Below are 144179 nucleotides of genomic sequence, written 5' to 3'. Positions count from 1 at the left end.
CATGTAAATTAGGAAACTTGACACCCTAATGGGAGCGAGTCTTAGAATGAAGCGGATGCTAGAAATGGTAGAATGGGGAGATGGACAGACAGGAACAGGGTCTCTAGAGCCATTATTAAGCCCTGAAGCAACCCCATGTGACCGCTGCCTTACCTCAGGGCTCCTGCTGCCTGCAATCAAAAGCTTACCTTTCCAAGTCCAACATAGTCCTTGTCTCTGCTCAGATTTCATTGATATTTTGGCTGTGTACAGGAATCTAAGTTCAAAATAATTTCCCCTAAGAAGGAAAGCACTGCTTCCTTATCTTCCGGTGTTAAAAAAAGCATTAGATAGAGACCTCAGTCTAATTCTTGTTGTTCATGAAATAAACTGTTTATCTTCTTTGAAAGTTTTAGGATTTCCTCCTTATCCTTGATGTTAGGAGTTCCTCCAAATTGTACCTAGGTGTGTGTCTTGTAAATTTTTCTGTTTGGTACTTGGTGGATTCTTTAAATTTCAAAACTTGTTCATCTCTAAGAAATATTCTTACATTAATTATTTCTTTTATTGTCCCTTATCTGCCTATTGACTTTATTCTCTTCTTCAAAGAATCTAACCAATTTGTTTGACTTACATATACATATTTTGATGTCTCAAGTTTTCTCTCACCTCTAATTTCCTTGATTTTACCTGATAGCCCACAAATAATTCCATCTTTATCTACTTTGTATCAATAATTTGAAATTTCAGATGAAATCCCAAGTTATAATAATCATACATTTACACAATTTTATATATATAATATATAAAATTTTAAAGTTCTAACAACTTTTGCCCTAGTTGTTCCTTTTTCCTAGCAGCTCATTCTTGTTTTGTGCTTTTTTAAAATAAATTTATTTATTTTATTTTATTTATTTTTGTCTGCACTGGGTCTTCATTGCTGCATGTGGGCTTTCTCTAGTTGCGGTGAGCGGGGGCTACTCTTCATTGTGGTGGGCGGGCTTCTCATTGCGGTGGCTTCTCTTGTTGCAGAGCACGGGCTCTAGGTGCACGGACTTCAGTAGTTGCGGCATGTGGGCTCAGTAGTTGTCGCTCATGGGCTCTGGAGCACAGGTTCAGCAGTTGTGGCGCACAGGCTTAGTTGCTCTGCGGCATGTGGGATTCTCCCAGACCAGGGATCAAGCCTATGTCCCCTGCATTGGTGGGAGGATTCTTAACCACTGCGTCACCAAGGAAGTCCCCCATTCTTGTTTTATTGATGCAGTATATGCACTTGAATCTAAGGATCATGATTGCAATTCACATTGGGCAGGGTTTTCTCAGGTATTAAAAAAAAAATGTCATGTATGTTGTCCAGGTATTAAGGCTTTTAATACAAAGATTTAGGGGTTCACATAACTATTTAAAGGTGGGGGGATAAAGCTAAGTGAAGCAGCCATTAAAAATTTTAGCTTGGCTCCTCAGAAGCTGGTGATTCTCAGGAGATTCCCAGGATGCTGCTGCAATTCTCATAAATCTTCGGAAGCTCCCACCAAATTTCACTCCACAAAAGTGAGATGGGTAGTTCTGTAGGGCAATCCAGGGAGATGCTCTGAGTTCAACATCTGTTCACATGTTCTATTATAACTGCCACCTCTAAATAATGGTCTCTCGTCTTCTGTCCTCCTAATCTCTTGCACGTGTCTTTCATGGGCAGACACTGTCTCAGAACCAACCAAGGAAAGAGATTCTGGGAATGTGGTTCCTGGCTCTATTGCAATGTGGAGACCATAGATGGAAGTGTTGTTGATGCCTTGTTTACTTACAATAGACTGTCAAGCACATACTGCTCTCTTTATTGTCTCTGTTTTCTTCCAAGTCTGTTGTGTTTGCTCATCTTGGTCCTTCTCTCATGGATGTTCCACGTATTTTAATGACAGAAGGCATCCAAGTGAGCCTTCTTGTGTGTTTCCTTAAGGACTTCCCATCAGTCCCCTTTCCTGAAGGTGTGCTGGGGAGAAGGTAGGCATGGCAGGGAGCTGCATAACTGTCAATGGATGCTCTTATTCAGGGGGTGGTGTAAGTTCATATATTTCTTACCCTTGGGGTGAGATATCTTTATTTTTCCTTCCAATTTCCTGTTAGTCCAAAATTACCTCATTCTCTCCCATGCTTCTCTAAGAGAAAAATACCCATGCTGTCAGATCTCTGCATTGTTTAGACCCTTGAGAAATGAACTAGGAGCTTTAGTTTTGGGACAAACATCTCTGTTACCACCTAATTTTTTACGATTAGGCAAAATGTTTGATTCCCTGATAAGCCCTTTTGCTGTTTTTCAACAAGCTGATGGATTTGTCATTTAAAATAAGTTTTCTCCCATTTCATGGGCTTTCTAAGGGAAGAAATACTATGCTTAGGACCCCATCTTGAACTGGGGACCCTGAAGTACCTTTACCAACACATGGTTTCTTTAAGTCCTTCCTGTGCTTGGCACACCGAGCTAAGGGGAAAATGTGAGTGTGGGGAAGGGTCAACTGGTTTAACAATGAACCTATTATTAGAGTTTCCTCAGGAAAAAAATAAGAAAAGGCTCTTGTTTATATTTTTATTGTCATATCTAGAGAACATCTGGAAAACATCGTTGTCACTAACTCACTCCATTTGTATTGTTTCCCCAAGAAGTAAAAACTAAGAGGAAATCCCAAATAACAATGTTTTCTTTACCAGGGCCAAACATCTCTCTTTATTATAGACAAGTTTGATTATAGCTACTGATACAGCTCTCAACATTTGGTAAGCCAGGATTATAGTGAGTATACACTGTAACAGATTGTTGAATATAATAATTGCTACTGTTGTTAATAAGAAGTGTTCAGCGAGTACCTCTTATGTATACAGCATGATGCTTCAGAATGCAGCATTTAAATGTGGCTCCTGCCTGCAAAGAACATATGGCTCGGTTGGAGGGATAGTATTAATGGTCCTGGTGTAGTTTGAGTCATGAATTGTGTGGTTCTGACAATGAAGGATCAATAGGGACTCAGAACATTAGGGTACTAAGGATACTAAAGTATTTAGGCTGGTCCTTGAAGACTAATTGGCTTGAAATATGGAATTGTGGTATGTGGGTTGTAGTCATTATCTATTGCTATTTAATATATTATTCCAAAACGTATCAGTTTAAAACAATATACATTTATTATCTCATAGTTTCTGTGGGTAGGGAATCCCTGTGCAGCTTAGCTAAGTGATCTGGCTCAGGGTATCCCCTGAGGCTACCCTCAAAGTGTTAGCCAGGGCTGGGGTCTCATCTGAAACTCAAATGGGGAAGGAATCAATTCCGGGCTCTCATTGTTCTTGACAGGCTTCAGGTCCTTGAGGGCTATTTAACTGAGGGGCTCATTCCTAGCTGGGGGTTGGTGGAGGCTGTGCTCAGTTCTTTGCCACATCAACTTCTCCAACATGACAGTTTGCTTCATCAAAGTCAGCAAGAGAGAGAATCTGCTGGCCAGATGGAAGTTTCTCTTGTATGCAACCTAATTAGGGGAGTGACCTTCCTTCACGAGTGCTGTATTTTACTGATCAGAAGCAAGTGCCAGATCCTTTCCACACACAAGGGCCATGTTCACTGTGCTTATGACTATGGACTACAGGAGAAAAATGATCTTTGTATAGAGCCCAGCACACACAGAGGAATGGAGGTGACCGCAAGATGCATCAGACCAAGCACCGTGACAGTGTGCAGCTCTGGACAAGGAGCGGAGTCACAAGACCGATGGCTGAGAAGCTTGCCTGGGAGTAGAAGGTGGCACACGGATCTGTGTGACGAGAAGAAACTGTGAGAAATATCCACATGTCTCTCCTATTGTGTTCTGGCTAAAAACATTTTAACTCAAATCTCACCAAACTTTTAGACATAACTCCAGTTATAGGAAATACAGGGACAGAGCAACAATAAAATGACACCAACAGGGACTTCCCTGGTGGTGCAGTGGTTGAGAATCTGCCTGTCAATGCAGGGAACACAGGTTCGAGCCCTGGTCTGGGAAGATCCCACATGCTGCAGGGCAAATAAGCCCATGCGCCACAACTACTGAGCCTGTGCTCTAGAGCCCATGAGCCACAACTACTGAGCCCACGTGCTGCAACTACTGAAGCCCGTGCACCTAGAGCCCGTGCTCTGCAACAAGAGAAGCCACCGCAATGAGAAGCCCGTGCACCACAACGAAGAGTAGTCTCTGCTCGCCACAACTAGAGAAAGCCTGCGCGCAGCAGTGAAGACCCAATGCAGCTAAAAAAAAAAAAAAGTAAAAAAATAAAATAAAATAACACCAACAGGAGACAATCTGAAAAAATCCTTAAAGTGAGCCGCTTTTCATGACAACTGGCCTGGTCTCTCCAACAAGCCAATATCATGCAGATATAAGGGGTTGGGAGGGCTAGTTTAGATAAAAACAGAATGCAATGCTTGGATTGTGGTTCTAAAAACCAACTAGAGCAGAGGTCCCCAACCCCCGGGCCGCAGACGGGTAGTGGTCCACAGCAGGAACCAGTTAGGAACCAGGCTGCACAGCAGGAGGTGAGCGGTTGGCAAGTGAGAGAAGCTTCATCTGCTTCTCCCCATCACTCGCGTTACCGCCTGAACCCCACCCACTGTCCGTGGAAAAATTGTCTTCCACGGAACCCGTCCCTGGGGCCTAAAAGGTTGGGGACGGCTGAACTATAGGACATGTTTGGGGTGGACAACTGGGGAAATTTGAATATGGACTGAGCATTCGATTACATCTGGAAATGATTCCTTATGAAGTATTCAGGGGTAAAGTGTCATGAAAGCTACAACCTATTTTATAATTGTTCAGAAAAAATACATACATAGCTTTATATTGGGGAGTCATAGCAGAAAAAACAAAATATTATAAGACTTGGGAACATGACAACACTCTCAAATAGGCTTTGCTATAAATTCCAAAAAGCCTCTTCCTTGATGCTTTGTCTTAGTCAAACTATGTCTTTCCCCTCAAACTAGCACAGTGCTCTGCTCGGAGCAATTGCTCCACTATTTTTTGTTGAATTAAAAATGTTCAAAGACATTAGGCCACCTTTGGGCTAAATATGGCTTCAAAAAAAGAAAGGCTTCTTTTTCTTATAGAACAGGAAGTCTGGGGATAACAGTTGCCGATATAGGTTCAGCTGCTCTGTGATGTACCCTGAGATCCCGGATCTTTCTGTCTCCCTGCTTCTCCATCCTTGGTGTGATGGATTTCAGATTCACATTTGCTGCCCCCTGTTTGGAGGTGGCTGCGGTGACCTTCAGTGCAAGAAGAAGTGGAAGCCTCCCATGGCACCTTCACTGACATATCTTTGGCCATAACTGCTCCCATGGCACACTGAGCTGCAAGGGAGACTGGGAAACAAGTATTAAGCCATTCTTTTTAAATTTTTTATTGAAGTATAGTTGAATTACAGTGTTGTGTTAACTACTGCTGTACAGCAAAGTGACTCAGTTTTATAGATATATATATTCTTTTTCATATTCTTTTCTGTTATGGTTTATCACAGGATATTGAATATAGTTCCCTATGTTATATAGTAGGACCTTGTTGTTTATCCAAGTATTAAGCCATTCTAAACTCTCTTAGGGGCAAGCAAAGGAGTTGACTTTATGAATTGGGTTCTGGAGGAGCTAACAAACAAGTTTGCCCTCCAACTCTTTCCTACCCTATCGAAATGTATCTTCTAGGTAGATTTCTTTAGTAGGTATCCATACAGAAATTAAAGGAAAACAAAAAAACCTAACTTGGAAAAATTACTGCATTTAGTATGGATGGAGCATTAATCCACTCCATAAACATTTCACAAGACCCTGACTACGTACCAAGCACTGGGCTGAAATCCCTGGAGACAAGGATGACTGAGGGATGTCCCATATCCTCAGGAAGTTTACAGTACAACTGTGGAAACAGGCCTATAAATAGATAGTTACAATATAATGTGGGAAAGGTCCTGTAAAAGAAACACTAAACAGACAGTGACAAACTAGCACGGGGACTCAGAAACGTTTCAGAGAAAATACGGCACAAATGAAGGCCTGGTGGTGAGGATAGCTTGGCACCCCGAGGAGCTGTGAGCGGCTTTATGGACCAGTCTTGTGAGGGCTTGTGTGTGTTCTTCTAAGAACTTTCATTTCTTAGCTTTGCAGAAGATGTGCAAGACGTGGAGTCAAGAGTCTCCTTCTGGTTCTGCTGCTGACTAGCTGTGGGAGATCAAGTTTGAAATTTAACTCAGGGAGCCCCTTTATTTAGCACTGCAATCTTAGAACGGTTCCCATCCTGTAAGAACACTCGTGCTTTGTGTGCTGGTTCTTAACTGCGGAGCTGCCAGTGGTGGTTGCAATTGCAGCCATCTGCTAGCACTTGGTAAATTTTTTTTGCAGAACAAGCCAGACATAACTCACTATGGCAAATTTGTACCTGGAAATCACGGAGATGTGATGGCAGACAAGCGCTGTGGTCTTGGAGGAGTCTCGCCAAACTGTGAAGTGAAACCTGCAGAATTTCCTGTGACAGCACTGACTTCCCAATGCCTAGCAGCACCAAAACCAACATCACCAGGAGGAAAACACTTTAAATCAGGAGATACTGAAATGACTTTGTATCTGCCAAATTCGGAGAGAGAGATTGCACGCTGCCACGGGTACTCTAATTTCATTCAATTTTTTTTTTTTTAATAGAAAGCCTTCACCTCTCCTTTTTTGGTCACTTAAGCTTTTCTTGCTGGTGGTTTAAAAATGTCTTTTATTCCATGACATTATAGGAAAGGCTCTTTTGGAGCCATAGTTTAGTTATAAATGACTCTTGCACAACTGTTTTTTATTTCCATTTTGTTTCACTGACTGAGAATGTAAATTGAACTTTAGTGCTATTGTGCTTTGTTCTGCCTCTCTTTGTGGAAATGTGTTCTGAATTAAAGCCCACGAATAAACCAGAGCCGTCCCAAATATTGCCCTTCAGCTTTTGACTAGCCTGAGAGCCAAGAAAAGATAGAGAATGTGGTTTTATGAGCCCCAGATGGCGTAGTGGGTGTCATGATGTCTTTATGCGGAGAGGTCATGGGTTCAGTCTCCATCTGGAGCCGTCTCAGAGCCACTTTGTATCCAGAGGAGTCAAGATGGGATCTTGGGAAGGGGACGCAGTGCCCCCTCTACCTCCCCATGCGACCTTGATCAGGGTCCATCATCTGTGCCTTTGATGTAGAACAAAACGCTATCCTGAATGACTTCCCCACAATCACTGTCTCCACTGACTTTATCTTTGCTAAGACCCCATGTCAACTTCTTCCCTGTTCATCACTGGGAAACTCACGGCATCCTCTCACTCACTCACTCCTGAAGCAAGTACAAAGGCTTAGAGAAATATTTTTCTGGTCATCCCTATGCTGTGGTCCTTGGAGAAAGAATAATTAAAAGAAAGTTTCTGAGACCATTTTCTGCTTCTCTCCAGAGCAGGCATAAATCCAGACATAGTGATGGCATTTCATTTTGCTTTTGAATAGTACTGGTACAGTAAAGTCATAATTGATTTGTGGCCATGTTATTAATTCATGTACCTTTTTTTTCATTTTCAATTTAAAATTTTTAAAATTGTGGTAAAGTACACATAACATAAAATTTACTATCTTAACCATTTTTTAAGTATATGGTTCTGTGGCATTAAGTACATTCACATTGTTATGTTACTACCATCCCTCCACAGAACTCTTTTTATCTTGCAAAACTGCAACTCTGTCCCCATCAAACACTAACTCTGCATTCATCCCTCTCCCCCAGCCCGTGGCAACCTTAATTCATGTAGTTTTGCTAGACTTTTAGATATAAGCTGTAGGGAAATCATCCTCCCTTTTTCTCCCCCCAGCGTTCTGAGCTTAGCCCAGGAGCAAGGAATCTCTTCTCCTTCACTCCAGTCAGCACAAGGGAAGAGGGGAATTTCTCTGATGGGTGTTTGGGGGAAGCCGAGGGTTTCTGGATCATCATGACTTTTGGAGGTAACAGGCTCTCCAGATCTGGTCATTGGGCTCTTCTGCCTTCTCAGGGGCTGTGGTGGCTCAGATCTGCCTGTGACTGGATGGGGCTGGGGGAGTATATTAAGAAAAAAGCCCTTAGAAAGTAAAGGAAAAACTCTTTTCTCCAATCCACTTTAACTGGTATCCTGGTCACTGACTGTCTTATTTGTCAATTAGTTCAGAATTCAGGAGAAGAAAAGAGGGGTATTATTTGCTGCCCCCCAGCAATCTCAACACAAGCTTGAGAACATCATGCATGCCTTCCATTTTAAATTATGAACACATTTTAGTCAATGTGTTGGCATATCTTTGAAGATTCCTTAATTCGACTTTCTGTTCAAGTCATACGCCAGTCTTGGTGATCAAGAGCCAGTTCTCTTATTACTAATAACTGGCACCTTTCCATTTTTCATGAGACTAAATAAATCTTGCCCTTGATTCTCCTGGGACTGTTCCAGTTGCCCATGAGAGATTCAGCCAGATCACTGATCACAAATCCATGCCAGCCACGGAAAGCAGCCACCCGTGGGACTCGTGATTTGGTGCTCATAGTGGGAGGAAACCATTCTCTCTGTTGCCATGGTTTCTTTTCTTTATATTTTTTATTTTGACATAAATTTAGTCTTGCAGAGAAGTTGTATAATAGGGCTGAGAGTTCCTGCATACCATCACCCAGGTTCCTGTAACATCTTCCAAACCATGGTGATCAAATCCAGGAAATTAGCGTTGAAAGGTTGCTACTACACAAATTACAGACCTTATTCAAGTCTCACCAGTTTTCCCACTACGCCCCTTCTTTGTTCCAGGATCCCACCTTGCATCTAGTTATCATGGCTCCTTAGTCTCCACGGTTCTGGGACAGTTCCTCAGTCATCTTTGTCCTTCATGGCCTTAACATAGTCTTGAAGAGCACTGGTCAGTTATCTCTATAGAATGCCTCTTGATTTGGGTTTGTCTGATGCTTTTTCATGATTAGGTTGAGGTTACACATTTTCAGCAGGAAAACCACCCAAGCGGTGTTGCACCTTTCTTAGTGCAAGGTGCCCTCTCCGGGTTCCTCATGTGGGTCTGTCCGATCCTTGGTGAGGTCACCCTCAGTCCCCTGGGGAAGGTTGTCTGTTGGGGTCCCCACTATGCAGTGTCATTATTGGAGGGGGGGGGGATATTTTGAGACAATGCAACTATCCTATTGCTTCTCAAACGTTTCCTCACTAATTTTCACACCCATCGGCGGATCTTGCCTACAACGATTATTATGTCTGTATCCACCTAATGTTGATTTTCTATTTCCCTCGTTCCTTATACCATTGTTAACTGGAATTCACCTGTAAGAAAGAGCTGTTGCTACTTCCCCATTTATTTACTTATTCAAGTTTTTATTTGCACCAGTATGGACTTGCAGATATTTATTTATTCAAAGGGTTAGACTCCATTATGTACGTGGCTGCTCCATTCGTCATCCCTTGGGTCCAAAATCCGGTGCCTCCCTCCTGGTGTGTGTAACTGATGCAAAACAGTTCTAAAGTCAGAGGTAGCCTTTGTTTTACGCTAGTTACCATTTCAACAGGTGCTCCATGCCAAAGGCACTGGATTTTTTCTAATATCTTAATATAATATCCTGCTAATTAATCTGGACCTAACGATTAAATTTTTAGTCATAACAAGTTTGTTATTCGTGAGAGGTTTTGCCTGGCTTTTGAGGCAACATCAAAATAAGTGCTTGACAAAAAAAATCAAAAAATCAAATAAGTGCTTGACAAAGTGTAGGGCTCATTAAATGCTAATCATTAATTATGGTTATTGCTCCAATCACTCAGGAACAGTATCATTATAAATAGGACAGTTCATAAAGATGCCAGCAGAAATTCATTCAGAAAAACATTTCTCATTTATACGATGGGGTGAATACCTACTCCACGGAATTAATATATATTTTATATATATATATATAACTATTATTATTATTATTTTGATTTTAAGTGTTATGTGGACCATCTTCAAGCATTTCTTCTTTAAATGTTACTCCCCTACCCCCTAAACTAACTCTATCACTAATCAAGTTACTCGTTGCAAGTATTAATAATAATTGGTTTGTTACCTTTGTGGGGAAGGGTCAAGGGTGATTTTTGCCCTTGATGCTTTCCTGAACAATTTAAAGTTTTTATACAATGAACATATATTTTTTTCTATCATAATAAAATGCTATTTAAAAGATTTTATAGTCTAACCCTTAAATGCTGCTCAAAATGAAGTAGAAATCTCCCTTTGTTGAAGAGACAGGATGTCGTTCCCGTTTTGCTCCTCATATTGAAATGCACAGTTGTTTCCCCCTTGGGCACCCACACTTGTTTGTTTATACATCAGAACGGTGTTAGGGAGATTATTATGTTAGCTTGTAAAATACACACAATTGGATTCATCGTTCTCCTTTTGAAAATAGTACCACCAGGAAAATGTGATCTGTTCAAATTTCCCCAATACAGTAAAGAATTTTAATTTACTTATGTTTCGGCTTTGAGAAATAGGATTGCTTAAACAAACTCCCTCCAGACCTTGGAGTGCTGTGGGCCAAGTATTGGATTAAATTCAACAAGCCCGAGTTTCCTTACCTAAGTGTAACCGTATAGGCGAATTAGCATTTGTTCACCAAGCTCTGCTAAAACCTTGAATGGATTTTAACCTAGATGGGTTTAATTCAGAAAACTCTTTCTATAGCAATAAACCTTGAAAGCATTGAAGAAAGCATTTGGAATATAGCTGCCCAGCCTGAATTCCAGTTGAGATGGAATGAACTAAGTGGCTGTAAACAGTGCCCCTGATGGTTCAGGGAAAGGGGGGGGCAGCAGAGGCCTTGACACTGGGAAGGTCCCCCCAGGGGCCCAAATCCCAGGGCCTCACAACTTCTGGTCATTGAGCAGAGCTCATCCAAGTCCCCAGAGCATTTGTTTGCATAGAATATCCATTCTGGTTAAAAATCTCCAGGCTGTTTACCTGCTTAATGAAAGTGAATGACCCTGTCCTGGGAGAAGGCTGGTGGGATGGGGCAGGTGGGGAGGGGAGTGATGGAGACACCCCTCACTGAAAAATCAGAATATGCCACCGCAAAAATGCCACTTTAGCATATTGATTATTTTGAGCTGCAAACACTTGAGAAACAGCAGGTGCAGAAAGGGCTCTGGCCTCCTCCTTCTCACCTAAAAGCAGGTCATCAATTTCCAGTGATAAAGTGCTCTCTCCATACTAAGCAGAGAACATTCTTATCACAGAGTCAATACCAAGATGGATCCCCACCAACAAACCTTACTAAAACAACCCTTATCTTCCGTTAGTTTCCCCCATATATTTATCTTCCCTCAATTTACTGCCCCTAGAAACATAAACCCCCTTTCCTTTGTCCTGTTTCCACAATCTTTCACTCATTTTTTCATTTCATTTCTGTGAGGCTCCCTCATTTGTATATGACATAAACTTTTTCTCACCTTAATCTGTTTTTTTTTTTTTTTTGTCAGCTTAATTTGCAGGATCCCAGGAACTGAACATAAGAGTGTGAAAAATTGGATTTTTTTCCCCTCTCATTACACCACCACTTGACTCTCCTTTATCCACATGAGTAAATCTTGCTCAAGGAGCCCCTGCAGCTCAGGGAAACTGGAGCTCTTTTCATTGTAAAAGTAAAAAGAAGAAAGTTCTGTCTCTTAGGTTTTTGGGGGGAGCTTAAGATTTAGACTGGTAGCTTGTTTAGTAAATTAACCTTGTTTGGGATGATAAGCCCCTCTGAGAATCTGATGGAAGCTACAGACTCTCTTCCCAGAAGAGCACAGTTGTGTATAATGAGGGTGGGTGGTCCCTCCTTACAGCATCCAAAGGCATTTCTTGCAAACTTATGGGAAATGATCAGGGAACACTGCCTGGGGCGCTGTGGGCTTGGGAGGAGGACTGTAGCTGACACTTCAGGTCTGGGTCCATGGCTCCTCGCACCCTGGTGTAGGTCCCAACCAGTAGTTCTTTAGAAACTTGAGATGTCTTTGCAATAGCTAAGGAGTGGTTATCAGTCCTTTTCAAATGATCTCCTGTTTAAACAACATTCTTTTTTTTTTTCTTAACTGAATTGTTGCGAGCACTCCTCCCAGTTGATGAAAGAGCAGAAATTGTATCAATAGCTTTATCTTGCTTACCCACTCCAAGATGTCTTGGGCAAGTGTCCTAGTCTCTTTGTTTCTCAGTTTTCTCATACTAAAATTGGGGTAATAATAGTATCTATCGAATAGCGTGGTTGTGAGGATTAGACAGGCTAATATGTGTAAAACTCTCAAAACTGCCCCTGGTACCTGGTAAGTGTTGTCTAAATAGCATTGATTTAATGATCAATGGACTCAATGATTTCTAAGGTTCTTTCTTGCTCTAAAAATCACAAAAGCTACTTCCATATATTAATCTACTACCCTGTTGACATACTTTATTTCACTTAATGCCCCAAACAATCCTGTGAGTTGGGTTATATCACCTGGTTAGAAAAGAGGAGGCTGAAGTTGAGTAATTTGCCTAAGATCACAAAGGAGTTGGTTCAGTCTCAAAGATGACACAACCAATCTATAAGGGAAGAGAATCTGAAAGGGAATATATATATATATATACATATATATATGTGTGTATGTATATATGACATATATATATAACTGAATCATTGTGCTATATACCTGAAACTAACACAATATTGTAAATCAACTATACTTCAATTAAAAAAAGGAAGAAATAACTCAATCTAGAAATGCCTACATACTGGATGATTCTGACTATACCACATTCTGTAAAAGGCAAAACAATGGAGACATTAAAAACATTAGTGGTTGTCATTGAAGGGGGAGAGAGCAAGGGATGAAGAGGCAGAGTTTAGAAGATTTTTAGGGCAGTGAAACTATTCTGTATAATACTATCATGATGAACATATATCATAATACATTTATCCAAACCCATAAAATGTACAATTATCAAGAGTGTACTCTCTCTCTCTCTCTCTCTCTCTATATATATAATGGAATACTACTCAGCCATAAAAAAGGACGAAAAATGCCATTTGCAGCAACATGTATGCAACTAGAGATTATTATATTAAGTGAAGTAAGTCAGAAACAGAAAGACAAATACTATATGATATTACTTATATGTGGAATCTAAAATGTGGCACAAATGAACCTATCTATGAAACAGAAACAGACTCACAGACATAGAGAACAGACTTGTGGTTGCTAAGAGGGAGGGGGCGTGGGGGAGGGATGGATTGGGAGTTTGGGGTTAGTAGATGCAAACTATTATATATAGAATGGATAAACAACAAGGTCCTACTGTATAGCACAGGGAACTATATTTAATAGCCTGGGAAGAGAATATAAAAAAGAATGTATATATGGGTATAACTGAGTCACTTTCCTGTACAGCAGAAATTAACACAGTGTTGTAAATCAACTATACTTCGATAAAAAAGATAAATGAAATAAATGAAAAAAAGATGTACCTTAAGGTAAACTATGGATTTGGGGGTGATTATAATGTGTCAATGTCGGTTCATCCTCAGTAACAAATGTACCATTATGGTGAGTGATGTTGATAAGGGGAAAGGCTATGCATGTGAGGAGGTAGAGGATATATGGGAAATCTCTACCTTCTCAATTATGTTATGAACCTAAAACTGCTTTAAAAAATAAAGTCTTTAAAAAAAAAAGATGACACAGCCAGAATGCAAGCCCTAATCTCCCAAAATTACAGACTGAGAAGTTATTTTCAACATAGAGAATAAGGGATTAGTACCAGAAGACAAAAGGAAATTTACACATCAGTAAGGAAAGAGCAAGGAATTCAAAGTGTATAAAATGAGTGGACAGTTCCTAGAAGAAGAAATCTACATGGCCAATAAATCTGGGATAAATGCTCAGTCTCACTGGCTACCAGCAAATGTAAATTAAAATGACAATGAGAAACCATGGGGTACCCACTGGAAGTGCTGGTGAGGACAGAGGGAAATGCGCACTCTCTACTAATCTCTTACTCTTTTAACTTCTCATACTGCTGCTGAAAAGTTCCATGCTACTATTATTTCTGATTCTTTGTATGTGTATTAATTAAGCTGCCTTGGGTAGCAAGGAGCTGTAGGGGAGGCAAAACTTTTCCTCTACCCTCTTAGTTTCTGTAGCTGCATTTGCAAATGAAACGCAAAAGACAGATTAACAGGAGAAAACGCACACAAATTTTATTTGATGTTCATTTTAATTTTTATGTGTACATGGAGACCTCTACAGAAAAAAAGTAAAGGCCCCAAGGAGTGGTTAGACCTGGGGACTTCTATGTCATTTTAACAAAGTGATAAATTGTGGAGATGCAATTAGATAAAGGAGAGGGGTTTAGGCTTCTAGAGGCAGTAAATTCTGGGGAGGTAAATATACGGGAGAAAGTAGTGAAAGATAAGGATTATTTAGTAAGGTTTTTTAATGCAGACTTATCACCTCCATCTCCAGCGATAAAGGTGGTTCTTCCCTTCCTGGTAGGGGAGAGGGGTACAGCTTCACGAAGGGAAACTTATGCCCTGTTTTTAGGCAGATAGGGGGAGGCTAGAGAGCCTTTCCTGTATCTGCTGCTTCTCAACTGCTTTCAGCTCAAAATAATCCTTATGCCAAAGTGGCATATTTTGGGGTGCATGGTTCTGATTCTTCCCAGAACATAACATCTGTCTAAAAGTAGCATGAGTACACTGATTGCTCCCTTAAGGAGAGGTCTAGAAGGAAGCAATCCCAAGGTTGGATTGGCACCTTCCCATGCTCTTCAAGGCTCCAGGTTCATTCCAGCTCTGCTCCTCCCTCCTCAGTGTGTCAGCAATGGTGCTCCTCATTGGGATAAGACGGCTGCACCAGCTCCACACATCACAGCCCGAGTAACAAGGAGAGTAGCAGTAAGAGTAAACAGTCCCAGTAGATGTCTCCCTGCATTTCCTTGGTTAGGGCTGTGCCACAACACACCCTGTCCAGTAACTGGCCAAGGGGCCCTGGCTGACCATGCCTGGCCTGGATATGATTATTCCCCCAGGAGGGTCCATACTGCAGGCTTCTGATCTGGGGACATCCACAGTGTCTGTCACAATAGAAGATCTGTATTTTTTTCTCTATGGAAGTTTAGGATTATCGATTCTCCCTGGTGTTTTGGGCGGAAGTAGATAACTCTAAGCCCCATATTCTTTAATTCAGCTTTGGCTAGAATATTTGGCTGAAGCGGAAGCATTTAATTTAAAAAACCCAAGTGAATGCAAATCCGCTAACATTTAACATTTTATTTTCCTGTTCGTTCTTTCTATACCTTTGGTAATTCGATATTGTTCCTCCTAGAATGATTCTCTAATTTTCTTATATTTTCCATTTTTTCCATCCTTCTTACCCTGATATTCCCTTAACTTTATCTTCCATGCCACCTACTGAACTTAAAAAAAAATTAATTTAGGCTGTTTTTTTTGGGTCTCTGATAATTCTTCTCAATTCACAAATGCAGAATTTTCTCTTCTATTTCTGATGATATCCAACCACGGGAATGTGTGTGTAAATAATTCTTCACCTGATTATGTTTGATTTGTCCATTTGTTTTGGTCCCGCCCACGACGGTGACCCTCATCCATCTGCCCGTATTGAAGAGTCAGGTGCTGAGAAGCCGGCTGAGGGAGTTTGGGGCTAGTGGCCTCCTAGGAGTGAGCCAGTTCTTTCACTCCACATGTCAGTGCTTGGAGGTTTTTTCTCCAAAGAAGGACCCTCAGAGGGGGTGGCCCTGGGCAGCTGAGAGCCTGCCTGCCAGAATTCTAGAACGTACTGGACAGACACGCCATCCAGTTACTCCTTGAAGGAAGGGCTTGTTGCCCCTAGCTGTCAGCTCCTTCAGGGTCTGTCTCAGTTGTAGCGAGCTCCTTTCCTTGGGAGCGCAACTCGCCCAATGACTGATTGGGGTGAAGGCCTGCTGTCGGTGCCTGGAGTTGAACTTGAGCATCAGGCCAGGCCTGCTCACCGTGCAGAGAACAGGGAGAGGCGGCACACCAGGCAGGGCGCTTCCAGGTCCTCCGAAGTCCTAGGTTTAACCCTCTGCTGAAAGTGACCACTATCCCCTTGGAGACTCGCTAAATGCTGAGTCCTCTTTTGCAAAACCTGTAATAGCAGTCGTAGCAGACGCTGTGGATGCCACATCCCCTCAGAGCTCATGTCTGCCCATCTGTGACACCTACAGCCAGCGCCTGTGGCTGCAGGAGCTGGTGCAGAGTGGGCAAGAATGTGCTGAGCAGCCCTCAGCCAGAGGGGCAGGAGTAGGGCCACTAACCAGCCTTCTGACTCTCCAAGCAGGCAACTGAGAGGTTCCCAGCAGGACTGAGCCCCTAATGTCCACAGCGTGACACTCTCACTGATATCCATCCCTGGAGAGATGTCAGTGCCTCCCGCTCCCCTGCAGGTGCTTCCCGGGATCACCTCCCAGATACACTGCTGTCACTTTAATCTTCACTTCAGGGTCTGCTTCTGAGTGAGCCCAAGCTCAGCCACAGTCAGTCAGTAGACATTCAATCAGCACCAGGCTGGATGCCCTGCATGACCCGCTTAGTCAGAGCTGAGTTTGAGGCTGGCTGTGGGCGCCCATTCTGATTGGCCGTCAGTTGTGTGCTTCCATTCTGATTGGCCATCGCTGGAATCAGGGCTCTGCCCTAAGTGGGTCGGGTATCTGATTACCTCTGCCTTGTGGAATTGCCCCACACCTCTGGGAAGCAGCTTGTCCCACCTCATTTCATAGAAGGGGAAACTGAGGCTCAAAACGTTGCCTGAGGTCATAGAGCTAAGAAACTGGGAGACCCTTATTGAAATTCTATCTTCCTGAAAAACTCCAGAGTCCTCTGTTCTTAACGTGGAAGAGTTTGCCCTGCCTGTCCAGAAACAGATGAAAAGGGATTCGGAAACAATAGCCCAGGAATATCAATAATGTTCCCAAGACTCTAAACAGCTATTCTCTAACAAATAAATGCGTTTCTCTCACTTTGTGATTTATAAGTTATTTTTTGATACACACACACACACAAAAAAACCCACAAAAAAACCCCAAACACCATCATTTGAAGGGAAAAAAAATCCCAAATTTAAAAGTAAGTGAGTGGGACACAAAGAATGTTACAGTTCAGTGGATCAAAGGAAAGTCACGTTGGTTAGAAATTAAGGGAGATTCGAGGGCCCTTTTGGAAATTATTGTTTTCCCAGGATTTTATCTTCCAGGGCTATTTTTAGCCCATTTTGGATTGCTGTGTGATAGAGAGAAAAGTAAAGCAAATGGAGTGAATAGGAGTCAAGAACAGGTCTTGGTGACATCCTGGCTGTAGGACGAGAGGCAAGTTAGTTTCCCTGTCTCTTTTCTCATCTGTAAGTGGGTTTTGGGTGGGCTTAAATGAGTTCAGTTTCTTGGAGAGCTTTGAGATATAATATGACAGATGCTAATAGTCTACACCCTTGGGTGCTTTTAAGCTAAGTCTTGGGGAGAAGAATAAGTGGGATCCAATTGTGTCACCCTGACGTGTGGGTACAAATGAAGATCCGCATTCCATATCTTCTTGGTGCACAATCTCTTCCCAAAATATTTGTTATAAAGCCCTTTCAAATTTGAAAGCTCATCAAAATAACCCATTCATCTTTGAAACATAAACACACTTGGAATTTGGTTTCTATGAAATTATTTAAGAAATGTCTGTGTGACTATTTCTGAAACAACATAAAAGAGGAAATACAGTTGGTAAACTCTTTAGATGTTAAAGTGTATTTTTTTCTTTCTTTTTTAACCAGACTCTGATTCTGAAAAATCAACTTTCAAATATAAACATTCCTGAAATCAGAAAACTGTACATATTAGCTGCCGAAAACTGGGTTTAAACCCAATTTTACACCCTCTTGTTTGACTGCAGTCAGGGTGGAGTGAAGGAGACAGTTGGGTTTTGAATTCCTGAACACTGGAGATGGAAAGGGAGTGAAGCCCGTGGGACAAAGTGTGCAGGTAGCCACAAAGCTGCCCACGGACCTCCCGGAGCACAGCTGCGTGTTCTTAATGGTAGATTACCTTGGGGTAATTTTCCATTCGTTTAATAAATATTTGCTGAAGAACCTATTTAGTGTCACTTATGCTTCTGAAGGAAGAAGTTAAATATTAATAAAATGCTCCAGGTTTAATTTATCTTTGGCATGAAAGCCATCATTACTAATGAAAGATAATAGGTGACATTCTAAAAGCTTATAAAAACGGGGTACTGAAACAACAAAGTTGAGAATTAATATAAAAGTTTATTTCTAAGTATTCAGAACTCACCTAATCTGTCATATCATCTCGGGGAACAAGGGCTGTCTGCAGTAGCAGTTTTGCAGAGGGGTGGATGCCAGCACCCCACAACCTAATTTAAAATAATCGAGTCCAGATGCCGTTGCCAAAAAAGAGGTTTGCACCATTCACCACTGTGACCTAGATCATATTTCAAAAGTGTCAAATCAAAGCTGCCCCACCAAAGCCTGATTTCTTAATGAATTCCTTATGTATTTCATCTCTTGAATACAAAAAGTGGGGTATCCATTGGGGAGTAAAATTCAGATTTACAAAAACAAAACCTGTGAGTGTGATCCTTTGTGAAGCACACCCCTCACAGCTGATCCCCTCACTGTAGAATTATTTACTGCTTCATTAAGATGTTTTTATTTAAAAAGCCACATCTGAGAGGCAGCATAATATTCACAGAGAAAAGGAAATATGAGCTGAAGGCAATCTCATTGAAATCTCAACATTAACATCTTTAAAAAATGCTGACATTCTGTCATGTTAACCTGGTGTTACTAAGAGTAAAATTTCAAAAATTTTATCATTTCTGTATCTTAAATACTGGTCTTTTTCTTGAAGAAAGTTTCTAGCTAAGGGGGTGTTTTCGAGTCCTGACTTATTATGCTAAGTATATCTGAATACTTAAGAGCAAGTTTTCTTCTTTTTGGAAAAGAGAAAAGAACAATGATCCTCGAGGTGATTATATATATACAGAGAGATGGATGGATGGATGGACAGACGGATGGATGGATAGACAGACATAAGGACATAGTAGTGTCATCCGCTTTTGAACAATAGCAATCTCCTACCTTCAGGCCACCAGTTCATTGTGGTCTTTTCTCAGAAAGATGAAGCCTAAAAGCCCTGAGAAGTACTTGTCCAAGAATTCAGGAAAACGGGGCTCTGTCTTACACATGCCTCCAGGACACTGAAATTAAAGTATGAAAACTCCATTTTTTTCATTCATTCAACCAATAATGATTACAGAGTGCCCACTCTGTACCAAAGCCCAGAAATGGCTCTTGCAGCCATGCAATTTAAATGGTTCATTCCTCTTTCCATATGCAAAATCTTTAATAGCATTTCCAGTTCCAGAACAAGAAAGTGTAGGCTCATTTATCCCTCCTCCACCCACCCCCCCCCAAAAAAAGCAACTAAATAGCCTGGAAATAATCCAACAGACAAGAATAAAGGATTCTGAAAGCTGGAAAGAAGAGGTGGACTAGTTAGAGACCTCAGGACTTCAGGACTGATGATGTGGTGAGTTCTTTTATCTCCTATATGCCTCATATGGGTGCCAGAGAGGCCTGAAACCTGGACTCACCAATGTGCATAGACAAGCAAACAAACAAACAAACAAACAGACAGACAAGAAAGGCATTGGCCAAAGAACCCAGAAAGGAGAAACCCAACAGAGCCAAAATGGTGGGGGGTGGGGTGGAATGCTAACTCCCACTTCACAAGGGGGCACATCAGAGGGTTCCGCTTGCCTTCAAAGTCACACTGGGCTGACCCAACCCCTTCTCGACCCCTTCTTCTGGGCACTGGTGGGTAGACTGATCCACCGCGGGGCAGCATCAGCACAGCCTGGCATGGCTCCACTCTCCACCCAATGGCATGAGAAGATCCAGGCCCTGTGGCTTCAGTCCCTCCACCTCCCTTGGCTGAACGTGGCCTTGCACTCTAGGTGACCCAGGAAAGCAACTTCCACCCCTTCAGGCAACACCTGCAGGGACTGAGCAAGAGCCCCAGAAATGCCAAAGAATGAAGCAGACCAGAATAGAATGTCAAGGGCTCTGAAAACTAAACTGTCACTGGAACTACAGCTCACAAAAATAGGCCAGAACCTAGACATTAAACTTAAAAAAGGTGAGTGTCTAAAAAAATAGATTTAAATAGCATTTAAAAGTCTCCTAATAACCAAAATGTGTAGGATACAATAAAAGTTCACTCATCTCCTAATATAATAACCAAAATGTGTAGGATACAATAAAATTTCACTCATTATACCAATAACCAGGAAAACCACACTTTTAATGAGGAAAAAAAAAATCCAATACTAAAATTTAAAAAATGCCAGTACTGAAATGACTATGATGCTGAATTTATTTGATAAGGATTTTAAAATCCTTGTATTTAATAAGAATGCTTCAACAAGCAATTATAAATTCTCTTGAAACAAATGAAAAAATAGAAAATCTCAGCAAAAAATAGAAATTATCAATACAAAAGACAGCCATATGGAAATTATAGAACTGAAAAATATAACGAATATTAAAAAAAAAAACCTCACGTGGTAGACTGAATAGTAGAGTAAAGATGACAGTGGATAGAATCCATGAACCTGAATATAGATCAACTGAGTCTATACAATATGAAAAAAACAAAAATATAGACTGAAAAAAAATGAATGGAGCCTCAGGGATCTATGAAACAGATATGTAACTAAATATTTAAAATATATAACATTCTATCATCAGGGTCCCAGAAGGGAATGAGAAAGAGAGTGTGGCTGAAAAAATACTCAAATAGTTCTTTCATTATATCAAAGAAATAATGTTTAATTACTTCATAAATTTGGCAAGAGACATAAAACTTCAGAGTCAAGAAGCTAAGTGAAATCCAAATAGGATAAACCCAAACAAGTCCAAACTAAGACACATCATCATTAAACTCCTGAAAAACTAAAGACAAAAAACAAAAATCTTAAAAACAATCAGAGAGGAATGATGCATTAACTATACAGGAAGACCAAATTAATGACACCGTATTTCTCATCTGAAACCATCAAGCCAGAACTTAGCAGCACAATGCCTTTCAAGTGATGAAAGAACTGTCAACCTTGAATTCTATATCTCACAAAATTATCCTTCAGAAATGAATGGAAAATAAGACTTCTCAGATGAAAGAAAATTAGGAGAATCTGTTGCTATCTGATCTACATCTAAAGATTGGTTAAAGGAAGCTCTCCAAACATAAAAAAAAATGTTATGGATTGAATTGTGTCCCCCAAAATTCATGTGTTGAAACCCCAATCCTCAATGAGACTGTATTTGGAGATAAGATATTTAAAGATATAATTAAGGTTAAGTGAGGTCATAAGGGTGGGGCCCTAATTCGATAGGGCTAATGTCTTTACCGGAAGAAGAGACACAGGAGCACATGAACATAGAAAAGTCTATGTGAGGACACAGCATAAAGATAGCCATCTATGAGTCAAGGAGAGAGGCTTCAGGAGAAACTAAACCTGACAACACCTTGATCTTGAACTTCCAGGCTCTAGAACTGTGAGAAATAAATTTCTGTTGTTTAAGCCGCCCCACTCTGTGGTACTTGTTACGGCAGCCTGAGCAGACTAATACAGAAAATGACAGCAGACAAATGATGGGACCTTCAGAGAGGGAAAGAACCCTGGAATGAAGAAATATAGAGGTGAACCCAACAGACTATTCTACACCTCTGAGTTTCTTTCATTATACTTTAAGTTTGAAGCTAAAATCATAGTACCATTTGATATGGTGCTCAATGTATATAGTGGAAAACACTTAAGATAATTATATTTAACAAGTGGGTACGGTAAAGGGATCTAAATGGAAATAGGGTTTTTATACTTCACTCAAAAGGGTAAAAACCCTGACACCATAGGTGGTGATAAATTACATAGGTAATTTACCTAAAGCAACCACCAATAAAGTTATACAAAGTGGTATATGAAAAAATATTACAAATAAAGAAGAATATAATGTTAAAAAACGTTCAAGTAACTCACAAGAAAGCAAGAAAAAAATAGAGGAGTGAGAAACAAAGGGACAAATAGAAAACAAATACCAAATGGCAGAATTTAAGCTCTAACACATCAATGATTAATTTAAATAAACCAATTAAAAGAGATCAATTATTCTTCAGAAGTTGAAAAAAAATTAAAAATAGATAGATAGAGTGAATAATACACATTTATCAATTATATACAGACTAAGAAAATGACTTCACAGATAGCATAGATAAGTAGGAAGTAAAAGGGTAGAAAAAGATGTATCATGTAAATAGGAATTAGAAAACAGTAAGAGTGACCATAATAATATCAAATAAAGTAAACTTCAGAGCAAGGAAAATTATTTGGAACAAAAGTGGGCATTGCATAATGATAAAGAATTAATCAACCCACCAGGATGTAGCAATCCTGAGTATGTGTGCAGCACCTAGCAGCATTTCAAAATACATGAAGCAAAAACTGATAGAGATGAAAAGAGAAATAGACAAATTCACAATTGTAGTTGGGTATTTCAGTACCCAACTTGCAGTATTTGGTAGCACTACCAGAGATAAAATCATGAAGAATACAGATGAGTGAACAATACCATCAGCCTAGTAGATCTAACTGACATTTATAGAACACTCCACCCAACAATAGCAGAATACTCATTCTATTTAAGTGTTCATGGAACATTCACCATGATGACTATGTCCTAGGTCATAAAACAAACCTTAATGAATTTAAAAGAATTGAAATCATAGAGAGTATGTTTTCTGTCCATAACAAAATCAAATCAAGAAGTCAGTAGCTGAACAGGGGAGATCGGCTCAATGCTTTGTGACGACCTAGAGGGGTGGGATAGGGAGGGTGGGAGGGAGGCTCAAGAGGGAGGGGATATGGGGATATATGTATACATATAGCCAATTCACTTTGTTGTACAGCAGAAACTAACACAACACTGTAAAGCAATTATACTCCACTAAAGATATTAAAAAAAAAAAAAAAGTCAGTAGATGAAAGACAACAGAAAACTTTCCAAATTCTTGGAAATTAAACAATACACTTCTAAATAATCCATGGGTCAAAGAGGAAGTCTCAAAAGAAATTTAAAAATAAAAATAAAAAAATTGCATAAATGAAATAAAAAAATACAACATATCAAAGTTGGTGGAATTCATCTAAAGCTGGGCTGAGAGGGGAGATTTATAGCACTAAATCCTTACATTAGAAAAGAGAAAATATATCAGTAGTCTAAATTCCTAACTCAAAAGACTGGAAATAGAAAAGAAAGGAGAAAACAACAACAAAAAGCAAACAGAAGGAACAAAACAAACAGCAACAACAAAAAAGCAGAAGTCAATAAAAATAAAAACAAGAGAGAAAATTAATGAAACCAAAAACTCATTTGTCAAAAAAAAATCAATAAAATCGGCAAACCTCTTGACAAAAAGAGAGATGACACAAATCACCAATGTCACAAAGGATCCTGCAGCCATTAAAATAATAAGAAACAAATACTACAAGAAACTCAATGCTCATAAATTTGATAACGTAGAAGAAATGGACCAATTCCTTAAAAACCACAAACTACCAAAATTCAGCAATATAAAATAGATACATGAATAGTTCTATAATCATTAAAGAAATAGAATTTGTAATAAAAGCTCCTGAAAAAGAAACCCCCAGGTTTCACATGTTTTCAAATAGACAATTTCTCCAAACATTTAAAGAATTAATACCAATTTTTACAAATTGCTCCTCTTCCAGTAAAGAGAAGAGGAGAGAACACTTCCCAACTTATTTTATGGTTAATTACAAGATAAACGTGCCCACTACCACTGCCACCATTTAATCTTGTTCTGGAGATCCTGGACAATGCTACAACGAAAGAAAAAGAAATAAGAGGTATAATGAACATCTAACTAGAAAAAAACAAAAGAATCAGCAAATGATTCAGTAAGTTTTCAAAATCAACTTATAAAAATCAGTGCTGGAGTCATGCTGGTCATCGTGTGGTTCAGAGTGTGCTTGGAATTTTGAATTATAATGCCAAGACAGTTTCTGAATATGTTTCTGCTCTCAACTGCTCATAACTTCTTAATTATCTACTGAACGCATAAAGGAATAAGCCAGAGATAAATTAAAGGGAAGCCCAGAGCCTCAAGCTTCTCCAACATCCATCAAGGAAGCTCAAGAATGTCAACTGAAAAAAAAATGTCATCTTTCTTCCCTTCAAATGTCCAGCTGCAGTCTTAACCAGTGGTGTCTAATACAAATATGATGTGTATATCATATATATAATGAATTGTTTTCAGTACCTACAAGAAATGAAAATGGAAAAAAGTGTCCTTTCTAAGGACCCTTTCTGCCTTCCTGAGGAAAAGACAGAGGCAGAAAGGATGATGACTGAGTGTCTGAGAAATTGCTCTTGGGACTCAGTGACCTTCGCTGATGTGGCTGTGGACTTCACCCAGGAAGAGTGGACTTTACTGGACTCTTTTCAGAGATGTAATGCTGGAGAACTACAAGAACCTGACCACAGCAGGGTATCAATCATTGAAACCCACTCTGATCTCTTGGTTAGAACAAGAAGAAGATTTGAGGACAGTGGAGAGAAGAGGAGTCCCCCAAGACCCAGCAATTCAGCAGGATAATCCTGGGGGAAAAACATCTGTTGGAATTGAAGCAGTAACATCGAATTGAAAAATGCGGCGAGGAACTTGGAAAGACGAGCTCATCTCTCCCATTGAGACAACAAGCAGGCTTGGTTCCTACTTCAAAGAAACTGAAATAAATCCCACAACCTCAGCATTCCTCTCCTGTGAGACAACCAAGTGTATGTGCAGACTTCACGTGGGCCCTCTGTGTCACCCCGGAGAGACTCAGAGACAAAGGGAACCAAGACAAACAGGCTAACTTTCCTTGGAAGAAGGGAATAATCAAGTCACAAGTCCAACAGTTTTGGTGATGGAGACGTGGCTTCCTGGAAGAGGCAGAACTGTAGTGGCCAGTCTGGGTGGAAAGACAGAAAAGCATCTGGAATCCAGTTATGAAAACTCTTCCCCTAGACATCTGCCCGTGTTTGGGGCAAGAAGAGGGAACAAGGATCCCTGCTGTCCTACTTCTTAATGATGCTCATCAGTAAGTATATCAGTAGTTGTATCAGTTTGCTTTTCCTTAATTGCTCAATCTTATACTACCTTACTTTTTTTTTTTTTAATTATTAGCACCTTTAATTATTATTTATTTATTTTTGGCTGTGTTGGGTCTTCGTTTCTGTGCAAGGGCTTCCTCCAGCTGCGGCAAGCGGGGGCCAGTCCTCATCGCGGTGCGCGGGCCTCTCACCGTCGTGACCTCCCTTACTGCGGAGCACAGGCTCCAGATGTGCAGGCTCAGCAGTTGTGGCTCACGGGCCCAGTTGCCCCACGGCATGTGGGATCCCCCCAGACCAGGGCTCGAACCCACGTCCCCTGCATCAGCAGGCAGATTCTCAACCACTGCGCCACCAGGGAAGCCCTACCTTACTTTTTAAATGTCACTTTACACACAGTGGACATTATGTGGAGTTTTAATATACCTAAGTTTTTGCTATCCAATCTTAAAATTCTTTTCTTTTACTTGGAGCATTTACTCTATAATAAATTACTAATAAATTTGAAAAAAAAGTCAATGCTTTCCTACACCAGCAAAACTGGCCAGTAAATACTATAAAAGTAAAATACAAATTACAATAACTAAAAGTATAAAATATCTAGAAATTATCCAAGAATCCAAAAATCCCTCTATGGGAAAACTTAACTCTAATAAAGGAGATTGAAGATCTGAATAAATATTTACAAAGATATCCCATTTTCTTAGATTGGACAATTTAATATTATAAGATGTTGACTCTTCCTAAATTAATCTATGAATGAAATGCAATATCAGACAATTACACTTGGATATTTTTTGAGGAACTCAACTAAATTTATTTTAAAACATATATGAAGGAATAAAAATCTATGAATAGTGAAGTCAATTTTAGAGAAAACAAAGGGTGAGTGTGCCCTGCCAAATATTAAGAAATGTTGAAAGATGATAATTTAATAAAGACAGTGAAATTGGCACAAGAACAGATGAACAGACCAAGGGAACATAATAACTTAAAGACTGATCCTTGTTTGTATGAGACTTAATGTAAGATAAACTATAAGAATAAATTAATGGAGAAACAGCAGTTTGCTTAGTGAATGATTTGGGAAAACAATCTCACCATGTGAAGAAGAATAAAAATGAAATTTGACCCTTACCTAATCCTGATACAGGGATAGACTTTAGCTGGATTAAAGACCTAAATGTGAAAATAAAGATCTGAAATCAGTGGAGAGCTAAGAGTGTTGAAAAGTCCTTAAACTAAACTTCAAAAGCAAAAACTGCAAGGAAAAAAAGTTGATAGCTTTCGTTACATCAAAATGCACGCTTCTGCTCAATGAGACAGCTAAGATATAGAGGACAGATAGTAATGCAATTGCATGAAACTATAAGGGGTTATTACCTGGCATAAACCAGGAACTCCTAGAAGAATGAACAGATGAAAGGTAGTAATTCAAATAGAGAAATGGGGAAAAGATATGTACAAAATATTTTCGAAATAGGAGATCCTAATTAAGGCTGATAAATGAGGAAATAGAGACATAACATTATTTAGATAAATGTTTGGTTCTCCAGAAGAAATAAAGAGAAAAAGGTTTAAGTGGTTGCCTCGTGAGAGTGTGGCTGAAGATGGGAACATTTGGGGTAGAAATCCTTCAATATAATTTGATTTTTAAATTTAAAAGAAAAAGAACTAATATCAAATAGCCTCATCCATATCTTTCAAAAAATTAAAGGAAATATCTCACTTAGAGTCATCTAGTCAGTAGTAATTACACTGAAAATGTTGCATAAGAATAAAAATTTTAAGATATAATTTCAAAAATGACGGCAACATACTATTCACAAAATAGAAGGATTCAAATAGGTACGCATAAGTGACAAATAAAAAACAGATCTAATAAATCTTATACAGGAATTAAATATATCATATTTTATAAGACTTTTTAGCAGATTACAAGAACACAAAAATACATTGAACAGAAAAAATTATATTGAAAATGAAATAGATATGAAATACAAATGCGAGAGTACATAAAAATATAAACCAAGAAATCATTTTTTGGGGGGGGGGATAGGTAATAAAACAACAGTAATTTATTCTCTCACAGTTCTGAAGGCCAGAGTCCAAAATCAAGATGTTGGCAGGTCTGCACTCCCTCCAGAGGCTCTGGGGTAAGATGACCAGCTTGTGACGGCTGTTGGTAATCCTTGGCTTTCCTTGGCTTGTAGCTGCATCTCTCTGATCTCTACCTCTGTCTTCACGTCTTCTCATCTCCCCTGTGTCTCTCTTCTGAAGATACTTATCATTGGACTTAGGTACCCCCCCGCCAATTCTCAATACTCCAGAATGATCTCTTCATTTCAAGAACCTTAAATTAGTTACATCTGCAAAGACCCTTTTTCTAAATAAGGTAGCATTCACAGATTCCTGGAATTAGGATGCAGAAGTCTTTTTTTTTTTTTAACTAATGAATTTTTAAAATTGAAATTTAGTTGATTTACAATACTGTATTTGTTTCAGGTATACAGCACAGTGATTTGTAAACCAAATAAATCTTTTATGTTTAAAGTACGCTATAGTTTCCAAAGCATTTTCATTTTGAATATGAATTAACATTAACATTAGCTGAACATCACTCCAAACACCTTACTTTGGAGGTAAGTATCAATATATACCTCTTAGATGGATATCTAAGATTCTTAGGATCCTCAGATACATGTAACCAACAGAGAGAGAAGGCACATTGAAAATGTGATTTTGCATAAGAAGCAGTGTGATTCGGTGGATGGGCACATAGTCGCTGGAGCCCAACTACCTGGGTTCTATGTAGATTCTACCTCTTATTGGTTGTGTGATGATGGGCAAGTCACTCCACCTCTCTGTGCCTCAATTTCCTCAACCATAAAATGTGGATGTCAATAATCCCCACCTCACAGGGTTTCCTTGAGGATGAAAAAGTGCTTAGAACACCATCTGGTACATTGTAAGCTTTCAGTTAAGGACCATCGTTTTCCTCGGTCTGATTTCCAACAGACAGAAGGCCAAGGAGGAGCAGAGACAGGTAAGGATAAGGAGAGAAGGAGTCATTGCTGGGTCTGGGCTCTGTACAGTCTTCTGCAATTCTGTCAGATGTTTTAAGCAGAAGTTCATCCATCATTTTTGGAGGTGTTTTACTCCCTCAGGTCCCAGGCAGCTCCCTAAGACTTCCAGGGATCCTGAGAACAGGATGTCTTTTGTCTCTTCTAGAGCCTTCTGTGGGTGGTTGGGGGATGGGTAGCAAACAGTCCAAGGAGAACATTTGCTTTCTTGTCTAGCTTTTACCTGTCTTTCCACCTCATCCCCTTTTCATTTCATTAGACAGGGAGTTTCACCTTAGCTCATTCTCTACGTGCTCTGACACCACATGGCACACATTTGGTTCGAGAATCACCGAGAGGTAGGCAGGACTTGTAAGACTGTGACCATATTACTGATGAGAAAGCCAACTGTCATAAAGTAAAGCTATTTGCTCAGGGTTGTACAAGGCTGTAAGGAAGAGCCAACGCCGTGAGTCTATAACAAGAGCTCATTGCTCTTGTCCTAGAATCTATTCACTCAATGTTTACCGGGTCAATGAGGGTCAGGTTGCACTGATGCAGGGGGCAGAGGGGACAAAGATTAATAAATATAGATCTTCTTTTTTAAAAAAATTTTGTTCTTTGGCTGCACTGTGGAGCATGTGGGATCTTAGTTCCCCGACCAGGGACTGAACCTGTGCCCCCTGCATTGGGGGCGTGGAGTCTTAACCACTGGACCGCCAGGGAAGTCCCTCCCTGTGGATCTTCTAGCATGTTCAGAAGAGGTTTCCATCAGCACAGATGGTTGGAGCATTTGATCTCATCAGGTAGTTTGTGCCTGAGAGAATTAAGGTCTCCATCAACATGTTTGAAGGCTGTATGGTGCAGATACAACTGTGCCAATTTTAAAATATGGTAAGTTGATTCTAACATTCTTCCAGAAGAGAAAAAGTGTGAGAATGTCAAAGAATATTTCGAACAAGAGAAAGATAGGAGACTTGTCCTACCAGATACAAAAACATATTAGAAATCAACAATAGTTGGAAAGTTCTGACATTAGCCAAGGCAAGACAAACGGCTCACCAAGCGGCTATGGATCCGTACGAAGAAGTATTTGAGGGAGAAAGGATGGCCTTTTTATAATTGTGGAGTGGGGACACCTTTTTAGCAAGGCAAAATTTCCAGGCCATAATGGAAGAGACTGGCAGACTTGATAGCATAACAATTTGAAATAGTTGTAGAGAGAAAGATAACAAAGTCAAGAAAAGAAATTAAAAAAAACTTGTCATATAGATACCTGATAAAACTATTTGTTGGTACCTATCCAAAGAAAGACTTTGCAAACTCTTGGACTCAAGATTCCAATTCTAAAATCCACATCGTAGAAATTCCCACAGAGGCACATATAGTTACATGTTCCAGGATGTTCATTTCAGCATTGTTTGTCGTAGGAAAAAAATAAGAAACTTAAATGTCTACGAAAAGAAAATTCGTCAAATAAATTGTAACCCATCCAAACTACAGAATACTCTTCATAAAGTAAAAGGAATGAAGGCCTGGTATAGAAACATTCCTAGGTTAAGTCAGAACGAGGAACAAGAACAAGGCTGTTGTTCTGCATTTAAAAAAATCTATTTGAATATAGGTATATATGTAAATAGAAACCGGTCCTGGAGGATCTCCAATGAACTGTGAATAAGAGTTACCCCAGGGAAGGGGAGTGGAATGGGTGGAAATAGGATTTTCAAGTTTTATTCTTCATGCCTCCTTATTGTTCGGATGTTTAATTTGAACATGTAATCACTGTGTAATTTTAAAAATGTAAACAACGAGGAAGCAACGCTCCTCATCCCCAGGGACGAAGAATAAGGACTTTGCACATCCATCTAAGCTGGGGAGTCAGACGAGCCGGGAGGCCACCCAGCCACTAAGGGACAGAAAACAGATGTGGAGGAACCGTGGGCCACGTGCACTCACCAATCCCCTGGTGCTCAGCTCCAAGCAGAGACTGTGGGTCGATTGCACAGGGCAAATGAGGGTTTTCTCTTCACTTGAACAAAAGAAATCAAGAATGTGGAAGAGGCAGATGTGACAGCCATAAAATGATGTATCACCCACAGATCTGAAGCCGTGGAAATGGCAACTCAGCCCTGTTCTAACTCAACTCAGCTCAGCAGCAGCAGTGTTAGGATGCGCAGATAGAGAGACATCTCTGCTATCCCGGTAGGGGACCCAGGCCTGCCTGCATGGAGGCAGCCTGTTGGGAGGCCTGGCCTCCAGACCTCTACTAGTTCTGAGCTTGTGAGCTGAGAAAGGGCCAAGCTACAAATACAAGTCTTTCTTACCTGCAAGGAGCTGGGAAACCTGACAACACACCACACTTTCCCTGCCTCTTTCACTTTCACTGGCATCAGAGCCTAAACACGCTGGGAATTTGAACAGAGGTCTCTCTCTTCAGCTCCAGCCCCCAGGGTGGGTGGGACACTCCGTTTCTCAGCTATCAGCCCCCCTGTGGGAGATGGAGGGGTGGGCTTGGAATTAACTGCCAGGAGATCTGGATTGTCAACAGAACATGCAGGAAGCTGGTTCTAAGCTGTGCATGTGAATTAAGGGGACAGAAATACTCCTTCAGTCTTCAGTATTTGGGGTGGCTTCCATAAAGCAGTTGCAGGAAAAATCACGGACCTGGATGTCATGTAAGTCCTAAGCCCTCCTGGAGTGATTTCCTACTAGATCATGTAAGAGGTAAGAGATCTGCACTCCTGTATCGAGTTCTTTTTGCCAATTTGTCTCATTCACATTATTATCATTAATAATAACACATATTTTGTACTTACTACACATCAGGTGCAATTTAAAGTATTTGCATGTATCGTCTCACCTAATTCTCACAACGGCTCTGTGGGCTGGGGCACGATTACTCTCATTTCACAGATGGAGAAACTGAGGCACAGTCAGTTTAAGCCACTCTCCAGGTTCACACGGATGGCAGGTGGTGATGCTGGTTCTCCTCTAGATGACCTGACTCCAGGGCTTCCTCTGCACTGTGCACGGAACCCTCGGCAGCCTCCTCAGATGTCACGGGGTCTGTGGACTAAATGAGGGTGAGAGGACAAAGGGGCCCATGGTGACGAGCAGCATGGAGGGTGCCTCCAAGGACGTTCTTGGAAGCCATTAAGCAGGGGAGGGATGGCGTGGGGCTCAGGGGACAGTCACTCTGAGGGTAAGTACCAACAATCGGGGGAATGGAACCCAAGATTTGAAGTTTTCTGGCTTGTGCATTGTCATCAAAATAGGACATTGGTTGGTGTGAGGCCGAACAAAGGGGCCTCCACATCCCCTGTGGGAAAGGTGTGTATGGGTAGTTCTTTCTCAGTGACAGAGGTCTGTCTGGAGACAAGGAGAATTTTCCAACTTGGCCTGGGAAACACTAAGACAGCAGGAGGATTTAAGATAATTCAAATATAGTCCTTCAGCCCAACTCTATTTCACAGAAAGAACTTGTTCAGTGAGGAGTAGGGTCTTGTCCAAGGACTCATGGCTATTGAGTAAATGAGCTACGACCAGACCCTGTTCTGTTTTCGAATTTGCCTTGGGCTGCCTCCTGTTCTGTTCTGGCATACTGTCCTCTGTGCTGACGCCTGCCACCCCCTCCAAGTCATAGACTTCCAAATGTTCATCATGGACAACACAGATAAGAAAGTATTTGATGTAATGACTGGAAGAAAGTCAGTTCATTAGTAGTTATGTTCATTATCAGAGATTCGTACTTGATTCAACGGTTTCTAGTATATTCAGAGAGTTGTGCACTCATCACCACAATCCGGTTTTAGAACACCTCCTGGAAAGGTCCCCGGTGCTGACAGTCTTCATCAGTCAATCTCATTCTCACCCCCAGCCGCAGGCAACCACTAACTTATCTTCTTTTTAGATTGGCTTTCTCTGGACATTGGATATACATGGAATCACATAATTTCGTGGTTGTTTTCATCTGGTTTCTTCACTTACCAAAATGTGTTTTTTTTTTGAGATTTATTTATCCATTTCTTTTTATTGCTGAATTGTATTCCATTGTATGAATATACCACTTTTTGTTTACTCATTCATCAGTTGGCAGACATTTGACTATCATGAATAATCCTGCTATGAATAGGGCTTCCCTGGTTGCACAGTGGTTAAGAATCTGCCTGCCAGTGCAGGGGACACAGGTTCGAGCCCTGGTCGGGGAAGATCCCACATGCCGCGGAGCAACTAAGACCATGCGCCACAACTGCTGAACCTGTGCTCTAGAGCCCGCGAGCCACAACTACTGAGCCCACGTGTTACAACTACTGAAGCCCGTGTGCCTAGAGCCCGTGCTCCACAAGAGAAGCCACTGCAATGAGAAGCCTGTGCACTGCAACGAAGAGTAGCCCCCGCTCGCCGCAACTGGAGAAAGCCCGCGCGCAGCAACAAAGACCCAATGCAGCCAAAAATAAATAAATAAAATAAATTAAAAAAAAAATCCTGCTATGAATACTTGTGTACTATTTTTTGCACAAACGTTTGTTATTATTTCTCTTGGAAGTGGATTTGCTGGCCCACATGACAAATTTGTATTAACTTAAGAAACTGCCAAACTTTTCCAAAGTAGTTGTACCATTTTACCTTTCCACCAACAATGCAGTTTCCAACTTTTTCCATATCTTGCCAATATTTGGTGTTATCTTTTTGATTATAGTCATTCTAGTGTGTAATAGTATCTCTTTGTAGTTTTAACTTGCATTTCTCTGATGACTAATGAGGTTGAATACGTTTTCATGAGTTTAGATATTTGAATGTCTCTCCTGATGCAATGTCAAGTCTTTCACCATTTTAAAATTATGCTTTTGGATTTCTTATTTTGGGGTTGTGTTCTTTATACTTATGGATACACATCTTTTATTATATATGATTGGCAAATATTTTCTCACAGTCTGTGACTTGTCTTCATTTCTTTCAAGCTGTCTTTTGAAGAACAAATTAAACAATGAGTTAATGAAGCTTAATTTACCAATTTTTCCTTTTATGGCTTACGCTTTTGGTATTGTATCTATGTTTGCCTAACCAAAGATTTAAAATATCTCCTCCTGTGCTTTCTCTAAGAAGTTTTGTAGTTTTAAGCTTTATATTTAGGCCTGTGGTCCACGTGTCCTAACCTGACTCAAAGCCCCACTTTTCCTGAGCTAGCGCCTCCTGTGGACAACAGAAAGGGAGCCATTGTGGGTGGCTTCTTTCTCCCCTGGGGGCAACTGTTGAGTGGAAACCAGCTCAAGAGGTTTCCATGCTGCTCACCCAGCCACTGCCTTTCTAAACAGAGGTCCGTTGATAGAGCACTTCAGAACCCTCTCTCTCTGTTTCTAAAACAGCAATTTGTAACCTGCTTGAGGTTTGAGATGACTGTTGTTTCTCAACATTTTGCTTGCTTCATACAAATTTACTGCTTCCAGTAGATATTTACTGTGGTGTATATTACCAGATTGTGGTCACTCTACAGCTTTAATATAAAGACTCTATTTTTGGTTCGTGTTGATGTGTTTCAAGGATTGAAGTTAAATAATGTGTGAGCATTAAATAATGTTAATAAAGTTAAATAATGTCCACCATCTTTTCCAGGAACGTCCAATCATTTTTTAAACGTAGCAATAAACAACTAGATTATTGCAATTTTGACTTATAGAGTATTATAAAAGTAGCTGAAAAGTTACAATCCTAATCTGTTTATAAAAATAATAGGTCTGGTTATTTTTGTAGTCATAAGTGGCCAAGGGTTAAATCAGTAGGAACCAAGGAAATTTCAGATACTGTACATTGAAGAAAGGCACTAAGAAATTAAATTAATATTTTCCAAAAACCCCCAAGACACAAACACACACACACACACACACACACACACAGAATACTACCCTAGGTCTGCAGAATTTAAAATCAAGAGACTATTCTGTTGCATATATTACATATGCAAAAGACTGATTATCAGGAATGTAGGTTTATTTCATTAAAAAACAAAACAAAACAAAACAGATTCATCCCCCAAAGAGTACTGTATCCTTTAAAGCAGCAGCAATCACAAGGCACATATGTAAAAATAGCTCAAGCAAAATAGAAACTAAACATTAAAAAAATATGTTATTTAAAAAGATGTTGAAGACCATTTGTTAATATGAACATATATTATAAAATGACATTTTTAATATAATTTTATTCCTTTCCCTTTAATAAGAGATGGAGTAATAGTGTAATATTTATGTACTACCTTGTGGCACATACCACAAACATTTATACCACCCAACTTGGTTTGCTAAAGAAAAAACAGATAGCTAAAGCACAGCTTAAAAATTTTAATTTTAGTGCTTTCACATCTTTTTTAGATATTTGGAATTCATAAGCTGAAAAGAAATAAAGGTCTCATTTTCTTTAGCTTAGAAAAAAAGCTTGTAGTTATACGCCCCTATACAAAAAAGAATACATTCTAGATATTCTAAAATATCAAGGACATGATTTCTATTTTGGGATCATCACAATAATCCTCTTCTGAAAAGATTAGAAGTCAACACATAACGAATGTAAAGGTCAATTATACTAAAATAAAATAGTATTTGATTTAAATTATTGCTCACTTAGGAAGTATAATGACCATTCTCTGGTTAGGGATGCTAAGATTCACTGTTAGAAATGGTGCAACATCAGTATTCAGCGTATATAAAAATTCTAGGATTCAAATATATTATAATGAAAAATTTATAATAATCACACATAAAGTATTCCTTTATATATTAGCCAATATATACATTGAGCTTCACATGATGAAGACTGAAAAAGATGTGTTTGAATTAGATCTTCAATACATTTTGTATCATATATGCTGAAGTGCCTCTAAGCTTTAACGTTGCAGACAATTTTCTATGAGATATTAAGGAGTGCTCACAATCTTTATCATTAGAAGGGAAAGAAGATACACTGAAGCTCCATTTTTAAACAATGACAACAAAAAAAAGAATATAAAATACTAGTATTAATAAAACGTTTAAATAGTACTAAATAGCACAATTTAAATATCAGTTATATGCTATCATTAGTTTTTCTCTTAAGAAAATCAGTTCTTGGGCTTTTGGATTTGTTTTCTTTCAAGTACCCAGCATCCTTCTCGTGGTCATACACTGAGTCGACATCCACACCATCTAGTGACACCCTATCTGGTACCCGCAGGCCCCCTGTGGCTCACTGTGCAGTGACTCAGGTCTGTCCACGTGTTGCGTGGTGAGAGGCCACCAGGCCCCAGACTAAAGCAGCACGGTCTGGGCCACCTTGCTGATCATGGTCGCAGCTTTCTCCAGTTCCTCTTCTGTTTGTTCCACTGTGACCACAACCCTAATGCTGAGAAATAATAAGGGACACAAAAGATAGTCAAATGAGAGTCTATACCAAGGGTCAGCCTGCCACCTGTTTTCGTGAATGAAACTCTTCTACTGGAACATGGCCTACTGTCCCTAGCCACTTTCTCACTGCCCCGGCAGGGCTGCGTAGTTGTGGCAGGGACCTGTGTCCTGCAAGCTGAAAGCATTTTACTACCTGCTATTGACAGAAGTTTGCCGTTCCCTGCCTGCACTAGTAGCGATCTAGTCCAGGTAACCTTGCAGTAGGGCTCTGCCCGGGGCCGGCAGGGAACTCTGTCCTTTAACTCTACCGCTGCAAGCAGTATCAGGCCCAAAGCAGGAAGTCAACGTTTCCCATATTAATGAGTGTGTGGTTGTTCACAAGTGTAATTCAGTAAGTCATACAGAAGTCCTACAATACTTTGATGCGGGGCAGAAATTTTCAAGTTTTCAGGAAACTGAAGACAAGAAATATCAGCCTGACAGGGCACTTCTACCCGGGTCCCTCTCACTCCCCTCTGCAAACATCTGCATCAGCCACTGGACACATACACACTGAGTTGGGCTGGGCCCAGAGTCCTGAGGGCACGAGGGTGGCCCCCGTCCTCATGAAACACAGGATCACAACTTTGGATGGTGTAATTGGAACGGAGAGAGCAGGATCTTTAGGGTGCTTTCGAGCTGCTGCCAGAACAGCCTTCCAGAACCCAGCCCAGGGCTCCACGCCTGCACAGCGCTGACTCTGAGTGCTCTCGTGGGTCTCTCCCAGACTCCTCCAGGCTCCCTCTCCATGGTGCCTCTCCATCAAACCCGTGCTCTGGGCTCCCCAGATGCACCTGTAGGTCTCCACGCCACTGCAGACCCTGCTGGAAGGCCCGATGCCCACCCCAGCTTGTTTGATACGCTTGATTCTGCAGGCTCGGCTTAAGCGTCTCCTGCTCTAGGAAGCCTCAGTCCCTCCCAGGCCAGAACTAACCATGCCCTCCTCCTCTGTGACCTCCCTGACCTGTTTCATGACCCTGAAACCCTCAAGCTCTGGGTGTCTACCTTCTTGGACTACACTGTTTAAGTGCTTAGGGGACAGAATCAGGTGTTGAATGAACGCCAATTTTAAATCATGAGTCGAGGTGCCTTCCCACTGAGGGCCGCTTGAACCTCTGTAGAGGTTTTCCCCACTGTCACTTTGCTTTTCCTTGGGTGTTTAATACGTGTTTGTCAGATGAAGTAACACACAGCACTTGGGCCAGAGGTGGGATGAGCAGCGCCCCCCAGACTGTGCCCCCCCGCCCCCCCCCGTAAGGACTATCCTGGTGGTGGAAACAGCTGGCCCAGCACATGCTACCGCAGCACAGTGGCAGGTCGTCGCCAATGCGAACCTGGGCTGTCCCAGTTCGTTCTTGGGATCGCAGATGTTTCATTAAGTTAATTACAGAGTCCTGAGGGGATTTTCAATTAATATGGGAAAACATCTAGTTTAAGAACAGAAACAGGTGATGTTCTATCTTTTAACTATACACATTCTTCCTTATCCTGTGACAGGCTTTCAAAAAATTTCAAAACATAATACATTTCATACAAAGTTTAAAGTAGAAAACAATGACTCAGGTCATAATTTTAAGTATACCAACCTCGGAGGAGGGAGATACTTCTCTTCTTTCTCCAGGTAGCGCGCCAGAGTTAACGCGATGCCTCTGTCCATGCACTGTATGAGGAAAAGGAATACATTTGCAGCCTGGACTGCAGACACTGGTCATTAAAACAGGAAGGTGCACTGAAATGCTCCTCTCAAGAGTAGTTTTAATTCACCTTTCCAACTATAACTGCTAGAAGACAAAACAAAACACCACAGAATCATCTTATCATCTTGAGAGCACTGCTCTACAGAACTTCCTGCAATGATGGAGGTGTCCGTCCTGTGCTGTCCACGACGGCAGCCAGGGGCCCACGTGGCTCTCGGGCACTTGGAGATATGGCTAGTGCAACTGTAACACTGAACTTTGAATCTGACTTAATTTAAACAGCCATAGGTAACTAGTGGTTACCACTTTAGGCAAAGCAGAGTTATTAGGACAAGGGGAAACAGGACCAACAAAGCCCCGGAGGCTAACCAAGAGCTGGACTTAATAACGCCAGCAGAATCATTTCAGAGAGGAATTGCTCACACGGCAAATATCAACAACACCTCTGATTCCCATGTGCTACACTTGGACACAGTGCTACCAAGCACAGAAGAGTCTGGTGTCACATTCTGCACAGCTTTCCAATACATCAGCTACCTGCCAACATTTTTTTAAAAATTAAATAATCACTATCAAAATAAAGCATAAAGTCAGACGAGGGTAATGGTTTATAAGGGTTTCTTCCTTGGGGTGATGAAATGTTTTGAAATCAGATAGTGATGGCTGCACAACCCTGTGAGGATACTAAAAACCACTCAACTGTATACTTTAAAGAGTGAATTTTATGGAACGTGAATCGTATTTTTAAACAAACAAACAAACGAACAACCAGCTAGAGCAAGGGGTGCTGTAAAGGAAAGAACAATCACTGCCAGCGTGTGGCAGTGCAGGTATTTGCCTGAAGAGGGGCCATTCTGTAAGCTGTGAGGCAAGGTTTTCCTCTGCTAGGAAAAGATGGAAAACAACGGCAGGCAATGTCTTTTGCTGATTCTACATTCTGGAAGTGTACTTGGAAAAGTTAACTCCTTCTGCAAACATCTGGACTGGCTCCGTTTCTAGTCCTGTCTAGTTAAACAGTATAAACCATAGCTCAGTTTGTAAAAACTGTTTTATCAAGCAAGTCAACAAAAATTTGGCAGAACTGCTCAGTTCTGCAAAGCTTAAACAAGAACTACGGTGTCATGATCCTTTTTCCTCTTTCAAATATTGAAAAGAAAAAGCAAAGAGGAACAGGACAAAAGACTTATTAAGATGGAAGCTGCGATGATGCAAAGAAACTCTAAGAGTTTTCCTCCTCCTTCCTACAAATGCAGTTTCCAGATAGTATTCTGTTCCCTTCCCCAGAGCCTGTTCTCTCCTCATTCAACTCTCAAGGTGATTTCCTGAAGACAGCCAATATCCAGTGGGAGCCCACAGATGTAATTTTGGGATCTGTGAATTGTCCAGACTCACTTTTTCTTTTTGTTATGAGGATAACCTATGTAAGAGAAGTATCGAGTCACTTGATTCACATGCCCTTTCTGAGTCTCTCTCTGGAACAGAGTAGCAGTAAGACCTTAGCTGTTGCTACCCAGTGAGAAAAGAACTGAGGTGGATCTGACTGGAACTGACACCCTGGCACCTAGAGAAGGCCCACGTCCCGTGACACAAAGTGTGTAGAGAAGCACCCTGAGGGGGTTCGAGGGGAGGCTCTGGGATAATAACGGTGTCACCACAGACTCCAACACAGGACATGCAGCTTCACAAGGCTGCTCTGGCGGCGGTCAGCATCAGTCACACCACCCGGCAACTCAGTTAGAAAACAAACTCAGCTGTCACATGAAGGTAATGTCATAATTTGACTCTTACTAGGCTTGTCTGTTTTGCTTATATTTAATTTATATATTTGTTTTGGTATTACATTTGTACAGGAGCTCTAATTAAAAGGATGCTGTACTTCCTTTTATAGCTTATACATTTAAGTAATATGACAATAAAAACACCGAGGCAGTAAAAAAAGGTCTGTGGGATGCTTTTCCCCTTTAAAGAGTTTTTTTTCAAGTCTGCAGAGCTGCACCTGAGGAGACATCTGTGACATTTCCTCACTCAGCAAGGCGAGAGCCACTCCAGCCTGTTCATTCACAATCTGACACGTTTCTTTAATTAGGAATCTCATATTCTGGGTTTGGTTTTATTTTGTTTTTTTAGGACAACTGATTCTGGAAGGCCACAAGTTGCAAGAAGCTCTCCACAAATCAATGATCCACAAGTTGCAAGAAGCTCTCCATGAATCAATGACTGCAGGTACTGTGGTTCACACATCGTCGGGTACAGGTCAGCTGAAGCCAGCGGTGAAGCCAGAGGCTGGCTTAGCACCACAGTCTCCATACTGAGCAGCCACGTGACTGCCTGCTGTGCCACAGCCGGGCAGGGGCACACGGCAGACTTGACCAGCACTACTACCCTGACGCCTGGAAGCACGGACTCGGGGAAGGAGCCTCTGAAAGGAACCGTCAGGACAAGCAGGACAGGGAAGCAGGGTGAAGCCTGTCTTCATTCTCAAATACATACGCCATGTATTTCAGATTCAAGTACAAGGCAGCACCACCCTTGGTGCTCAGTGCTGCAGGGCCACTTGACCGTTCTTCAGAAGGAGGAAAGTGAGGAGAGAGGACTTGGGTGAACGCAGCTCTACTGAACAGTAAAGGCCAAGGGATCCTCCCTAGCGATGCGTTTCTTAGTTAATAACTAAGGTACACTTAGTAGTAAGACTTTCAGAAGTCAGACATTTAAATCAAGCTCCCAAGTTAGGCATGGTAAAGAAGTGGCTCTTCTTCCTTCCTTTTTGGTTACAAGATTCTTTCGACCTGTTTCTGAGCTATGCTGGGTGTTCAGCCCCAGACAGTCAGCTGTCCGGTGTTGTGCGCCACCACCATACAGAATGCCATCCCCACCTATATGTTCGAAAGCCTGGCTTTGTAAATAGTAAGCAACTGGGTTTTCTGGAAGACTAATTATTCAGAGTGGAAGCAAAGTGTATCTTAATACAATGTGGCAAAGAACACAATTTCAATGTGAGCTGAAAATTGACCCAATGGAGTAACCTGCAGCCTGTCAATAGAGACGTGCTACAGACTCCACTGGGCAGGGACAGACGTCGGGAAGGCTGGGCATCAGAACAATTCCACGTCACCAGAGGGGTAACCACAACTTCTGCTGTACCCAATCTCTTAGGGCAAAGAGAGCATTCTTAAAAATGACCTTAAAAATTGCTTGGGTTCAGGGTAGAAGGGCACGAAGAGATTCGCCCGAATAACTGGATACTCACTTGAGTTACTATTTCCTGAAGTAGTTTAACGTCTCTTTCTCGACACCCAGTGCTCTCTTCCAGCTGGAGGTGAAATGCTGGAGAAATGGACTCACCCACCACTTTTAATCCAGAAATGCTGAGGAAGGGAAACACACACACAAGCATAAATCCTCTTCCGAGCTCAGATTTCTCACATATAAATAATTTTACAAAGTCTGCATTAACGAATGTGACAGAAACTTGGGACTTCCATGGGAAACATCATGTGGTGGGATTCCAGATCTGACAAAGGGAGGTAAAAACGCACACTCTGGGCAGTGCTTCCTAGTCTAGGACACCCTACAGCACGGCTGGGAAGAGGATTCCCGGTCCCGCAGGACCCTCCAGCTCACATTTCACAGAGAACACGTGCGTCATCCCCAGCCTCCCACCAGACGGTCTACATGTCTCACCCACCTTGGCTGGGGCTACCCCCTCCTCAAGGGGCCCCTTGCAGGCCCACTCAGCCCTGGGCCTCTGCCCTGTCGCTTCCTCTCCTCACCTGCTCTCTCCTGTTCTTGCACGGCTAGCGCCAGACACGCCCGGTCCCAGGTCCAGGGTCACTCCTCTGAGGGCCTCCCTCATCACCCACTTTAGGGAAGTGTCTGCACCATCATTTTCTATTACTTCTGTTTCCTCCATGGGTAACATAATTGATAATGCTGCTTCCTTATTTGCTAAATCTTTAGTTTGTATCTTGTCTTTTATAAACTACAGGGATGATTTCTGACACTAAAATTTTATATTTTGGTCACCAACAATATATTTAGGTTGTAAAGCTGTCTTCTTGTGTACATGTTTAATTTTAAATTTTTCTTGAATTACGATTATTTTCTTCTCTCTTAGGATTAACAGCACAGAAATCTGCTGTTTCTCAGGAAGGAAGAGAGATTTCTTTAGGGGTGAAAGCCTGTATTTTCAAATGATTATTGCAGTGTTATGAGAACTGTAGGCCATATAATTTAGCCAGGTATGGTTTGATTTCTGACCTATCTCCTAGGACAAAATAGTGATACATGTCTATTTGAAATTGGGCTAAACATTTTAAATGGCTTTCATTTAGTCTGCTTTACCTGGAAAGACCTGCTTTTCCCTTAGAATGAAATGAGCACAAAAAGCACTTGTTAGCATATTCGATTCTTCAAATATGTTTAGGACTCAACAAGCTTTTACTGAATGACTACCTGTGCTGACTATCACATGAAGTGAGGAAGCTAAGCTCACCTGCCTTTCAAACCACCCTTGAACATCATTAATTTATGTCTACTTTCTTTAAATGTAATGCATCACACTAGGATCTCTCAATAAATCAGGCGGCAGATTTGAATCATGGAATCTCAGACTCTAGGGCTTCTGGAATATGGGGAAACCTTATAGATCAGTTGTTTTACTACTGTAGAAACTAAGAAATATGCTTTCAAAACCCATTTCCTAGGTGAATTCTGAATGTGTTAAACTTGTACACAAAGAAGTATTAATTGTTTTAGGTCATGTACTCTCAGGGAGAACTTAAAAAATTACTTTTCAAATTGCATTTCATATGAATTAAATGGCCTGGATTTTCCTTGATACAAACAAGGCACCTACAAGCCCAATTGAGCTTATTATTCGATCAAATGGGCTCATCTCACATGTTAGGTGGAGTAAGTTGGTGAGGGAAGGAATGAAACAAAATGCTCTCTTTCTGGCTGCCTGGATGCTGAATGTCGCATTAAAGTTTAACTAAAACCAAACGGACATAGAATTATAACTTGAGTTCAGAAAGTTAGAAGCTGTGTTTCAGAGCCTGTTATACTTAAAAAAACATTTCTGGAGAGCACATTATTTACCATATTACTTTACCCATTTTACCAAATGGAAATACTAAACACTGGTCTAGGTCCTAGGGATAGAAGAATCAACAATTCAGACGTGGTCTCCATCATGTGCTTAGTGTGGGGAAAGCGCTGGACATGAATAATTATCTGTTAGAATTTAGGGGCTTTTCAAGATTCCAGCAAGGACCCAAAGTAGCATAGGCCGCTGACTTCCTCTCCCAAATGCAACGTCAGAGATGAGAGAAGCAAATCACTGATTAGAGGAGACTAAAAAAAGTTACTTAGAACGGAACACTGAAAATACTTACTGCCTTTGAAATGTTTATCTTTAAGCTATTTATTGGAAAATAATAACACCAATGACCTAAATGTAAAAAGCTAAAAAAGAGTAAAAAAACACAATTCAATGAAACAAGAAAGTAGAAAAATAAGGGAAAAAAATCAATCAAAGAAAACAAAATATGAGTAAAAAACAAAATCAAACTTAAAAAAACGTGCTGGGCAAAATCCTGCAAAGATTATCATAAGAATGAAAACGACAGAAACAGAAAATAAAAAGGGGAAATAATACAGACACAAGAGAGAGAATCACAGACTACACCCAGCCCAAAGGCCCCAAGTCTAGAGAGTCTTACAGAGGAGTCCTGCTCAACTTTGAAGAAACAAATAATCAAGCCTGGTCTTATACAATGGCTTCATAATGCAGGGAAGTGGAAAAATTGCTCAATACTTTATTGAGGCTACCACAACATTGATTCCTAGGTTATGTTAGGTTGTTGTAACAAAAGATTATAGGCCCATTTAAATTATAAATATGGATATAAAAATTCAAAATCCTAACTAACAGTGCAGAAAAATATACTGTAATCAAGGAGGGGTTTACTCAGGAATGCAAGGATGTTTTAACATCAGAAAATACAGTCATCCCTCGGTAGTCACAGGAACACTCTGAGTAAAGTGCAGGAGTAGAGGTGGGTTTCAGTAGTTTCAAGTGTACATGAGAGGTGAGGATGTGGAGAGGGCATAAACAACTCTGGAAAAAGACTGGCTACAAAGAGAAGCAGAGCAATGGGCTAGTTGCTAGAGGGGAGTATGGGGTCACGGGAAAGAAGAATTTAAGACAAGATAGGGCAGAGTGTACTTGAATGCTAATCAAATGACTCAGGAAAGGGGAGAGACTGAAGAGAAAGGAGAGGAGACAACCAAAGGCACTCAGTCCTTAAGAAAGGAGAGCTGTGATGGATGGAGGAACGTTTCTTTGGCTATAACACGAGGGAAGACCCGCAGGTGTACAGGTTTGTGAGGGAAAATGAGGGAGTTCCCAAGTGACAGCATGAGGCAAGGCTGTCAGCTAAAAGTGGGTGGAGTGAGACAGAGGGTTAGGGATTTTGGAGAAGAAAAAGTGTGAGACAGCTGGGAAAAGTAGAGGATTGGACTTAAAAAATAAACACATTAACTCTCATAGAATAAAGGGCATCTGAGGTAGGTGTTCATGAATTGACAGTGACTCCAATGTGCTAGGCTGAGCTGGTTTATTAATATTTCATAAGCTAATGTAACTGGAAACAATAATATCTCTCTACCACAAATCATGCAAGAACTTTTGTTAGGATCATAAGTCAGACCCAGACTTCAATTATTTCTCCCCCTACTTTATCTGGAACATCTGTGACCCGCTTATTTATTAACTGTCCTTTTTAGAAAAGTTTCTAGTTTCCATATCTGGCACTAGGGATAGGACTTCCACGACTGAGAAGGCAGGTTTCAACTTGGAAAGGCAAAGAGAAACCACAGGCAAGGTGAGATCATTTTCTGTAAGATAAGAAATCTGCCTGAAGATGTCACTAGCCTCAATGTTTTTCTCAATTCTAGAGGAATCTTAAAGAACTACTCTTGTGTAGTTAAAACAAAAGTAAACAGAACACTCATAAGGTTCACTTTGATTTCACTTGTTTCTTTTTCTTGAAGTAACTTAAAAAAATGAGTAATTTTCTAAAAAGCAGCATGGACAGTATGAACCCACTGTCATCTAATTACATCCTTTTACCCGTACAGATGTGTGGGAATTCTCCAGTGTTTATGCTGGTTATTTCTGGTGGCAGCATGTTGTTATTTCTTTTCATCTTTGTTATCTTCTGTACTACTGTAATATCTTACCAATGAGCTTGTATCATTTTTAGAAAAACAAAGTTATGCTTTTTTAAAACAATGACAAAATGGATGCTCTGGTTTCACACACAGAGAAAAATGTGAATGAACTGTGTTTTTGGTTTCTTAGTTGCAATTTAGACAAACTGACTCAAGCCTATTAAATGCACTGAAAACCAAAGAGGTGACACTCAAAATTTTTCACAAGTTGTTTAAATGTTGTGCAGATAAACTTTTGAGTTGGTTGAAAATATATAAAACTCACCCTTGTAAAGCTTTATGAATTCGTTTGCACTTTTCCTTCAACACTGCAAAAATACCTGAAGGAAACAAATACATTTGATAGTACACTTGGAAGACTGGATATACTAATCTAAAAATGTTTTTCAAGATCCAGTTCATCAATTTAAAATGCAGCAAATCCTTCTGCCCACTAATAACACATAAATAGACAGCCAGTAACTCCTCTGAAGGCCCCCAACTTTCATCTGTGGCATATACTAGCTGGCACCTGCTCACCCAACTTTCAGCAAAATCTGGGATGAAGTTTTCCACAACAAAACAATGGCTCTGTTCTTATTAAGATACTATAAATTATCTGGCCAAGAACAAAAGGGTACAAATATATTAAATATTTCTGGACCCTAAACAATTTGGGAAAAAAATAGACACTGCAGTAATGTTTATGATCTCTTCTTGATATTTTCACTTTCTTTTAAGGAATATCCACAAACTGAAATATCTGAGGAGACAGGAGTGGCAGGGTATCTGACAAGTATATGAATGTGCACACAGAAACTCTCACTTTTACTGATTCTCTGAATTAAAACCAATGCTGAATCTTTAGAAATTTATAAAATTTAAAATTACAAATACCAGGCCTGCTTTTCCATTTTCCTTTTAGTCTTTGGTGAGGAGGCGCTATCACAGCCCAGAACCACATTTTAAATTGAGTCAACTGCCCATTAAGCAAGATTTAATAGTTGGTAAACCTGTATGGCCTCAGCACCAACTCATGAATCAAAGGCTGATGGGGAAAACTAGACAACAGTTATAAAATTATAAGTACCAAAAATTAGCATACTTCAGCTAATTTCTCAAAAAAAACCGATAAACTAAATGATGACTGGCCCAGACCTAGTCCTTCCTTTTTCTGGCATCTCTGCCCACCAAGGGAGCAAGCTTTGCTTTGGCTCTGGCTTCATCTCCAGAAACATGAGAGAAGCTCTAACCCAGAAACCCTGAGGCAGGGACAACTTCTTCACCATTATTTTTCCCATGAATTGCCAGATAATGTAATTCAGAGCCAGAGCTTTGCCTGGGAAATCATTTCCTCCAGCTAATTTCTCCAAAAAGGCAAACCAGCAGCATGGCTAACATGACTTGAAATATCTTTGATTTCCTGGGTTTAAAGGTTATACCTGGATTTTCTTCCATGATGTTGAGGGCCTCAATTGCAGCAGCAGCTAAGAGGGGAGGTAATGAAGCTGAAAAGCAGTATCCCTGGCCGGAAAGTCGCTGAGAAGAAACAAACAAGTTATAAAACATAAACACTTTTTTTGTCTCTGTTTTTCTTTGGCTAAAAAATCTAAAGGCACCAGATCTCTGCACTCCCTACCAAATAGCACGTACAAATGGTGAGGTGGTAAGACCCAGGCATGTACAGAAGTTATGTAACAAAACCAAAACTTTTTTAGAAAGGGAGATAATTTCTAAATGTAAATATTTTGAATGACTCTTTAACAAATCTACTTCTAAATAAAAATTGTGTGATAAACGAAGTTAGAATGAAATTTTGTAATAGCGGTTACATTTTTAGTTGACCAATGGAGCAACGGGTTTCAGTTTTTGCTTTTGTTTTTAAAAAGAACCCACCTGATGGTCAATTACGAAAGACCTGCCACAGCAGAAACCCCCAATAGAAGCAAGTGAATTCTCCATGTTGGCACTGATAAGATCAATATCATCAATCTGTCAGAAAAGAGGGACAGTGGGAGTTATTTCTCAATTTAAAGAAAAGGAGGGGGAAAAAAAAAGGCCAATGTCAATCCTAAAGACAAAATTTCAGCACTAATGTCAACATCTGGATTCAAACTACCTCCTTGAAAATAAAGGGTAAGTCATACAAAATCAATTGTTAAAAGGACCAATGTTTCATAGCCCACCTCTGAAGATGTCTCACTTTATACTTTTTTGCCATTCCATCATTCATCGACAATTTATTCACAGTGGAAGAGCTAGATAAAAGATGAAATCTAAAGTTGTTTGATACTAAACATATTCAGAGGTACAAGATAAGATCACTTCCTTGCTAAAACAGTGGTCTCAGCTGTCCTTCTCCATAGAAGGTACTTGAGAGAAATAAAAAGAAATCTATCAGGGTTTTGAGCACTTTGGAACAAGTACTACATTCCATTTACCTTTTCCACCTTTTCAAAAATGAAATCAATTTATCCAAACATGATGGCAATGGGCCATCATGGGCTCTGACCAAAGTGGACCAACTGGGCAGTGGATGAACCTAATGTGCCCACTGGGCTCCTGAGTACCCACGACCTTCTCAACGGCTCAGCACTCCTTTGGTCCTCACCGTCTGCTCCAGCCCCCAGCACCAAGTTCCATCCTGCATACAGTAGCCATTCTGTAATTACTCACTGATGGCCATAATAATGACTGGTCAGATCACATCTGGTGTTTTTCCAAGTGTTCCACAGATCCAACAAGGAAACCTGCGCACTCTTCTTTTTTTTTAACCTTTCATTATGAAAAATTTCAAACATATACAAAAGTATAAAGAATCCCCATCACCAGATTCAATAATTATCAACTTACGGACAATCCTGTTCCACGTATAAGCCCCCTACTGCCCTCTTCATTTCTTTGGAGCACATCTCAGACTTTACATGTTTTTATCTATAAATATTTCAGTGTGCATTTCTAAAAGATATGCACTCTTTCAAAAACATTACCACACTTAAAAAATGAAAAAATTCTTAATATCAAATACTGAGTGTTCAAGTATCTCTGTCTCACAAAGCTTGTTTTTCACAGTATTTGTTTGAATTAGGGTCCAAATAAGGTCCATACATTCTGCACTCTTACTCAAGCCATTATAAATACTACCTCTGAGACAACTGCTGGAAGCAGTGAGAAAACTAGAACAGTGAAATTAGATAGTGCTTTTTCCTTCTTTAAAATTTTCATGCCTTAAAAATTGCTCTGGTGTAAATTTTACTTGAATTAATTTCCATTTATCTTAAATTCTTCAGTGCATTTCATTGCCAAATGTCAGTTTGTCTTTGAAGAGTATGCTTCAGTCAACTTGGTGTGATAGTCATTCTGCTCTACATTTTTCTCTAGGTCTGTATGGGTAGAGGGATGCAAATAATCTAAGGTGAGTTTATATTTTATAGTTCAACATTTTAACACAAGCTGCAAAACTTTTATGCACAAGATTTGGAGAAAAGCTTCCTTCACATCAACCACACAGCGGTGGGTAAGGGCAGGTTACACAGTGGTCGGTGAGGACAGGTTCTGCAGATGGGCCCACACTGTTCCTCTCCGAGGCTCTAGGAGCAAAACCCACTAAGAGTAGGGCTAGTTGAGGCTCATTTCCTTTCAGCAAGAGAAAACATAAAAAACTCACTCCAGTTGTCTGCGACCTTGAGCGGCTTTGTGAATCCATGCTGGTGTATTTCTAATATATATATATAAATCACCCCCATACACACAAATAACAATACAGAATTTTAAATATTAGAAAGAACATCTTTTCACTGCTATGATACTTTCTAAAGGACAACTTAGAGAATTCTTACTGATTTTAAAGAAAAAATGGAAGGCAAATTTAACTGTTTCTAGAGAAGAAACACGGAAAGCTGGGATCAAATGTTACCGTGTAAACAGAACACAAATTCTATGATTAGCCACTGAGTTCCAAGGGAAGATGGGGACCCTGGTCTGGCTGACCCAATCCTCTGTGGGCTCAGTGAAGTGACAGACACCAAAGCTGCACCCTGCACATCGATGAGGAACACTGTCTTGTGCCCATGAAACCTGCCCAGCAGGATGGAACTGCATGGTTACTATATGAAGGAATGTTCCAAAAAAGGAGAGCTTACATCGATTCCAAAATGTTCAGTGACTCCTCGGCCATGCTCCCCCAGGACTCCAAACGAAAGGCTTTCCTCCAGAAAGATCCTTGCTTTATATCTGTATTTTAACTTAACCTAAGTGGTAAATAAACACAACTTTAAAATACTGAAAATTCATAAAATTCATATTTGTGAATCTGCCTACTTGATAAAATTTATTTGTAACCTCCAAATCAATACTTAGGGCATATTTGCAGGGTGGTGAAAAACTTTGAGTCACCTGAAATGCACCTTCCCAGCTGAGTTAACAGGCTACTGCTTCAGCTTATACTGCAAACAAGTGTCCTTTTCACATTCTGTTTACTGCCACATTTTTCGCATTTTGTGCTTTTCGTTGTGATTCTGTTGTTTAAAATGGCCCCCAAGCACAGTGCTGAAGTTCGGCCTAGAGTGCCTAAGTGCAAGAAGGCTGTGATGTGCCTTATGGAAAAAATGTGTGTGTTACATAAACTTCATTCAGGCCTGAGTTATAGTACTGTTGGCTGTGAGTTCAATATGAATAAATCAACGATATATATTAAATAAGGTGTCTTTAAACAGAAACACATATAAAACAAGGTTATGTATTGAGTAACTGATGAAAATGTTGTGACTAGAGGGTTGCAGAAAACTAACTCTGTATTTGCCCTAGGAGCAAAAGTTCAGTATTTGGTAATTCAGTATTTGCAGCAGGTTTATAGAACATAAATATATATATATATATACATACACACACATACACATATATACACACATATACACACACAATTTATAGAACATAACTACCATGAATAATGAAAATTAACTGTACTTTAGATGCTCTAAAATGATTCAATTTAACTCAGTAATATAGACAGCACAATGCCAATTTTTAAAGAAGGAACTGTTAAGACACTATGAGTATAGACATGTAATTTATCTGTTAAATACTGGTCTGATTATACATAAAAACTCCTAAGGAAATGTTGTAAATATTCTTCCCTCAGAGGCACTATTCCAATTTAGATTCATTTTTTTAATCCAGAAAAAGTTTTCATTAATATGTTTTTTAATCTTTTTTTTTCCCCCTTTGTTTTCCGGCTTATAAGAAAGTCCTTTCCCATCTAAGGTTTAGGTGCATATTTATCTATATGTTCTTCTAATTATTTCATAAATTTTTTGGTTTATACATTGGGAGGCTGAACATATGTACAGATTTTTTCCCCCTAGTGTTTAACTGATTTACCCCTTTATGATATGTATGTGATAAGTTTCACAGCTGAATTAAAATACAGTGATTATCAACCACTAAATTTTTATATATATAACATGAGAAGTTGGGCTCTTAAATCTTTCCATGACTCATGTAATCTTCTCTTGTGCCAGAATCATAATTTTAATTATTAAATGTTTAATTACTATGATTTTTTCCACTGAAACTATAGAAATAATGCACAGAAATATGTAAGATGGGTTGATGTCTCATATCATGCACCTGATAATTTATTTTTTAACCATCAAGATTTTACAGGCTAGGGCTTCCCTGGTGGCGCAGTGGTTGAGAATCTGCCTGCCAATGCAGGGGACACGGGTTCGAGCCCTGGTCTGGGAAGATCCCAAATGCCGCGGAGCAACTGGGCCCGTGAGCCACAACTACTGAGCCTGCGCGTCTGGAGCCTGTGCTCCGCAGCAAGAGAGGCCGCAACAGTGAGAGGCCCGCGCACCGCGATGAAGAGTGGTCCCCGCTCGCCGCAACTAGAGAAAGCCCTCGCACAGAAATGAAGACCCAACACAGCCAAAAATAAATAAATAAATAAATAAAGAAGCTTTCATAAAAAAAAAAAAGATTTTACAGGCTAATCTTGTGAATCAACATCAACTTGGGAGAGGGGTCCTCACTGGGCTTTTACCTGAATTTTCATTAACAATGAACAAACTAATTTGGGGAGAATTACATCTTTTCAATACTAATTCTTTCCCATCCATTAATAAGAGGTATTATATGAGTGAGATAGTTTCTAAAAACCATGTTTTAGAAAATATTTAATAATCTTATCACAGTACTGGAACACAAACAGACAAGTAAAACAAAACAGGAATCCTTTTGTCAAACCCTTATTTGTATACTGTAATTTTACATACTCAGTACTTTAGGTACTTGATCTGTTCCTACACTTTACATTTTGTTTCACTGGCTGTATATTTGCCCATCAGTACTGATTTATTATTGTACCCCTGTAACATACAGTTCTAACATCTTGTGGCCGACTATCTCTCCTACATTATTCTATCAGTCTTTGACACTCACAAAAGGAAGAAGAGGAAAACAAATCTCTTTTATTGACATTTAGGATGTATCTACATTTCCTCAAGAAATAGTGAAAAACTTAAAAAATGAGATATGAAACCTTTATTTTGAATCCCTATTCAATTGATGGACTCATAGATTCAGATTTTAATGGTCAAATGCAATGGTGGTTTATTACAGGAAAATCAGTGTAATACACCATACTTATAGAATGAAGGATAACCACATGATTAACTCAACTGATGCAGAAAAAGCATCTGACAAACCCCAAACCTCTCATGAGAGAAGCATTCAACAAATAAGAAATAGGAGGGAACTTCCTCAACTTGATAAAGGGCATTTACGGAAAACCCACAGCTAAAATCATACTCAATGGTGATGGCCTGAAAGCTTTCCCTTTAAAGAGCAGGAAGGACACTCACTCTTGTCACTTCTGGTCAACACTGTACTGGAAGTTCTAGCCAGAGCAATCAGGCAAGAAAAAAAAAGAAAAGCATCCATCCTTGGAAAGGAAGAAGCAAAACTAGCTCTATTCACAGATGACATGATCTTATATACAGAATAAGATCCACAAAAATACTGTTTCAACTAATAAACAAGTTCAGCAAAAGTTGAATGATGCAAGATCAATACACAAAAGTCATCTGTATTTCTATAATTAGTAGTGAACAATCCAAAAAGGAAATTAAGAAAACAATTCCATCTATAATAGCATCAAAAAGAATAAAATACTTAGCATCAAAAAGAATACAATACTTAGGAATAAATTTAACCAAAGAGGTACCAGACTTTACAGTAAAAGCCACAAACAATACTGAAAGAAATTGAAGAAAACTGAAATAAATGGAAATACATTCCATGTTCATCAATGAGAAGACTCAGTATCATTAAGATGGCAATACTTCCCAGAGCAATCTAAATATTCACTACAATCCCTATAAAAAATCTCAATGCCATTTTTTACAGAAATGGAAAAGCTGATCCTAACATTCAAATGGAATTTCAAGGGACGCCAAATAACCAAAACAATCTTGAAAAAGAACACAAATGGAGAACTCACGTCTTGATTTCAAAGTTTACCACAAAGATACATGAATTAAGTAATTAAGCATGGTACTGGCATAAGGCTAGACATATAGACAAATGGAATAGAACTGAGAGTCCAGAAATAAACCCATATACCTACAGTCAACTGATTTCAACAAGGGTGCCAAGACCATTCAATGGGAAAACAATAGTTTCTTCAACAAATGGTACAGGGACAAATGGATAACCACATGCAAAAGAATGAAGTTGAATCCCTCTCTCACAGAATATACAAAAATTAAGTCAAAATGGATCAAGGACCTAAAATAAGAGCTAAAACTATAAAAATCTCAGAAGAAAACTTAGGGGTGTAACTTCATACCCTGGATTTGGCAATGTATTTCTTAGATATGACACTAAAAACACAAGCAACAACAAAAAACTAGATAAACTGGACTTTGCCAAAATTAAAAACTTTTGTGCATCAAAGGACACTATCAAAGAAATGAAAAGACAACCTACAGAATGAGAGAAAATATTTGCAAATCACATACCTGATAAGGGTCTAGTACCCAGAATACATAAAGAACTTTACAAAAAGACAACCCAGTTTAAAAATGGGCAAAGGACTTCTAGAGGCATTTCTCCAAAGATATACAAATGGCCAACACAAGAAAAGTGGCTCAACATCATTAGTCATTCAAGAAATGCAAATCAGAAATGCAAATATACTTCACACCTACTAGAATGGCAAAAATTAAAAAAAAAAAAAAAGTATACATTGGTAAGGATGTGGAGAAACTGAAACCCTCCTCCATTGCTGGTGGGAATGTAAAATGGTACAAGCCACTGTGGAAAACAGTATGGCAGTTCCTCAATAAGTTAAAAATAGAATTACCACATGATCCAGCAATTACACTGCTAGGCACATACATGAAAGAGTTGAAAACAGGGATTCAAACAAATACTTGTACATGAATGTTCACAGCAGCACTATTCACAAATGCCAAAAGGTGAAGCAATCCAAATATCTGTTAACAAAAAAACCAAAATGTGATATACCCACACAATGGAATATTACTTAGCTTTAAAAAGGAATGAAGCGAAGAGTAGCCCCTGCTTGCCAAAACTAGAGAAAGCCCGCGCACAGCAACGAAGACCCAACACAGCCAAAAATAAATAAATTTTAAAAAAAAGAAGAAAAAAGGAATGAAGTACTGATAAATGATGCCACAAATTGGATAAACAATGAAAACATTATAAGTGAGTGAAGCCATAGTCATATATTATATGATTCCATTTATCAGAAATATCCAGAATAGGTAAATCCATATAGACAGAAAGCAGACTGGTGGGGGCTAGGGGCAAGGAAAAATGCGGAGTGATTGCTTAATGGGTACTGGGTCTTCTTTGGGAGTGACAAAAAGGTTTTACAACTAGCTAGTTGATGAGTGCACAACACTGTGCACGTACTAAATGCCACTGAACTCTACACTCTAAAATGGCTAGTTTTGTTATGTGAATTTCACCTAAAAAAAAAAAATCTCAATAGTCATGGTTTCTAAAGACAGTGTATTGTATCCCCTTTTAAAAAGCTGAGTTTTACAAAATACATATTATATGATTTCATTTATATGAAATTCTACAAAAAGCAAAACTACAGGAACAGAAAGCAGATCAACGGTGGCTTGTGGCCAGGAATGGGGTACTGATTACAAAGGGGCATGAGGGACTTCTGGAGTGACAGAAATGTTCTATATCTTGACTGTGGTGATGGTGATAGGGGAGTATACATCTGTCAAAACTTATCAAACTGTACTCTTAAAGTGAGTATATTTTATTATGTGTCAATTATACCTCAATAAAGTTGGTTTTATAAAACTCAGTCTTGATTACTCTTTAAAGGTCAGGGTTGGCATTTAATGTTAATCTACTTCCCTAGTATGATCAGAATGTGCTTATGATACATATTAAGCAAAGCAATGCAGACATTATACATTAAAAATGGTCATAAACAAAAGGCCTAACTGCCAAATAGTCTGAATACTAAAATAATAAATAAACATGGTTGCTCACCAATTCTGGAAGAGGGCAAATAGTTCCAGTATTCATATATAACCCCTCGACTACAATGAAACGTCGAGTTACACGAGCCTTGCGAGGATTCTTTAAAAGAAAAAAAAATAGATGTTTTAAATGTCAGTAACTCCAAATACAAAATCTGTCATGTGCTCTCTAGCACTTTCACCCTACAAGATTTATTCACCAAGATAAATCAACAAATAGATAGACTAAATTAATTTCAAGCTCAAGGTTTGAGATCCTGTTATTTTGAGATGAAAAACAGTGCTTTCTTCTCTCAGACATGTTTTCAGGTCACACAGTCAACTAGGAGGCCTCACACACAAACACAAACTGTTTAGACACTGAGAATACTAAAACACAAACAAAACCCTCCAAGCCCAGAATGACTGGGAAGGGACCCAAGGGAACTTTCTGGGGGAGATGGGGACGTTTTATGTCATGATGGGGGCCATGATACCTGGGCTACACGGGTATAACCACTGGTCAAAACTGTATAACTAGGACTAATGTATTTCAATGTAAATTTTACCTAAAATAAAAATAACTCTGATGATGATGATGATAATCACCATCATCACAGAGACTGAGTGGGGAGTTAGGTGAAGGTTCAGATGATACAAGAGTGGCAGAATATTGAAAACAAAGCCGGGAGAAGGGTACAGGGGGCTTCACTATACTACTGCTTCCTTTGAATGTGCCAGAAATTTTCCTAATAAAAAGTTAAAAAACAGACAAACCTTGACCTCCCTTACTTACCAAAAAACAGATGAAACCCTTCTCCTTCCTTCCTCCTCACTACTGGTTCAAGTAAAACTGGACTATGACCTCACCCAGTCATGTTTGGAGGTGGTGCAGTGGAGGGACTCTTTCAAGTAACACACACCTTCCCACACCCCACTGACGTCAAATCACTAATAAACCACTCCCACTGCTGAATTTGTAGATGTTTCAGGTATGCTGCACTGAAAAAATTCCACAGAGTTTGCCGCCACCTTTCTACTCAAAGGTTTCTTGCCTCTAAGCTTCTAATGAACAACTAGAAACTCAAATATCAGAGCTATTCTTTAAGGGGTATTTTAGAACCCACAGCTGTATGTAATACTGAAAAAAGTGTCGGCTGAAGCATGCAAAAGTTTACATCATTCTTGGTCATCTCCACTCTGTCACTAAGTCAAACCTGAAGGCTGTGGGTCTGCTGGGAGGTCACAGCTGAGGACATGGGGGCATCCCGCCTCTCCCTGCCTTTAAAAAACAAAGTATCTTTCTTATGATCTTAAAATACTCAATGAAGGAATATTTTATTTTTGGAATATTCTTGGGAAATGGAAAAGTACAAAAAAGAATTTAACAAATGAGCTCCTTACACCACACACTGGTAACTTTTTCTTGTAAATACATATCTTTGTAAATTACCTTGTTCAAATCAGGATTTTACTGCAATCGTTCTAGGACCTGAGTTTTTAAAATATTATGTTGTGAACATTCTCACATTATTTAATATTATTTAAACCATGATTTTAATGGAGATTTAATATTCCACCTTGTAGATACACCGTAAATTATTTAACTATTCCCACAGTGCTGGATTTAGGTTGTTTCCTTCATTTTGTTTTTTTACATCACGTGAATACCCTTCGATCTCTGACACCATTTCTGATTCTCTTCTAAAGATAGCACTCCAGAGGGTATGGATATTTAAGAATCCCAGAATATACCTGCCCATTTACCCTCTAGAAAGGCTGTGCCAACTGAAGCTCTCCTCAGAGTTTCTGGAAGGCCCTTTGTACATCAGTGTGGCACTGATTATTACCATAAAAAGTTTTCCCTAATTGGACAGGCAAAAACTCTTACCCTAATTTCTGCAACTGTTAGTGAGGTCAGACTATTTTCTATTTGTTCAGTTATCTGCATTTCTTCTATGAACTGCTGTTTTTACTTATTATCTTTTTTTTTTTTTAAGAAGGATTAATATGGGATAAGAGAACTCTATAAGAAAAGGAATGAAAAAACATATGAACTCCATTAGTTGGGAAACCGACAAAAAGAGTTTGATCCAAACTCAGATTATTTAACTTACTTTCAAAGGAAATATAAGCATCTAAGTACAAAATATTTAAAAATTTAACATTTATTATTTTTGTGAAAACAAAATTAAAAAAGAATTATTTCTAAAAACCAAAATGTAAAGTAATTTAGAAAGCCTACTCTTGGCAGGAATATGTGGTATAAATTAATTAGTAAAAAGGTAAAAACTATAAAATGGAAATAAATTTTAAGATAACTTTATTTCTTGTTATTCATTAAAAAAAAAAGTTCCACAGATTATAAATCTTATACAACACACACACAGAACTTGAATATGTTGTCTTCCAAATTTGTACAATGCTAACTTGGCGAAATAACTCTACAGCAGACTGGTTCATTGGTCACACTTTCTAAGGCAGTGTTTTTCAATACGGTAGCATTCTATTACTGAATCAGAAAAGGGACATCTTTTTACAATCTGTAGAAAGAATTCATTGGTGGAACGGTCTCAATTTTAAGATTTTCCCTATAGATTCTTCTAAATTGTATACTTATAAAACACTGTCTGTAGCACACCTAGCATAAAATAGCAGAAGTCTATGCGTATTCATCACAAGAATGTGTATAATCATGAAGGGCTGCTCTTAGGCTATCACCTAAACAGAGATGACAGAATCCAAAAGGAATAATTCAAATATCTGGGAAAATGGAAATTAACACAAAATTAAGGATGTGATGAGCATTTTTATCAGTTACTCTAGTAACGGATGAGTTACACTGGGAAAGTCCACTTGAAAGTGGTGTTTGAGACAAAGGATGTGGTGACCAGGTTCCCAGTACAATTCACACACAGTGGTTCCTGCTGCAGAACCACAGACCACAGAACTACCTTCTCTGTTCATGTTGTCAGGGGAAAATAAACGCTAATTCTAACAGTGATGCTTTGAACACGTTTCCTCTGTTCCACTCTCTATCAGAACAAGGAGCAAGTTCCACCTGCCTAATTCCCTCCCTGTCCCAAGGGACTACACAGGTGCTTGAGAAGAAGTGTAAATAGGTTGCAACGTAGAAGGAAACCATGCTTGAGGCAGCTGCTTCCCACAGGGAGCAGCTGCTCAGAGATCTGGGATGAGGTTGGGGTAGGGAGAAAGAGTCTTCACTTTGTTCATAAATTCATTAATTAAGATCTGCCGCCATGGTTTCTTCTGGTGAATTGATACATGATTTATTCTGATATGAATAAGCCTATTTTGAATTCACTAGATACATCTTGTTAATGTCCTAATGAGTTCTGTTGTTACTTCTGTAGAGCTGAGTGTACATACCTCCACCCCCAAAATGCATGCTGTTTTCCTCTCTCTTTTAGAAAGCTGCCTAGATAACCTTCCCCCAAATTTGCCATATATAATTATGGCAATGATGAGGCAATTACTATCAGGCTTGACTCTCTAATCTGAGGTACATTTAATAAGCAGAAACACCCTTATTTAATGTCCACATGTGATCCACAGGCAAGTTTTCATGACAAATTACCATTTCATTTATAATTTAGCTGGTTAGAAAGTACAAAAGAACTGTGTAATTTTCTTCAAAAGAATCATACCTTTTGATCTTCAATCTCTTGTTCTTTCAATAGTCGCTGCAGGTCATCCATATCATTATGGTTAAATAGCTTAATGTCACTACGTGATGCCTGTAATCCCTTCTGAATAGCAAAGCAGGCAGCTTTATCTCTGCAAGGAAGAAAGACCCACCAAATTGGGGTTTAAAGGGTCTTGTCAACATTCTCAGAAAAGGAATGCTTGCTTTTGTAAGTTGACCAACATCCACTTGTTAAACTGAACATGGCAAATAAATAAAACATGTTTGAACATTAATATATTATTGTTTGCACTTCACTCTGCAAAACTTTCCACATAACTACCATACTGATTCTGTTCCACGAAGCAAACTCTTGCCATATTTTGACCTCTGAGAAATCAGCATGCATCTTACTATACAGATGGCATATTAGTTTATTCAAAGTACTTTTCTCTTTCTGAAAAATAAATGAAATATTGGTGCATCTCACCATCAGTGGCATCTCTGATTTGACTGGCCACCACTCTGCCATTACTTTGCCACCAAAAGGAATACTGGGTTACTGACTCTACATAACCCAGGGGAGAACTCATGCAGATTAATCTTCAGTAAGATCCCCTAAATTGAGTTAATGGGGGGCAGGATATATTTCTTAAATTAAGTGTATTATTTAAAAGTACATGCAACACTTCTACTTCTGAGAAAATAGACATATTTTCCCTATTTTTCTCACTGGGTACAACCAAAAATCCTGAACATCATGTATAAGACAAACATAAGATGATGCTGAAAAATGGAGAGAAAAGGCAGACCAGCGAGGGATCTGAGAAATGACATGAAACAAGTTCCTGGATTTTCCTAACTTGGAACTGATGCAGCTGGCAAACTGGAAATGCCAACAGGCGAGACAGAAAAGCTCTGACAAAAGTCTGCTCTCTGTAGCCAAAGGGACAGGAAAGCGGGCAGCCCAGCAAAGGTTTCTACTGCAGCCAAACCACAGAAAAACCTGGGCCTGTCCCCTCCACACTAGCAAAGGCTGAGAGGGGGACCCAGACTCTAGCCTTCACGAGGCCATAACAAGGCTCCCCAGTACCCCTGTGGGAGCTGTCAGAGAAGGGAGCCAGAACTTGTATCTCCGTTGGGTAGTAACAAGTGGCTCCCACTGTGGTGTTAGTGAAGACCATGTGGAGAGACCTAACTTCCAGTCTCCTGCAGGGAGAGACACTCTCCCCTGCCTATGCTTAGGCTGTGTTAGGGGAGGCTCAGACAAGAGTAGGACTCTCACCAACAACCAGAAGAAATGAAAATAACCCCACCTCAGTGTCAGTGGAGGCCCCGTGGGGACCCTGGACTTGTACTTCCACCTGACAGTAATGAGGCAGCAGTGCCCCCCTGCCCTTGTTGGAAGACTGTCAGAGAAAGCCAATTAAAACAGAAAGTTTAAATAAAGCATAAACTATAACAGCATAATATGAAACTGTTCATGTTTCACTTGTCATACCAATAACCAGAAAATATCAAACAATGAAAAAAAAAAGAAAAAAAACAATCAACAAACGCCAGTACTAAGATGACAGAGCTGTCAGGATGATCCGATAATGACTTTAAAACAGTCATGATAAAAATGTTTCATGAGTAATTATGAACATGCTTGAAACAAATGAAAAAACAGGAAGCTGCAGCAGAGAAAAGGAAGATACAAAGAAGAATCCTGTGGGGATATTAGAACTAAAAAGCAAAATAGTCAAAAGAAAAAGCATAGTGGATGAATTCAGCAGCCGAATGGAGAGAGGAAAGAATCAGTGAGCTGAAAGATGCAACAGTAGAAATCAAGTCAATGTAAATCGCAGAGAGAAAGCAGACTAGAAACAAAAGAACAGTCTCAGGGACCTGTGAGACTACAATAAAATATGCAACATTCAAGTCTGTAGAGTTCTAAAGAACAGAATGAGGGTGGGACTAAAAAGGTACTTAAAGAAATAATGGCTGAAAACCTATAGATTAAAGAAGAGGCTTAAAACTATAGATTAAAGAAGCTGAGCAAAATTCTTGCAGGTAAACCCAAACAAATAAATGCCAATACAATTATAGTCAAACTTCTGAAAACTAATGACAAAGAAAAAAATCTTGAAATCAGCACAAGAAAAATGACACCTTACATGTAAGAGAAAAGCAATTTGAGTGACAGTAGATTTCTCATCAGAAACCATGAACACCAGAAAAAAGTGTCCCAATGTATTTCAAATGCTGAAAAAAAAAAAGACCTGGCAACCAAGAATCCAAAACTAGCAAAAATATCCTTTAGGAATGAGGGGGAGAAGACATTCTCAGTTGAAAAAAAAACTAAGAGACTCTGTCCCAAGCTGACTTCTCCTAAAGGAATGGCTAGAGAAAGCTCTCCACATAGAAAAAATAAATAAATAAAAGAATCTTAGATTATCAGGAAGGAAGAAAGAATACTGTAAAAAGTATGAACAAACACACTAGGCTTTTCTTCCCCTCTTGAGTTTTCTAAGTCATTGTGGATGGTTAAAGTAAAAATTATAACACTATCTGATGTGGTTCTCAAAGTGTTTACAGGAAATACTTAAAACAACTGTATTATAAATAAGTAGAGTAAGGGGATGTAAAGGAAGATAAAGGATTCTATAACTGAACTGGTAAAATAACACCAGTAGAATGTGATAACTTATGTGTACATACAACATGATACTTACAGCAATGACTAAAAAACTATACAAAGGGAAACACTCGAAAACAAATAAATAAAATAAATAAGATAAATAAAAATGGAACTCCAAAACTCATTCAATTAACCCTGAGAAAGGCAGGAAAAAGAAAAAAGAAAACAAAAACAGAGAGAACAAATAAGAAACAAAAAATAAAAATTGGGAGATTAAGATCCCATATATCAATAATTACATTAAATGTAAATGGCTAAAATATACAATTTAAAGACAGAGTGGCAGAGTGGATTAAACATGCTGCCTATAAGAAATTCACTTCAAATGTAATGAGATGGGTAGTAAGGGAATGTGTGTGTGTGTGTATACATGTAGATATATATATATATATAGTTATATGCTATATATATGTATGTATGTTATATACAATAATATAGGTAGTAAGGGTATACATATATATTACATACAATAAACACATGCAAACATTCAAAAGGGAAAGCAGAGTGCCTATGTTAATATCTGATAAAGTAGACTTTGGAACAAAGAAAATTACCAGAGACAGAGAAGGATGTTATATAATGATAAAAAGACTCAATTAACCAGGAAAACTTATCCTAAATATGCACCAAATAACAGAGCTACAAAAGATAAGACACAAAAACTGATAAAAGTGAAAGAAGAAATTGACAAATTAAAACAACTGACAGAACTACCAAACAGAAAATCAGCAAGGATATAGAACTCAATAACACCATCAACTAGGAAGATCTAATTGTCGTTTATAGAACACTCCATTCAGCAGAATATTTTTTTTTCTATTTAATGATAATGACAAAAAAAAATTTCTCTCAAAAGGTAAATAAAAGTTTCATATGTAAATTGCTTTTTGACTAAAACTTTTATATAAGTATACCTTAGGAAGTTGACATGCAAAACTAGCGCTCTCTCTTACTGGATTAAAGGATAGAAGTGGCAAATGAACAATCTGTATGTTTTTTCTGGTTTTTAATTTGCATATCAGTGACTTTTAAAAAATAATGATCAGTGTAACATTTGATCATTGAATACTATTATATGAAAAACAGAAATGTATAAAGAAGGAAATTAATCACATGTGTCCTATCATGGAGTGATACCTTCTCACTGGTGTCCTCACGTGGCCTTTTCTCTGTATTTGCCAGAATATTCTTTTTTTAAGTGACTATGGAACATATTCCAAGATAGACCACATCATGAGCCATAAAACAAACTGTAACAAATTAAAAATTTCCAAACGCTTGGAAACTAAACAACACACTTCTACATAACTCATGGGTCAAAGAGAAATAAAACACAAAAATGAACTAAACGAAAATGAAAATAAACGCATCAAAATTTGTGGAACACAACTATAGCAGTGATGACAGGGAAATTCATAGCACTAATACCTTAGAAATGTGGAAAAGTCTCAAATCAGTAATTGAAGTTCTCACCTCAAGAACCTAGAAAGAGCAAACTAAACTGCAAATGAGCAGAAGGCAGGAAATAAGACCAGAAATCAGTAGAAATGAAAACAAAAATACGATGTAGAAAAATCTATGAAACAAGGAGCTGATTCTTTGAAAAGATCAATAAAATTGACAAATCTCTAGCAAAAATGACAAAAAAGAGAGCAGACAGAAATTACCAGTTAGGAAGGAAACAGGGATCTGCAGACATTAGAAGGATAGTAAGGGAATATCACAAACAATGCTACACATACAAATTTGACGATTTAGAAGAAATGGACCAACTCCTTGAAAAACACAAACTACTTCAACTCACTCAATATTTGAATAGCCTTACAAGTACTAAGGAAATTAAATTCATAGTAAAAATACTTCCAAAAAAAAAAAAATCTCGAGGTCCAGCTGTTTTTACTGGAGAACTCTACCAAACATTTAAAGAATTAACAACAGTTTTATACAGTTTCTCCAGAAAATAAAAGAGGGAACACTTTCAAATTGACTTTATGAAGTATTACCCTGATGCCAAGACCAAAGCCTAAAAACAGTAAGTATGGTAGCATCAGGGAAATATAGACTAAAACTACAATGAGATATCTGTACACACCTATGAGAATGGCTAAAAAAAAAAAAAAAATAAAAAGCGACAACACCAAATGCTCCTGAGGATGTTGGAGAAACTAGATCACTTATACACTGTTCATGGAAATGTAAAATAATACAGCCACTCTGGAAAAGTTTGGCAATTTCTTAAAAAACTTAACGCACAATACTTTATGACCAGCAACTGCTTTCCTTGGCATATACCTCAAAGAAATGAAAACTTATGTTCACAGAAAAAGCTATACATGAATATTTACAGCACCTTTATTTGTAATAGCCCCAAACTAGAAACAACTCTGATATCCTTAATAGGTGAATGGTTCAACAAACTGTGGTGTATCCATACCATGGAATATGACTCAGCAATCAAAAGGCACAAACTCTTGATTCACATAACAACCCTGGAGAATCTCCAAATAATTAATGCTGAATGAGAAAAGCCAATCCTCAAATGTTTTACCTACTGTATGACTACATTTGTACAATCTTTTTTTTTTTTTTTAATTAATTTATTTATTTTTGGCTGTGTTGGGTCTTTGTTGCTGCGCACGGGCTTTCTCTAGTTGCGGCAAGCGGGGGCTACTCTTCGTTGCGGTGCGCGGGCTTCTCATTGCGGTGGCTTCTCTTGTTGCAGAGCACGGGCTCTAGGCATGCGGGCTTCAGTAGTTGTGGCTTGCGGGCTCAGTAGTTGTGGCTCGCGGGCTCTAGGGCGCAGGCTCAGTAGTTGTGGCGCACGGGCTTAGTTGCTCCGTGGCATGTGGGATCTTCCCGGACCAGGGCTCGTACCCGTGTCCCCTGCATTGGCAGGCGGATTCACAACCACTGCGCCAACAGGGAAGTCCCTGTACAACAATCTTGAAATCATGAAATTACAGAAAGGAGAACAGATTAGTGGTTGCCAGGGGCTAAAGAGTGGGTAGGGTAGAAGGGATATGGGTGTGGCAACAAGAGGGATTATCTTGACTTTATCAATGTCAACATCCCACTTTTCAAACTGTATTACAGTTTTGCAAGAGGTGACCATTGGGGAAGACTGGGTAAAGGGCACATAAAATCTCTGTATTATTTCTTACAAGTGTATGTGAATCCACAATTATCTCAATATAAAACATTTCATTAGAAAAGGGTACACAAAGTAATATAAAGACAGAGTGACAAGGAAAGACTTACGTATATAAACAACCATTGTTCTGAGACCTACTGGCAAAGCATTATCACTGTTTACTACAAAAGAAAGAAAATAAAACATCGAACATATTGTCTATGCCTAATGAAATTATCAAAAACAATTTATCAAATAATTTACTAAACACCATTTTTACCTCTAGTGTTCCTACTTTCAAATGAATTTCAGGTGGAATATTTAAAATTATGTATAAGGGAATAATTAAGTTGTCTAGTGACTCATTAGAAACTGAAGTTCTAAGACACCAGGCATAAGATTTGAAAGTGAGTTTAGACTAGGTTTCCTAGCAGTGAAAACCAAAAGGACAATATAGTATTTATTATCTGACAAAGGAAGCATACAAGTTCAACTGTAACTGTAAACTTCTTCTGGACTTTAAACTCAAAAAGGAATTTATGGCGGGGGCTTGTATAAAGCGATATTGGCTGACACTGTATTGTAGTTGTCTGCAACTATGCTTTATTAAAAACCTAGAATCACTGTTTAAATCACTGGCTCTCAAATTTGTGATGAGTCTTTATTATTATTGATTTTTTAAACTATGTGCAAGAAATTAATAGAAACATTCATTTTCATGGTCACATTGGGAAACAATTCTACTCAGGCCCAGGCCATGTGCTGGAGTGCTCCCAGGTAACTGTCACAGGGCTGTGGGGAAGAATGGGACACAAGCGCGCTGAAAACCCCCAGGAAGAGCCAGCCCTGCAGCGTGTGCTTGAGCTTGTTGCACTACAGGTGCTCCGACAGTGAGTGAGAAGCAGCAGGATGGTACAGGGACTGAGGTGAGCCGGGCTCTGAAGTCCAGTCACTTGGACCCCTCTTTTGAGCTCCAGCCTCCATTCATTCTCTTACTGAAGGTATTTATTGAGCACCACTAAATGGCACATGCTATCCTAGGCAACGGGCTGGTATGAACTGTTGAAAGTGGTATAAAAGAGTACAGTGAGTGTGAGGCAAGCTGAGCCAAGAGCAGACGGTGCGGGCGCACATGAGCACACACGCACACACCTGCATATGTAAGTTAAGCGAGGCTTGAGAAACAGTGATTTTGACAGGCACGTAAATGCCTGCATGGTCATGGATTCACAAGGATACCAAACTCCTCTGGCTGTAAAATTTTCTCCACATGCAGCAAGGGGTCTTGACCTGGTCTGAGAGCTTGGGGAAGGCTTTCCTGCAGAGGTGGTATGTGTGCAGGATGAGCAGGAATTAAGTAGGAGATGAGAGGAGGAACAGCGTTCTAGGCGTAGGGACTTAGGGTCTTAGCACGTGCAAAGGCCTTGAGGGGAAACTAGCATATAAGGCTGGTAAGGCTACACAGCATGACCACCTAAGGGGAAATGGTAGAAAATGGGCCTAAAACAGTAATCTAGAATGTACAAGATCGTAATAAGAACTTGGATATTTATTTTAGGAACAATGGAAGCTCTTAAATGGAGTGTCTGGCTATGGTGTCAAAAAGGAAAAGAGGAAACAAAAGTCACTCTGAGACCTAAATTAAGAGAGTCATTTAATAGTCCACTCAAAAGATAACAGAGGCTCGGGCTAGTGGCAGGTGCTCCTGATGGGTATAACCAGCTGCCTGGGCTATGCCAGCCCTCACTCTACTCCTCTCTGCTCTTCCCCTCCACAGTAAAAAGCAACACCATACATCTAGTGCACATGTATGCAAGTGTGTAATTTGTTCCTGGGAAGTTAAGGAAGTCTGCAACTCATGACTTCTATATTCTTAACAAGCCATGAAGCAAGATCAGCAGAGACCAAGAGTTGCAGCGAGGGTGCTGAGAAGTGGAGTGACTTTATCAGGTAGTATGAGTGGCTATGTGGGCTACGACCATGGACTCACAAGGACACCACACTGTCACAGAGCTGCACAGGGAAAACAGAGGGCTGGTCCCCTCCTACATAAGTTTGGCCTTCTCAACATCAATAAATAAAATCATAATGGCCGATAACAAAGTACCGACACCTTAAGGCATCCTTCCAGTGGAGGTCTCACTAATTCTGCAGAACTACTTGGCTGGGTGACTATATATTTCTTTAAAAATGAAAAAAAAAAAAATCAATATTATTTTAGGCAGATGACCTCTAACAAAGGAATTCTCTAGGAGGGCCAATATTATTTCCAAAGGAATTCTGATAAGAAATGTCAGTAAAGATTACTTACACAAACACAATGTCCCCTCTCTTAGAGTAAGCAGGAATAGCACTGGCTATGGTGGCAAATCCATATGAGTATATAATGGCTTCTTCTGTCTTCATAAATTTTGCCAGGCGGTCTTCCAAATCCAAGTGCACATCTAGTTCAAGAGTAAAAAGTTAAATGGTTAAACTGTCTCATAATTCTTTTTCTTTGACTAAAAAATAAATAAAATAACATAAGCAGTTTAGTTATTAATACTGTCACCTTGTGGTCAAAATGTAATTGTTCTTAAGTTACAAGTCATACAATATCTACTAAGATAATTCTGGGCCAAAACTGTTTCTATACTCTGTGAGCTGAATCAGCTACTCATTTGTCTATAAATATGTGACTGGGACAGCTCTGACTCTAGGTTTTGCTTTTATATCACTCTAGCAATAAGAATTCAAGGTCCAGTGACCTTGCCTGCTTTAACTTCCCTCAACCAACAATGCCAAGACTTTACCAATGTACGACATTAACTTATTAACGCCGTTTTGCATTTTAGTAGAAGTGACCAAACCAGGCATTAAGACAACTGTCAACCAGCTTTTAAAAGGAAAAGAAAGAAAAAAGAAAAGTAGTTACGTTAAAAAGAACCCCACATACTCTGCATCAAGAGATAGGAACTTTTTCAGTTGTGGTGGTCACTCCTCTAACAGTTTGTGTCAGCACTTAGTTGTGGCACCTGCCATCACTCTGCAGTACTGAGTTTCTGTCTAAATTTCTTTTTAAGTGTACTGGTGAATTCAAATGTATAGTACAAAGAGAAATATGGTCCTTTTATGGAAGCAGCTTAAGAAGAATGTTGATGTAATTATAGGGATAAACTGTAATTATTAAACTGGTATTTTTTTTTCTCTCTTACATCATCGTTCCATATAGCCTTTCACCTTTCCAGGCTAAGCCATGAGGCTTCACACCCTGGGATGGAGGGACCAGCGATGTCTAAAATAAATAGTGTACCAGCTGGCTGTGAACTGGAAAACTTCCAAGTGTCTTAAAATGAGGCAGAGAAAATTTTTTAAAACTTTCTTTAGCTCTTTTAACTACAGCAGGACCCAAGTCTGGAGAACAAGATCAGAGTTTTACCACATGCTCTGCGCAAAGAGAACTCAGAAGTTGATACAGGAAGGATGCAGCCAGGCCCCTCCAGCCTTGGAGCTTCACGGGAGAAACGAGGAACTCTGAGGAGTAAAGGCAGACTTTCAGAGCCGTGGCATGTCCACTGAGGGGAACTCAGAAGTGTAGGCAGTGGCAGGGGGACCCAGACGTTCCCCAGTGAGGGGCGGTGGAGAGGGCTGATGGCCCGGCAGAGCCCTCCAGCTCAGATGTCGAGGACCTGTGGCTGGGAGCCTCGCTCCAGGAGACCCCTTCAGCATCAGCCTTCCCTCCAAGTATGCCCCTCCCTACCAGAGACATTCCTAGTGAGAAGGGGGAGAGGGAAAAGACCTGCAGGACTGAGATATACAAAAGAAACAACTTAACCCAGCTGGATACAAGGCTGGACACTGAGTGGACTAAATATTTCCAACAGAGACCTGGTTAGCCGTTAAGTGTGAGATTTCCACCAACTTCCGGGGAGGAACAAGTGAGTAAGGTCAGCTCAGCAACAGGAATAAACAACTTTTTAGAACATTTGAATAAAGTGTCTAAAATCTGTAAACCCACTCACTGATTTATCAGAGGCAAGTTAATCTTACTGTGATGCTTTTTAACTAGTAAAAGACAAAATTAAGAATTATAAAAGATACAACTTCACAAAGGACTAAATTTTAATAAGTAATTAAATGAGGGCTGTCCGACAATCTCATTCAATTGTTAATCAAACATTTAGTGAGTATCACATAAAAATACTCTGATAAGCACTGGATCAAAGAGAAATATAGGGTTTCTGCCACTTGACAAAGTGAGACAGCTAAGAGAAGCATCTGGCAGCTGTCAATGGAGAACTCGGAGCCCAGAGGGCAGATACAAGGCTAAGCTGTGCCTTCACTCCCCTGGTCTGAAGCACCTGGGTCCCTTCTACACTCAGAACTACAACACATTCAGAGTGACTTCTGACTAAAGGCACAGAGGTCCCTCGATTGTGAACCAAAGGCTGCTGGGGTGGGCGCCAGCTATTGAGTGAGAGATGAGAAGACACAGAGGGTCCGAACTAAATCTCAATTTGATGGCAAGAGAGGTATAGTGAGGAATTAGAAAATTTAGCAGCAATATCCAAATAATAAAATAAATTGAAGACCACTTCATTTGTAGACTTCTTAAAGGATGATACAGAATTGTGAAAATGAACTATTTATCCCATTCCAATTTATCCCATCAAGTAATGATAAACAACTAGGCATGCTTCTTCCCATTTATAAGTTAAAATGTATACCAACATAGCTTATTACATAAAAAACACATGAAATACCATTTGATTTCCATTACCAATCAGGTCATTTTTATAGAAGTGACACTTTCATTAGAGCAACACTAAATAAATATGAGGTTTCACAGTAACGTGTAGAAGAATGCATCCCGGTTGATCAAAATGGCACCAAAAGAGTGCTTAGCTCTTCAAGCATCAAATCTGTGACATCAACACCACCAAGTCTGAAGACTTGATCCTGCTCCTGACTGCCCGCCCTTCCACGAGATATGCTGCCAGGGAAGTGTTGCAGGCAAAGTCTGGCAAGAACGAGGAAAGCAGCAAAGCACCAGAGAACCAGCTACGCCCATGCAGCTGAGCACGGGCGTGTCTCAGGCATGTCTTCCTTTCCTCTTTGTTAGTGCTCTCTGAGCACCCTGCCCACAGATAGGTCCCCACCACTCTGCTGCCTCTCACTTCTGATGAGACAGGAGGGCAGGTCCCCCATAGGAGGCCTCCTTCAAATTACAATGCTGCCTCTGAACTGGGAATTATCTATCCCAAATCTCAACAATTTAGCTAGCAGATGGACAACCCAAGCCACAGTGAATTGCTCTCATTCAGTATCTCCATTTTAAAAAGAAAAAACATGCTATGGATACAGACAAACTGTTTTTGCCAACTACAAAAAAGGATTTTAAATCATTCTGTAGCTCTAAATGACTCTCTTCATTGATTAGCAATAAAACAGTAAAACAATCTTGGCTTTGTTTTAGGGCTTTAGAGTTAGCTACCCAGTTGATAAAAATTATGTTAGTATTCTCATTATACATACTCATAGCCATTTTTATGTCATTGCCATAAAGTGGTAAGAAGAATCCCTCTACAATAAATCAATGACTTACTGGTTCTTGCCTAGTCCCAAAAGTTTAAAAAAGATGGGCCTTTCCTCCTCCTATCTAAAGACACTGGGTTTTAGCTGATGTCAGCCTTGCAAAGCAGGTTTTGTGACAGGTAAACACGGACAGTTGCATAACTTCTTTTGAAGTCTGATAGCTACTCTGCAAGGAAGAAACTCTTAACCCAAGGGCGGGGGAGGCAGCAAACAGAAAAACTACCAGGGCATGTTCTTTAACTTTGGATGCCTATCTTCTGTGTGTATGATCCATTTCAACAATTAGTGCCACAGATTTGCATGCGTCATTCTCTCACTCACTGTTAGGAACCAATATGGTAGGCAAGAGGCCACGGAGGAAGGTGACCAGAAAGCCTGTGTCTTCTCAGCACTTGCTGCCCTTTCTGGCACCTGCTCCCTCACCAGAACGTAACAGATGGGAGGCAAGGCCAGGGCAGGATGCCCCACACCAAACACAAGGCCTGGCCATGGCAGTCATCACAGGGGGTTCAGACCTGGGCTCCCTCATTGCCAGGTGTGAACCATGGACAGGCCCAAAACTGCTCTGTGCCTCTCAGGTCCTTCCCCTGTCAAATGGTTAACACTTCTACCTGCCTCAAAGGATTGTTAGGAGAACCGCAAGAAAATGCTTATAAAACACTCACAACAATGTCTGGCATCGAAAAAGCAACATGCTGGTGTTTGTTCAATTAACTCAATATTTGTAGAATAAAAAAAAGTAATCTTTTAGATGGAAAAAAGGTACGCTATCTGCTAATTAAGTTATCCAAATCCTGGATATTTAAGGACTATCTTATATTAAAGCCACTTGTTCAAGTTCCTATTTATCAGAATAAAAGGAGGTATTATGGCCTTCTTGATTGTTTTTCAGAGGAAAGACTATGAAATACCCAACTTTAGAACAGTTTAAAAACAACCAACTATATTTTCTCTTAAAATCTCCATATTTTTGTGTTACCTACTTTTTTTAAATCCCTTGAGACTTGGACAATTTTCTTAAAAGTACAAATATCACCTATGTACTCATTAGAACATTAAAAACAGTGCCGAATGTTTTCCAGAATGTTTTCACATACGGTATCTTATGTGATTCTTACCAAAATGTTCTAAGTCGTGCAACTAAGATCATTCCCTGCCTACACTGCAAAAACTACAATTCCATGACTGGTAGGAAGAAGCGGCAGATGTAGGAATTTTATGACCAAATGCCCTTCCTACTAAAACAGGCAGTCATGGTCCTACAACACAGAGAAAATATTTTTTAAAATAAACAAATGAACAATTGTTTACTATTGGCTCTAGAACACAATTACATGCCACTATCTCTCACCATGAAACTCTGCCACTAACTGTCTTTTGATTTAGTTTAAGACCAAAGAGTCAAGTAGGCATCATGTATGCAAAGCAGATCCCAGGCACAGGGATAAACCACATGTAAATGAGATCTGAATGCATTACAAACAAAACAATCAGAGAGGTTCAGCAAGAGAAACTATCAAAGTGCATAGGGGCCCCATTAGCCTTAGAGGAAAGGAAGGCTCCACAACCTGATAAAATCACTTGACTGATTCTAAACTACACATTAAAACAATAAGATGAGAAGGTGGAAAACTTCGGATCCACACAGTCCTCACAAGACTATTTTAAGAACCTGCTGGGCCTTCAGGAGGCAGGAGAACATTTAGCCTAAGAAACTAGAAGAATTTTAATTCAACTGTCAATTTTCTTTTTCTGTGTTAATCATCTAGTATCATCTAATATGTTACTATGAAATAATAAACAGAAAATGTTGTAATAAGGAAATTTACTTTTCCAATAAGTGATTTTCATTCACTATCTGAAAAGTTGAGAAAAGAGCTAAAAGAGGGAGCATTTTCATCACTGAAAACAGATGCCTGAGTGATATTAGTACTTCCAGGAAAAGAAAAAGCCAAAATCAAAAACAACCTTTTGGTGGGCCTGGGAAAGAGACCCTAGCCTCACATGTAAGCTACTAAAATGAGAGGAAAGGGAAGTTCACTTCTGCTTTAATGCTCAGTACAAAGGGCAAATGTACCCTAAATATTCTGAATAATTTAATTATAGAGGGTATTTTATTTTTAAAATAAATTTATTTATTTATTTTTGGCTGCGTTGGGTCTTCGTTGCTGTGCGCAGGCTTTCTCTAGTTGTGGCGAGTGGGGGCTACTCTTTGTTGCAGAGCACAGGCTCTAGGCATGCGGGCTTCAGTAGCTGTGGTGCACGGGCTTCAGTAGTCATGGCACACAGGCTTAGTTGCTCCGTGGCATGTGGGATCTTCCTGGACCAGGGCTCGAACCTGTGTTCCCTGCATTGGCAGGCGGATTCTTAACCACTGCGCCACCAGGGAACTCCCAAGGGTATTTTAGAGATTTAAAATATAGCCTTAGCTGACCTCAAGTAGCTTCTTGAACTTATCTAACACTGAAATTTCAAGGTAATTTAACACAACTACAGTAATTTAAGTGATTAGTTCCAGAATAAGGAAAAACACAGAAAATACCCTGTTGGAAAACCAAGTAAAAATACATACGATATACACATAAAGAAAGGAAAAAAGATGATAAGCAAGCATGGGCAACTGCTGAAAAGGAACAAAACAAGTTTACAGGAAGGACAATGTACTCAAAAAACAATACACATTACTCCAAGCTGTAGGTTTGGTGTCTTATTACAAAACCATCACACTGCCAATTAACCTTCAACCTTTGTCCAGATACCACAGTCTGTTTGAACTTCAACTACATTAGGATAAGGATGACACAGTGACCAATAATGTAGTTCAGAGTAGCTAATACACAATTACGTGTTCATTATATTGACTCTGGTGGCCCATTCAGACACTTGAAAGATGAAATCCAATTTAAATTTAAAACGCACTTGAACAGCACACCACATGTATGTAGTATGCTACCATTTTTGTAAAACGGGGGGGAAAATGTATGGAAGTGGTTTGCACACACTGAAAAAAGCCTGGAAGAATGAACAAGAAACTACTGATAGCAGCTGGCTTTTTTGGGGGCAGAATGGCATTGGGGAGAAGACTTCACTATCTCTTTAAATCTTTGAGGTTTATATCATGGATTGAATTATTCCATCAAGAAAATTAATTTAGGATGGATCAAGAGGGTTTTATGAAAAGTGAAATAAGTTGGACAGAGAAAGACAAATAGCATATGATCTCACTAATATGTGGAATCTAAAAAACAAAACAAACAAAATAAAACAAAATGAAAACAGACTCATAGATACACAGAACAAAGGGGTGGTTGCCAGAGGGAAAGGGGATCAGGGGTGGGGAAAATTAGGTGTAGGGGATCAAGAGGTACAAAGCTCCAGTTATAAAATAAATAAGCAATGGTGATGTAACATACAGCATAAGGAATATGGCCAAAAATATTGTAATAACTTTGGGGACAGACAGTTACTAGACTTACCATGGTGATCATTTCATAATGTATGCATGTCAAATCACTATATAGTATACCTGAAACTAACATAATATTGTATGTCAACTATATTTAAATTAAAAATTTTTTGAATCATTAATTTAACGACCCCCCCCAAGTTTAGAGGCACACAGCATCCTATTACACATATTTCAGGTGATCCAAATGAAAAATTGACTGGGCAATTAAAACAACATATTTCCATAGCTCTGGGAAAACTGGTCTTGAAGATTTGAAACTTTTTTTCCACTAAATTCAGCAATAAATCTCTTGTCGGTCTTCTCAGATTTAACTCCTGAGCAAGACCCAAGGCCACACATGCAAATAAAATCTACTAGAAAGAGAGGCTTTTAAGAAAAAATTTCTTTACCCCGCAAGCAGATCATGGAAAGAAAGCCTTGTTGATCAGATTACAACAAACAACCCTGTAAAAAAAAATGCCTTTTCTAGTTTTCTAATTCTTATGAAGGAAATAATACCCTACCAATAAAAAGCAGGCAAACAAATCATGTTTGCACTAGGCTAGAGGAAAGAGGGAGCCTCTGATCTGAGCTCTTTTAAGTCTTTGATCTTGCCATTAATATTGCAAATCAGAATACTTATTTTCTAGTTTTAGGGCTGAAATTAATTAGCTATGTGACCATGAGGAAGTCACTTAACCTCTCTGAGCTTTCTATTCTTCTGAATAGCTGGGATGCTGGAATACAAGATTTTAAAGATCCTTTCCAGCTGTAGGATTCTTGGACACCAACTCCCATCATCTGTTTCCAATAAAAATAATTTAACCACTAAATTAGCTAAGGGATAAAGAAAGGTGCTCCCTTAAATAAAAACATCTTAACTGTTAAAGTGAAAAAAACAAAGACCCAGAAATGAAAATGAGTAGAGAAGACAAAAGAGACTTCCCTGGCCCCATTGTCCCTACCCTCTGACATTTTGTAAACCAGAATGTTATTTCCAGTAATACACTCATTTGGAAAATTATTTAACAACATTTTTGAAATTTTCAGAAGCAAAGAACAATATACATTTAATAAAAAACCACCTTAAAATTCCAGGGTCTTCTTTGATGACTCTGATTTAGGGAGTTCATAGTGTTTGAAATCACAACTCTCATGCTAATATGTAGTTAGCCCATCTCCAGGTCATTCACACACAAGGAAATCAATGATCCTTTGTCCTCATTCCAGAAAGAAAAGGGCTACACAGTGTATGACCTGCCCCATCCCCCAAATCCGTTCTCACTTTCCTCCCGGCACGTGGTGGCCGCCCAGCTAGAGCAACTTTCCAGTCCCTCTGCTGGGAGACGTGACCTGGGTTATGTTCTCACCAACAGAATATGGGCAGAATGATGAGCAACCCCACCCGCCCACCTGAACAGGTACCAATGCCCTGCACGCCTGCTCCCCCATACTCATCACCTGGCTTCGGCCACACAGACAAAGATGGTGCCCTCAGGCCTAAAGCAACGAGACAGGGAAAATCTGGGTTCCTGCACGACTACCAAGAGCAGAGCCACTCACAGCCGGACGCCTCCCCTTACAACTGTCATGCCCGGCAGAAACAGTTTCCTCACACCACTGTCTCCTGGGGCAAATGCAACAAGAGCTCGGGCTTTGCCCTACTGAGACAGTGTGCCTTAGGTACCTATGGCTCTTCTCCACAGGGACAGTCAGCCCCAGACCAGTGCATCTCCTACCAATGATCTCAAACACAAAATCTAGAAAGTTCGCCAGCTTATTACCACAACTCATTAAGGATACCTTTTCCAAGGAGTTCTGAAATCAAACTGAATCTTAATTCTTGAGAGCAGTAGTCTGAAAAATATGACAGAAAACATACCAAATGTGCCATAAAATCCTCTAGGTCCACAAGTTCCCACACCATACTTCTTTAGAGATGCCAAAGCTGCTGCCTTTGTGAAAGTAAAAAAAAAAAAAAAAAAAAAAAATTAGACTGTAATAATATATCTTTAACAGTTTAAAAATGACATTTCCTATTCTTTAACCCACATAGCTCCCCAGTACCCTGGCTTTCCCTTTCTTAGTACTAAGACAATTCTAACAGGATATAAAGAAAAGAGGGATGGGAAGAGTTAGGTATATGACTTAAAACATGGAAAAGTTATATTAGCTTGATCATTAACACCTGGTTAACTCAATGCATTCGCACTTTCTGGCATTTGTGGGCATAGGTCTTTCCTCAAAAAATGTTTACTGGCCCACAATCCCAACAGGAGATGAAGCAATTTCCTAGATACATCTCCAACTATTACCTGGGTCTGGTTCATATAGTTCTCTGGTTGTCACCCAACACTAAGCCACATTAGGACACCCTTGCCTCCCTTTGTTGAAAACTAGGTTACAGCTCTGTCACTAAAGAGTAAAGAGTAAGTACTTACACAGTCCTTTCTGATATTCTGCATTTGTCTCTTATTTTATGTCCAGATGCTTATGTCAGTCATGTTATCTGTCCACTTCAGCATATGTGCTACTTACCTTGAGCCTAGGGTTATCCAACAATCCAAGAAAATTGAATGAGGCAAAGTTTATACATTCTTTTCCATTCACCACAATGTTATGGCTTGGAGGGCTGGGGAAAGAGACAAGAGTGGTATACTTCAGCAGTCATTCTTGTTACAGGACACACATTATCAGCTGTTCAGAAGAGGGAAGGCGACAGGACACACAAGTGTTGCCATTCTACTCTGTTTGCATTCTAGCCTCCTATCTCTCTTTTTATTCTTAAAAAGTAAAATTAGACAATAGTATATTAAAAATCAGATACTCGGTCATTAATTCTACTCTTAATAGGTCACCCTGTACTACTTAAATAAAAAAAAGTGAGCTAGAATTCCAAGATGAATAGATTAATGGCACACCGTTGCTTTAGTTTTAAAACTCACTTAAGAAAGAAGTTGCTAAATAAAGTACCTGGAATGAGACAAACAGGGAGGAAACATAAAAAGATCAAGATCAAAGGTATGAAGAGGCAGAGCAAGCAACAATCTTACAGTTAAGTGGTTTAAAAATACATGTTACTAGGACTTCCCCGGTGGTCCAGTGGGTAAGACTCTGCGTTCGCAATGCAGGGGGCCTGGGTTTGATCCCTGGTGGGGAACTAGATCACGCATGCACACTGCAACTAAGAAGTCTGCATGCAGCAACTAAGAAGTCCGCATGCAGCAACTAAGACCCGGCGTAGCCAAAATAAATAAATAAATAAAAATAAATAAATATTAAAAAAAAAATTACATGTTACCTACAGGAAGCCACCAAAAGAATAAGTAAGCGCTGTTCCCAATTTCTAAAGTTAATGCTGGAATACCATTTAAAAGGAATCCCCCTCATCCAAAAAGGGGGGAAAATAGAGTGGCCAGTTGCATAGGAGAAGCATGGATTGAGTTCAGCTGAGACAAGAGATGGGCTCTTGAGGAGACAACCTATTATGTCCTCTGCTGACAAATACTCTAGCTTTAAGTCATGCTTCAAAAACACTGGCCAAACTATGGGACGTGAGCTATTAAAGGGTTGTGAGATCAATTTACTTAGTCACAGCCAGCCTATTTCACCTAAACTAAGCCATAAGAATAGAACGGAATGGAAATGCACCAACAGGGCCAGGGAAAGGACGGTGGCACGGAACTGTTCTACACACGCATTGCTCTGTGCACTGGGCTGCTCTGTAAAATGCACTGTGGTCAGAAAAGACGGGGAAACACCACTCTCACTGGTATGTTTTAACAGAACTGGTTTTCTATGAGAAAAATAGCGAAAGATGCTGGGAAACCAGGGAAGGAAAAGAATGACTACTTGAAGTAAATTCACAAAAGCAGATGAACTCATACAAGACTCGGTGAAAAGAACATGGTTGTGGAGTCAGGCAGATCCCGTCAGTATTATGGCTACTGACCACTTCAGAAACTCAGGGATGTTACCTGGCCTGCATAAGCCTCAATTTCTTCATCTCTCAACTTGTCATTATAAGAGGTGTTCATTACATATTTTCTTCTTTTTTCCTATTGCTTCAAGAGCTTCTTCTCTTTCAAATAATCCACTGTTATTTAGTTTCCCACTTCCCAGGACTTCTTTAGTTTCATAAGTCCTCCCTGATGTGGAGGTGTTGGCACCCACAAAAAGATGAAAAAACAAAATATCCACGTAGACAAGTCTGTACTAACGGTTGCTGCTGTGAAAGTTGAGGCCATTCTACAAAAACTGTGACACACAGAGAAATCAAACTATCAGGAATAAGTACACCCAAAGCCCCTGACCAGAGTCGATAAGCTGCCAGCATGACGTAGGGATGCAGACATCTTGTTTCTGCCTAGCACATGGGGCAGGAAAGGAAAACAGTTTCCATGAGAAGTGGAAGGCTAACACCTGTGCCCCATGCAGGCTTGCAGCAGTAAGCCAGACAGGGCACTTAACACAGGAATACTGGAGCTGAAGACACTTCAAAGTTCCTCACAGAAGCAAATAAAACCGATACAGAAAGACATCTCCACAACAAGGCTTCAGAAGAGTCAAAGGAGGGAAAATAAAACCCTTCCCAGCCAAAACCCACAACCACACTATTAGTGAGAGTCAGTAATTACATAAGTGAACTTAGAAATAGGACAATGGTGCTTTACCAGAAAGAAACAAATACTACAGACCCCCATTAACAACAGGTTTGGCACTTGAGGGAGAACAGACAACTGGACGAATGAAAGAATCCAGAACTCAAGAAAACTGTGTATACAGGAACACCTCAGAGATACTGCGGGTTCTGTTCCAGACCACTGCAATGAAGCAAGTATAGCAATCAAGAGAACCACATGAATTTTTTGGTTTCCCAGTGCATGTAAAAGTTATGTTTACTCCATACTGTAGTCTGTTACGTGTACAGCAGCATTATGTCTAAAAAACAATGTACACACCTTAATTAAAAAATAATTTATTGGGACTTCCCTGGTGGTGTAGTGGTTAAGAATGCACCTGACAATGCAGAGGACACAGGTTTGATCCCTGGTCGGGGAAGATCCCACATGCCACAGAACAACTAAGCCCGTGCTCCACAACTACTGAGCCTGCGCTCTAGAGCCTTCGAGCCACAACTACTGAGCCCACGCACCGCAACTACTGAAGCTGCACGCTCTAGGGCCCGTGTGCTGCAACTACTGAGCCCACATGCTGCAACTACTGAAGCCTGTGTGCCTAGAGCCCTCAACAAGAGAAGCCACCACAGCAAGAAGCTTGTGCACCACAACGAAGAGTAGTCCCTGCTTGCCACAACTAGAGAAAGCCCGCGTGCACCAACGAAGGCCCAACGCAGCCAAAAATAAATAAATAAATAATAATTTATTGCATTGGGAGTGGCCAAGATGGCAGACTAGGAAGACCCTGAGCTCACCTCCTCCCATGGGCACACCAAAATTACAACTATTTACAGAGCAGCTATCAATGAGAATGACCTGAAGACTAGCAGACAAGATCTTCCACAACTAAAGATATAAAGAAGGAATCACAATGAGATGGGTAGGCGAGGTGCAGACATGGTATAGTCAAGACCGATAACTGCAGGTAGGTGATCCACAAATGGGAGAATAATTACAATTGCAGAAGCCCTTCCCAAGGAGTGAGGGGTCTGAGCCCGACAAGAGGTTCCCCAGCCTGGATGTCCTGCACCAGGAAGATGAACCCCCACAACATTTGCGTTTTTTTTAAAAATTTATTATTTATTTACTTATTTTATTTATTTTTGGCTGCACCGGGTCTTAGTTGAGGCATGCGGGATCTTCATTGAGGCATGCGGGATTTTTCGTTGTGGCACGTGGGCTTCTCTCTAGTTGTGGTGTGCAGGTTTTCTCTTCTCTAGTTGTGGCGCGCAGGCTCTGGGGTGTGTGGGCTCTGTAGTTGTGGCGCAGGGGTTCCAGAGTGCATGGGCTCTGTAGTTGGCAGCACGTGGGCTCTCTAGTTGAGGCGCGAGGGCTCGGTGTAGTTGTGGTGCATGGGCTTAGTTGCAACACTGCATGTGGGATCTTAGTTCCCTGACCAGAGATTGAACCCGGGTCCCCTGCACTGTAAGGTGGATTCGTACTGGACCACCAGGGAAGTCCCAAACATTTGGTTTTGAAGGTCAGTGGAGCTTCCTCTAGGGAGAGCTAGAGTGCTGTGGGAAACAGAGACTGCACACAAAATCTCAAACACTCCAGGACCCAGGGCAGAAGAAGTAATATGAAAGGAGCTACTATGAACTACTTCATGAACTACTTCTATGAACTACTTCATGCCAATGCATTTGAAAACAAAAGAAGAAATGAACAATTACTAAATGGCAGTAACAAAAACTTACTCAAAAAGGAAATATGAACAGCTTTAAAAACTCACTGAAGACATTAAGTTCATGATTAAAAATCTATGCTCAACAGAACAAACACAAATAGTGTTGCCAGGAAAACTATAAGACTAATATACCTCTGATACCAAAGCTGGGCCAGCACAGTAAGGGAAAAGAAAAAGACTAAACTCATTTTTCAATAGTGATGCTAAAAATACCAAATATTAGCAAAAAAAAAAAAAAAAAATCCAACAATTAATAAAAATTAACCAAATAGTCACGCTTATATAGGGTTTATCACTGAGTTGTAAGAGTTCTTTTTATATATTTAATATTTTGGATACTAGCCCCTTAACAAATATATGACTGGAAAATATTTTCTTCCATTTTGTGGGGTTTTGTATCATTTCTCTAGTAGTGGACTTTGAAGCACAAATGTTTTTAATTTTAATGAAGTCCAGTTTGTCTATTTTTTCTTTTGCTGCTTGTGCTTTTGTGTCGTATCTAAAAATCTCTGGCCAATCCAAGATTATGAAGATTTACTCTTTTGTTTTCTTTCTTCTAAACTAAGAACTTATAGTTTTTGCTCTTAAATTTAAGCCCATGATTAATTTGAGCTAATTTTTACACATGGTGTGAGGTCAGGGTCCATCATCGTTCTTTTACATGTGTATATCCCCTTGTCCCATCACAATCTGTTAAAAAGAGTATTCTTTCCCTACTGAATTGTCTCAGCATTCTGTTGAAAATCAATGGACCATAATTTAAGGTTGTCCACACATTTTTAAGAGTAAGACACTGAAATGCTAATTGCAAGCACTGTGTAAATGGGCTTGGCTTCTTTGTAAATGGTGGGCTTCACTCTATGATAATGAGACACAGACTTGTTTATTCATCTGTGGAGACCCCAAACTCAAAATTTTCTGTTTTTATTCTCTTGACTTTGAGTTTCACCAGAGAGGAATCCTCCAGTGAGGTGTATATGCGGATATAAATCTGGTTTCCAACTTTCTGAAAGCTGAGTTGGAGGAAACGGGATTAGCATCCCATTATTCATTATATACCTGCTTTCTGTTTTTAGAATGGCACCCGCCTCCTCACACATTCTTAGGACTTCCAATTTATATTTAGCCTTTCCGGAGAGTAAATCTCCCATCTTTCTGCAAGTCTACAGAGCTGAAATCTGGGGTGAGGATGAGTGGCATGGTTGCTTGCAATTTTTCTCATAAAAATTTATGTATATGCTTAATTAATGTAAAAAAAAATCGATCAGTACAATTTAATATAGCAATGAATTAGAGGAGAAAAGTCACAACCATCTCAATAGATAAAAAAAAAATTTAATAAAATTTAACACTGACTTTAAAACTAACAAAAAGTTCCCTTAGCAAACTAGGAAGAGAAAGGAAGGCCTATAACACCATACAGGTTATCCCTTAAAAGCCATCCGGAACAGGATACAGAGGCCCTTGTTACCACTCCTATTCAACACTGCATGCTAGGTATCCTAGCAAATGCAATAACACAGAAACAAGAAGAAAATGATGCCTCATGACAGAAGTGAAAACTCTCTGGAACCCAGAGACGAAGCTACTAAAAGATATGCAATGTTAATTTCCTGGTTGTGATACTGTACTATAGTTAAGCAAGATGTTACCACTGGGGGAAACTGATGAAGGGTATATGAAATCTCTCTGTATTATTTCTTACAACTGCATGTGAATCTACTATTATTTCCAAATAAAAAGTAGGGAAAAAAAAGTTAAGCAAAATCTTTATGAAGAACGTTATGTAACTTCTCTCAGAGACATAAAAGACCTAAGTATACAAGTGACACACAAGGTACGTGGTGAAGAGATTCAGTATTAGCAATATACCAATTCTCTCCAAATTAATCCATAAATTCAATGCATTACTAGTCACAAACCCAAACCCATTTTCTGGTCAAATCTGAGCAGCTAAACCTAAACTCATAGTGAAGAGTCAAGGATAGCCTAGACAATTGTGAAGAACAAGGAGGTGAAGGACTCACTCTAGTCAAGGCCTATTATTAAGCTGTGGTATAAGCGAGGTTCTGGCACAGGGAGAGATAAATATACCAAAAGAATAGAAATAAAGCCAGAAACAGATCCTTTATAAGAGAACTTGACATATGAAAGAAGGGAAATTTCCAATCAGTAGGTAAAAAATGGACTATTCAACTAATAATGTTGGGACAACTAACTGTCATACGGAAAACAGGCAAATTAGACCTTTGTGGTAGGAAGGATTTTATAACCATAACATTAATGATTGGTAAGTCTGATTTCAGGACAAGTAAAACTTTCATGAGACCAAAGAAATTCACGAAAGTGAAGAATACAAGCCTCTCTCAGATCAGACCAGAAGTAGAAGGACATACTCAGGAGAATATCCTACAACATATTTTTAAATAGAATACTAAACACTTTCATGGCAACAGGCGTGCTGTGGCAAAAGTATAAATATAAGCAAAGGAAAAACATCTACCAACTTCAAGATGGTGGTTATCTTGCCTGGGAGGCAAGAGTAAGTGATAGATGGGAAGGGATTTCTTTAGTGATACACTTGACCCCTGAACAACATGGGTTTGAACTGTGCAGGTCCACTTATACACAGATTTTTTTCAACAGTAGATACTACTGTACTACATGATCCACAGTTGGTTGAATCCATGGATGTAGAACCACATATCTGGAGGAACTGGGTATCTGGAGGGCTGACTCTAATTTATATGCAGGTTTTTGACTGCCCAGAGGGTCAGGGCCCCTAACCCCCATACTGTTCAAGGGTCAACTGCATTTCTAATGTTTTATTTCTTTTAAAAAATAGATTTAAAGTAAAGAGAGCAAAATGTTAATACCTATTACTTCTGGGTGGTAGATACATATGTGCCTGATATTTTCTGTATACTTAAATTTAAGAAATAAAAATAAAAATAAATAAAACACTGGAAGCCAGGAGGTAGGTAGCATAAGTGAGCTGAAGTTTCATAATTCATATTGTGAAAGTCAACAGGCACTGCCTATCATTAATCAATCAAGAAACAGTAGTGTAAGCATACTGCTAATATCTAGTTATGAAGCTAACCTTCAACAGATCTAAAATCAGAAACAATCCAGGTGGGAAAAAGTAGGAATGCTGTTTTTCATTTTAACTGTCTTCCCATTTGAAATATTACATGTGTGTATTACTTTAAAAAAAATATATATATATATTTTTAAAAAGGGACAAACTCAGAAACCCAAATTGGAGACTATTAAAAAGCAGTTTCTGATCTCCAGAAATTTCTAAAAATCTTATTTCAGTTAAAAAAGGAATACTATATAAACCACTGTATACTTTGTTGAGTTTACCTACAGGAAACCAAATATAAGCCCTTGACTAGCAAAAACAATTTACCCTGAAACGATGTTGTAGTTGAGAGCAGGATGGTCTTTTGAGACAGGAGGAACAAGAGGTTCTGGTTGCCACTCTTCAATCAATTCTTCCTTTTCCTACAGGAGAAAAGCAGTTAAAATACAGTGCAGTGCTAATTACTGGACAGCAACTCTAGCGGTATCTAAGCTGTTCGTTGTAATGGAACCATCATAATGAACACACTGCTAGACACAGACGCCCATCTGCTGTGCCTCGAAATGACACAGAATCACTATTGAGTTTTGTGCACTTAACCCCTCACCTCTTTCCTTATCTCAGGCTAAAGGCTCTTTTTCCATGAAGCTTTGTGGCTGACTGGAAATTTCTTAAAAACTGTATTTCTATGTTCAGGATTTTTCACTGTGGGAAGTAGGAAGTATAACTGCTACTGATGATAAAACAAAAAGTCTATAACACAAAGGTGAGAGCCATGACTGCAGGTAAGGGAGCTCAGCCTCTACTGCAAGATATGACAGACAGCCATGCCTTAAGTTCTTACAGGCATGACTGTCACAGGAAGGGATCAACTAGACTACAAAGCACTGTTTCTACAAGCCATTGGCAAGGATTCAGAAGTAACTGAAATATACCAAAAGACTCTCTTATAATAATTATTGTAGTAGGATTTAGTTGTTTGGAAATTTCTCATAAAAAAACCACTTTATTCTTTTTACCTGTTATTTCATGCATTCCAAGTATTTTGACTATTTTGAGTTTCTTATCCTTTCTTGAACTAGAAAACAATGTAATTTTGAAAATGTAGTCTGGATGTACAGGATGAGATGAGGCACCTGATGAACATGACAGCCACAGCAATTCTTGCCTTACATAGGCCCACTCTCAATACTTCTATTTTCACACTCCTGTTAAATGCTTCCGTGCACTTTTCTCCTAATAGGCAATTCTAGGGCATGGCTAGGAGCATATTCACCTGATGCTCAGGCACTCAAAAATGCTGGCTGAGTAAATCAGCCAGTAAATTCCTCATCTCTTTCTGCCAATGACTGCACAGAACAGCAGCCTGAACAAGCCTGACGTATGTATCATGCATACTGTCCACTTGCTACCACAGAGACAGATCTGAGAATCAACTCAAGACTGCCTGGTATTCAAGAGTCTCTGCAGGGGACTTCCTTGGTGGTGCCGTGGTTAAGAATCCGCTTGCCAATGCAGGGGCTATGGGTTCAAGCCCTGGTCCGGGAAGATTCCACATGCTGCAGAGCAACTAAGCCCGTGCACCACAACTACTGAGGCTGTACCCTATAGCGCGCGAGCCACAGCTACTGAGCCTGCCTGCCACAACTACTGAAGCCCGCACACCTACAGCCCGTGCTCCGCAACAACGGAAGCCACCATAATGAGAAGCCTGCGCACCTCAACGAAGAGTAGCCCCGCTCGCTGCAACTAGAGCAAGCCCACGCGCAGCAACAAAGACCCAACACAGCCAAAAAATAAAATTAATTAATTAATTAATCATAAAAAAAGAGACTCTGCAGACCTATAAAACTGAGAAGGGCATTTCTTCTTTGTTGCCATAAGTTAAGCTTTAGAAACACTCATGTAGTTTTTTTTTCTTCCACAGCTTTTAGGGTAAGATGTCAGTGATTACTGAATCTTGCTCTAGGTAAATTCTGCTTTTAGAGGGTTATCCTAAAATTATGTTTCAGTATCCTTCTTTTAAAATGCATATTTGTGTGGATTGACTTGTTTAAACTTAAACTAAGAATATTAGGAATGATCAACCCCTTAAAAAGTTGGGCTAGAAATCTATTCCATGGCCTCATAATCATTCACATGGAGTTCCTAAATACTAAGCGAAAAAAGTAGAGACAGGATTTCTGGCCCAGATAGCCCAATCTTACTGCAATACTATCAAAAGTGTGTTCTATGGCACACTAATCTCACAAGGTATTCATAAAAAAAAGGCAGGGGTGGGGATCTATGGTCAAGTTTAGGGCAGTTCTCCAAACAGCAGTTCAAATATCCACTGTCATATTAAAGGTTACAAGAAATCATGCAATGAGACACCTCTTTAGTCTCTTTACCCAGGTTTCCAAAACTTATTTGCCCTAAGAACCATTTGCTGCATATCCCATATCCCCTAGGGGGGATACTGCCTGACCATCTCATGACAAATATTAATGATCAGGACAGCAGGGGCAGCCAGTGAAACCAGGGAAACAATCGCCACATTGCTGTAATTCCATTCCACTTGCACTTCCTTCTGTGAATGCTCCAGAAGAGAGCAGTGCTCCATCATTGTGCCGCACTCAATGCTGCCTTGTGAACCAAAGTTTCAGGCATTTTTGTGGGAAAACATCTCTCACCGTCTCTGTATCCCTAAGTAGTATTCTGGCACACTGCTACAGAGGCTGGATAAGGAAACAATCCAAGCTACAGAAACCACACTGCAGTCAAAACTGCTCTTCCTCTCACACCTGGGGCACAGTTATTAAGTGTTCCTACGTGCGTGAGAAGGTAGGGGATTCCACAAACCCCTTGGTCCCTCATACTAACAGACTCGAAGTGGGCAGGACTGCAAGTCCTCTCGACACTTCTGCTTCCTAAGGTTTGCCTAGCTTGGGCTGGAGCTGGGTCCCTTACCATACAGAACACATCAAAATTTGATTTGGGGTGGGAAGGTGGAGAGCAGTGGGATGGGGAGGATTCTTTCTAACTCTGAATTTCCTTTATAAAGACCACAGGGAAAACTTTCATTCAGGCTTCAGGAATAGTGGTGCTTTTCCCGAGCAACTCATGTAATCTTTCTTGTATACGGACATTTGAAATGCAGCATGCATCCATGCTTCCCGTCCAGCATCTAGTACGTTCCCAGGCTGCTGTTTACTCCTAGCAAAGTATAAAGGCCTGTAACATGGTACTGCTTTGTGTATTCACTTTATCCCTGGCTTCCCCGTATTTTGCTTACCCTGATTTCCTTACATTCCAGAAAATATTTTAACATTGATAGTTGAGCCACCACAAGTCCTTTTTCGAAAGATGTAGCAACTATAATCATACACCAAATAATAAAATAGAGATTTAACTTCTTACCTTGACTGTAAGATCAGATCGTTCTTGTAACTTGTAAGTTTTAGAGAAAAGAAGTCTGATTATCCAGAGTATTAAAATTCCTTCCAAAATAAGATGATAAGCAGGAGCCTAGGAGTCAGTCAAAAACAGAAGCAAACAAGAAGTGAAATAAACATTTCCAAAACCTGCACATAAAATTTAATTCACTTGCATATACTGCTCCCATGACCTTTAACCTATTTATTACTTCTTAAAATTTACTTTCAAAGCGCACTTCATTTCTACTCATTCCTTTTCCCATTTCTAACAGAAGGCAATTTCTCCTACATGAAAAATCTCTAAAACTGCAGCGTTAGGAATAAAAACAGCTTTAGGAATAAAATTAATTTTTAAAATTAAATCTGACACAGAATTCCAATAGTCAAACAATATCAACTATCAGATCCTTCAGGTAATTTATATTTTTACTGGTGGGAAATGACTGTAACAAACATTTCACAGCTTCACAAGCCTTCTACAACCCCCACATACCATGGATAAATTGAGAATTATTTGGACACCAGTTTCCATAATTCTCAAAAGACTTTTGCACAACTTACTATATTTCCTGTATCCCCAATAGGCCTCTTTAAATTCTCCTTGGAACGTGGCAGAGAAAAAAAGACTTTATAAGTGCTTAAAGAAATAGCAGGTCTCTTTTCTACCACAGTTCCCCAAAAGTATGTAGTGTTTTCCGTGTCAACATCCACAAAGGTACCTTAATGAAATTATCCACATCAGGTCTTCTTTTCAACTGAACATTTCCAGGATAAAAGCCAGGCTGACTTCTATGTCTTACACAACTAGATACAGTAAGTGCATATAAAAGATTCCAGATATCAACTAAACCTCCATAAGTCAGTTATCGGGTGCTACATTCCAATAGGTTGTCATTGAAAAGTCATTTAAAAGAGGTATTTATGCAAGAGGGAAGATATATGTACATGTACAGCTGATTCACTTTGTTATAAAGCAGAAACTAACACACCATTGTAAAGCAATTTTACTCCAATAAAGATGTTAAAAAAAAAAGAGGTATTTAGAAACGTAAATACAAATTATTTTCAAACATTAGACAAAAAAAAAGCAATGATGATTCACAATAGTTAAAAAAGTTCAGAAGGGGGGACCAGGGAAACTGCTGACTATTTCATAAATAAACTTTCAGGTCATTGGACAAATAACTTTAAAACTCCATACATGTTACATATGTATGGGTACACAGCAAGACTCCTCAAATTCTGCATACACCGTGCACAGAAATTAGAAGCAAAACCAGAAATCTAAGACTATTTTTAAAATTTGCTGATCCCTCCTGACTATAATTCATTTAAGAATGAGGACTCGACTAAAAAAATCCTTTTGGTTTTATCAGTAATTGGATTATAGTTGACAAACATAAGTCCAAGTCACTAAACATTCCACTCCACAAAGAAATCCTAAGAAAAGTTGAAATGTCTACTGAATTAATAAAAATCACAAATGTGGCTTCTTTTCTTCCCTAGGAAATGTTACATCAAGGAGACCTTCTCTCAAGTCTCACTCATGGTCAATACCAGGGTATGAGAAGTTACATAGTCAAAGGGCAGTCTTCAAAAAGGCAGCAACAACATATAGTAGAAATTATTCATTTCTAAAAAAGAAATCTTAGATTTTAGTGGTTCTTCTTAGTCACTATAATCTACCTAAGGCTGGACATCACCTAAGCTCTATTTGCTCTCTTAACTGTTTTTTTTTCAAAAAGTCCTGATGGGTTTTGCAATAATACATCTTGCATCATCACCCTTACCAGTAAACGCTATATTAAGTTTTAAGAAAATTATCAAAAGGAAACAGATTCACTTTAAGTGAATGTAAGCTCTGTAAGCACAGGGACTTCTACCTGTTCCCTCATTGCACTATTCCTAGCATCTAGATCTCTGCTGTCCAATACTGTAGTCACTAGCATCATTCAACTATTTAAATACACATCTAAATTAAATTAAATGAAAAATTCAGCCCCTCAGTTGCACTAGCCACGTTTCAAGCGCTTAACAGCCACATGTGGTTAGTGGGCTACTGTACTGAACAGCTCAGAGAACACGCAGAAAGTTCCATTGCACAGTGCATGGGAACTCACTAAATGTCAAATGAATGAACATTCTCCAAGACTGACATTTAAATTTCATATTATTTTACCTACTTGAAACAGCTGGCCTTTCAAAAAAGCTCCTAACTGGTCTTTCTTTAAATTTTTACTAAAATAATTTTATCTTTACAAGACAGAAGATAGGACGTAGGCGGGAAGAATGACAAACTATTTCACATACCTAAATCATTCGGCTTCCTTTCTAACCCCACGTCCCAACAAAAACAAAGTCCAACTTATTACAATTCTTTCCCCTATTCCCTGCTCCACAGTTCCGAGAACCTGTCTTCCCTGGGACCTCTCCAGACTGAGATTTTCCACTCTACTTTCATCACTCCGTTTTACCATCAGTCCCAACTCTTGTTTTTGACTAGCCTCTCTCCTGTATCCGGGCAGGATCTGGAGAGGGCTCCGCGCTCGCAGCAGCGCAATACGAGACCCCCGGCTCCGGCTCCCGCCCGTGCCTCCCTACATTCCGCCACTGGGAAATGTGTGCGCCTATGAGCCTTTCCAGCGAGGGACGCCGGGGGTCCGGGCGTAACCGGGCCAGGCCTGCCCAGGCCTCAGACCAAAAATCCACACAAAACGTCCCACCTCCCCAGGGCTGGGTGTGGTCGTGGACCCCTGGGGCCGCCAAGCTCACCTCGTAGAGCGCCTGTACCATCTCCACCAGCACCCACTGCTCCGCCACCGTCGCCATAGTTAGCCGCCAGGGTTTCCTTCCGGAAGGCGGGCCACAGGCCCGTCAGATATTGCGCGGCGCGGTCCAGTGACGTCTACACGCCCGGAAGGCGGGGCTGCCGTGAGTTGGGCCCCGCCTTCTCGCGCCTGCGTACTGGGCGGCCGGTGGCTGCGCTGGCTGAGGAAGGTTTCGGGGTGGAAGGTCAACTTGAGGTCTCGCTTGGGTGCGGGGAGGGGTGGGAAGCGGCAGGCTGGTCCCCGCAACAGGTATTCACAACGTGGCCATTATGTGCCAGACCCTGTGATAGGCTCTCAGGATGGAGAGATTTTAATAAATGGCCCTCGTGCTTGTTAGGCAGTTGGGTGCAGGGAGTTATTAATGCAATCGCAAACATATTCTTTACTTTTAAATTACATAAGTAATGCAGGAATGCATTATCGTAAAAAAAAATAGACAACTCTTATATAGCACTTACTGTGTATAAAGCCTAGTCTAAGGATTTGCAGGTATTAAGCCATATAGGAGTTTGGTGTGGAACCTTCAAGAGCCTCTGTATCCCAACGTGGTGTGCACACACACTTCGGTTGGATTTCTTAAATATAACCGGGAGCATAGGGACAATATTGTTCTACAATTGCTTTTCTTCCATTCTTTTTTTGGCTATAAATCTTGTGTTTTTAATCAACGAAGAAGCCTATTTATTGGAATAATTTGTTATGTGTATTTCTCTTTCCATTTTATTTAAACATTTTCCTATTGGTGAACACTTAGGTTTTTTCTACTTTTTCACCTATTACAAACAATGCTACAGTAAACATTGATGTGCCCTATTGTCTTTCTGTGCGTGTTGGGGTATATCTGACAAGTTTCCTCAAAGTCGAATTTTACTCAATATGCATGCTAATGTCGATAAATACTGCCATACTGCTCTCCAGAATGGCTCAACCAATTTTAAATGTTTGAAAGTGTATTCACGCTCTATCTCATGATGGATATTATCAATCTTTTAAAATTTTTGGCCAATTTAATTTAATGGAGATAAAATGTCTCCACTGAATTTTACTTTCCATGCTGCTGGTTATTCATGGTTATTCTTATATGTTTATTGGCATTTGTAGTCCGTTTGTGAATCATCAATTCATATTCTTTGCCCAGTTTTCTATTAGTTATTTTTCACTTTCTAATGGATGTATGGAAGTTTTTTATGCATTCTGAATATCTTATATTTTCCTATTTCATATGTGACAATTATTTTTGCCCAATTTCTGTCTAGTTGTTTACATTGTCTTTTGTCATACCTATATTTTAATTTTTATGTAATGTGTCAGTCTGTTCCTTTATTGCCTGTGGGTTTGTATCTTGCTTAGAAAGACCATCTTCACCACACTTAGGTTTTCCTCCCATGCTTCAGTTTGTTGTTTATAGTTAGCTCTTTAATTATTCTGGAAATTATATTTTTGTATGATGAGAGGTATGGGCCTTTATTTTTTCCTAAAGGAATAACAATTTTTCTCAGTGCCATTTATTTGAGTAATCCTGATTTTCCCAAATTCTGTGAAATGGCACCAGCACTATGCACTGCACATGAAGTTGCCACTATGTACCCGATGGTGTTGGTGCCCTGGGATCCAGTACCGTGCTTGCGCACGCTGCCTCGCCCAGGTGCATTCACTCCCAACAGCCAGCTCCTGCAATTTTCAGAGGCCTACCTTCAGGCTGCCAGAACCCATGTTTCCTACTCTCATGGAGAACTGGAAGGATCTGAGAACATGTTTTCTCAGGCAGCCCTTTACTGGGTGGGTGACTGATGGTTGCTGGGGTGTAAAATATTGGAGCTTCCTGGCGGCACAGAGCAAGACGATTCGAAGGGGTGAACCTCACCATCTCCTCTAGATTGAGTCAAGGGTACTGTGTGCAAATTCTTTGACACACCCATCAAGAGGTAGAGTCTATGTTCTCTTTGCTTGAATCTGGGTGTACCTTGTGACAACTTCTACAGTAGATTGCTGCTGCCATGTGGAGAGATCATGTGGGTACCTCATACACAGGAAAAGAGATGGCGAAGTGACCCCACCTGCTCCAGCCCCCTGCTGTTTGAGTCTTACCAGTCCAGGTGCCAGACATGTAAGGGAAGTTGCCTTCAAGATGACCCTGGCTCTAATCACCCTCTGGTTCAACCACCTGAGAGACTTTGAGTGAAAAATGTCTAGCTAAGCTCAGACAACCCCAAAATTTGTGAGCAAAACAAATGATTGTTATTGTCCTAAGCCACTGCTTTGGGATTGGTTGCTATGTAGAAGTTATCTGCTACAATAGATCACTGGAATGTGTACCCTGTGGAACCTTTCAGGCTTTTGCACTCTTGCATGGTCCCTGTATTATTTTCCTAAGGTTGCCATAACAAATTATCAGAAACTGGGTGGCTTGAAACGACAAAAATTTATTCTCTCACAGTTCTGGAGGCCAGAAGTCCAAAATCAAGCTGTCCACAGGGCTGCACTCCCTCCAAAGACTCTGGGGAATAATCCTTCCTTGTCTCTTCCAGCTTCTGGTGGCTCCTGGCATTCTTTAGCTTGTGACTGCACAACTACAATCTCTGCCTCTGTATTCACATGATCTTCTCTGTCCTATATGTGTCTCTTTACACACACTTGTCATTGGATTTAGGACCCATCCTGATAGTCCAGGCTGATGTCATCTCAAGAGCCTTAATTTAATTACATCTGCAAAGAAACTTTTTCCAAATAAGACCATATTCACAGGTTCCAGAGATTATGACATGGACATGTACTTTGGGGGCCCACAATTCAACTCAGCTACAGTCCAATCTCTGGCCCACAATTCACATCTGTCCCACATGCAAAATACATTTGCTCCGTTCCAACATTTCCAAAAGTTTCAACCCTCATCTAAATCAGTTCAAAAAGTCCAAAATCTCATCATCTAAGTCATCTAAATCAGATATGAATGAATCTCTAGGTATAACCCATCCAATGGCAAAATTCTCCATCTATTGACCTGTAAAGCCAGAAGATCACATACAAAATACAAGGGTGGGACAGGAATAGGATAGACATTTCCATTCCAAAAGGGAGAAAATGCAAGGAATAAAGGAGTCATTAGTCCCAAGAAAGTTAGCAATCCAGCAGGGCCAGTTTCATTTTGTTTCAAGACCTGAGAATAATTCTCTGTGTTATGAAGCTACATCATCTGGGCACACAGCTCCATAGGCCTCTGCACCTATGGTAGATTGGTAGGTCTCTGCTGCTACACCTCCAGCTTCTACCTCTTGAGTCCATGGCCCTGCCCTTATAGTCATTCTTCATTTTTCTTGAAGGGGAGCATATGCTTATAGCTAAGAAGCTTTAACAGCCCTGTAGAATTCTGGAAATTCAACAGAATTCTGGAAATTCAACAGCACTCTTTCACTTTGTCCTGTCTCTGTCCCTTCAGGCCAAGCTGACCGTGTTTCTGCTGATACAACATTCTCAGAAACCTTGTGGGTCTCCCATGTATGTCATGAGATTGTGCCATAAACAGAGAGTCCTCCAGAGATCTTTTCTGAATAACCCCATCTCTACTTCTGGCTCTGCTGAGATGATTGAGTGGATCCATGAGTCACATATTTAATCTCTTTACAAAAAGTTTGTCCAGCTGCATCCTTGGCCCTCTCTCCAGAGCATACTTTCCCAACAGTGACTCTACTAATTTTTTCATCCTTTGCAATATGAATAACCCAAGAACCTCCCAAGTCATCAAGTGCTGTGTTCTTTTTTGCCTGACAGTTCCTTCCTCAATTTACCTCTTTCCTCTCATATTTTTGAAGAAACAGCATGAAGGAACCAGACCACACTTTCAACACTTTGCTTAGAAATTTCCTCAGCTAATTATCCAAGTTCATTACTTAAAAGTTCTGCTTTCCACCGTAGCTACAGGACACAATTCAGTTAGGTTCTTTGCCACTGTATCACCACGATTGCCTTTCCTCTAGTTTCTAATAACATGTTCCACATTTCCTTCTGAGCCCTCAACAGAAAGGACTTTAACATCCATATTTACTAACATTCTGGTCATGATGGGATCCCCATTCTCTAAGATGACAGACATTTTCTCTACCATGCTCTTCACTTTCTTCTGAGATCTCACCAGGATTATCCTTAAAGCCCATATTTCTACTTGCAGACTCTTCAAATCTTTTTCTCTCATGCACCTCAAAATTCTTCCAACCTCTATCCATTACCTAATTCCAAAGCCACTTCCATAGTTTTAGGTATTTGTTACAGCAGCACTTCACTTCCTAGTACCAAAATCTGTATTAGTTTCCTAGGGCTGTCATAACAAATTACCACGAATGGGGTGGGAGAAAAAAAAAGAGAAATTTATTTTCTTATATTCTGAGAGGTCAAAAATCCAAAATCAAGCGTTTGCAGGGCTGTACTCACTTTGAAGGCTTTAGGGGAGAATGTGTCCTTTCTTCTTCTAGGTTCTGGTGGCTCCATTCATTCCCTGGCTTGTGGCTGCATCATTCTAATTTCTATCTCCATCTTCACATGGTCTTCTCCTCTTTCTCTGTGTATGTCTCCTCTGTGTTTCTTATAAAGATAGTGTCACTGGATTTAGGACCCATCTGGATAATCTAGGATGATCTCATCTTAGAATCCTTAATTACAACTGTTACAGCCCTTTTTCCAAATAAGGTGACATTTACAATGTAGGATTAGGATTGGGATAAGACCATGTCTTTGGGGGCCACTATTCAACTTACTACGGCCTCCTTTCTTTTCTGATTCTACCACCAATCTCTCCCACCAGTTTTTCCCGAGAATGCTTCTTAACAAATCATTTTCACACATATCCTTGCCTCGTAGTCTGCTTCTGGAAAACCATACTTGATAGAGTTTGTATCTGGAGCATCTATTTGATTCCATTAATCTATTTTATTTGTGCCCATTCTGATACAATATTACTTAAAAAAAATAAATTACTTATTTTGAAATATTTTCAGGTCCATATGGCATTGTAAGAAATAAATCAGAGAGATCTCATGTCCCCTTTACCCAGTTTTCTTCAATCATAACATCTTGCAAAACTATGGTACAATATTAAAACCAGAATACTGACATTGATACAGTCAGGATACAGAAGCATTCCCTTGCCACAAGGATCCCTCATTTTGCCTTTTTATGGCTACACCCACTTCCCCTTCTCCCTCCTCAGTCTCTGTCCCCTGACACCCCCTAATCTGTTCTCCATTTCTATAATTTTGCATTTTTAGAATTTTATATAAATGGAATCATACCATAGGGGAAATTGTAAGATCGGCATTTAAATTTCAGCGTAATTCCCTAAGATTCATCCAGGAAGTTGCATGTATTAATAGTGTTTCCCTTTTCATTACTGAGTGGTATTCTGTGATATGGATGTTACGTCATTGTTAGGCCATTGTTAGCTCTGCTCATTGTTAGGCCATTCACATGTTGAAGACACTTGAGTAGTTTCCAGTTTTACAGCTCCTATTAAGATTTGTGTACAGATTTTTGTGTGAACATCAACTTTCATTTCTCTGGGATTCATACCCAGGAGTGAAATTGGTGGGTCATATGGTAATTTTATGTTTAGTTTTACAAAACCTGCCAAACTATTTTGCAGAGTGCCTGTACCATTTTGCTTTCCCATCAGCAACGTATCAGTGATCTAGTTTCTCTACATCCTCACCAGGTGTTGTCACAATTTTTTACTTTGGCCATTCTGATAGGTATGTAATTATATCTCACTGTAGTTTTAATTTGCATTTTCCAATTTTCATATGTTTATTTGTTATTAAATAAGGATGAGAGAGGTCTGTATATCAACCTTGGTAAAATGTCTATTTATGTCTTTTGCCCCTTTTCCAACTGGATTTTATGTTAACTGTTCAGTTTTAAGAGTTCTTTGTGTAATCTAGATACTATTCCTTTGCCATTAAGTGGTTTGCACCATGTTTTTTTTAATTCACTGTAGTTTTGTGGTATTTTGTTCTGGTGAATGTAGCAATTCAGTTGGCTCATTATTTCTTATTCATAACAGTCAGTTCTTCTTTCATGAGGTTACATTTTCTTTTCATTTACTCTTTCAACTGATATTTAACCAGTACCCACTATAAGCCTAAGGAGATAGGGACAAAGAAGTGAACAAAATCTTCAAAGATCTTTTTCTTCCTGGAGCTTATATCCTACTAAGGGAACCAGAAAGAAACAAGACAGACAAGGAAAATATATAGTGTCTTAGATAGTGATAAATGCTAGAGAGAAAGTAATAAAGCAGGAAAGGGGGTTATAAATTGTTTGCGAGGTTGATATTTTAGATCGGATGACCAGGGAAGGCTTACTGAGAAGTTAACTTTTGACTTAAATACTAGTTGCAAATGAAAGAGCTAGCCATGCAGATACCTAGTCAATACTATTGTCTTTTGTGCTACACACTACAAAAATTTCTCAGCTCCTATGAACTTTGCAGGTAGAGAGACTAACAGGTGCAAGGCCCTAAGGTTGGAGCATTCTCAGAATGCTCAAGGCAGAATGAGGGGCCAATCTGGCTGGATTGGATTGAGCCAGAGGACAGAAGAGTAGGAGGTGAGGTTAGGAGTGAGGAAGAAGCCTGGTCTTATGGGGATTGTAGGTCGCTCTCAGGACTCTGCCATTTCCCAGATGACATGGGGGCTGTTGGAGGGTTCTGAACAGAAGAGAGACATGCTCTGGCTTGCATTTGCCAGGATTTCTCTGCCAGCTCTTTGAAAATTGATTGATGGGATCATTTTAGAAGCAATGTATCAGCTAGGGTCTAACAAGGAAAAATAAACCACTTGAGTGGTGAGAAAGCAAACCTGACACTTTGCTCTGAGTCAAGTTTGCCCTGCCTGAAGTTCTTTAGCACTTTTAATGGCAGCTGCCACCTAAGTAAATAGCTCTGCTCAGGGGCAACCTCACAACAACCTACGTCTAACAAATATTGCTAGAGGCAGAATAAAGAAGAATCAAAAAAGGAAGAATCATGGGATTCATCACAGAGGAATGAAAATCTTTTGATAATTATTAAGAAGTGGGATATATAAAACAAACACTGATGTGGTTACTTACTCCCCTACTCATCCCCCCAACATTAAAGGGCCCCAAACAAGTCTGCTCTATTTACCTCAGTTTGGAGAAAATGGGAATATTTGAATGGGCTTTATGTAAAATGGTTGTGTCTCTTTTGCCTGATTGTTTTGTGGGAGTGAACTTTGTGTCTCACTGTGGAATGCTTCCCCTGCCTGGTATTGTAAGACAGGCCATATAAATCCACCTTTTGGGCAACGTCATACGTGAATTGAACATACTAAAAGAAATCAATAGGGTTGCCTGATCCCACGTAGTGTAAGGTGGAAACTGGGGGTTGACAGGAGTAGTAGCGGAGGATTTTTATCCCTAGGGTGAACTGGTTTAGGGTTGACTTATGCACTCAGATAGAGGGCCTTTGTTGAATGCCTTGTGCAGATTTTTTAAAGATGTGATACATAAACCCCGAAATTCTAGAACATAGAAATATTTTGATTTCCATTTTAGTTGTTGGAAATCTCCTTGATATAAAGAAGCAAGTGAAAGAAAATGTAATTGGACCAGCAAGTCAGCCTTTTCATATCATTTAGGCGGCAACCCAGTTCTTTGGGGAAATTGAAAACATTGTCTTGTAATCTCTACCTAATCAGAAATGTAAACACAGCTCACTATTGCCTAAGACTGGGCCCTGTGACCTCAGTCAGGTAGTACCTGAAACCAAAGGGGGAAAAAAGAGGGAAAGAGAGCTTTAAAAAAGTACAACCTGCTGGAAAGACTTCCTTGCCCCAAAATCTAATTCATACTCTCTGTAAAGATTTTTCAAGGACAAATGCAAATTTTAAAAGTCTCTTCCACAAATAGTAAAAAACCTTAGTCTTCTGAGCAGATAAACAACTTATTCCAACTGTTATTTATAAACTAGTGAGTTTTATATTGTAATACCTGATTCATGACTAAAGTTTTAAAATGAAGCTATGAGATCACTGGTTGTGTCTGTATGTCTGTGGTGTATGTTGGAGATACGGTATTTTTTTCTACCTCTGATAGTATTATTGAAATTAATTTGTAAAAGAGCTCTGTTTACTTTGCTTAAAAGTGCTTACAAATTAAATATTTTTAAATGTAATAGAAACAAACGCAAATATTTTTCAAGTTCATGTGATCCAGGATTAATCTTTAACAAATAAAAGTAAATTTAAGGTTATCAGTTCAATTAAAATAGGCATGTGTTTAGAGTTGTCAGCATTAAATGTAAAACTTTTATTCAACCTAGGTTTATTAAAAGTCAAGGGGGCTTCCCTGGTGGCGCAGTGGTTGAGAATCTGCCTGCCAATGCAGGGGACACGGGTTCGAGCCCTGGTCTGGGAAGATCCCACATGCCGCGGAGCAACTAAGCCCCTGTGCCACAACTACTGAGCCTGCGCGTCTGGAGCCTGTGCTCCGCAACAAGAGAGGCCGCGATAGTGAGAGGCCCGCGCACCGCGATGAAGAGTGGCCCCCGCTTGGCGCAACTAGAGAAAGTCCTCGCACAGAAACGAAGACCCAACACAGCCATAAATAAATAAATAAATAATTCCCCCAAAAAATGTATTAAAAGTCAAATAAGTTTATGTTATCTCTGATACAAAATTTGCCAGCAAGAAAAATAGCTTGGGATGTTGATCGGCTTTGTCTAATGTCTCCTGAAGTTTTCAAGGGTGATCTAAACATGATTTTTGGGAACAAGTGATGTAGATAAATGTAAGTAAGCTAAATCTTAAAAACAGCTTCCAAAATAATTTGGTAACAAAACTGTACAGTTTTGCTAAGTTAAATTAAATGATGAAAATTCATCGAATGTCTAGATCATTTCCAAATATGATAAATTGCTGAAATATTAATTGCTAAACAAGTATAAATATACCTACTTTTTGTCTTCTTATTACAGAAAAACTAAATATGTTTAGATTTATTAGAAACATGTCATGTACCACATTGAAAAAAATTATTATGTTATGAGGAAATGTATGTTTCTAGAAATTATGAAATGTATTCACATGTTTGCCAACCAAAAAATACTGGTATAACAAACAGGTCACAATTGCTTACTCCTTAGTTTTCACTAGAAATTAAGGTTTCTATGGGTTAAGAACTCTAATTAATATAAATAATTAAAATTATCAAAATTAATAAGGAAAACATCTTTATATGTAAGGGGAAAAAAGTATAAGGAATGGAAATGCATTTTGTTAAGGGGAAAACAAGTAATTTTGTCCTAAAAAGAAGTTAAAAAAAAAAGGAGAGAGAGAGAGAAAGGGAAAGCATAGGACAAAATCTGAATATACAAAAGAAAGGTGTTATAGAGGTTTACGGAAAAGAAACCCTGAGAAAAATTTTTGTGCGTGGTTAGGACTGGCTAAGAATAAAATAGAATAAATTTAGAATAAATATAATAAATTTAATTGAGCGAATGAATTTTAATATTAAAACTAAGCTGTTGCAAAACTAGAATTTGAATTTTTCTCTCTGTTAAGTGGACAAAGTTATCTTGCAATATTGATCTGTTTTTGATAGCAGATTGTAAAATTTCTTTACCTTTTAAATAATCTGTTGTAAGTTTCTGTATTTGCCTTTGAAATATCTTATTGTCACTTCGGTTAAGTGAATAAGTATCCTTTCACAGTGACCTATGATCCTATTTGACCAAGTGTTTTAAACCTTTTGATATCTTTGAGAAATTTCCCCAAATCAAATTCTAGATGAAGTCTTTTTGACCTCTAGCTAACTTTGAGGTTTTCAGAGGGCCCCTGAAAAATCTCAAAGAGAGATATTAAACTTATTAGGCTTATTTGGTATGTTAAATTACATGGAAAGCATTGTCAAATGAGTGATAATTTGAGATAAACCTTAGGTTATATTGTATGAATGAATGTTACTAATATAAATGTTATAGAAATTATATAAAATTCTATATAAAACTCAGATATGTCCTGGTATAATATCAATTACAATTCTAGTTATTATTTTATAATGTTGTATGTCACAGAAATAACCAAATTTCCTTGTCAATTGCATTATAATAAGATCTTTAACCATACCATTTTAAGTATTTTGTCATTTATAGACAGTTACTGTTTTACTCTGATGCTTTTACAAAAATGCTTCATGTTCAAGAAGATTTACAGAAAGAATTTTTTGACATATATACCTTTCTGATAACTTTCAAATCATATACTTAACTGAGTAAGAAATTACAGAACTCTAATGAAAACCCTGATGGCTTCATAAAACTGCTAACAAAGATCAATGTCAATAAGAATTAATTATACCAAACTGAATGAACTGATGAACATGATCATAAGTTTTATGACTTTTCATCTGAACTATTACAGGCTTTTTAATCTTTGCTTTCCAGATATAAGGAAATCTTTCCTCTTAAGCTGACAATATTATAGCTACTTGGTAAATTATACATTTGTAAGTAGAATTGAAACATTTATCTTTTTTTCTCCCTACCTGATTGCTCCAGAATTTGGAGACTCTTAGTGAGTATTCTTATTTTCATGGCAATATAGTTATTTGTATAAGTTCACTAAGAATATGTTCCCCTTATAACAGGACCCAATTGGAAACTTTCGCTATGGCTTTGGCTGGAAAGTCGTATTTGAGAATGTGCATAGAATCAGATACAACCAGACAGCCTTAAGGAACTGAGGCTGACTTTAGGGAGCCATAAAATCCCTTGGAAAGTTAGCCTGGTACCCTGCTAACAGGTTCTCAGTGGCCTTACCAGGTGAGTAAGGAAGGTCACTTCCTGGCAGGCACAAGAATCTCAGAATATTTTGGGGACCTCAAGAAGAGAGGAATTCACCCAAATATATAGGTATTACAGGCAAGTCAGATGGCAAGTCCTTGGTGTGGCTTCATGGCTTCCTGGCCTCCATAGGCTAATAAAAATTTAATCTGGGATTCCTTGTGAAAAGTTCCAGGGAAGCAAATTTAAAATAGTCTTTATGGTCAATCACTATTCTTTCTGGATTTAAGTAATCAGGCTAGGTTTAATGAAACTAAATTTATTTGGCAAACAAATTAAATGTTAATTCAGCTATCTTTGTTAGAAATGAGGATGACTTTAGAGAAAAAAGTTGTTTTTCAGTAGAACTTTAATACACAGTCATGGGTATTAGATTCTAGTTCTGTTAATTGTCTTCAAGGTTTTGCTTTTCCACTCGTTAGCTGGTCTGGATCCTGAATTCTTCTAGTTTACTCAAATCTTTTACTACAACTTTTCAAACTAATGTTTCCAATTTTTCTCCCACTTTGGACTTGGAATCGTTGAGAACTAAAACTGCCCTTTTCCTGAAGCCCTGTGAACTGAAACTGAACAACTTGATATAAACTTAAGAGAGGTTACCTCAATAGCCCATGTTTAGACCATCTCTGTGCTTATTGCTGTGTAAGGCACTCAGAAAGTTTACCTGAACACCTGATGACATCCTCAGAGACATTTCAAACTGCAAAAGATGCTTCAATCCTGACATCGAGAAATCTTCTGCACTGGCAGCAATCAGAACTCACTCAGACCGTGAGTTTATAACTTGCTCCAATCATTAACCATTGTTTTTCTTTTGTCTCCGTAGAAATGCCTCTTATTAAATACCCAACTTCTCACACCCTATAGGCCTAGCTTTGGGAGCCCACCTGCATCTCTGCTTCCTGAAATGAGTAACTCAACTGACCTATTATCAGGACTAAGATACTGGTTCAGTGAGATAAAAAGCAATCTATCAACTTAACTTCTGGACTGTGAAACTTAAGTTTCAAAAGTGGGACTACAGAGGAGCAAAATTTCTCACCCCAAAATGTTTCTTTGGCATGCAGATTATTTTGAGCTGAAAAAAATCAAAGCCCAAAAGACTCAGGAAGAACCTTTGACCTTCCTCCTAACTGCCTAAAGAATGTAGATAGAGGACTGTTTCAGGAAGGGAGCTATCACCATAGATAACTATGGTATGAACTTGGTGTGTACAGAGGGAGGAACCTAGCAGTGTGTTTTTTAAAATTCCTCTCTGTCTCACTGTCTCTGCATGGCCAGCAAACATTTGTTTACCAAACAGTTGCTTTTCCATCTCCATGTAAATTGCCTTCCCCCTCTTTGAAGTCCCAAACTGCTATCCCCAACATCCTATTTTGTCTTTAGCTGAAGATGATATGTAAGGTGAGGGTTCCTGCCATTTTGGTGAGTTATCTGGTTTTCCTGGGTCTCTGCAATGTATACATGTTATTAAAATTTTGTGTGATTTTCTCCTGTTAATCTGTTTCATGTCAATTTAATTCTTAGACCAGCCAGAAGAACCTAGAAGGGTAGAGAAAAATTTCTTCCTCCTGACAGAGTGAACCTGCAAAACCCTACACACCCCAACCTTGGACCCTAACAAAGGCAGAGCCCCTGATTCTTGCTAGATTCTCTCTCTCTCTCTCTCTCTCTCTCTCTCTCTCTCTCTCTCCGCCATCCCTCCCTCCCTGCCTCCCTCCCTCTCCGTGACCTCACAGTGTGGCCCTGGAGCTTGCCATGTACCCTCCAAGACCTGTGAGTAATAAACCTTGTTCCTTAAAGTTCCCTGATGGTTTTTGCTGAAGTGCATCCTGCAATCATAATAAGTACTGCAAGGACCAGACCAGCCACAACATTGGCTCAGGTCAGGGAAATGTCTGTGGGGACTGGCTGCTTGTAATATAGGCCCTGGGCAAGTGTCTCAGGCATTCCTAACCATAAGCATCACTATCAAGAGTCTGAGACTAACACAACACACACACACACAAGTATTATATGTAGTAATGTTAAACATTTTTCATTTATTTTGCTGGGTACTAGGTGGTTTCTTTCAAGCTGAAGCATTATGTCCTTCTTCAGTTCTAGAACAATTTTTTTGACTATTTCTACCTCATTATTTATGTTACCTTTAAAACAGTTTTTTATTTATGGGAGAAAATATTTGCAAACTACATAAATGATAAGAGATTAATATCCAGAATGTATAAAGAACTCCTGCAACTGAACAAAAACAACAAAACAAACAACCAAGTTAAAAAATGGGCAAAGGATTTGAACAGATATTTCACCAAAGAAGGTATACAAATAGTCACTAAGCACATAAAAGGATGCTTAATGGTGCTGAATTATACACTTAAAAGTGGTTAAAATGGTAAATTTTGTTATGTATGTATGTTTTACCACAATAAAGAACTCCTTTTTCTTTATATGTATGTATTTAAATTTTATATAGATTAACTTTTTTTCCAAAATTTCCAATTTTTGTCCTTTTAAACTTCATTCTGGTAAAATTCCTGGTGTCAATATTCTAGTCCATCATTTTGTCTTTAGTTGTGGCTATTCAGCCCATCAGGTCATTGATTTAAAATCTAATTTCAGTGACCATTTTTAATTTCTAGAGAAGTAAATTATTTAAAATTCTAGATGTGGAATTCATCAACATTTATTTATTGAGCACTTACTTCCTAAGGCACTGGAGCATAGAAATGCACAAAAAATGTCACATCCCTGCCCTCCTGGTGCTTACGCTGTAGTGGGTAGACAGGTAATAAACAGATAAACAACAAAATATACAGCTTAATGTCATGAAATGTTATGAAGAAAGGGAAAGTATGTATAGAGATAAAGAATTACAGAAAGTGGACAGGGAAGGCTCTCTAAAGAGTTGTTGTTTGGGCAGAACTTTTAATAAAGGAATGAAATTTATGAATGTTTGGTGAAAGAGTGTTATAGGTAGGGGAAAGACCAAGCGATGAGAAAATATTTTGGGAGTTCAAGAAATACCAAAGACGAGAGTGTGGCTGGTGTAGGGTGAGGGGAGCTACTGCAAAGGTCCTGACTTAGTTAGACGCTGGTGGTAGAGTTGGATGAGGTGAGAAGTCATCATACCAGAGACAGTTTCAAGATAGAACTGATAAGATTTGCCACTGTGGGATGGGAGAGAAAAGTAGATCAAGGATTCTCCAAGGTCTTTAGCCTGAATCACTGAGTGAATGGCATTACCATTTTCTGAGATGGGGAAGACTGAAGGTGAGCAAGTTTGAAAGCAGATGTTAGACATCTGCATGGAGATGTCCCATAGGCAGGTGGATGTTTGGATCTGAAGTTCAGAAGAGAGGTAAGGAATAGAAATGGAAATGAGTGTAGATACAGGAGAAAAGAGGTATAAAGGCTCTGCCTTAAAGCACCACTTACTGGGTATATTAACTACATTTACTTTAAGATGGCCTCCTGTTTTCCCTATTAACCATATTTCCTCAGATATTACTTCTATTTGGTCATATTAGGTATTAGTTTCCAGTACATTTGAAAAAATTTCTAAAATTTAAAAAATTTTTCTAAAATTTAAATTTTTCCTACCTTGGACTGCTGCCCACTCAGACACTGAATAAAGTGAATGTTAATATAGTGACAGACTTTACCATAGTCACTGAAAAGACTTTTTTATTAAAGCCCAGTAAAATCCCATTTACTTTATATATCAGGATTTTCCTAACTCTTAAATATTAATGGTCATCCAAGAGTCACCACAGAGTTGAAAAAATAATTTAACATGAAAGAAAAACACCAAAACAAAGAATAAAAAGAGCTTGGCACAACTGGCTTTGCAGTTGTGACAAATGCACCATACTAGTATAAGCTGTTTAATTATAGGGGAACTAGTTGTGAGTTATATAGGAACTCTACTATCTTCCCAATTTTTTCTGTAAATCTAAAACTATTGTAAAATAAAAAGCTTATTTTAAAAAAAAGGAACGTGGGGAAACAGGGTTAATGTGAAATGAAGAAGGAAAAAATATAGTTTCATGGAAAGAAGAAGAATATAATGCAACCATGAGGCAAGAGCCATATGTCATAAAAAGGAACATCTAGGTAATAAGGAAGAGCTCTTGGGAATTAAAAACATGGAAGCAGAAATGAAAGAATGTGTTAAAAGTCTTGAAAGATAAAGTTAAAGAAATGTCCCAGAAAATATAACAAAAAAACAAAGAGATAGAAATTAGGGACAAAAGACACACAGATGAGAGAAACAGTTTAGGAATTGCAAGATTCATATACTTGAGTTCCAGAAAGACAGCACATAGGAAAAGATGGAGAGGAAACAATCTAAGACATAATAGAAGAAAATTCCCCAAAGGACATGAGTTTCCAGATTGAAAGGCTCCCTCAAGTGCCCAACATACTGATTATAAGAAGTCCCACAACTACTTATACCATTGTAAAGTTAAAGAAAAATGAAAATAAAGAAAGCTCCTAAATCTTCTAAAAGGGGGGATAGGAGGACGGGTCATATAAAAAGGATCAAGTGTAAATATAGGGTCAGACTTCTCATTAGCAATATTAGAAGCCAGACAGCATAGACCAATGTCGTCAAACTTTTTTTTTTAATTAATTAATTTTATTTATTTTTGGCTGTGTTGGGTCTTCACTGCTGCGAGCAGGGGCTACTCTTCCTTGCGGTGCGCAGGCTTCTTATTTCAGTGGATTCCCTTGTTGTGAAGCACCAGCTCCAGGCATGCAGGCTTCAGTAGTGGTGGCACACGGTCTCAGTAGCTGTGGCTTGTGGGCTCTAGAGCACAGGCTCAATAGTTGGGCACATGCGCTTAGTTGCTCCGCAGCATGTGGGATCCTCCCGGACCAGGGATTGGACCCCTGTCCCCTGCATTGGCAGGCGGATTCTTAACCACTGCGCCACCAGGCAAGTCCTCAATGCCTTCAAACTTCTGAAGGAAATGATTTCCAGCAAAGAAGTCTATCATTAACTATTACTCAATAATAAAAGTAGAATGAAGACATACAGTGTATATCAATTAGGATCAGTTAGGTGATGCTACAGTAACAACCATCCCCCAAATCTTTGTGGCTTATTATAACAAGTTTATTTCTTGCTTATGCTACACCCCTTTGTAAATCTGAGAGTAGGGGAGATTCTGCAACACTGCCCTTTTTCATGATCCAGGCCAACACAACAGCCACCATCCTGGACATCACCTATCATTGTGTTAGTGCCAGTTTCACACTAGCAATTAGTGCTGTGACATGAAGGTGACATGCCACTTCTACTCATGTGGCGAGGAGGTGTGATGTTACTCCATGTCTGGAAAACAGAACAGCACTGATGCCTGCACACAAGTTCTTAATAACCGATCCACCTTGGTACTCTTTCTCAAGAAACTCCTGGGTGATATGCCACTCCCAAATGAGTAGCAAAACAAGAAAGAAGATGACATGGGACACCTCACACAGAAAAGAAGGGAAGGAGATTCCAGGATGACAGCTGTGGGCAGGCCTAAGTGTGACTAGGCCAAATTGGATTAACGGGATGGAGGACAGAAGGAATGGATCTAAGTGGGTCCAACATCAAGAAAATTAACAAAAAGAGGCAATTAAACCCAGAAGAAAAATGTTACAGAGAGGAATCACTATTTGGCTTGACAGTGAACAACATTTAAAGTCATTTAATAATAGAAACACTGTGAATGAACTTAACTGAAAAATGGGTTCAACTATATTGAGAAGATGGGAGTTGGTGAAATGTTGAAATGTGTGTGAGGGATAATGTTAAGACACCTGAATCTTCATCTTCTATAACATGTTGTTAATGAATAACAGCAAAATGAAAACATCATAAATACAAGAAGAGCAAGCTGCTTAAAAATATAAAGAAATTTTTAGAAGTAACTAAAAGAAGTAGTTGCCTTTTGGAAATGGGAATCTGGGGTGGGGAAGGGTGGGCCAGGACAGATTTTTATTTTTATAAACCTCGTGCTTTTATCTGAATTCTTAACCTATAATATATGTAAGTATATGTGTATATGTGTATATAGTATACGTACTAAAAAGGAAAAAAATCAAAATTAAGCCAAGTTGTATCTTTAATTGTTCTTTATAATATTTTACCTAACGTATTTAGCATTATGTGTCAGTCACTGTTATCAGTGATTTATGTGTATTGAACAGTGGAAAAATATCTTATTGTGGGATGTAGAAAAATTTCTGTTTGGATCTAAAATCAAATAGATTTGTTGGCCTAATATTAAAATTAACTGAAAATCCCTTAAATCTCCCATTACCCTGCAGTATATCAAACAGGTAGTTTTGTATACACACCCTTGAATCCATTCCTGCAACCCTTTCTTAGATAATATTTCTTAAGGGCTTTCAATTCATTATTATTATTTTTATTATTGTAGGGGTATAAAGTTGAGTTATTCAGACTGCTAAGTTTATAAATCACTTGTAGTCTCTTTATTCATCCATCCATTCGTTTCCCCCCACTTTGTCTCCAGTCCCCACTCCCATTCTCATCCCTTGTCCTTCTGGACACCTGCTCTAATGTCTTTAATTATACCTGTAGCCTTGCAAAATTTGCAGTGATAATCAATCAATCAAATAATTTGTGAAAAATTTAAAAAGTGAGGTTCAGGTCATCCCTGGATAACTCCAGTCCTGTGGCTCAACAAAGCTATTGAAGCCTCTGGTTCTTCTGAGATCTTTGTTCCACTACCCACAGTATCAACTTCTTTGTAAGACCAATATCAAGATAATTTTAAGACCAGTACTCCTCACTGGCTATAAGACAGCAGCTGATGGTAATCAGTTCTGCATGATTCCATGTTCACGTCCAGGCAAAGAGAGAGACTGGTTTCAAGAGGTTTTTTCTTAAGAGCAAGGAACGAATTTTCTAAGAGACCCTGAGAGTTCTGCTCAAGTCTCCTTGGTCTACATGACTTGGATCTGTCCACACCTGAATCAGTCAGTGTAAAGGAGAGAAGGGATGATTTGCTGATACACAATGGGAGGAACAGAATGGATATTGGAGTCAATCACAATCCTCGAAAGCCACTTCACTGGTCTCCCTATTTTATCTTCCTTTCCACCGATCCATTCGATACAGCAACCATCTGACTACATCACTCATCACTTAAAATCCTTCAACAGTATGGCACCTAGTCTTCAAAGATGACCCTCCCACTGAATTACACCTCCTGGTATTCACGTCTTGAATCTGGGTTGGCTCTGCAATTTGCTTTTGACCAGTGATGCCATGTGGCTTCTGAAAGTGGGTCATAAAAAACGTTACTGTTTCTGCTAGAACACTGTTTTTTAGAATACTCCCTCTAGGAAACCAGCCACCATACTGTGAGCTGCTAAAGCTGCGTGAAAAAGCCATGAATAGGCACAATGGTTGACAGCCCCAGCGGAGCACCCAGCCAACATACACGTCAGTGAGCCACCTTGAGCATCCAACCTGGTCGAGTTTTCACATGACTGCAGCTTTTGTATGACGGCAACCACCTGTAAGACTTCAAGTGAGAACTGCCCAGCTGGGCACAGTCAACCTACAGAACTGTGAGAGATAATAATAAATGGGTGCTTTATGCCATCAAGTTCTGAGGTGGTTCATGACTTAACAATAGACCACTGAAACAAATGTCTTCCCCCACATATCAGTTTTGGTTGCATCTGGCTGTGAATAAGAGGACCTGAGCAATAATGACTTAAACAAAGGCCTTCCATGATCCTACATATCAAGGAGCCTGGGGGAGGCAGTTCCAGGGTTTGCTCAGAGGCTTGGAAATGTCAAGGACCCAGATGCTACTTTTCCACTCTGCCATCCTCCACCCGGTGGCTTTGTGTTGTTAAGATTGTCATGCATTCCAGATGACCACAGTGCCGCACTGTCACATACAGTCAGGACAAGAGGGGCAAGGCAAAAAGGATGTCTTCTCTTGATCTCTGAGGTTTTATTTGGAAATCTAATTTTTCCCAAGAACCCTCCAGCATTCTTGCATTTTTCCTTTATTGGTCAGAACTGGCCACTTGCCAACCCCTCTCCGGTCACTGGGAAAGGAGGCAAAAAATTAGCCAACCGGTTATGACTTTTCTTTTGAGTCTGGGGACTGGGCCTGCCTTCAGTGAGATCAAGGGGTCTCTGCCCACTGCCTCAATAAAGTGGGGTTCTGTTTTCGGGAAAGAGGGAGTAGAATTGGATGTGCCACTGTGCCAGCCACACCATTACCTAAAGCCCCATCCTTAACCATCCTTCCTTCTGTGTCCCATCCCCACTAGCCCTTCCTTTCCTCTTCTGTGCATCTTGGCACATGTACCTGGAATGCACACTCTGTACCGAGAATGCTCTCATCTCTCAACCAAGATCTGAGATATATATCCTTCAGATCTCAGCTCAAACATTACTTTCTCAGGGAGCTCTCCCCTCCCTGAGTTATAAGCTCTCTTAGGACTCTGCACTTCTTTGTTTTTCAGGACTCTGCACTTCTTGGTTTCACGTAATAAAACCTAAGTATGTAGTTGTGTATGTATGAATCAATGTCTGCCTTCTCCATTGACCAAAGATAGGAGCTGTGACAATATTTTCATCACTGTATTCACAAGTATCTAGTGCATACTCAATAAATAATTATAAAATATATGAGCACTGTGTTTTGCTCTCTCACCTTCACCCACATCTCCCTGTGCTGGTGTTGTATAAACACTGAGTCATTTAAAAATGTTATTTTGAATCCTAAATCCTGAAAAACTTCAAAAGGGTGATCTTAGATTGTCCAAGCAATGATTGTCCAGCATTTTACTTAAACAAGAGTTTATTTTATGCTTGGTGAAATTATTAAGTTTCAGTTCAGGATACTACAAATAAACAATTTATAATGTTATAGAATCCTATTCATCTTTCAAGTTTTGGATAACTACGTTACACATTTTTTTTAAAAGTGCAGATTAACATAATTAGGAGAGCCCTCTTAAAGAAGGATAAATTGTTCTAGAAACGAATGTATTTTATAGTATACCCAACCTGAGGGTCCTGGGGTGACGCTGTGACTAGGTTTCTTGGGGAACAGAATCTTAGTATTGGAGGAAGTTTTGAAAGGTAGATGATTTGGTATTCGAAAAATTTCTGTGCCAATATTCTACAGATAGATGTAAAAAAATAGTATTTCCATACTTTATTTTAAAGGAGAAACCCAGTTCTAAGTTATCGTTTGTGCTTATGAATATCCCTCCTATACATACCAGCTCTGTGACCTTGGGCAAGTTGTTTAATCTCTCTGTGCCCCAGTTTCCTCAATTGTGAAATGGCATGAGACCGTTGTGAGGATTAGGCGAATTAGTATATGCAAAGTGCTTAGAACTGTGTCTGGCTCCTGGTAAGTGCTGTGCACCTGGGGTTGTTACTCCAATGTCTAGCATAGTGGCAGGATCTCAACGCAGAGCCGCCAAAAGCATGGGCTTTCAAGGTTTGAATCCAGGCTCTACCACTTAACCAGCTCTAGGAACCTTGGTAAATCATTTATTCTCTCTAAACCTCTGTATTCCCATCTGTAATGGGGATATTACTATCTACCTCATGAAATACAGTTTAAATTAAATCAAGTTGTGGCTGCAAGTACCTGGTACACCATGCTGCTCTCACTTGATGCCTCAGCTGCCAAGAAGCCATCATCCCCACATGGCAGCCCAGAGTGCCCGGGACTGCGGGGCATGAAGGGCATGCAGGAGCCATCAAGTTCAAATTCAGTCATTTTTCAGAGGGAACAACTCAGGGGCGGAAGGACAGGGGATAAAGTGACTTGTTCAAAGTCACCTAGCTAGTTAGAGACAGAGACACGTTGTAAAAGAAAAACAGTTGTGCACCTCTCTGTTTTAGGATAACATTTTACTTTATTATATTTACATTGTGTTAATTTGTAATCCCCTTCTTTTCTAGGAGTTGCAAATACTTCCTGTGGTCCGGCCATTACCCATCAAGGTACAGAGAGGCAGGAATAAGTTAGTTGCATGAGCTGGGACCCCTTAACCCCTCACTGTCTTTTAGGAGACCTTTTATAGACAGGTTTTCTCCGCTTCTCTGAATAGGAGGAGTCGATGGATGGGAGCAGCTCTGGGAAACACTGTGGCAGAGGCCATCCTGGTTCTGAAGCCACTGAGAGGACCCAGGGCCAGGAGTCCTTGGTCCTTAGCAAATTCTATCTCTGTTCCCTATAATGAGCAAAATATAAACATTCTTTCCAATGACTATATTAGTTTTTAATTAAAATGTCTTCTCTTAATTGGTGATCTTTAATACTACTACTATGCACCTGTAGAGAATATCTTTATAAAGGGCTCAAAGGTCATATCAGATAAATATCTGGAATGTAGAAAATGATTCTAGTGGCCTACCTTCTCTTGAAGGTTCATCGAGCCAAATAGGGGAGCCCTGAATGGCCCCTGCGTGATCCCTGAGTGAGCTGGCCGTGTCTGAACTGGAGGCAGCTCCAGGGCCCACTGCAGGGCAGTGCTTCTGCCAGGAGTGAGCGCTGGGCCCTGAAATGCATCTGGGCCACCAAGGAGACTCACCCCAGCAGCACTTGAGGGATTTTCATCTCTCAGATGGACGGTTGCCCAGTGCGGTTGCCCCTGAATCAGGCACTGCAGCTAACCCAACGCCAGCCTGGAATCAGCCCAGATCTTCCCTGGGTTCTGCCGGTGAACTTTTCTCCACTTCCTGAGAAGAATAGAATTTTACCTGCTTAAAAGTGTTTTATTCTTTTCACTGCTTTCTTCTTTCAAAGGAAACAAAATTTAATCAAAATCCTGTTTCCAAAACAAAACAAAACAAATCTAATTTACTAGGGAAGGAAAAAAGAGTGAAGAGTTCACGTGAGTTCTGAGGAGTCCAATTTAATAGAGAAACTGCTTATAGGAAACTTGAAAAATGAATTTGAACTGCTAAAATGAATACACTCAAGAGAAAAAATGCTGTTGATAATGTTTGTTGTTCTCCTGTGTTGTGCTTTTGTACTAGGCAGTGGGAAGCATGCTGTTTAAAGGGAAGTCCCAGGCACACTGCAATTCTCAACTCTGCTGGTCATACAAACAGAACTGTGAACTTAAAGTCACCAGGGGCTTTGGGCTTTGGGCTTTGGGCTTGGACAAAAGGAAATGCTATTTTAGATGCAAACTATTATATATAGGATAAGCAATAAGGTCCTACTGTATAGCACAGGGAACTATATTTAATATCCTGTGATAAACCATAATGGAAAAGAATATGAAAAAGGAGATATATATATATATATATAACTGAGTCACTTTTCTGTGCAGCAGAAACTAACACAACATTGTAAATCAACTATACTTCAATAAAGTTAAAAAAAATTTTTTTAAAAAGGAAATGCTATTTTGAAGGTGAACCTTCTGACCTTACAAGATCTGTGCTTCATGTTGGGGAGAGCAAGGGGGTGCAGAGTGGTCTGGAGGATGGGTTAAGCCCCATACACCCTCTTCCTAGTTGTGTGCCTCGTTCCCTCATCTGTCAAGCAAGGATGATGGTGGAACTCATTTCCAAGGATGACCGTGGGGGAATAAACAAGACAGAACAAGACAGCACATGCTAAGTGCTCAGAACTGTGCCTAACACGTAACCTACATTCACCTAGACCCTTACTACTATTGTGTGGGAAAAAAAATCCAGGTGTTTTAAAATGAAACATTTCTACAAGAAACTTACATTTTTGTTTTTACTTTGCTTCCTGTTCTATGTTATTTCCAGCATAGTCATAGCAGTCTTCACTGTTGAGTACCTATCATATTTTAGACTTAGTGCTGGGAGCTTTTATGTCACTTATCTCCCTAACTCCTCATGACAATCTCAACAATAAATAACAGTAAAGAAGAACTCATTGTATAGGGTTTCAGACAAGAAAAGAGTTGTGAGCTTGTGTTGATCAGGAAAAAATTTCCTGGAATAGGAAGACTTAAGTTGGGCCGTTTAAGGAGGAGGAGGATGAACTGAGGGGTTGAGTAGGGAGTTGGGAATGAGGTTTTCAGGAGACAGGAACAGCATGGGCAAAGGCACAGAGGCAGGGGCGGGGCACTTTCCACCCAGCACAGTTAACGACCTTCCCCAGTGACAGGGAAAAAGAGAAGTCAGAGCTATTCAGATCCCACCAGGTGATCGTGGGATGCCCAAGTGTCCCCTCTTCCTGTTCCACTGGTTGAGATGGATGACTTGCATTTGTCATTCAGGAAGCATCTTTTCACATGCATTTAGCATTTCCAGCTCAATGACTCACAATCTTGTACAACCAATCCTTACTAGTTTTATACATTAGAGTCAAATATATACATTACATATATATTCATGTCTACACACTCCTGCATATATACATGCATTCGTGTGTTTGTATGTGCATGCATGTGTGTATGTATATGTATGCATGTATGTATTGATGCACTGCTTTGCACTACTATGAATACCCGCAGGGTAGTGAGATAAGCCAGTATAGGGAGGTTTGCTTTAGTATCTTTCTCTCTCCCTTCCTCACTTCTCCTTTCTTCTCTCTATTTTTCCATCTATTACATTTCTTTATTAGATGAAGACCCTGAAACAAAGTAATCATATCAATCTTCTTTATTAGATAGTCAAGGAGCCCCAGGCTCTGGGTCTAGCTTGGGTTCCAGGTGTGATGTGTTCATGGAATAAAAAATAGATTTAAGTTTGATTCTTTTGGGAAGGCTGCAGGCCCATGTCTGGGAGCTGGAGTGGGGACAGAAGGCCACAGTCCCCAGAGCGGGGGAATGAGTGTAGTCCAGGCCCAGCTGAATGGGTCTGGTCTCCTGTCCTAGCTTTAACCTTCTCAGCACATTTAAAAGAATCCCTCTGCTTTCTTAGTTTTCTCATCTGTACCATGGAAATGGTAATTCCCTCTTGGATTATCATGAAGATAAAATGGTTTAATAAATATGAAGCACCTAGCACAGTAATAGACAGGAATAACTGGCAGTTATTGTAATCATTGGAGAAGTTCCAGTTTCAGTGGTGACAGAAGGGCAGGGACCCATTGCCTGGAAGTTGGAGGATGTGTTCAGAGCCAATTTAGGGAGTTACTAGGTGACTTGCCAGGATCCCCAGCAGAGGTGGACCAGACATGCACACCTGTGGCTTCAGCTGGGTCATCTAGGTTGAAGAAAGCACGCATATGTACCCTGAACAAAAATATGATCAGAGAATAAGGCAAAAGGACTCTCTGTGTCATGTTTATATTTCACGCCCTTTCTTCCTCCCACCTCAATCGCAAGGTTTAAAGGAAGGAGTCAGAGAGCTGGCACAGTTCATCCTGGCACGGTGAACAAGGGTAACCTACTGGTGACGGACCTCCCTTCTGGGCTTGCTGCTTATCCTCTTGGTGTCCTCAGGCGAGTCAGTCCACCTTTCTTAACCTCAGTTCCCTGATCTGTAGGTGAAGGGGTTTGACAGGGTGCTCGCTAACGTTGCTGATGTCACTGGAGACACGGAAGAAACCAATCTATAGTAAGAATAGAGGAGAGTTTTATTCAAGCCACACTGGGGACTATAGCCCAGAAGACAGCTTCTCAGATAGCTCTGAGGAAAGGCTCCAGAGAAGCATGGTTTTCAGGACAGTTTTATATTTTGTCGGAACAGAACATCAAACCTGATGGGGGTACATTTCTTCAAGGTTTCAAAAAAGACAGATTGGCACATCCACAGCGAGTCGGTGTGGCCTTAGCTCGTAGGAAGGAAGCCTTATCATCAAAGGAGTCCCAGGAAGGGAGGCATTTGTCTCTGTCTTCCAGATGGACACTCTTTACCCCTGGGCAATGCACCCTTTTCTTTAATGGTTAAAGCAGATGTACAATGTATGTTTCATAGACCACAAGACGGGTTGTTCTAGTTAGCATAAAGTTCAAGCCAAATTATGTATAGGGCAACATAAAAGCCCGTCATGAGCTGCCATGTTGGTCCAAGTGGTAGGGACTCAGAGAGGCGCTCAAAAAGGAGTTGGTGGAATCAGGGCAGTGCCAAGCGGAGGCCAAGGGGGGCTCTAAACTCCTTATAGTCCCTATTCTCCTGGTTTCTCATAATTACTTGATTTGAAAGTCAGCTTGTTCTCCATGCTGAGCAAAGTGCCCTCCAAATGCAGGGTCCAGACCCTCCTAGGTGGAGCCCCGAAATCTTTCCTTCTCCCAAATTCTGGACCGAGTTGTGTTCAATCAGATTTTTAAAATGAAATCCTATTGTGCTTTTTGTCTGCAACCTTGAGCTCTCAAACTGAGTTTGTTTGTTTGTTTTTTATGTCACAGACTGGAGGAAATTAATAACCACTCCTTCTTCATTCCAAACATATGAGTGTTCGAGTGGGTGGCAATGCTGGTCCTGAGCCCAGAGCACATCTTATTTGTGTTGGAAATGGGGAAGGAGCCAAGGAAAGTAGGAATGTCCTGTGTCTTCTTGAAAATCTTGATTAAAATTAAGTGCCGGGTTTCTGGAGTCAAACATTCAGGATCCACAGGGAGTAGGACGAGTTTGACAGCATGCCAATCCCCTTTGCTGGATTTCTTTGAGCTGGATTTCTCAATGGCAGGTTTGCACAATAGTGTTTAAGACGTTTGCAAGGCTACCCACTTAACACTGTGTTCCTTTTTATTTCCGTGATTAAATGTGGATTTAAATCCTAAAGCTGCATTTCTGTGGAGAGTAAGTGGTTTTCCCAATGAGTTCTAAAACCTCTTAGAATTCCCAAGGGAATGAGCAGGTGGTTAGAAATTTACTAATATATCTAAAACACTTCCTCACTTCCTGTAAGGAAAATTAACAATGTAATCACCATAAAAATAACAACAGAACAATACTGTTCATGTCTTTGCTACCTGTGGTTATGTTTTTTTTTTTTTAATGAATAAGTTCTTTTTTAGAGCAGTTTTAGGTTCACAGCAAAACTGAGCAGAAAGCACAGAAATTTCCCATTTACTCCCTGTCCCTACAAGACACAGTCTATTCCACTATCAATATCCACTATTAACGTCCCCGACCAGAGAGGTCTGTTTGTTGCAATTGATGAACCTACACTGATACATCATTATCACCCAAAGTCCATAGGCTATATTAGGGTTCACTTTTGATGTTATACATTCTACTGGCTTTGACAAACTTATAATGACAGGTATCTACAATTATAGTATGATACAGAAGTTTTACTGCCCTAAAAATCTTTTGTGCTCCAGCTATTCATCCCTTGTTCTCTTCTAACCTTTGGCAACCGCTAGTCTTTTCACTGTCCCCATAGTTTTTAGTATTTCCAGAATGTCATATACAGTAGTTGGAATCATATGGCTTGTAGCCTTTTCAGGTTGGCTCCTTTCACTTAGAGATATGCATTTAAGGTCCCTCCATGTCTTTTCATGGCTTCATAGCTCATTTTTTTTAGTGCTGAATAGTATTCCATTGTGGATGTATCACAGTTTATTTGTCCATTTTCCTACTTAAGGATGTCTTGGTTGCTTCCAAGTTTTGGTAATTATGAATGAATAAAGCTGCTGTACACATTTATGTGCAGATTTCTGCATAGTCATACATTTTCAGTTCATTTGAGTAAATACGAAAAAGTGCTATTGTTGGATTTTTTGGTAAGAGTATGTTTACTACATACACATACATACACACATAAGCATACATAACTGAATACCTTGCTGCTAATATTATTTTGAACAAAAGAATAAGAAAAATATGTTTTTATTTCACCTTCAACTTATTCATTCTCTGATACTCTTTATTATGTAGATTTGAGTTTCTGACCTGTATTATTTTCCTTCTCGCTGAAGAACTTCTTTTTTTATTTTATTTTATTTTTTAACATCTTTATTGGAGTATAATTGCTTTACAATGGTGTGTTAGTTTCTGCTTTATAACAAAGTGAATCAGTTATACATATACATATGTTCCCATATTTCTTCCCTCTTGCATCTCCCTCCCTCCCACCCTCCCTATCCCACCCCTCTAGATGGTCACAAAGCACCAAGCTGATCTCCCTGTGCTATGCGGCTGCTTCCCACTAGCTATCTATTTTACGTTTGGTAGTGTATATATGTCCATGTCACTCTCTCACTTTGTCCCAGCTTACCCTTCCCCCTCCCCATATCCTCAAGTCCATTCTCTAGTAGGTCTGTGTCTTTATTCCCGTCTTGCCCCTAGGTTCTTCATGACTTTTTTTTTTTTTTCTTAGATTCCATATATATGTGTTAGCATACGGTATTTCTTTTTCTCTTTCTGACTTACTTCACTCTGTATGACAGACTCTAGGTCCATCCACCTCACTACAAATAACTCAATTTTGTTTCTTTTTATGGCTCAGTAATATTCCATTGTATATATGTGCCACATCTTCTTTATCCATTCATCTGTTGATGGACACTTAGGTTGCTTCCATGTCCTGGCTATTGTAAATAGAGCTGCAATGAACATTTTGGTACATGACTCTTTTGGAATTCTAGTTTTCTCAGGATATATGCCCAGTAGTGGGATTGCTGGATCGTATGGTAGTTCTATTTTTAGTTTTTGAAGGAACCTCCATACTGTTCTCCATAGTGGCTGTATCAATTTACATTCCCACCAACAGTGCAAGAGTTTTCCCTTTTCTCCACAGCCTCTCCAGCATTTATTGTTTCTAGTCTGATCTTTAAAATGAGGAAGTAAGGGTCTGCCTTCTGCACAGATGACTGTGAGGTCCAAGCAAAATCATCAACATGAAAGCACAGGGAAGACTACACTCCAGATCTCATACTTCCAAGCTCTGAAGGCTTGAGCAGTCCCCTCACCCACACACCTGTTTTCAGGAACTCAGCCACTCCCTTGCTCTTTTTTATTATGGTAAAATACATGTAACATAATTTTTGCCATCTTAACCATTTTCAAGTGTACTGTTCAGTGACATTAAATAGATTCATATTGTTGTGCAACCATTCCCACCATCCATCTCCAGAATTCTTTTCATCTTGCAAAACTGAAAGTCTCTACCCATTAAACAATAACTCCTCATTCCTCCTTTCCCCCAGGCCCCCAGTATTCTACTGTCTGTTTCTATGAATTTGACTACCCCAGGCACTTCATATGAGTGGAGTCACACAGAATTTGTCTTTTTGTGACTGGCTTATTTCACTTAGCATAATGTCCTCAGTGTTCATCTGTGTTGTAGCCTGTGTCAGCATTTCCTTCCTTTTTAAGGCTGAAAGATGTTCCATTGTATTCATACACCATATTTTGTTTATCCATTCATCTATCGATGGACACTTGGGTTGCTTTCATGTTTTAACTATTTTATTTGTGGTTACCTTGGGGATTACATTTAACATCCTCATGTTAAATCATTCTAATTTGAATTTATAACAGCTTAAATTCAATAACATAAAGCAACTCTGCTCCTTTTCAGCTCTGTCCCCACTCCTTTCAGTTACTGATGTCATGAAATTACATCTATACATTGTGTGTCCAAAAACATGAACTAATAATTTTTTTAAATGCATTTATCTCTTAAATTATGTAGAAAACAAAATGTGGAGTTACAAACCAAAGTTAGAATAATATTAGCATTTAGACTAATAACTTTTTATGTATTAGTTTCTTAAATCATGGAGGAAACAGAAAGTGGAGTTACAAACTGTTGTTAGAATAATACTAGCTTTTATAATTGCCCATATATTTACATTTCTTGAGGATTATTTCTTCATTCAGCTTTAAACTACTGTCTTGTGTCCTTCCATTTCAACCTGTAGGACTCCCTTTAGAATTTCTTGCAAGGCAGGTCTAGTGTCACAAACTACATTATTTTTTGTTTAGCTGAAATGTCTTAATTACTTTCTCACTTTTGAAAGACAGTTTTGTTGGTTATAGGATTGTTAGCTGTTCATTTTTTTTTTCTTTTAGCACTTAGGAATGTATCAGCCCACTGTTTCTGGCCTCCAAAGTTTCTGATGAAAAAAATCTACTGATAATCTTAGATAGGATCCTTTGTATGTGACAAGTTGCTTCATTCTTGCTGCTTTCAAGATTCTCTCTTTGTCTTTGTCTTTTGAAAGTTTAATTATAACGTGTCTTGGTGTGGATTTCTTTGAGCTCATCCTAGTTTGAGTTTGTTGAGCTTTTGGGATGTTTGTATTCATATCTTTCATCAAACTTGGTAAGTTTTCAGCCATTATTTCTTAAGATAATTTCTCTGTCTCTTTGTTTTCCTCCTAGGACTCCCAACTATGGGTATGTTGATCTGTTTGATAGTACCCCATAAGTCCCATAGGCATTTTTCACTTTTCTTCAGTCTTTTTCTGTTCATCAGCTTCAATAATTTCTTTTCTTCAAGTTCACAAATTCCTTATTCTGCCTGCTTAAATCTGCCTTTGAATTCCTTTAGTGATTTTTTTTTGCCAGTTGTTGTAATTTTCAGCTCTATGATTTCTTTTTGATTTTTTTTATGTTTTCTATCTCTTTATTGACATTTTCCATTTTGTTTGTACATTGTTTTCTTGACTTTAGCCACATCTTCCTTGAGTTCTTTGAACATCCTTAAGACAGTTATTTCAAAGACAGTTGTCTTTGTCTAGTAGATCCACCATCTGGTGGATCATATGGTATTTCTAAGTTTAACCTTTTGAGGAACTGCCAGACTTTTTCCTCCTTCTTAAAAATTGTGTTAAAATACACATAACGTAAAATTTACCTTCTTAACTACGTTTAAGTGTAATGGTATTAAATACTTTCACATTGCTATATAACCATCACCATCATCCCCTCCAACAAATCTTTAAATCTGAAACTCTATTACCTATTAAATAATAACTCCCCTTTCTCCCTTCCCTCTAGCCCCTGGCAACCACTATCCTACTTTCTCTCTTTATGATTTTGACTACTCTAAATACCTCATATAGGTGAATCATATAATATTTGTTTTTCTGTGACTGGCTTATTTCACTTAGTATAATGTCTTTAGGGCTCATCCATGTTGTAGGATATTGCAGAATTTCCTTCCTTTTTAAGGCTGAAAAATCTTCCACTGTATGTATGTACCACATTTTGCTTACCTATTCATTGGTGATGGACATTTGGGTTGCTTCCATATTTTAGCTGTAGTGAATAATGCTTCTATGTACATGGGTGTGAAGATATTCCTTGAGACCCTGCTTTCATTTCATTTGGATATATACCCAAACATGGAATTGCTGGATCATATGCTAATTCTATTTTTAATTTTTCAAGGAACCTCATGGTGTTTTCCACAGTGACTATACCATATTGCATTCCCACCAACACTGCACTGGGTTCCAATCTCTCCACTTCACCACCAACACATTGTTTTGTTGTTGTTGTTTTAGATTGTAGCCATCTAAATGGGTGTAGTGTCGTATCTCATTGCAGTTTTCATTTGCGTTTCCTGAAGGATTAGTGAAGTTGATCATCTTTTCATGTGCTTATTGGCCTTTTGTATAGCTTCTTTAGAGAAATATCTATTAAAGTCCTTTACCCATTTTTGAATCAGGTTGTTTGTTTTTGTTGTTGAGTTTTAGGAGTTCTCTGTGTATTCTGGATAATTATCCCTTATCAGACATATGATTTGCAAATATTTTATTTCAATCTGTGGGTTGCCTTCTTACTCTGTGAATAATGTCTTGACAAAAAATTTAAAATTTTCATGAATTTCAATTTGTCTACTTTTACTTTTGTTGCCTGTGCCTTTGGTGTCATATCCAAGAAATCACTGGCAAATCTAAAGTTGTGAAGCTTTTGTTCCATGTTTTGTTTTTTTTTTCTCAGAGTTTTACTGTTTTAGGTCTTACATTAAATCTTTGATCGATTTGGAGCTAATTTTTATATACGGTGTTAAGTAAGGGTCCAATTTTCCAACTTTATTCTTTTGCATGTGGATATCCAGTTTTCCCAGTACCTTTTGTTGAAAAGACTGTCCTTTATTGAATGGTCTTGGCACCTTGTCAAAAATCATTTCACCATATAATAAAGAGCTTATTTCTGGCTCGTTATTCTATTCCTTTGATCTATATGTCTGTCTTCATGCCAATGTTGCACTTGTTGCACTGTTTTGATTATGATAGCTTTGTAGTAGGTTTTGAAATTAGGAAGTGTGAGTCCTCCAGTTTTGTTCTTTTTCTTTCAATATTGTTTCAGTTATTTGGGGTCCCTTGAAATTCTATATGAATTTTAGGATGGATTTTTCTATTTCTGCAAAAAATATCTTTGGAATTTTAATAAGGATTGCATTGAATCTGTAGATCGCTTTGCATAATACTGACATTTTAACAATATTAACTCTTCCAGTCCTTGAATGTGGAATGTGTTTCCACTTATTTTGTCATCTTTCATTTTTATCACCAATATTTTGTCATTTTCATTGTATAAGTCTTCCATTTCCTTGGTTAAGGTTAAGATAATTCCTAAGTATCAATATTTAATTCTTTTTGATGTTATTGTAAATTGAATTGTCTTTGTAATTTCCTTTTCAGGTTGTTCATTATTTGTGTACTGAAATGCAAGTAATTTTGTGTGTTGATTTTGTATCACTTGGTTGAATTCATGTATTAGTTCTAACAGCTTTTTTTGGGGTCGTCAGGATTTTCTACATGTAAGATTGTATCATCTGCAAACAGAGATAATTTTACTTTTTCCCTTCCAATTTGGATGCCTTTTTTTTCTTTTTCTTGCCTAATTGTTCTGGCTAGAACTTCCAGTACTATGTTGAATAGAAGTAGTGAAAGTGGGCATCCTTGTCTTGTTTCTGATCTTAGAGAAAAAGCTTTCCATCTTTCATCACATGTTTACTCTGGGTTTTTCATATATGGCTTTTATTATGTGGAAGTAGTTTCCTTCTATTCTTATTTTGTTGACGGTTTTTATCATAAAAAGATGTTCAATTTTTTTCGAATAATTTTTCTGCATCAATTTAGATGATCATGTGGTTTTTTTCCTTCATTTTCTTGATGTGGCATATTATATTGATTGATTTTTATATTTTGAACCATCCTTGCATTCCGGGAATAAATCTTGCTCGGTCAAGGTGTGTAATCCTTTTAACATGCTGCTGAATTTTGTTTGGTAGTACTTTGTTGAGGATTTTTGCATCAAGGTTCATAAGAGATATTGGTCTATAGTTTTCTTGTAGTATCTTTGTCTGGCTTTGGTGTCAGGGTTATGCTGGCTTCATAGAATGAGTTAGGAACTGTTCCTTCCTCTTTAATATTTTGAAAAATTTGAGAAGGATTGGTATTAGTGCATTTTAAAATGTTTGTTAGAATTCACAGTGAAGCCAACAGATCCAGGGTTTTTATTTTTTGGGAGATTTTTGATTACTGATTCAATTTCCTTACCAGTTACAGGTCTATTCTCTTTCTATTTCTTTGTGATTTAGTCTTGGTGGGTTTTGTGTTTCTAGGAATTTGTCCACTTAATTTAAGTTATTCAATTTTTTTGAGTACAAAGATTCACAGTACTTTCCTTTTTATTTCTGTGGAATTGATAGTAATGCCCTCACTTTCACTTCTGGTGTTAGTAATTTGAGTTTTCTCTCTTTTTTTTCCTTGGTCCATCTAGCTAAAGTATTGCCAATTTTGTTCCTCTTTTGAAAGAAACACTTTTTGGTTTTATTGATTTTCTTTATTGTTTATGTATACTGTATTTCATTTATCTCTGGCTTAATCTTTATTTCCTTCCTTCTGCTAGATTGGTTTCAGTTTGTTCTTCTTTTTAAGTTCCTAAAGTTGTAAAGTTAGGTTGTTGATATGAGATCTTTCTTGTTTTTTAAATGTAAGCTGTTATAGCTATAAATTTCCTCCTTAACACCACTTTCATTGAGAGCCATAAGTTTTGGTTTGTTTTTGTTTTCATTCATCTCTATTTTTGAATTTCCCTAGTGATTTCTTCTTTTACCCATTGGTTGTTTAAAAGTGTGTTGTTTAATTTCCACCGTTTTGTGAATTTTCCAGTTTTCTTTATGTTATTGATTTCTAAATCTATCCCACTGTATTTGTCTCTTAAAATATACAGAAAACAAAAAGTATAGTTACAAACCATTGTCACAGTAACACAAGCTTTTATATTTGTCCATGTATCTATCTTTCTTAAGATCTTTATTTCTCCACACACCATTGAGTTACCATCTTTGTCCTTTCATTTCACTTCATAGGACTTTAATGATCATTTCTTGCAGGGAAGGTCTGGTGGTCAGAAACTCCCTTAACATTTGTTTCTCTGGGAAAGTCTTGATTTTCCTCTCACTTATGAATAACAGTTTGCCAGATATAGTATTCTTGTTTGAGAGTTTTTTTTTCCTTTTAGCACTTTGAATAAATCAGCTCACTGTCTCCTGGCCTCCAAAGTTTCTGATGAGAAATCTGCTTATAATCTTAGTGAGGATCACTTGTAAGTGATGATTAATTTCTCTTTTGCTGCTTCCAAGATTGCTCTTTATCTTTAACTCTCAAAAGTTTGATTCTAATGTGTCTTGGTGTGGGGTTTTTGTGATCATTTCAGTTGGAGTTTATCGAGTTTCTTGTATGTTTATTTTCATGTCTTTCTTCAAATTTGAGAAGTTTCCAGTCCTCATTTCTTCGAGTATCCTCTCTGCCCATTTATCTTTCTTCTACTTCTTCTAGGACTCCCATGCTGCATATGTTAGTTCTTTTGATGGTGTCCCTATTTCTCTTAGGCTATGTTCACTTTTCTTCATTCTTTTTTTTCTTTTTGTTCCTCAACCTTGATAATTTCCATTGTCCTGTATTTAAGTTTACAGATTCTTTCTTCTGCCTGCTCAAAACTGTCTTTGAATCCTTCTAGTAAATTTTTAAATTTCAGTTTTTGTAATTTTCAGCTCCAGAACTTCATTTTGATTTCTTTTAAGGTTTTCTATCTCTTTATCAATATTTCCATTTTGTTCATACATCATTTTCTTGTTTTTTCCACATCTTCCTTTAATTCTTCAAGCATCTTTAAGACTGTTATTCTGAGGACTTTGTCTAATGTGTCTTATGTTAAGTCTTTTTCAGGGACAAATTTTGTTGAATTATTATTTTCTTTTGGATGAGGCATACTTTCTTTATTGTGTGTAATATTTTATTTATTTATTTATTTTTATTTATTTATTTCGGCTGTGCTGGGTCTTAGATGTGGCATGTGGGATCTTTAGTTGTGGCATGCGGGATCTTTTTTTTTTAATATCCATTTATTTTTTAAAATTAATTAACTAATTAATTTATTTTTGGTTGCATTGGGTCTTCATTGCTGTGCGCGGGTTTTCTCTAGGTCCGGCAAGCGGGGGCTACTCTTTGTTGCGGTGCGCGGGATTCTCACTGTGGTGGCTTCTCTTGTTGCGGAGCACGGGCTCTAGGCACGCGGGCTTCAGTAGTTGTGGCACACGGGCTTAGTTGCTCCGCGGCATGTGGGATCTTACTGGACCAGGGCTCGAACCCGTGTGCCCTGCATTGTCAGGTGGATTCTCAACCACTGTGCCACCAGGGAAGTCCGGCATGCACGATCTTCTGGTTGCATCATGCGGACTTCCTAGTTGCGGTATGCGGACTTCTCTTACTTGTTGCATGCATGTGGGATCTAGTCCCCTGACCAGGGGTTGAACCCAGGCCCTTTGCATTGGGAGCATGGAATCTTACCCAATGGACCACCAGGGAAGTCCCTGGGCCATACTTTCTTGTTTCTTTGTATGCCTTGTGGTTTTTTTGAACACTGGACACTTGAATATAATAATTCAGTAACTCTGGAAATCAGGGTTTCTAGCCTTCCCCAGGGCTTGTTATTTTTTGTCATTGTTTTTGTCTATTGGTTCTGTTTTTGTTGACTATTGCAGCCTCTCTGTGCTGAGCATCAGCCTGTGATATAAACTTAATGTCTTCTTCTGTCTTTTCTGATACTTTAGGCATGCACAGCAACTTTCTAAATTTTTCCTGTATGTGCGCTTGTTTTTGGATGTCCTAGTCTTTAATGTCTGGCTTCTGAATGAGGAAAAGCAAAACATGTAGTGGAATAAAATGGCACCAGCCCTTGAAATTTCCTGGAAATCACATTAGCCAAAATAGGAGGGGCTTGCAACAGTGGGCGAAGGTGCAGCAACAATGATTGCCTGCCTCTTCATCTGTGCCTCTGTGACCAGAAGCAGCAATCAACAATTAGAGCACACTAATTACAATAGCCAGGACATGGAAGCAACCTACGTGTCCATCAACGGATGAGTGGATAAAGAAGATGTGGCACATATATACAGTGGAATATTACTCAGCCATAAAAAGAAACGAAATTGAGTTATTTGTAGTGAGGTGGATGGACCTAGAGACTGTCATACAGAGTGAAGTAAGTCAGAAAGAGAAATACAAATGCTGTATGCTAACACATATATATGGAATCTAAAAAAAAAAAACTGGTTCTGAAGAACCTAGGGGCAGGACAGGAATAAAGACACAGACATAGAGAATGGACCTGAGGACACAGGGAGGGGGAAGGGTAAGCTGGGACAAAGTGAGAGAGTGACATGGACATATATACATTACCAACCGTAAAATAGATAGCTAGTGGGAAACAGCTTCATAGAACAGGGAGATCAGCTCGGTGTTTTGTGTCCACCTAGAGGGGTGGGATAGGGAGGGTGGGAGGGAGACGCAAGAGGGAGGAGATATGGGGATATATGTATATGTATGGCTGATTCACTTTGTTATACAGCAGAAGCTAACACACCATTGTAAAGCAATTATACTTCAATAAAGATGTTAAAAAAATACATTACAAAAAAACCCCCAAAACAATTAGAGCACAGATCCCCCCATATTTGGAGGATAGACTCCTTTTTCCTCATCCCATCTCCTACAAGCTCTGTTCAAGTTGCTCACAGAACACGTGCACAGCTGCCTGCCACATGGCTGTAGTTGGGGGATGGGTAGCTGCTACTGTGGTAAGAGCTGAAATTGCCCCAAATTGACTGCAATTTACCATCCAAGACTTCCCTGGAAGTTGCAAGCCTTCAATAGGCTCCAGATTTCCAATATAGTTACATCAGACAGATTCTGTCAGTGCAATTTTTGTCTAGATGGAGAGACAGATTCCTGGCACATCCTACTTCACATGTTCTGTGAATTCCCTCCTGACAGACTTTATTCTCTAACAATTGCACCATTGCATATTCCCACCAGCATTGTATGAGGGTTCCAATTTCTTCACATCCTTGCCAAAACTTTTTATTATCGCTCTCAAAAAATGTCTTTTGATCAATGACCAAGTGACCGGGAGGGACTAGAAAAACAGAAAAGAACTGTTGAGAAGAAAAGGGATTGAGTGAAAATCCTGAAATAAGTGAGCAGGGGGGATGGGGAGAAGTGGTGGGGACTGGGTAGGAAAAGGCTGGAGGAAACAAGGGTATGAACAGGGGCAAATATGAAGTCAGGGGAAAGACAGAAGCAAATGTGTGGGCTGGGAAAAGGCCACAGAAGTGGTAACAATTAGACAGATGTGAGTGTCTGGGGTACCTGCTGGATGTTGGGGGACTATGACAGAGGCCAAGGCTGTAGCTGAGTTTGGCTGTAGCTGCACTGACAATGGTTTGGGACTTTATTAAGGAAACTCAAGCCTGCCTGGTGTTCAGTGGCCCCTTGGAAAATACCACTTTGCAGGACAAGATTTTTGGCCATTTGTGCTGTAACAATTCTTTTTCATTTCAGAAAAGATAGATATGCCAAGCTGTCACTTGAGAATACCATGAGGCGGGACCATGTCTTCCCAAAAGGCCATTTACCTAAGTTACAAGAGAGGGAATAAAAGCATGAGAGACCTGGTGAAGTCTGTGTGTCTGTTCTTTGCCAAGGGAACTTTTATATGCTTCCTACTTGGTGATATTTCTCTTAAAGGTGGCCCACTTCCCTGAGTCCCAAATGAGAAAGAAGGAGTTAGAATCAGATAGCATTACTGTCAGTCATCTCAGACATGAGTGAGTGAGGCAGGGGTCTGACCTCCATGTCATGTTTATGGAGTTGTGTGTACACAAGTCTGTCTCTTTTTCTGCCTGTCTCAGGAAGGGTAGGTGATGGCTTTTTCCATAAACCATTCAAGGAAGGAAATATCACCCACAGAATATCTGATTATTACTAATGTTGAGTAGAAAATTAAAGAAAGTTTGCTGAAAAATTCTTCTGGCCGTACCTGTCCCTTGCTGTACTTCATCTTTCACTTGCTATCTTACCACGAGAATTAAACCTCTATTACATATAGTCAGTTCACCTCAAACCTTCTGGTGCAGTTGGGCCATAGCAGAAGGCTCTGGGAGACCTTAGCACCTTAGCTGTGGAACTGGCCCTCCTGTAGATTGATGATAGTTGTATAAAATATGGTAAGTGCACAGGTTAATATGTTTCTCCTTTCTCCTTTTCCTTTCTTGTATTTAGTAATCTTTTAGTGCAGTCAAAATGTAGGATACTTGGACAAGGCTAAAGGGAAAGCCCAAATGAGAATTTTCCATTCTCAAGTGGCCAATTATGAGATTGGTTCATTGAACCACAAATGAGCCAAATGGGGAATGATTCCTAGCTCACCCACAACTGTAGGGAAATTTTTTTTTTAATTTAATTTTATTTTTTATACAGCAGCTTCTTATTAGTTATCTATTTTATACATATTAGTGTATAAATGTCAATCCCAATCTCCCAATTCATCCCACCACCACCACCACCCCTTCCCTGCTTTCCCACCTTGGTGTCCATATGTTTGTTCTCTACATCTGTGTCTCTATTTCTGCCTTGCAAACTGGTTAATCTGTAGCATTTTTCTAGATTCCACATATATGTGTTAATATACAATATTTGTTTTTCTCTTTCTGACTTACTTCACTCTGTATGACAGACTCTAGGTGCATCCACCTCTCTACAAATGACCCAATTTCTTTCCTTTTTATGGCTGAGTAATATTCCATTGTATATATGTACCACATCTTCTTTATCCATTCGTCTGTCGATGGGCATTTAGGTTGCTTCCATGTCCTGGCTATTGTAAATAGTGCTGCAGTGAACATTGGAGTACATGACTCTTTTTGAATTATGGTTTTCTCAGGGTATATGCCCAGTAGTGGGATTGCTGGATCGTATGGTAGTTCTATTTTTAGTTTTTGAAGGAACCTCCATACTGTTCTCCATAGTGGCTGTATCAATTTACATTCCCACCAGCAGTGCAAGAGGGTTCCCTTTTCTCCACACCCTCTCCAGCATTTGCTGTTTGCAGATAGGAAAAATTTTTTTTAAAGAATTTAGAGAAGCACCAGGACAAAACACACACTATCAACTAAAAAGTCTTTGAGGAATCCTGTGTTTCTTGCCTACAGCTTCATTTGCATTGTTTATTTTAATTTATATTATTTAAAAATTTTACATATAGTAAGTCGGCTTTCATTTGTGTGCAGTTGTATATGAGTTTGAACACGTGTATAGAGTACTGTATAAATGGAATCATAGAGTATATAATTTTTTGAGGTTTGATTTTTGCACTCAATGTAATGTCCTTAAGTTTTATCAAAGTTGTGTATTGTAATAGTTTAGGTTTTTTTTTATTGTTCAGTAATATTCCATTGTATGGATGTATCAGAATTTACTGAATAACTTAGTAAAAGACATTTCTCTAGTTGGCAGCTTTTGATGATTTATAAAGAGTGCTGTTATAGACATTTGTGTATAGATTTTCTGTCAACATGTTTTTATTTATCAAGAGTGAATACATAGGATTAGGATTTTTGGGTCATATAGTGTTTGTATATTTAACTTCTTGAACTTACCAAGCTCTTTTCCACAATGGTTGTATCATTTTGCATTCTTACTAACAATGTATGAGAATTCAAGTTACCCTGTGTTCTTGCCAGACATGGCATTGACATTTTAAAAAATTTAAGCTATTTTAATAGGTGTGAAACTATAACTCATTATGATTTTAATTTGCATTTCCCAAATAGATAATGGCTAATTATACTGAGCATCTTCTGATGAGCCAACAATACATCTTCTTTGGTGAAATGTCTGTTCAAATGTTTTGCCATTTTAAAAAGTTGGTTTGTTTTATTACTGTTGAGATTTGGGAATTTTAAAAAATATATATATATTCTGGATATAAGTTCTTTGTCAGATAAGTGTTTTGTAAATGTTTTCTCCCAGTCTATACCTTGTTTCTTCATTCTCTTAATAATATATTTTACAGAGCAAGAGTTTTTAATTTTGATGAAGTCCAATTTATTATTTTTTTTCTTTTAAAACATGCCAAGAACACTTTGCCCAACCAAGGTAATTAAGATTGTCTCCTATGTTTTCTTCTAAAAGTTTTATAGTTTTACATTTTACACGTAGATCTGTGGTACACTTTTGAGTTACTATTTGTATGAGGTGTGAAGTTTAGTTTGAGGGTTTTTTTCTTTTGCATACAAGTAACTAATTGTTCTGGCACCATTTATTTATGAAGATTTATTTCTTCATTAAAGATTTGATAATATTTTCCAGTGAAACTATTGGGGCCTATAGTCTTTTGTGAAGGGGTATTTTTAAATTATGAGTTTAATTTCCTTGTTAGATATAGTACTCTTTGGCTTGTCTAGTCTTTCTTGGGTGAGCTTTAGTATAGTTTATGGATTTCAAGGAACTTGTCTATTTTATCTAAGTCTAATTTATGTGCCTAGAATTGTTATATTGCTCTCTTATTATCCTTTTAATATCTGTGAGGTCTGGGGTGATATCTTTTTTTTTTCACTCCTGTTATTGATAATTTGTGTCTTCTCTTTCTTTTTTGTTGTTATTCTGGCTAGAGGTTTATCAAAGTTATTAATTTTTTAAAAAGAATCAGTTTTGGGTTTTATTCATTTTCATTACTGTTTTTCTGTCTTCAGTTTCACTGACCTTTGTTCTTATCTGTACTAATTCTTTTTTTTCCACTAGTTTTGCATTTTTTCCTTCTTCTTTTTCTAGTTTTTAAGTTGGAAATTTAAGATTACTGAGTTGAATTTTTTCTTCTTTTCTAAATAAACAGTTAAATCTATAAATTTCTCTCTAGTGCTTTAGCTACATTCCACAAATTTTGATGAGCTATATTTTCATTTTCATTCAGTTCAAAATATTTTCTAATTTCCCTTGAAACTTCCTCTTTGCACGTAGATTATTTAAAAGTGTGTTTTTTGTTTCTAAATATTTGGAGAATTTTCAGTTATCTTTTTATAATTGATTTCTAGATAGTTTAATTATGGTCAGAGAACATTCTGTCTGATTGTTGAGGTTTGTTTTATGACCTAGGATATGATCTCTCTTGATGAAAATTCTGCTCCTGTTGGATGAAGTGTTCTATAAATATTAGATCAAGTTGTTAGATGATGTTGTTCAGTTCTTCTATATTCATGCTGATTTACTCTCTGATTGTTGTATTGATTACTGAGAACGGAATACTGAAGTCTTCAACGGTAACTGTAGATCTGCCCATTCTTTCAGTTTTTGCTTCATGCGGTTTGAATCTCTGTTGTTTGATGCATACACATTAGGATTGTTATATATTCTTTGTTATTTGACACTTTTGTCATTATTTAATGTTCTTCTTTATTCATGCTGTTTTTCCTTGCTCAGAAATCTACTTTGTCTGATATTAGTGTAACCACTCCTGCTTTCACCAGTGTTTGCATGGTTTATCCTTTTTTCAACCTTTCCCATTTAACCTGTGTGTATCATTTATTTAAACTGCATTTCTTCCAAGCAGCATACAGTCAGTTCTAAATCCATTCCAACAATCTCTGTCTTCTAATTTGTGTGTTTATACCATTAACATATAACATAATATTGATATGTGTGCATTTAGGTCTACTCTCCTATTACTTGTTTTCTGTTTATTCCCTCTGTTTTCTGTTCCTGGTTATTCTTTCTTGACTTCTTTTGAAGTATTTGAATTGTTTTTAGGTTTCCATTTAAAATTATCTATTGAATTTTAAAAATAATATTTCTGTAATTTTCTATTGATTGCTCTAGGTATTAAAATATACATATTTAACATTTATTATTATACTAAGAATTTTACATTTTACCACTTCAAGTTGAATATAGAAACTTTACCACAACAAAAGTCCATTAACTTTCCCCCATTTATGTTGTAGACATATATTCAAAATCCTATAAGACAATGTTATAATTTCTGATTTTAGTTGTCACACATATTTAAAAGAACTTAAGCAGAGAAAATTTTAAAATATTTAAATAGATACTATTTCTTTTTCTCTTTTCTTATTCCTGAAATTCTATATTTTCTTTGGGTGTTATTTCACAAGAACTTCTTTCAGCATTTCTTTTACAGTGGGTTTGCTGGTGACAAATTCTCTTAATTTTCCTTCATCTGAGAATATCTTTTTATTGCCTTCATTCCTGAATAATATTTTACATGCACATGGATTTTTTTCTCCTAGCATAACATGTGTTCCACTGTCTTCTGACCATTATGTTTTTTTTGTTTTTTTAACATCTTTATTGGAATATAATTGCTTTACAATGGTGTGTTAGTTTCTGCTTTATAACAAAGTGAATCAGCTATACATATACATATATCTTCATATCTCCTCCCACCTGCATCTACCTCCCACCCTCCCTATCCTACTCCTCTAGGTGGTCACAAAGCACTGAGCTGATATTCCTGTGCTATGCAGCTGCTTCCCACTAGCTATGTATTTTACATTTGGTAGTATTTATAAGTCCATGCCACTCTCTCACTTCATCCTAGCTTACCCTTCCCCCTCCCTGTGTCCTCAAGTCCATTCTCTACATCTGCGTCTTTATTCCTGTCCTGTCCCTAGATTCCTCAGAACCTTTTTTTTTTTTTTTTTTTTTTAGATTCCATATATATGTGTTAGCATATGGTATTTGTTTTTCTCTTTCTGACTTACTTCACTCTGTATGACAGACTCTAGGTCCATCCACCTCACTACAAATAACTCAGTTTCATTTCTTTTTATGGCTGAGTAATATTCCATTGTATATATGTGCCACATCTTCTTTATCTATTCATCTGTCGATGGACACTTAGGTTGCTTCCATGTCCTGGCTATTGTAAAGAGCTGCAATGAACATTGTGGTACATAACTCTTTTTGAATTATGCCACTATGGTTTTTGATGAGAAACATGTCATCATTCAAATCACTGTTTCTCTCTGTGTTATGCATTATTTTTCTCTGGTTTTTTTTTTTTAGCAGTTTGCTCATGATGTATCTGAGTAAGGATTTACTTGGATTCACTGAGTTTCTTCAATGTGGAAGTTTATGTCTTTTGCCAATGTTGGGAAGTTTTTAGTCATGATTTCTTAAAATATTTTTTTCTGCACACATTCTCTTCTCTTCTAAGACTGCAATGACACAAATATTAAACACTTTGATGTTGTCTAATAAGTCTGAGGCTCTGTTCCTTTTTTGTTTTCCAATCTATTTTTCTCTCTGTGGTTCAGTGCATTTCATTCCACTATATTCAGTTTTCTATTGCTGCATAACAAATGGCCTTAAACTTAGTGGCTAAAATAGCACATACATTTATTATCTCAGAGGTTATGTGGGTCAGGAGAGTCCAGATAAAATTTAGATGAGTCTTCTGCTTAGTGTCTCATATGGCTGCAATCAAAGTGTTGGTCAGGCTGTATTCTCATCTGGAGGCTTAACTGGAGAAGCATTTACTTCTGGTTCATTCATGTTGTTGGCAGAATGTATTTTCTTGCAGCTATATGACTTTTGCTGGCTATCAGCTGGAGGCGCTCTCAGACCTTATAGGCCATCTGCTTTTGTCATGTGAGCTTCTCCAGCATGGATACTTACTTCATCATGCTCTGAAGGAGAATCTATGCTAGCAAGACAGAATTTTATATAAGGCAATATAGTCACAGGTGTAACATGCTATCACTTTTGACATATTCTATAGGCTACAAGCAGGTCACGTGGCCCACCCACCTTCAGCAGAATGGAATTATACAAGGGCATGATAGCAGGCATAGGATAGAAGCTTTAGACATTGTGATTCAAAACGAGATAAAATGGAAGGTAAAAAAGTAGTCTCTTTACCATACACGTTCTGAACTCTAGCCAGGTAAATATTGGGGGTTCCTCAATTAGGTTTCAAGGTCTAGAAATAACTCTCCTTGGCCCTTGACTTCACCTCTTGATCTTGAGTCTCCCCCACAAGTCACCCTTCTTTATTGTTAAAGGTAGATCAGAAAGAAAAGGCTTCTCTTGGAATTCATTCTCTCTACACCTTGTGTGCAATTTCAGGTTTCAAGCTGACTTTGAATTCAGGTCAGGAGATACCAAAGCGGGGGGGGGGGGAAATATCTAAGAACCTCACTGCTGGATTGTTCTTACTTGGATTCTGGTTTGTTTCTTCAATCTACCTTTTACCATTTACATTTCAGAGTCCTCAGATAGCTGTTCCATTTATTCTGCCCTAGGATTTTATTTACCTTCAATAAGATGGAGCGTGCTTGCTCCATCTTTACCAGAACTGGAAACTTCCAGTGTTTACTTAAAAAAAATTAATAGACAGAATAGATAATAAATTTACAAGTTACAAAAGAGCATACAGTGAAAAATCTCCCTTATTCTGCTGTTTCCCACTTAATCAATCCCATTCCCTGCTGGCAAGCAATATTATTAATTTGTAACATATTTGTTCAAAGAAAATTTATGCATACATTCAGGGAAGATACAAATACTCATATATACTTCTATACTCTCCTTTTCACAAAAGATAGCATACTGTGTATTCTGTTATATGTTTTGTTTTTTTCACTTAAGAGTATAGTGGCGATCAATCTATCACTACATGATCATTTCCTTGATATGGCCACTTAGTATTCCATTGAGTCAAAGTATGAAAATTGATTTAACCATTTACTGTCCTTAAACAAAAGCCATGGATAATAATGTTATCCGTACATTCTTGCAAACATTTGAGGGTTTATTTGTAGTATAAATTCTTATATGTGGAATAGCTGAGTGAAAGAGTATGTGAATTTGTAATTGTTACAGATAGCATCTATCATCTCATATAGCTAAAAATGTTTTTTTTTTCCCATGTGATGAGAGCTCTTTAGATTTACTCTCTTAAAAACTTTCAAATATACCATACAGCCATGTAAACGATACTCATCATGTTCCATATTATATCTCCAGTATAACCACATTCTTTTTTGAAGTATATTCTTTACTGGGTATAGAATTGTAAGCTGGCAGTTATTTTCATTAAGCACTTAAAAAATGTTGTTCTTTTATTGACCAAATAATGAGAGAGATACTCCCATAATTTTTCTGAAAAATGTTATTGTTTTCTGTTTGAAAGCAAAATGATTCTTTTCCCCGTCTTTGTCACTGATTATTGGCAATTTTAGTAAGATAAACTTAGATTTGGCTTATTTTTTGTTTGTCAGATTTGAGGTTTGTAGAGCTTTCTGAATTTGTCACTTGATATTAATTTTGGAAAATTCTTGGTCAGTACCTATTCTAATACTACTTTTGTCCAATTCTCCCTCTTCATTATTCTTGTACTATAAATATTTTTGTTATACATTTTCACTGCTTTTCATGTACAGTCTTCAAACTTTCTGTATTTTCCTTCTCCCTTCCCATAATTTTTCTATCGAAAAAAATTTTATTGACCCATTTTCCTGTTCACTAATATCCCATCTGTTGAATCTCTGTTTCAAGTTACATGTTTTGTGTTCTAGAATTACCATTTTTTGTGGCCATGAGAATGCACCTCTTACCTCCCAAAGTAGGGACTATATTTAATTGACCATTGGTCTCAGCAGCTGCATTCTAAATTCATCACAGTGTTTGTACTGGGGCTGTGATTCCCACAGGCTGATCCCAGACAGTGAGCTTTGTAGGAATACCAAGGTCAGGATGGTTCTGAGAGATGGAGGACTCATTTGCCAGGAAAGTTTGCCTTAAGGTATCCCCGACATCCTTGCCAGGCATACCTTAAGACTGCACTTCAGTATAAGGTCCTTCCACACATGTTCCTTCCTTCTCTCTTTCCTTCTCCTGTGGTCATATCTGGGTTCGCCCAGGGTCCCTCTCCATTTCCTCTCTGTTATGGTGGGTAGCTTGGATTTGGTTTAATTAGGTATGGTAAGATGACAGATATGGACTGATGACTGCCTTGAAGGAGGAGTTTATTACTTAAAATTCCCAAGGGGAGGGAGCATACTGTGCCCTGCAGGGCCACATGGGGAAGCACCAGGGTCAGTCAGGAGGGAGAAGGAGAGGCGAAAGCATGAGCCAGAGAATTTATTGTGGTTTCATGGGGAGGAAAGGTAAGACAGGCTAAGCATCTGAGCAGGTCTAAGATTGGATAGTTTGAATGATTTTGGTGGACTCTGGGCTATAAAAGTCATCCCTAGTTGTCTGGTACCTGGCACGGAGGTGATGCAGGGCAGGAGGAATACTGGCTTGGTGTGTGTGAGAATTAGATAAAGGAGGTGGTTGGGAGTATAGGCTCTGGATTAGTTGGTTTGCATATCAGAGGCATGCTTTCAGGCAAGTTGTTTGCTATCTCTAGGAGTTAGCTAACCCTGCAAGGGTCAATCTCTCTCTGGGTCCATAAGGCCTCAAGATATCAAAGCATCATAAAATATAGAAAATAACAAACATGATTAATACACTCTTACAAGCGTTCCTCCTAATAAATATCTTGCACATTGAATCTTGTCTTGGCTTCTGTTTTTTCGTAGGTCCCAATAACACGACATCTTTTTTAAATCCCAGTTTAGTTTTATCTATCTTTCATCTTTTATACGTCCTCTTGAACATGTGATGTGTACCCACATTCCCTCTTCACTGAAACGTTTGTTGGCTCCACTGCTCGGAGTTCTGTCAGCAGACAGCTTTCAGCTCTCAGTAACTCCAGGGATTGCCTCAGCTGTAGATGTAGAACCACTTTGCCAAGGTCTTACCACCCTAGGGGAGCCCACATCCATTGACTGATGAGGAACATAAATGCCTGCCTATCTTTGTGCAAGTTGACACAACTCAGAAAGCCCATTCTTGGTCTAGAGTTCTCCATGGAGTCAGTTTAGACTATAATTGGGTCTTCATGATGACTCAACTTCTCTCTCTTCCCAGTACTGCCCCTGTACCCTCCCTTCCATAATTATTGCTCACGAGTGCATTTCTGAATAAACTCTGACTCGCAGCTGGCCTCTGCGGGATTGGAGACATGACAAGATAGGGTTTACCTGTGGGTTTTCTCTATTGTCTGTTTTTACTTTTGTATTTTTGTTTACCTGATCATGTTTCTGGAATTCTTAGTGCACTGCATTTTCATTAAATAAGAGAAATTTCATAAGCAATTATAGAGGCTCAGGATGAAGCTGTCTTTCCTTAGATTGGATTTTCTGCTGGTAGGCAGATAGAGAGTGGGTAGTTCACCTGAATCCAGTTCAGATGGTATTTCAGACATTGTTAAAGCTGGCATTTTCTAGTTTGTTCTGACTCCCATGGTGAAGACTTTCTGAGGTCTCAAATGAAAACCTCGAATGTTGACCAGGACTTCTGCTCTTTGATAGGCTCTGAACTCCAACTTCCATTTCTCCAGCACCATTAAACAGCTGAAACTCTGCTTTCATTTTATAGTCTCTTAAAATTGCTTTTTTGCTTGTCTTCTTTGATCCATCCGTACAGCCTAGAATTTATCAAATGCCCTGTGCAGAAGGAAGTTGCATGCAGAATGTCAAGTCCTCTTTGGTTCCCTTTCTTCTCAAATTTTGGCCATCAGCTCCTGCAGCCCAGTGAGATTGCTGTAAGCTCTGGGCTGCTATTTTTTGTTTTGTGTCTGTGCACAGAATGGCAAACTAACAAATGCTCTGAAGGAAAGGGTTGTGGTGAATATAAGACCCACTCTATGTATTTCCCTTTACTCTGGTATCTTGGTGGCTTTGGCTGTCCTCAAATGACTTCAAAGACCTGGATTTTTGTTTTATGCTATTTTAGTCTTATTTTATAGTCATTCTGGGGTAAACTTAGCTGAGGGCTGAAGTTTTATCATTTTTCTTTTTGGCTTAAGATGGGGAGAAACTAGAGCTTGTTGGAAGAGGTTAGAGGAGTTTGTATACGATTTCTACACAGTTCCTCTTATCCAGATGTATTAGTGAACACAGTATTCTGGAAAGAACCATCATTAAAATTTTTTCAATAATATTGTGTGTGGTTGTGTATGTGTGTAATCCCTCACTAACAAGCAAAACTTCATATGGTGGCAGGTAATCATTTATCTTCCTTGAATTAATTAATTTTCTTAAACAATTTGACGTATATAGAACCGTTTCCAATTACACTTTTCAGACCAACTGGTCCTTATTTACTCTTGTCTTGGAAACCATCATCTGGAGTGTCCCTGAGCTGACCCACACTGGATGGTCTCATTGATAACATCCATCATTCAGCAAGCCTTGATACAGCATTCTTTCACACTGCCTTCCCGTCTTCTCTTAGCAGATTTCAGAAGGTCCACTAAAATGCTATGAGTGTATCAATCCTGCCCTCAAAGATTACATTATAAAAGAGATTTATAATATAGAATATTACCTATTAATTTAATATAGCTAAGAGCATTGAATTAACTGCATTTAATTCTCATTTAAATGAGAATTTCCTCATGGTCTAGAGTTGAGATTAAGAGACTAGATTGTGTCCCATGGAGTCTTGCCTTCCCTTGATCCACTACTTGCCTCTTTGTGCATCATTCAGTATGAGCCCAACCAAATGAAGGCTTTGCACTAGCAAAGTCCCCAAGGAAAACAGGTATTCATCTCTATGTTTCACAGATTAAGAGTTGTTGTTATATAGCCATATTTATTCCAACGTTAAAGTAAATGTGAATATGACCTTTGTGACGATAAGAGTAGAGATTTTGAACACAGAACATTTAAGACTCAAGGTATAGCTAAGAGGTACAGCTGCCACTCTGCTTAGCATGCTTCACAGCTGCTTCTCAGGTGAACAGGTGTGGTAAGAGTCAATGACTCCTGATTCTATGAGGTTTGTTCACCATGTTGTCTAGCTCCTACTCCATTTCCTAAGAGATATGCTTCTGTGATAGTGTCAGGTTCAGGAATCAGATTTAAAATGTCTATTTTGTGTTTCATTTTATTAGTTTTACAAAGCTTATATACATGTATATATGTCTGTGTCTCTGTGTCTGTGTGTGTATATATAAGTTTGTGCATGTGTGGTATGCGTACAAGCATGTGTGTGTACATGGGTATGTGTATTTGAGTGGTACGTGTTCGTGTATATGTATGTTTGTATACGTACATGTGTGTGTGCGTATATGTATATGTGTGTGCATATATCTGCATGTTCACCTAGTTCTTTCTGCTGAGAGGACCGAGAGCAGGGATAAGCCAGTAGCAATGAGCAATAAGCCAGTAGCAAACAGCACATATAGTGTGCTGTTTTCTAAATATCACTCCCCATAAAAAGAAACAGGGGTCCTTGGAAAATTCTTGATTGCATATCTAGGACAATGAAAGAACAAGATGACCTTGGTACATCTTATGCCAGAAAACAATTAAGCCTTCCAATAATATTGGAGCTTGTGAAAAGGACTTAAGAGTCAGCTTGAAGTGTTTCCCTCTGACCAATAGGAGATAATTGTCCAGACGGGATCAATATATTTTCCCCTCCTAAATTCATATGTTGAAATCCTAACCTCCAATGTGATGGGATTTGGAGGTGGGGGCTTTGGGAGGTGACTAGGTTTGATGAGGTCATGAGAGTGAGGCACTTATAAGAGGCATCAAAACCGCTCTCTCTCTCTCTCCAAGCACACACGAAGAAGAGGCCATATGAGCACACAGTGAGATGGCGGCCACCTACAAGCCAAAAGAAGAAGGCTCAGGGTGACACCTACTTTTATGATGCCTTGTTCTTGGGCTTGTAGCCTCCAGAACTGTGAGAAAGACATTTCTGTTGTCTAAGCTACCCAGCCTATGGTATTTTGTTATAGTACCCTGAGCTGACTAATACAGGAGACAATTGAGCATCAAAATAAATAAGGAATAAGATGAAATCAGAGCCCATTAGTATATTCAGGTATAAATAAATTAATGAATACATAATAAGTGAGAGAAAAGGAAAAGCTGTTTCTTATAGTGAATGCCAATTAACAAATGTAGAAGGAATGATGGCATTGGAAACCTGTCTTCAGAGCATATTAATAACATTCAGGTAAGAATGATCAGTGGATGAAAGTTTGATGAGGAACAGGATAACTGCTTAGTTTTGAAATATTTTCCTACGGAACAGCTTATTAGTTAGAAATGGAGAACAGAAAATTTACAGTAAAAAAACAATCTGGTTACCCAAAGTTAATATCACCAACAAATGGACATCAAGTGTCCCTGGGGCGCATGGTGTTGGAGTTTGTGCCATCTTAGAGGGTGCAATTGGGCAGAACGTCAGTATTATGGAATTCCTCTCCAAGCTGCTAACATGGATCTAATCATGTGGAAACCAAACTGAAAATAATTGATCTGTATTTGTCAAAGTCTCCAAGTCATAAAAGACAAAGACAAACTGAGGAACGTCTCCAGATTAAAGATGTCACCTAAATGCAGCTAGCAGTCCTGGATTCCATCCTGAACCTGGAGAAAAATAATTACAAAGGACATTATTAGGACAATTAAAATTTGAATAGAGGCTATATTTTAGTTAATAGTGTTGTGTTGATGTTGAATTTCCAGGTTTTTAATTTTGTACTGTGATTATGTAAGGAGTGTCCTTATTCTTAAGTATTTCAGGGGTAATAAAGCTTAATGTCTGTGACTTACTTTCAAATGATTCAGAAAAAAACAAAACAAAACAAAGAAACAAATGGAGTGAGAGAGTAAGAGAGAGGTAAAGTAAATGGGGCAAAATGTTTAAAATGGTAAATTTGAAAAAGAATTTACAGGATGTCTTTGTCTATTCTTAAGCTTTTCTGCAAGTTTGAAATTTTATCAAAATTAATGGTTACCAAAAGGAAATATCTCAACAAAACAAAACAGAATAAAAAAATTATGAAATGACTTACAGCAATTTCTGCTTGTCTTATATATATATATAAAATCATATATATTTTGTATATATATGTATGTATATGAAAGTTCAGAGTTCAAAGGCTATGTTGAATGATTCAGTATCACAATGTCATCACCAGAATGCCCTTTTGGATTTCTCCCACCCTATGATCCAGGGAAGGATTTCCTCCTTTCCCACACGATGGGCCATTATACATGGATGCCCATCAAGCCTGTACAGTTAGGTCTTCTCATTTAACTGCCACTGAGGCCAGTGCCTTCCTTGGAATCCTGGGGCAGGACCCTTCCAGCCTCAGGGAGCAGCAGTTGACCTCACACCGGCAGCTCCTTTGGACAGTTGCAGGACTTGGAGCTAGACTTTCAGGCCTCCCTGCTCCACCAAGATCTCCAGGAGGGGAAACCCTGGGACTGTTTGTGTCACTATGAGCAAGGACAGAACGCCCTTATTCTGTAGGGTGAATGATTTTAAGCCCCTACAGAATGCCTCAGGAAGGTACTTAAGGCCCACGTCTGCAGTTCTTTTCCTATTAATTTACCAGTAATAACTCAATTACACTTTTTAAAAATATATGCTAAATAGTGTTTATATTTAGAGCTGGGTTTCAGGGCTTCTGCTTTCAAAAGAATACTTTTTTTTTTAGCTAAATTTCTATTTTCTTTTCTTACAAATTATAACAGGAAATGGTGCTTTGAAATACAGGTAGCACTATATTTAAATACATCATGAAATTAATGAATTAGGAAATTAAATGTGTTTATTACTCTTAAACATTCTTCAGCTCACTTTCCTGAATTATCAAGTCTAAAGTTTTGACTGAGATTAAAAATTAAGACAATTTCTGTAAGCTCTTTTTTGGTGTGTATTTAACAATAACAACAAAAAAGCTGTGTGTCCACAATGTACAAATATATATATACACACACACACATATATAAAGAAAATTAACAAAATTTAAATATAATCTATATTTTAGTTAATAGTGTTGTGTCGATGTTGGATTTCCAGGTTTTTATTTTTGTACTGTGAGTATGTAAGAAGTGTTCTTATACTTAAGTATTTAAGGGGTAGTAAAACGTAGTGTCTGTGACTTATTTTCAAATGATTCAGAAAGAAAAACATATGGAGAAAGAGAGTGAACAAGAGATAAAATAAATGGGGCAAAATGTTTATGTGTATATATGTATATATATGTCTATATATCTATCTTCTGATGCATGTATACACACACACAATTTTTTGAATGTATATATTTCAGATGCTTCTAACTACTCTGCCAGTTAAATACATATTAATACTCCATTTTGTGTCTTAATTCAGAGATGCTTTTTAAAAATTTTATTTCTTATTTTTATTTATTTTTTGGCTGCGTTGGGTCTTCGTTGCTGCACATGGGCTTTCTCTAATTGTTGTGAGCGGGGGCCACTCCTCTTTGCAGAGCGCAGGCTTCTCACTGTGGTGGCTTCTTTCGTTGTGGAGCACGGGCTCCAGGTGCTCAGGCTTCAGTAGTTGCAGCACGTGGGCTCAGTAGTTGTGGCGCACTGGCTTAGCTGCCCCGCAGCATGTGGGATCCTCCCGGACCAGGGATCAAACCCGTGCGCTCTGCATTGACAGGTGGATTCTTAACCACTGTGCCACCAGGGAAGTCCCCAGAGATGCTTTTAATATACTTAGGTTCACATAAATCCTAGCAGCTAGAACCAAATTGGTTCCCAGGAATATGTGACCCAATGCCCATACTAGTTTCACTGTTGTTTCTTCCCTGCACGTATTTTGGTTTGCGTTTGTCTTGTGTTTTGCCTAAACTTTTTAAATTGTGATTTGTTCGTAGGCAGTTATTTCCTTTTAAATTCCATAAGAATTTGTTCAAGCTTGTGCTAAGTTTGCTTCTTTGATTATTAACATGCAGGGAAGCCACACAAGAAATATTTTTTTCTCCTGAAAGCCCTTCATATCATGTATCACATGTAAGTATATGTGAGATGCAGCTTTATTTCAAAAATTTCCACTATAATCACACTTAATACAAAAACATCATAATTGAGCCTAACAAAGTTTCTGGAGATCAGATTCGAAGAAATGTATTTTTCAAGTTCAGTGATATGAGAATCTGTGATATTACCTCTTACTGTAAGGATACAAGATGCTCTAAGTTTTCCTTAACAATAAAAATATTCAAAATTGTGTAATTTGTTTCTATAGGGCACATCTTTTCTAAGGTGCTCAAAGAATTTGCTTATTTACTGGTAGGCGTTGATTTTGATCCAGCAGAGTCATTATTCTATGACGACTGCTGCTTCACGAAGATTGAATGGCCAGTGGAGCCAGTGAGAGTAGGGCTCTTGTGTTCTCCCTGCATTTGGCCCAGAACTCTGAGAGTTCCACTCCAGATCTAACGCTGATATCATATGGGATTTTAGATCCAGATTATAATTTACTGACAGTATATTAGACTTAATCATAAGTTACAATTATAGTTGTTGCCACTGTTCTTGTATCCTGTTTCCCTCTCTCTTGAATTCAGCTTTTGTTTTGCAATAGAGAACATCCTGGAAGAACTCTTTCAGAAAAGTCTGTGTGTTATAAACTTTCTACCTCTTTGTATGTCTACAATTTTCTTTCGTTCTCTTTTATACCTGAGTTTTTATTTGCCAGCACAGAACTTGCTAGGGAGTGATGGGACTAACCATCTCATTAACTGAGCAATCCTTCTGGGAACGGAGGTTTAAGGCTGTTATAGTAATAAGTGGTGTAGACTGTACGTAATGCTTACCAGTAAGCTATTTTACAGATGGGTGTAGTGTAGATTTTCAATGCTTACATTAATATTTACATTAATCTCTAATTAAGAATAAACAGTTCGGAATAGTGACATTTCTTAATTAAGTCCATAAAACTGTCTTTGCCTTGAATTAATGATTTCCCCAACTACGTGGTCTGAACCTAGGAATTCGTCTACTCCTGTTCAATGTTTCTTAAATCCAGCCAGCCACTTCACATTTTCTAAGAGCATTGTGAAAATCCAGGGCTATATATTTTGGTAGCATCTCTAGATTTTTACTCTTTTCTGTTGGTCGTAAATTACTTGTTATGACTCCTTAAACAGTCTTATGCTAAGATTTGCTGTCATGTATCTTTCTCATATCCTCATTTAGGTTGATTAATTTTTTTCCATGTTTGCATTTTATATCTGTTTTTTCTTTCTATATTGCAGCATCAAGGATGAAAAGGATGCCCAGGACTTGATCTTAGAAAAAACCAAAGAAGTGGAGTCTTTACGAAATTCCAGCTTGGTTAAAGGAGCAAGAGTGAGTGTCAGTCACAGCCCAGGAAGACTCATAGAATGGAAAAAAGGAAAGCTAAAAATGATGATACTAAAGTTGCTGAATAATGTCAATTTGTCTAGATCTCAACCTGAAAAATGCCTTTTCATAAGAGATGAGCCCTGCTTTTTTGGGAGGGGAGGCATCTATCGTAGTTATAAGCAGAAAAATGAGACTGTTCATATGAATCTTTAATAATATCCCCAAATTTAATGAAAATAATACAATTTAACAATCAGTTTTTCTATTCACTATTCAAGAAAACTAATGGTCCCCAGCACCTCCTAAGTTTTTCTAGAAGTGATTTAAAATTTTGTAAATATAAGATGGAAATCAAAACCTTCTTATCTGATTTTGTAGAAAATGCCAGGGGCAATGGAGCGATTTGATAAACTGGATATGTCAGCTATGCTTAAGTTGGAGCCGGCTTTCGACAGAGAGCGAATTTCCAGAAAGATCCTCCCAGAGGCTGCTCCAAGCACTCTAAACTGGTGAGACCGACTGACACCATTTTTAAAACGACTTATTTATAATCTGGTTGCAAAGTACTTAAAGCATAGTTATGTGTTTAGTTTCTTCCTATGACATAAAGTTTAGTGTTTTTTTTTAAAGAATAGTTTTTTTCTGTGAAGTGAAAAGTAATGAAAATTTGAAAGCAATTAGTTACTTTTAACATATGTACTTTCAACAGGCTTTAATTGATTCTGGCATCTCTACAAAATGGTATCAATAATACTGAAAACTGAATCATCTGTGAATGAAGTTTCTGTTGTTTTCTCCTTATTTGCAAAATTTCCTTGATTCACAGGCACCCAAAATCCTCTAGTAAGAAACACCTCGTATATGTAGGAAAAAAATTTTTGAATGAAAATAGAATGAGGTAAACTCAAAATGTGGCCTATTTCCCATAGACCTTTAACTTCTAAAGGGTCTACTGAGGTTGGTTTTCTCATATTTTTAATTATAGCTTGTAACTTGTATATTGCAACATGTATATTTTTTAAAGGGCTCCTCTCTCCATTCTGTTTGCTGGTTAGTGAAGCAGTTTGTTTCATTCTTACCACAAAAATAGAGCAAATTAAACTCCAACACTGTGGATGATAATCATACAAATAGACAATAAACATAGCTAATGAATACATCAGTGTAGGTGAGGTGGTGTAATATTGGAGAGTAAAAGGAAGAAAAGAAAGAAAATTCAAACCAGTGTGAAAAACTATATATGACATCCGTTTCTTACATAAACGTGCTCCAAAAGAGTCATTTTAGTGAGATGAGAAGAAACATAAGCCTCTGAGGGCCACTTTCATGCCTAAAGCCTTATTCACTTAACTGTAATCGTTAACATGTGGATCAACTTCAGTGCAAGAAGTTGAATTATTTAAAGCCAAAAGCTTTATATGCTGCAAATGACCCAGTTATAAGACCAGTATACTTTATTAAACATGAAAAGGAAAAGACATTTCTCATTGTGTGAATGATACAGTGTAAAGAGCTATCAAATAACATCTGTGTAATCGTCCACAATAAACATGTTATTTCATCTTATGCTTAGGGCATCTCAGTTCTCATATCTGCTCAAAAGTAGGCATGTAAATCAGATTGAAAGTTAATATATATACACATTTATTTGCTCCATTATTTGGGTTCCTTATGAAACAAACCTTGATGCAGTTGTCAAATCTTTCAGTGGAACTACTTTTTTTCAGCATCATGATATATTTCGTAAAAACATGTTTGTCATTGGTAAAATTTTTCAATTCATACCAGACACTTCCCAGTTTTGGAATGCTCCCATGTGTTGCAGCATGAGGCAAACCACTCTGGCGATGGGGAAGTCGGCTGTTGTTCAAATTGGACAGAGTCGAGGCAACACGGGTCCGTGTGTTCAGAGCTGTAAGAGGCAGAGTGGGATACGGCAAAGCGCAGCTGCGGAGACGTCATGGGAGACTCCCTCAGACTTGCATCACGATGCCCCTCATCCTCCTCCGCTCTTCATCCTCCGCGAGCCCGCTTTAAGCCATTTTCAACTATCTCTTAACCTTTTTGTTCTCCACTAAGATTTCCTGACATTTGCCCATGACTCTGGAAGCTAAGAATGTGTCACCCTTTTCAATACATGGATTTCTTAAATTTTTTTCATTATGAGGGTATTAATAATATGAGAATTTAATTTAAAAAAACAACTGTGGATGTTACCTTTAACTGAAGGGGTATTTTATTGTCTTAACAGAAGCCACTTCTTATGCAAATGAGTTAGTGGAGCTTCTACCTGTGTGAGTTCCCCTTTCCTTTCATGCCACAGTTTTTTGGCTCACATTGGATTGGATTAGAGTCCCATGACTCTGGGCCTGTGCCAGCTGATGAATATTCTGGAGGGGAGGGAGTAGGCTCATAAGGAATTCAGGATAGGCAAACTCTGGAAGTAAATATTTGTCCAATAAATAGTTGTGAGTGGACTTTTTTCTGGACAATAGAAAAACCAATGTCAATATATAGAAATAAATACATATCACGT

General features: G+C 38.8%; 2 protein-coding genes and 2 long non-coding RNA genes across 34 annotated transcripts in view; 3 read left to right on the top strand and 1 right to left on the bottom strand.

Annotated features, from left to right (window-relative positions):
• Window positions 1-23117: 23117 nt before the first annotated feature.
• On the bottom strand, window positions 23118-88451 carry SPTLC1 (serine palmitoyltransferase long chain base subunit 1). 30 transcript variants are annotated; one of them, XM_082471301.1, is made up of 15 exons: window positions 88296-88451; window positions 85507-85614; window positions 82435-82529; window positions 75192-75285; window positions 74536-74608; window positions 65943-66075; window positions 57841-57970; window positions 54204-54293; window positions 48803-48910; window positions 46557-46652; window positions 46103-46199; window positions 44947-45001; window positions 40696-40813; window positions 37338-37446; window positions 23118-24001 (listed from the first exon to the last, which is right to left on the bottom strand). In XM_082471301.1, the coding sequence occupies exons 1-14, from the start codon at window positions 88350-88352 to the stop codon at window positions 37387-37389; spliced, it is 1314 nt and encodes a 437-aa protein (XP_082327427.1). In that variant the 5' UTR covers window positions 88353-88451; the 3' UTR covers window positions 23118-24001; window positions 37338-37386. The 30 variants fall into 30 exon arrangements, 24 of the variants coding, with proteins under 24 accessions (XP_082327427.1, XP_082327440.1, XP_082327441.1 ...); XM_082471314.1 differs by having other exon boundaries at window positions 37338-37441; XM_082471315.1 differs by having other exon boundaries at window positions 37338-37411.
• On the top strand, window positions 31298-33941 carry LOC309665164. The gene is made up of 2 exons (XR_014266257.1): window positions 31298-31419; window positions 32515-33941. It is a non-coding gene; the product is annotated as an uncharacterized lncRNA (long non-coding RNA).
• Window positions 57977-65905, top strand: LOC309665151. The gene is made up of 2 exons (XR_014266235.1): window positions 57977-60863; window positions 64744-65905. It is a non-coding gene; the product is annotated as an uncharacterized lncRNA (long non-coding RNA).
• A 52497-nt stretch (window positions 88452-140948) lies between the features above and the next one.
• Window positions 140949-144179, top strand: part of LOC309664606 (serine/threonine-protein kinase MRCK alpha-like) — a 9754-nt gene continuing 6523 nt past the window's right edge. Inside the window, exons 1-3 of one of the 2 annotated variants that reach the window (XM_082470110.1) lie at window positions 140949-141646; window positions 142022-142152; window positions 143469-144132. In XM_082470110.1, the coding sequence (XP_082326236.1) occupies window positions 141512-141646; window positions 142022-142152; window positions 143469-143721 (519 nt within the window). In that variant the 5' untranslated portion in view covers window positions 140949-141511 and the 3' untranslated portion in view covers window positions 143722-144132. Of the gene's footprint in view, window positions 141647-142021; window positions 142153-143468; window positions 144133-144179 lie in introns of those variants that run through there. The other variant, XM_082470111.1, reaches the window with a different exon arrangement.

Source organism: Balaenoptera physalus, assembly GCF_965194825.1.
Source record: "Balaenoptera physalus genome assembly, chromosome: 7".
Lineage (NCBI taxonomy): Eukaryota > Metazoa > Chordata > Mammalia > Artiodactyla > Balaenopteridae > Balaenoptera > Balaenoptera physalus.
Note: the sequence above shows the minus strand (reverse complement) of the source record. Positions and strands in the feature narration are given on the sequence as shown.

Coding starts and splice junctions, on each gene's coding strand:
- SPTLC1 (XM_082471296.1), bottom strand. CDS start 88,352: ATGGCGACGGTGGCGGAGCAGTGGGTGCTGGTGGAGATGGTACAGGCG. Junction 57,971..65,942: donor AGAGGGGACATTGTGTTTGT/GTAAGTAATCTT, acceptor TCTTCCTTGCAG/AGATAAAGCTGCCTGCTTTG. Junction 37,442..40,695: donor TTCAGGAAATAGTAACTCAA/GTGAGTATCCAG, acceptor TCTGCAGTCCAG/GCTGCAAATGTATTCCTTTT.